This window comes from Colius striatus, chromosome 12 (assembly GCF_028858725.1).
Source record: "Colius striatus isolate bColStr4 chromosome 12, bColStr4.1.hap1, whole genome shotgun sequence".
NCBI lineage: Eukaryota > Metazoa > Chordata > Aves > Coliiformes > Coliidae > Colius > Colius striatus.
In genome coordinates this window covers 7862695-7992884 of record NC_084770.1, presented here as the reverse complement: position 1 = coordinate 7992884, position 130190 = coordinate 7862695, and the positions used below count along the sequence as shown (strand labels likewise).

Below are 130190 nucleotides of genomic sequence, written 5' to 3'. Positions count from 1 at the left end.
CACATACTCGCTGTACCCTTCTGTTTAATATGCTGCATCTAAACTGCACATCAGACATTGCCTGGAGCTGACACAGAGTGACCCCAGGTCTGCATCCACTCCAGAAGAGGGAATGGGGCAGAGATGCCTCTGCCCCTGCTGCTGAGCAAACTGGTGTGAGCAGAGCTCCTCATGGTTCACATACACCCATCAACCTCTGCCTTCACTTTGAAGCCAAGCTGTGCTGTAGCCTGGAGGACAAAAACATGGAGGAGGAGGAGGGAGGGAGGGAAAGGACAGTTTAATCCTTGATGGAAATTCCTTTAGGAATGGGGAGACATAGGCAGAGCTGCAGCCTCAAACCTGTGACAGGAGATAACAGCTGGTGACTCCAACCTCTGGTGCTCATCTTGCCCAAGGCATTTCCACAGGCAGTGTCTTCTGAAGCCTTCTCTCCTCTCTCACCATGTCCTCTCCACCTGCCTTAGAGTCTCTCTGTGCACTAGGACAGGAGAACACGGCACATCCTTTCCCTCTTTCTCCCAATCTGTTCCTATTCTGCCCCGGTGGTCATGATTCACACAGGGCTTGGTTTCCCTTTCTGCTCTTTATAGAGATGTGTTGTTTTTATCTGAGCCCTCCCAGAGGAGACCATCCCTCTGCCTGCTTCTGGCTCAGGCTTCTTTTGCCGTCTTCATCAACAGCACAGGGTGTGGGCTCACCCAAGAGCTCCCAGATCACCCATCAGCCAGGCCTCTGTGTACACTGGGCTTAAGGAAGAGTTTTCATGAGCAGAGAAAAGAGACACAGCTGTGAGAGAAACGACTCCAGCCAGATAACTGGGCTTTTAAACTCCCTCCAGGCAATAAAAGAATGACCTTGGGTTGTTAGTGTGCTTTCCTAGTGCTAGTGATAAAGGGTGTGTTAAAAAGCCCAGGCAGGAAGCTCCTTGGCTCCTCCTCTGCCTCACACACACATGCATGCACAAACTCTGCTTTCAGTTCAGATGGGTCTTGAACTTAGTAAAGGATTTTCAAGAGTTTCATTCCCACATAGGCACTAGATTAACTGGCCACATTTAAAGATTTCTTTAAATGTTTGACCCTGCTCCTTCCTGGAAAATCCAGTCAAGCATGTCAGAGCAGCAGCTACTGAGTGCTTCAGAAACACCTGGCTCTGATTTCAGTGTCTTAAAGGAACTGAAACATATTAAAGTATATCTCACTACCTTCAAATCTCATTCTACTGCTCTTCTCACTTTCCAGAGATTGGAAAGTGACTTCCAGAGACTTGTAGGATGGCTGCACAGGGTCAGCATATCCATAAGGATGCTGAGCAATTGTTCACTGATTCTGTCCTGTCATCAGATTTTCTACAGCACAGTAATCTGTCTATTGAATTATTCCAATATCCAAGTACATCTCAAGAAAAGTTAAGTCAAATAGATCCCCAGACAAATTCCTAGCAATGTATACAAGGGACTGAGTTCAGCAACCCCAAATGAGACCTGAAACCCCACCTCCTAGACTTTATGTTGATCTGAACAATCTGATCTACAAATGCTGTAGAAGTTCACAGCAGAGCCTTTCTAGGAAGGACCCTGGATCACTTATCTTCCCATCACTGATTATCTGATGTGTCATAAAGGCTGAGGAAATGGATAGAGGCTCTGGTCCAGGCGCAAAAAAAGTGAGACATAACCGTATCTTGGGATGGGAATCTTTGAGCAATCTCTAAATGCTGACTATGGCTTGGGCTTTCCTTGACATAATGGTTGCCCTAAAACCAGACTCACAGGTACTTGAACCTGATGGCTTAGTTGTTCACTGAGTGAGCAACAGAAGTGATGGCAACTCTGGCTTCATGGCAATAACTTTGTCTTCAATATTGGCTTAACAGTTGTTCCTGTGGAGGACTTCAAATCCAGTCATCAGGTATCCTCTCTTCTTGCTCCTCCTGTTTGTTATACCATTACAATGTCCCCTTCCTTACTTCATCTGATTTCAGAAGAGCCACTTGAGGCTCTTCCAAAGAAGAAAATCTCTCAGTAGTGATCCTGAAGGTGATTCTTCAGATTCTTCACTTGCCAATTGTAGGAAATTCATTGCATAACTAAACCATCAAGTTCATACATGACCATGGACACTGAGGCCCCGATGGAGACCAAATGAGGTAGAAATGTGGTCCCTGCTATAACTGATCCCTATGGAGAGTCAGGATCAAGACCTTGTGGGCATGAGGAACACAGAGAGATTAAACAGGATGGCTGGATGCCAAGGGTTAGCTCTTCACAGAGCACATTCCCTGGAAGAGCTGAGAGATGTTTTCCTAACTGCACTTAGAAAACTCTTAATTTTCTCTTGTCAGGACATTGGTGCACGTCTCAGGGTTCATGCACTGAGTATGACCCTCACATACACAGAGATCTGCCAGTCAAGCCTGGCTCTCAGTCTCATTGCTACCTTCACTCTCTTTGCTACCCCTCTCCTGCCCTGAGACTCCAACATCAGAAGCTGCAATGTTCCACCTGGGTCCAGTAGCACATGATGGGGAAAGTGGCCACACTTCGTGGTTGGCCCTTCCAACCAGGCACACTCTCCAGCTGCCACTTCACTGTTGAGCCTCTTCCCTAGATGCCTCACCACACCAGTCCCACCATCTGACACTGTGATTAGTTTCATATATTCTGAGCAAAGCATTTGTTGATGATATGATATAAAGCTACCTTCTGTGCATGCAGAAGCAGGTTTAATAACTCCCTGCTTTTCCCACCATTACCTCTCTAGTGCTGTGAAACTCATTGTTTCCATTTATTTGATCGTGTCTAACTTTTGTTTTCTCTCTGGCCTTTGGTACAGAATGTCCAGTGAAAGAACAATCCTAAAATAGAAATATCAAAAGCAAAACAAATCCTACAGTATGGGTCAAATCTCTTGGCCTCCATGGGATGGGTTTCATGCCACGGAATCTCTGTCAGAGCTTCCAGTACTGCTTTGGTAAACAACACACGAGCAGCCAAATGCAGGACCACCTTTATTTCTCAGCAGCTTACTGCCTGACTCAGACAAGCCTGGCAGTCCGAGAGCTGTGGGGAATGACACACATGCTGCAGCTTTATACCTGCCAAAACCACTTGTTTGCAGAAGGGACTTCTGCACTGTTTCTGGGCGTTCTGAGGGACAGTGACTGGTGATCTGCAGGTTGCTGATTCAGGAGAGGAGGGAAAACAAAGGCAACAGGTGAAAACTGAGAAGGAGGGGAGGAACTCCATCCCTTCCAGAGCCTTCACAGGAGGGTGGTTTGGGAGCAGCCAGGAGTCCAATCAGCCTCCAGACTCATGCAACTTCAGTATGTTACATACAATCACATTGTAACCAGAGACAGATGAAATCCAGCCTGTGAAGAGTAGAGTGACGCTACTCCCAAACCCATGGCTTTATTACAGCCACTGAGGAAACATGAATGTTTAAATGACTGCAAGAAGAGGGTTGATTATTAGCTTGGTTTATCTCCAGCAGATTAGGAATTCCAGACCATGTCTACTGACCAAACACAGCAGAGGTTTATGGTGTTTCTGACCCCCAGCATTTGGGAAGGAGTAATTCATGCAGCCCATTTTAAATCCAGTTTTCATTATATATTCCCAGTTTAAAGTCAATGTCAAGTAAGTCCTGTCAGTCCCTCTTATTGGTGTTTCCTCCATCAACCAAATTTCAATTCCAGAGAGGAAATCTGACAGTTCCTCCTGGAAATGGAGCCTCTGATTTGGATGTGCAGGAAAAAGCTCTAGGTTTAGTGTTCTTTACTATCCTGTCACTCTTTAGGCAATAAGAGTCATTTGGAGGAGGTCTTCTCCAACAACATTCTTAAAAACTTTGCTCTGGATGCCAGTCCTGCAATTGTGAGCAGCTGATGAAAGGTTAAACTTTCTTCAAGCTGCTGTGCTCTGCAGCCTTGCAAGCTGTGATCTTTGGCTGCTTCAGCTACTACTACCATGGTCAAACACAATGTCTGCCCCTTGCTACAGATTGGGTTGTACACAATCCCTGACTAATCCCAAGGAAAATCTGCAGCCGTCTTAGACCCTCCTGATATCTGGGCAAAGACTTCTGGGTGCTGCCTACAAAACAGTGCTTGGAGCTAAAGTTCAGAGGGGATATTTCTTCCTGGATGGATGAGGAGTAAGTGGGAGAGGGAGAAGAAAAAGCAGCCTGCAGATAAACAACAAAGTAATGGTTTTTTCCTAAACAACTTAAACCAGAGCTAAATGAATGTAGTCCTAGCAATCTGCCTTTTTATTTTTTTCCCCAGAACTTTGGGGACACCAAATAAACAGTAAGTCATAAGGTTCAAAAGAAACAAGTTATTGGACTTTCCTGTGAAACACGGAGTTAATCTGCAAAACTCCTTATTGCAGGATGCTGCAAGTGCCAGAAGATTTTAAAAAACCAAAACAAAACAGCCAAATTCATGGAGGAAAGAAATCCTGTGAGAAAAATTAGAGTTAAAAGTACCGATACTGGCTCAGGATATATCCAGAGTGGGCTGGAACACATTTTGGGTTAGTGGCACTTTCTGCTCATGTTATTCCCTAGCTCTACAACTGGCTGCCATCAGAAACGGTGGGTTGGGCTGATGTTCTCTGTCCATTCTTATTTTCCTGTCCAGATATGGAGCTTGTATCTTCACTCTGAAAGCAAGATCATGCAGCTGTGTCTCCTCTGCTCACCTACTCCTGCTTATAATAACTTATAATCAGAATGAGTAGTTTTCTCCAATACATCATTTTTAGCCCAAGAATCAATTCAGGACAGCCTAGGGGACAGCTTTAGGGGATGCCAGGTCAGAGCATCACACACAATCCCGTGCTTTCCAAACACAGGCATTGCACAGTGACATTTTCCCTGAGAAAAGTCTGAAACAAGAGAAAAGGAGGCTGCTCACCTGCAAGTCCTGGCAAGTGCTAAAGCTTGTTTTTGCCAGAAAAGGAAACAGGTATCGTTTACTACCCACAGAACATGAATACAGAGGTGAGGCTGCTCCTCTGACTAATAACACCCAAAGGAGCAACATGACAAAGGTGTTAAGCATTTGCTCAGTGCAGCAAGGACTGCTGCATATGAGGACATTCTCTATGAACAATCAGTCTGTCTACCTGCAGACCAAAACTTCCCAGTTTGATTTCAGTAACTGTTTATTTACCTGCCTTTCTCACTCAATCCTGCTTTTGTAAAGCGAAAAGTATGAGCTCACATGTTTACTTAAGAACAGGCCAGTCCCTAAGGACTGTCAGTACTGGAGTACCTTTAGCCTAGAGAATACAGAGAAGGTTGCAACATCTTGGATAAACCCAGGTATTTCAAATTAGATTGATGACCTGAAGGAATGGTATTTCCCCAAAAGTCAGTTAGAAAAAACAGGTGAAAATAGAGTGAAAACTCTTTGGTACTGCAGTGAAAAAATAATTTTAGGCAGAGGAGGAGAGGCAGTGAATAAGTAAAGAAAAACTTGCCCACTGAACCAGTGCAGAAAATCATCTATATAAAAGAAATAAGATAGTTCATGTCTCAAAGAAAGGAAGGAAGTCCAGAAGAGGAGACTCAACAGCTCTCTCTGCGAATTCCACAGCACTGAGAACACTGATGAGTGGTGAAGGGGGAAAAGTGGAGTTTCCATGTTTATCTTGTTCTGTAAATTCCTTGTGATGTCCACAGAAACAGTTGCTGCATTTTGGAATCTTCCATGAAATGTGAGTAATAAATATTGACTTCAAATTGTCCCTGGAAAGCAAAATGTAAAGTGTGTGTTCATGAAGCTGAGACTCAGTGAATGAGGTGTTTATACAGCTTGTCAGGGATGTTCACTGGTGAAAGAGACACGAGCAACTCGTCTTCAAGCTTTCATTTTTACAAAGCAAGATGCAGGCACAGAACTTCTGCCTAGAAAGTGTGCACAGAGGTACAGGGAAGAGCCTGTGCTGCTGCCTGCATGGACTATGGGAGGTCTGAGAGCACAAGTAGTATCTCCGTACTGCCTTTCATTGGCTTTGTTCAACCCAAGACCATTCTGTCATGCATTCACCCAGAAACACTGCCTAGTGCAGCACCCATCAGGGAAACAGGAGCAATGGGATGGCTATACATGCCTGCATGCCTGCTACGTGCATCTTCTCAAGACCACTCTTGATGTCTCTCCCAGTGCAAGTGCAAACAGATCATTACTGCCCAGGACTCTTCCCTGTACTTTCCTAGAAGGTTCAGTAGAAAGCTGAGTCCTTCCCACACAAAATAGCTCTGTTCCCCATCCTGGCTGCTCACAGACTGTAGCAAATGATCTAAAGCTACTAAAAAGTATCTTTGGAACTTGTACTCTTGGCCAGAGCTGACCTTGCACTGCAGGAGTCAGTGAGGAGCTGCCTGATCTGTCTGGGAGGTGGCAGGAGGGTCAGGAGAGGAGTAAATCAGTTCAGCTCTCTGAAGCACCTGAACACTGTATATTCCTTTGCAGACACACATTATCAGATAGATAGGACTACCCAGTCAGTCATCAATGATCAAACCTAGACACTCTTAACCTTGCTCTTCCCAGGTTTGCAGAGGTTTCTGCCCTGCCTCTTCATCGGGCAAAGAATTGTTCCTCCCAGGGATGAGCTCCACCAGCCAGCACAGTGCTAGTTTCTATAGTCCCTGTAGCAGGGCTTTTAATGAATATGCAGAGAGAAGCATTAGAAAAACTTTGCTACTTTTCTCTTCTACCAAAGCTATAAAACTGAGGTCCACAGAGACCCGAGAAAGCAACCATTTCTTCAGCTGCAGATTCACAGCTCCCTTATTCCTTCAAAAGAGAAAAGAACATGACTGTTAAAGTTTGTTACTGGGAAACTGGGTTTCGTCACACCGGCGCTGCTGCCCGGACATTGGGGACAGGCAGCCACAATTGTTTTCAGAGCAAACCAGCCTTGTTTTGTGTCTGCCTGGTGTGGTGAGATTGCGATTGCTTTCCTCCTCTTTGCCCCCTCCTCCTTCCCCCCGGCATCGCGCAGGACTGGTCAGGTAATCACGAGTCTGATTGTTTGCCTGTTTGCAAATCTCAGGAAGCAGCTCCAGCAAAATCTCCTAAATCATCAGAATGCAGCAAACCACGGTGTCAAAACAATATAACCCCATCCCTACCTCCAGCTGGACCTTTATCAGGAATTATCACCTGTTTATCTCAGAGCCTGGGATTACAGCAGGTCCAGGCTGAACGTCCCCTTCACCCAGCCTGTGGGGAAGGCAGGCAGCACCACCCAGACCATGCCATGTGCTCCCCCACTCCTGCTGAGACAGTATTTCCTCACTCTACCTATTCCTAGTCTGGATCTGTCAGTATTCAAATATTCTTATAGGAGAAAGTGAAGCTATAGTAACTGGAGAAACACACACTTGAGAAAATGGACACTCCTTCTGTAATCTCCTTGTTTAATAAACTAGCAAATCATAGAAGCATCCAAAAATCGAAATTTCTCCTTTAGGAAAGAGCCAGTAGCGCAAAGATGTACAGCACATCCTCCTTATCGAGGTGTTAGATTCAAAAGTTTGGACTTAGGGTCCTGGCAGCATTTGTACATGGATGATGAGTGTTTGCTCAGCTGCCTCTTTGAAAACCCTTCAAAATCATAATACTGATAATTTCAATGACCCCTGTGTCGCTTCCTCTGCAGCACCTCATTCCCCGGGGAGCCGGGCAGTGAGTCTGCCACTGCACTTGCAGTGTGGGCACTGGAATGAGCTGGGGACGGTGGGTCACAGCAGGGCAGGACAGGCTGGCACAGCCCAACCGCCAGCTCTCCTGCCCGATGTGCGGGCTCCAGGAGCCTGTGTTCGCTCCGGCTGGTGAAGCCCAGCGCAGAGAGGCAGGTGAGCGTGGGTTTGTGCTGACAGAGCCCGCAGCTCCGGAAGGAGGGAGTCCCCACAAGCACAAGCACGGCACGCTTTGGGGGTGCCAAAACCTCCACCGGCCGTTTCTCCCGGGGGACAGCGAGGGGCAGCCGCTGCGGCTGTGGGTCGGAGTGACGCGGCAGGCCATGGCGGGGAAGGGGGGGCATTTTGATGCTCCCCTTAACCTAGGGATGTCGACATCCCCCTCAACGCTGCTCCCGAAGGGTGTGGGGGGGGGGGCAAAGGGCCGCGTCCCACCGCGGAACAACCCCGCGGGGCGGGGCGGGCGGGGCGGGGCCGCCAGGGGGCGCCCTGTGTGCGGGTTTAAAGCTGCGGCGGGGCGGCGCGCGGGCGGCACTGCGCGGAGCAGAGCGGGGCTTGGTGTGCGCTCTCTCGCTTCACTCTCGCAGCCAAACTCCTCCGCCCCGGAGCGAAACCCACCCCCTGCCCCATCCCCCCGGGCCCGGTTCCGCGCAGACATGGCCAGCGGGGGCCTGCAGCTCCTGGGCTTCGTGCTGGCTTTCCTGGGCTGGATCGGCATCATCATCAGCACCGCCATGCCCCAGTGGAAAATGGCATCCTACGCAGGGGACAATATCGTCACGGCCCAGGCGCTCTACGAGGGGCTGTGGATGTCGTGCGCCATGCAGAGCACGGGGCAGATACAGTGCAAGGTGTACGACTCGCTGCTCAAGCTGGAAAGTAAGTTGAGGCCGGGGTTGTGCGCGCGTTGGGATGACCGTCCCATTGGGGCTGCGTGGTCTGTCCTATCGGTCATCCTTTCCCCCCAAGTGTTCCCAATTGAGGCTGAGGCTGCCGGTCTCGTAGGGTCGTTATCCCCACGCCGGTGCCGCTCGTGTCGCGGCTCGCTGAAGTGCTGGCACAGAGGTGCCAGTCCTGTGTCGTCGTCATCACCTCCATCCCATCCCCCCCAGTGCCCGTTGCGCTGAGGGTGCTGGTGCCGTCGGGTCATGTCGTTTCTCAAGGTGCCGTTGGAGCTCCGCTGCGTGTCCCTTCGTGTTACAGGTGCAGGGCGGGAGGTCGCCCACCGTGCCGTCGGGGCTCGTAAGCGTGTTCTCTTGTGGCTCCCTCCGTGACCTTCCGCACGGGGTTCGAGAGTGACTCCCCTGGTGACTGTCCCTGGGGACAGCCGGGGCTCTGCGGCGGCCGCCAAAGCGCATCCCGCCGCGGTGCCGCCTGCCCGGGCTCAGCGGGGCGGTACCCGGATGGAGGTGCCGAAGCCGCCCCGCAACACACATCCCGAACGGTGCCTCTAGTTGCCCCCCAAAAAAAGTCCCGGGAGGGGAAGAGTCAGATTTTCCACGTGTGTTCGGGCAGTGTGAACGTAAACTTTTGGGATGTAAAAGTTCAGCCAGGGACTGCCTTTGTTGGGTATGGCTCAGCAGGAAGCCAAGTTCGTCAGCCGTGCTGAAGTGGTCTTTTCGAGCGCAGATCGTTTTTGCGTTCAAGTGCTTTGGTCTTTTGTTCTCTAGGAAAGTCACTGCTGCTCCCGTGGGGCTTTTAAGCAGAGAGCTGGCAGGTGAGCTGGACTCCAGCCCAGGTAACACTACCTATAGTTTTTAGGCAGTCTAGGACATCAAGGTACTATCTAGGTATCTTGTCTTAGCCTGGGATGGTGAAGCCACCTGATGCATGCAGGAACTGCAGCCTGGCTTGCAGGGGTGTCACTAGGGTCCCGCTGAGCTGAAGCCCCAAGAGAGGGCAGTTTCTAGAGCATTGGAGTGTGTAACTTACGCTGATATCCAAAGGGATATAAAAAAATCCCTTAAAACACCTTTCTTGATCTCACTCCCCTCACCCCGATTCCAGTAAGTGTCCTGGAACACCTTAACCTCTCTCTAATAAATTAATAATTGCCATTTGGGTCACCTTCTCTTTCCCAAAGGAATGGGCAGCAGTTTCATATAAACCGGGGACCACTGGGAGTATCCCCAGATCACCATGAATGAACCTGTCCTGTGTCCAAGCTGGCCACGCAGGCCCACAGCAGTCATACCCCTGCAGCTGGCAAGAGGTGCAAACGACTCTATTAGAGGTGCAGGGCTATGGGCGATCACGGCTGGGCTGAGCACACAGTCTGGTGTGGTTTGAGTAGTAATTATGTGTAAACTCGGCTTCAAGCAGCTTATCTCGCACTAGGGGTGGGGGGTGAAGATGCCAGCAGGGTTAAGGAATCTCCAGCCACCCCCTGGGTGGGTTGCGAAAGGTAAACTTGCCTGGGGGCCTGGGTGGCTGCAGCCCATTGTGCTGTAAATGAGACCTGCCAGCAGAATCAGATGTGGAGCCTCGCATGAACAGACTCCGAAAAAATCTGCCCCAGGACCTCCAGACCTGGGCCATTAACGACTGAGCTCTAAAAACCAGCTGCTCCCCTCACCTTTGATGACAAACAATAAGGACTTTTCCAGGGCTACAGGGGAGGGACGTGTAACGTACTAGGGATGAAGGCTTAGCTAATAGTGGTCTTTTGTGCTCTTACAGAGCCCCTGGTCCTCCAGGGCACACTTACCTGGAAATTTCCCAGGAAGCCCCAGGGAAGATTGAACTGGCAAGGAATATTTACCTCGTTGGGAAGGGCAGTGAGGAATGGCTAAAGGGCTCCTTGTACCCCAGCTTGCTTAGGTTGCATATTTCCTGCCTGAAAGCTGTTCATGCTTAGGGATATACACTTTATCTGCTGTTTTCCCTGCCTGGTCATCCTTTAAGGTCTTATAGCCTTGGGCAGCAATCAATGGGCAGCATTGTTTTGGGTGGAGGTGTGCAAAAACCCCATTTATCCCCACTTCAGCAGCCTGGGACAGGTGCAACCTATGCAGCAAGAGCTCACTGACTGCATTCTTTTATGCTATGGTGAAGGTGGCTCTCCTGCCAGAACTTCACATGGCCAGAATCCAGTGAGCCACATGTCAGAGCCTCCTTTGCTGGGAGGGGCTCAGTTCTGTAATTACTTTGTAGAAAGGACTGAGCCTCCTCACACCTGCAGTAATCCATGGCTCCGGTGGGAATGCTGGAAAGCTTTCTGCCAGCAAGCTCTTGGGTTATCTGGTGGCTATTGCTTGAGGTGTGTCAGTCTGGCTGCTCAGGCTGATGCAGTGTGTCAGGAGATGGGGTTGGCACCAGCTGATGAGCACCGTTAGCCAACTGAGGGGCCTTCAGCTTCCCGTGTGGCCAGGCTGCTGGATTGCACCCATGCTGGCACTCCTCCCACAGCTGTGTTCAGCTGAGGGCTTATGTCAGTGCTCCTATTCAGGCAATAGAAAGGCTGCGTTTTGCTGGCTTACGTGAAAAGCAGTGCGTGGCCACATGCAGCCACAGAGGCAACAAAAGCCACCCCTTGCAACCAGGCTTTGTTGCACAGCCTCAGCATTGTTCTTGTAGGCCTCCAGCATCGTCCATGGAGCTTAGCTCAGCTTTGTGCTCCTCCGGGGTCTCAGAGGGATGGTCTCAGACAGGAAGGAGATAAGCTCCGTGTACCTGTCTGAAAGCTTTCAGCCCCACCTAACCACATTGCTCTGATCAGAAGAGAGGTGGTTCTGTGTCCTATCTAGGTTGTTCTAGCTAAAGATACTCATCACACTGTTTGGTTTTTCTGGGAGAGGTTCTGTACTTGAGACAAGTCTGAGGCTTATTACCACTTCATCACCAAACCTAGCACCATCCACAAGGAGCCTTTGTACCCTAGCCCAGAAAATAAACAAGGTTTTGGATGCCCTTTGGGTCAAACAGCATCACTGAAATGTGAATTTTTTCCCTCCTATGTCTTTAGCATCCTGGCTGAGCAGAGCCCATCTAAGAGCTGGGGAAGAGGATGGGTAGATGGGGAAGGAAGGGTTCATGCTCAGGTTACTGCTGCTTTGTTGTGATGGTGGAAGAGTTGGGAGGGTGACCCAGGGAGGGACAAAGCTATAATATGAGGGACAATGTGTCCAAATAGTTTGTCATCTCCATCTCTAGATCTGGAGTAAGCAGGTAGAACCTGCTGCTGGTATCTGTTCTTTCATGTGGGCTAAGGGTTAATTTGCTCTCATGTTTCTCAATCCCTGTTCCTTCCTCATGAAAAATCATGATGGAGTGATAAAACTGTCTCCCTGCTGCTGCACTTTAAAAGGGTAGAGGGTTAGTTGGAATGTCACCGAGGCTGTTCCTGCTGTGTGGTGCCTCAGTGTGTCTGCAAGAGGGGATGGGAGCCTGTTGCAATACACTGGCTTTCTTGCTCTACAAGCAGCTTCTAAGCAGCTTTAGTAGGTAGTGTTACTATGTGTTACTAAATCCCTTGGTAAGGGAATTTCCAGGCTTCATGGGAAAACAGGCTGCCTAGGTCTCCTGACCAGGAATCTGGAAAAGGTGTTACTGTGTTGTGTCTTCCCAGAAAACTTTCTCTGTTCTTTGACTATAGGAGGCCATTGAACCTTGTTTGCTTTGGGTTAGGAAGAGTACAAGGCCACTGCTGCCTACTGAACTTGCCTCTTTTGCACTGTATATGCAGTGAGGACATTACAGCCTTACCACTTCGATGAGAAACATGACCCTGTGTGAGCCTGCATCCTGCCTACATTCCTCTGTTAAATCTTCTAGACTTGTGGGGAGATGCTTTCAAGGACTCCAGATTAGAATATCTGGTGATGGGGTCTGTAGGGTCTTTGTGAGGGCTGGTAAAGGAGTTAAAAGACTTTTGAGTCCAGCAGGAGTGACTGCAAAGAGTTTGATGGCCACCTTTGAAGCTGTTACTGATTGCTCAGATCTTCATTCCCTTGCCTGCTGTACAAAAGTAACTTTCATATGCAGGCAGGGCAGAACAGCAGGATCTCAGGTCATGTTTCTTCCAAGAGATTTGGCTTTTGTGAAGGCCGCTGACTTCTCTTGGAGGTGTAACATGCTTCCTAAACTATAGGAAGCAACTCCTGGGGAACAACCCTCACAGAGATTAGAGGGAGCTGCACAGCCTCTGTTTCACCTGTATTCTCTCATTACTTGGTTGCACTTGCATGGAGGCCCATGGGAAGGGGAAGAACAGTCTATAGTTTAACTAGAAACAAAGCACTCAACAAGCATCCCTATCGGAACATAATCTGCACACAGAGCCATTACAGCAATTTTGCATTACAAGCAGGCGTTACAAGAATCACAGGGCACTCTCCCAACAGCTTTTCTATAATGTAGATGACATAAACAGAATAAATAAGGAAATTTGAAATTTGACGACAGAAAAATAACCTTAAACGTATGCTGATGAAATCCTTTTTTTATAACTATAGTTGATAGCAATTATCCTGTGTCAGGTAATAATAGCTGTGGGAAAGACAGTCTTCAGATGAGCTGCATGATGTAGTTAGTGTCCAAACCCACTAGCAGTAAGTCAGAACTGCTTGTTAGCATGTCTTTTTAAAGTGAGTTTCGTGAAACAAAACAGGTGTGAGCTGCTGTGTCATTTTTATGACTTACAGAATACACATTTGTTAACCATCCTCAATAGTTTTAAGCTGTTTTTTAGTGCTTGCTGCTCTCCTGCCAGAGGCTTTTTAGGCCAGACCTCTTTAAAAACGTTTGGCTTCCAGGTCAATAGTGGTTTATATTGACAAAATCCTACTGCCATCTGACAGCCATTGTTAGGTACCAGGCCAATGTGTCTCACCTTGTTCAGGACTGGTTTTTGCCCCATGGGTTCCTGAGACTGCCTGGGCTTTCTGAAAGCTGTGATGTGGGAGGCTGTAAGCAGTGTACTACCTGTTCCTGCTGGCAAGACAGTTGCAGCAAGGAGTGTGGGGAAATCCTGTTTCTAATATGATAGAAGTTGTAAAGTTAGGTTGCTGTAGACTACCTCTACTCGTTGGTAGCCAGTCCTGTTTAGCAGGTTTAAGACAGTATTATACCATTTGGGATTTTTTTAAAGCACTTGGAAAGGCCCATGTGAACAACAGAACTAATATTTAAAAGAGCTTCTCTGCCTCTGGATCTGCAGCTTCCATTGACAATGTGGTTTTTAATGTGTACATAATAACTAATGGCTGGTGTGATGATTAACCACAGTCAATGTACACTACACACATTGCAAAAGTGGTGGGAAGACAAAAGCACTGTCTCTGAGTGCATGCTCAGAGCCCAGGGCAGGCAGCCTGGGTGGAGGGGAGGGAGAATGGCTGACTGATCCAGTCACGTCACCTTAAAACCTCTTGAGGTAAAGGGACAGTCTGTTCTGCAAATGCTCCAACCTGTTTTCCTGTCCTGCAAGCATCCTAAATGCTTCTGTTGTCCCATGTCATGGAGCCATGTGTAACAAAGGAGCGAGGACACCAGTAGATGACCCTTAAGGGTCTGCCACTGAAAGCAGGCAGCCCTGGGAAATGCTCACAATGCTGCTTTTTGTTCAGCTGCTCTTGCAAAGCTGCTGTGGCCTGCATCCAGTTAATACTTGTACAGCTTGAGATTTCAGAATGTTTCATAGCTAGGTTTTCTGAGGTCGTAGAAGCTTTTTCAAGCACCTTCCTGTGTTTGTCCCTTACTGTTAGGTTTAAAGGTGAGAGGTCTCTTCCCACTCTTATAACTAGTTCTTTGCAATAACATTTCCTATTTTCAGCTTCATAAAATAACATTTTCAAAACAATAATTTCTTCTCCAGCAAGACTTAAGCCCAACTTACTGTAGACTTGATTTGATACCTCTGCAGAAAATGTCCTTTCCCAAGCAAGGTATGAACTAGTCTTCAGCCATTGACCTCCCCAGAGCTGCTGCTTTAATGCACAATTTAGCCTTAAATGTATGGCAGCTGAATTGTAAACTGAGTGGTAAATTGTCAGTAAACTGATGTCTTTCAGAGATTGGCATAACTTTTGTAAGCTAGGAATGATTTTTAATGTAGCCTGACATTGGAGAAAAATCTCTTAAAAATATGTTTGGATAGTGCAGTTGTGACATGCTAAAGGGATAAATGACTTTGTAAATGAGTTTCTGCAATCAATGCAGCAGATGGGATTTGATTAACAACTGGGTGGTTCAGAGGTGTGTCACCTTTCCCTCCTGAAGGAGGTGGGAGAGAACATTTAGCCAAGCTGATTAGGGGATTTTTCCCAAGAAAGCCAAAACTCTCCTTATGAAAGTGTCACTTCCTATTATTCCAAATATCACCTTCTTATTGTATTGTTTTTAACAGGTTTCATAATCTGTTTTATGGAACAATAAAAGTTGTGTATGGAGGCAGAGCCAGATCTGTTTTAAAGCAGAGTTGCAGCCTGTTGGTGTGAGTCACAAGAATTTCCCTGCAGGAGCAGTGTGGGAGAAAGCATAATAAAGCAGCTGCAGAGGATAGAGAGGTGTGTGGCAATGCTACCCTCCTGGCCAGCATTAGATTTGAGCTTCTGTCTGTTTCAGGTTAAACCAAAGAGCCCGCTGTAGCTCAGGCCCTGATGGTTTTATACTGCCAGTGCTGACTGAGTTTGGAGGTGTGCTGTTGTAGGTTTGAATCTTGCAGCTGCAGTTGTCCATGCTTTAAGTGCTTTGCAGAGCTCTGGCAGAGCAGAATGCAGGCAGTGTGCTTTCTGAGAGGTGAACTCCATCCAAACTTGGGAACAGACTCTGGTGACACTTTGCTGAAACTGTACATGTGTCACTGCCATAGATAACCATCTGTGTCAGGGGACACTTTGCCTTGGCTACAGCATGCTCCTGGGAGATTGTTCTTTAACCACTCTGTTCCCAGATCATAACAGGGCTGTACATTAAAAGCCATGCTGTTCAAACAAACCTGATTTGCTAGGCAGTAAAGCTTAGGCTCTTATTTCAGTGCTATTCATGTGTTCTGTCTGTAATTACCTGGTTTATATCATTATTTTCTTTCTCCTTCAGATGAGTCAGTATAAAACCAAATATTTGATAAAGTGCCTTTGAATCTGTTTGCTGAGAACCATGGCAAATACAACCCTTGCCTATGAGAGGCATCATCCTATGTTCCAATTCTTAAAAATAAGACACTTGCATGTCTTTGAGTCTAAGTCAAATATTTTAGGTAGAATTAAAACCACCCTATTTGTCTCTTGGCTAGGAAATGTTGTTTCTGTTGCAATTTGTAATTGAGTCCATGTGGGACTCAAACTAAAGATTTAGCACAAAAAATATCTTAAAACACCACCTGAAGACAGGTTTTAGAGGTGTTGAGTAATGAAGAGGCCTTGCTGTCTGCTGTAGGACTATTCATATGTATAGCACCATTCATATTAAAACATGTGCCTAAATGCTTTGTCAAGGTAGAGCCTAAATCTGAATACTTCTTTTGATAAACAGATATGTCCTTCCAATTGGGATTCAAATGATCAAGGAACAAAAGATGTCTGGGGGCAATTCCCAGGTCATTTCCTACAAAAAGATGCATGCCCTTGTTTGCCATGCATTTTAGAAGAGGCTCAAAGTCCTCTGATCCTGATGCATATGACAGTCCCTGGAAGCTTAAAGCTAAAAAGGAATGTCTTGCTTGGCTGTATCCTGTGTAACAGGGAGCAGACTATTTTGAGGCATGATTACTGAGCACATTAATTTGAATTTCTATTTGTATCTTGAGTTTTCTTTGGTAACTCAAATTCTAATGTCTTCTAGGCAGTCTTCAGGCCACTCGGGCTTTGATGGTGGCTGCAATACTCCTGGGCCTTGTGGCTGTGTTTGTTGCTGTGACTGGCATGAAATGCATGAAGTGCATGGAAGATGACCAGGTGAAGAAGATGCGGATGGCTGTCTTTGGTGGGATAATCTTCATCATTGCAGGTTGGTAACATGCAGATGTATTTCATGTTAAAAGTGTTATTTCCTAAATGCATTTATTCTGCATAGGACATGTGAGGAGAGGGCTTTTTGTTACTGCTCCAAGAGTGTTTTTGGCTAGGAATTCTCTGGAGGGCTTTGGAGCAATAGCTATTGGTTGAGGCATCAAATTTTATCCCTTGGCACTAGCATTGTGCTTTCTGTATGTGCTGTATACCTTCCAACTCTATTAGCAGAGCTGAGTTTGACCCGTACAACCTGCTTCAGTGAAAGGCTGTGAGCAGTCTTGCCTCTTGGTGCAATATTAACTTTGGGTGACCACAACTCCTTCCTTAATTTGTGCTCCAACCAGTACTGAGTAAACAGCTCCAAACTTTCCAGGGCACCAGTAGCTCAGCATCACTCTGGATGCAGGTTCTGGTATGTGCTTATTGTTGCAGCAAGTTAGTTGGGTTGTGCAAGTCATGATATTGTCTCTTCCCTTTGTGTCCCTGCAGGGATGGCAGCACTGGTGGCCACCTCCTGGTATGGCAACAGAGTGGCTCGGGCCTTTTATGATCCTTTCACCCCAGTCAACACGAGGTACTGTCCTGTTTGATAAACACTACAATGTATCGTGACAAATGCTTGTGGGGCTTAGTTTTGAGTAGCAATGGCTCAAAGAAGGAAATTCCTTGAGCTAGCTGGGTTGGCTTCAAACCATGCAGAAAGAGCATTAGGGCTAGATCTTGTCAACCATGTGGCTTGTAAGTCTTGGCTTTGTTTTAAGGCAGCATCACTGTGAGCGATTTAACTTATGCATTTTTCCTTCATAAATGCTTAAGGCCTTGTTTCCCCAGAGCTTGTCCCTGCTGCAGCTGTTCAGGCTGAGCTGATAGACTGGACTAACCCAGTCTAGAGCTCTGGGCTTTTAAAGGGTCAACTGAGTCTCAGAGTGTTCCAAACTGCTGCCTTACAAGAAGCTGTTTCATCTCCCTTTGGCTTTGTGTGAACACACTAACACAAATCCAGAGGCATTACTTGTATTATTCACTCTTTTTTTTTCTCTTCCAGATTTGAGTTTGGATCAGCTCTCTTCATAGGCTGGGCAGCTGCTTCTCTGGCCATTCTAGGGGGAGCCTTCCTTTGCTGCTCCTGTCCACGGAGAGAAACTTCATATCCACCCAGCCGAGGCTATCCCAAAAATGCCCCCTCCACGGGGAAGGATTACGTATAATGAAACAACGAAGAGGAGCTGCCAGCACTAGTAGTGAAAGCATTTTGGAGAGGACACTACAATGCCATTGTCCTGAGCAGAGTTCAGACTCTAGGTTCTGCCTTCCTCTTCTCCCAAAAATGTGTATATTTTTGTAATCCTCTTTGCTACTGGACATAACTTCTCCTTTCTCTCCCAGCCCGTGGAGGAAGGCTAGCCTAGGTTCATAGGTATTGCCACTGGAAAGATGAAACCTCCAAGCTTGGGTTAACTTTTAGTATTTGGGAGTAAAAGGGAAAAATGATACTGTTTTTTTTAGATGGATGTTGGTGCTTTTTTAGGTATTTTTTAAAGAAATAGATGGTAAAAATTCAGTCCCATATCCCCTTAAACTAGAGCCCAGTGTGGTGTGTGTAGACATTAAAGGAACACATAAACAAAGTGATGAAGCTGATAGCTTGAGGAGGAAACAGTTTTAGGGAAAAGACTTTACACATAGAAATGCTTGAAGAGATCTAAAATGCTCTTATTGACATCATCTTCAGCCCTCTCCTTTCTGTGCAGATTGGCGTGACAAAGTCAGTCACAAATTGCTGTGCTTAAACTGAAACCTGTAACTGTCCATGCAGATGCTGTTGGCCAACAGAAGATGGAGTATATCTTGTAAGTTGATTGTATCAGAGCAAAAGGCTGCAAAATTGTAACCACAGAGGTTAGCAGACTCCCAAAGCAGCTGCAGGTTTCCTGGTGCCAGGAAAGAGCTAAAGGAAAAAGATTGCCTTCAGGTTTCACTGTGTGTCTCTGGTAGGGCTGTGGCTGTTGTTCCTTAGACACAGAGTGCTGCCAGTGATTTTGTTTCTCTGTGTTCCCACCATAGTACCTAACTGAGCTTAAAGCTTTATCCCCTTGTGAGGTGTACAGGCCACCTTTTAACATGGACTCTCCTCTTTCTTTGAGTTTTTCTCATTTGGGTTTAGCTACTGATCTCAGTTTGCCTTCTGCAGTTAAACCAAACTGATTGCACTGCCTCTCCCTGACGTTTCCCCAAGGATACCTCACATGCTGCCATTTAATCTTTTTCTCTTCTAAACACTTTCAGTGATGATATGAAGGCAAATTCCAAGGAAGCTGACCCAAAGGTTATGGCATTTTCTTTTAATCCAAGCTCACCAAAGAGGAAGAAGCTAACATTTTAAAGATAAAGCCATCCTTGAATATTAAGTTGTGTCTAAAAAAAAATGCAGCTCATGAAAAGTTCCCACCCCTTCCTCCAAAACACCCAGCCAGTCAGTCACTTGGTGTTTCACTAACTGCCTGAGGCTGGCTGGAGGAAGTCTCAATTCCTAGAAGGATGGTACCAGTTCTCCAAAGCTCAACATTTATTTTTCTACAGAAGGAAACTGGTTGCTTCTGACTAGGCTTTATAATTGTGTATGTATTCAGAAGCATTAGATGTCTTTTATTTCCTTCTGTAGACAGGGAGAGTCTCTGGGGCTGAGCTATGTACAGCCATGGTGTTGGTGGTTTGTATGAGCCTTGTACCTCTGTTTGACCTGACTCTGCAACACAAATCAATGTTACTAAAAGAAAACCAGAGTGTTCGCTTCAGGCTTGATTTGATATTGGCCTGTACTTGCAGCTGGGTCATGTGGCTTCCACTTCTCCATGGGGAATTGCCTGTGCATAGCAGCAGCCTCATGAGACCTCGGTCTGAGGAGGTGGCAGCTCAGGTCACATTAAAGAGCTGCTGAAGTCTGTGCTTTTGTATTTGCATTAACCCTGAGCCAGGGAGCAGATGCTTGTATTTGGAACTTGTATAAAGTGTTTAAACAGTTTCAATAAATGGACTTTTTTAAGGAAAATTGGACTGTATTCATTTGTTGTTTTTTAGCAGAACTTGGATGATGTGTTGGAAGAGGGGGGCTTGAGGTTTTGGGAGCTTGCCTGCCAGTGTGAAGGCTTGTTTAGCTGTGTGTATCTACAGCAGATGAAGGTGGGGACAGATCAGGCAGTTGTGGCCTCTGGCAGAAACTCACCCAGTAATCTTCTACAATTGCAGCCCAGGAACCAGAAGGTCTGCTCCTTGGCAAGGCAGGCTGCTCCTTGGGTGGAGCAGGAAGGAGCAGGGGGAAGGCAGATGGCTCCTGCACACAGGAGTGGGAGCTGCAGGAATGGGGAAGGGATGGGGTGTGGAGATCCTGGGAGAGATGCTCAGTGTTTCAGCAGCATTCTCTTTAGCTTTATCCAGGGTAGGGTATGTGCAGGCTGTTGCCCTTGTCGCTTGATGTTCTGCCTCCGGAGCAGGAAGAGACCTGCTGATAAGTATGTGTCTTAAACTCATGTACAAATTCTTGACAGGATTTCTGAGTTAACAGGATCATGAAGAGATTGGCTGTGGGAGGATTTATCTCAGTCTAAAGCCCCTTTGGGAGGATATTATGCTTCTCCCAGCTGTGACAATGAATGCCAGCAGTCAGGTGGATGTTTTTGCAGGTCAGGTAGAAAATGGTTCTCAGCTGGGATGATCTCTTCTAACCTACACTGATGCCTCCCTAGGAAAGCAAGATTCCACCTCTTTGCTTCTACCTGGCCTTGGAAACCTTTTCCACTCACCAGGGCTGTTGTGTTCATCCCTTTCATAATTTCAAGTGCATCTGATGAGAGGCAAACTTTTAAAACATTTTCTTTAGTTCAGTCAAGCAGCTGCCTCCTCTCTTCTCCCTCTCTCCAAGAGCTGTTTGCTTTTGTAATTACAAACAAAAGGAATAGAGCTAATTAGGCCTTGTAAAACTGGCAGAGGAGAACAGCCAGACATGTGGCTGGCTGAGTGAGCTTGCAGTGCCTGGAGCGGACTGGTTGCCTGGCATAGTTTGGGATCTATGGTCATTCTTATTCCAACCTGTCAATTAGTCAAGGATTTCCATTGAGATTAATTTTTTTCCCATGTTTTCATGCTCACTTGTTCTCCAAGGACATTTGTGAGTTCCACTCTGGTTTTCCTCAGCAGAATGAAGGTGCTGTGCAGAGGAATGGAGAAGGAAAGCAATCTCACCTATAAAGTGGTCAGTAGAACTTCTCAGCTGCTGGCAAAAATAGGCCACTCCAGGAGAGAGAAATCTATATGAGACTGGCACAGAGGAAATGGCCAGAGACTAGCTTCTTTGCTGTACTTCTAATTTGGCAATATTCACAGCCAAACTTGCATTTGGATAAGGCTTGTGGATTGCCAACAGGCTGTCTGGAAAGCCAGTGGTGAAGTTTGAGGGCAAACATTCTCCTAGGGCTTGGATGCTAATTGTAGTGCAGTGGTGACATGGGGCAGCATCTTCTCTTATGCTAAGGGAGGGGGACGGGGTCTTGGGGAGCTGATGTCCCAAGAGGTGACCCTTGTCTAATTAGGACAACTCTTCCTTCACTCTGCTTGAGAAGCAGCTTTCCAACCTTTTTCCTCCTGCCTTTCATGCACAATGATGCAATTCCTCTTAGCCATGTTTTCTATATTCCTTTGGCCATCTGTGCTGTAGGTTTCATTGGAAAAAAACAATATGGGTTGAAAGTTGGGAGAGAGTTTCCCACTGGATTTCAGTCCTTGCAGGTGACTGATGGTCCTGCTGCTAAAGCCATCTTGCAATGAAATAATTGAGCATTTGTCTGTACTGTCATTAGTAACTTTGACTGCTTCTTGGCATCTTGTTCCACATCATATTTGTTACTCATGTAGTGCTAGAGCTGTGTGCACTATGGAGGGAACCTCACTCTCAGTGGGAATTACACGCTCATTTATTAGATATTTCACAGAAGAAAGAGAGCTCAAGATGGTTTTGGAATAGCATCAGCCTGTTGGGTTTCTTGGCTTCTCCAACTAAATAATTTAAAGAAGTGATCTGTGCTAATGCCTTTATAGATTCAGCTTCTGATTTACACAAGCTTCTTATAATAAATCTATCTCTGTTTTCTGTGCTGCTCCCAGCACATATATATATATATATATATATATATATAGTATATTAAAGCACTGAAGTCTTTCTGACAGTGGGGATCCCAGAAATAACCAATAGAGCTGGTGACAGGTGGTGATAAGAAATGTTTGTGAAGTATTCATTGTTTTAATATAAGGCAGAAGGGAAATAATGGCATTACTGAAGGAAATAAGTTAGTGCAGCACTTGTGCTTACAAGCAAACTCCAGAAATGCAAGTAACTTCCTGAAGATGCTCAAATGTAGCAGATTTACAAATCTTAGATAAGTAACCAGACTGATTAAAAGAGCTTGAGCCTTTGTTGTGAGCATGGAGACACATGGAGTAACTCTGGAACTGCCAGTGAATTGATAGTGATGTAAATTCATCTCAGTGTTTTCACAAAGGACCTCTGAAACATGCCAACAGAAGCAGCATCTTTTTCCAGGGCCTTACACTTGTGTCTACCTGAAGAGACATCCTACAGAGTCAGCTCTGCACAGTGGCAGGGCTGCACTCAACTCTTGCAGTTTAAGACCTCTTAAGTGGTCAGACAGTCTTGTCAGCAAGTAGCACCCATGTGCTATGTATGCCATCAAGATGTCCCCCTTGTGACATTGCCTGACACCTTTGCACTCACCAGCTGGCAGAGGAGATGGCTGGTGTCACACAATGCAGAGGTAGGATTGCTCATGACAAACTTGCCCAGGTGCACTCATTGCTCACAGAGCGCTGCACTTACTAACCACAGACTCACAACAACCACTTGCTTCAGCCAGGGCATACAACTAGGCAACTGACTTGTACTTTCCAAGCTGGCTCTTTTGTTTGCAACATAGTATTGCAAGGATTTCCACATTATCCCCATTTATTAGACTCTTCATTCTTCCAATCTCACTGTCTCCTTAATTTGTTTGGTTGCCATTTGCCTCCTAGAAGCCCAGCCTGTTAAAAGGAGCTTACTTCTCTGGCTTTTGACCCTGTCTGCAGTTCCCCACACAGGTCCTGCACGCTATGGCATCTGCATCACTGAGCAGAAAGGGAAAAAAACACTCCTTTGTTGAGCCTCATGTGCTTGATTGGAAAACATCCCAACTCCTACAGCTTTTCCAGAAAAGCCCTGCCTGGATTCCTAGCATACTGTGTCAGGGACTTGGTGTTTCTAGGGTCTCTGTTTCCTACAGAGATCTGCTGCAGACACCAGGAGCCCCCAGCCATGGGAACTTCTGCTTTGCTGCCACAGGGGCTGTAACCAGCCACCAGCCACTGGGACCTGCCCGGACTGGACACTGGACAACCCATCCAGGCAACCCACCTACCCAATAGGTTTGCCTCCATGGCACATAAACTGCCCTTCACTCCTGTCCACCTCATCAGCCAGGTCCAGGTTTTATGTCAGGAACCTGAATTTAATGTTAAGATTCCTATACTTAGATATTTTTTGCTTTGCTCTGAAATTGAGCTCTGCTCCCTTCCTGCCCTTCTCTACAGTTGTCCAGGTCTTCCTTGAGGAGGGACTTTTCCAAGGTACTTGCATCACCAGGTCCATCTGACCACCCCAGGCTGCTCCTGCCTTACACAGCAAGGCTGGGTCAAATGAGCTGTTGGCACATTCTGTCTGAGACACTGCACAAGTTCCTGTCCTTACCATGATGTTTTAGTACTTCACCTACCACATCACAACACGCCATATGTGTTAAAGGTACATCACTGTCCAGGAAGGTAAAGGTAAGAACTGCATTTTCTCATGAGGGCTGAGATCAACCCATCTCATCACAGTTAAGGACCTCTATCTGCATTCCTAGCAAGGATTCCCATGACCAAGGGATATACAGACAGCCTTTGCTAATTCCCTATAGTTTTCAGGTGGGTTTAAATGAGGGGAAAAAATAGGTGAGAAAGACTGTATTCTGCAGGCTTTAGGGAGAGAAGAGCAGCGTGGAATAGCCAGTGCTAAGCTACATGAGAGCTGCTCAGTGCTCGTACTAGTGTTCTCCTGTGCCATGGATTCAACTCCTGCTGCAGGCAAGGGCTTTCATTTTTAATTTGGGAACCATCCAGCAATGTTCAGCAGGTGGGAGGGGTAGGATGCTGGTACTCCCAGCCTGGCACTCCCAGCTCCCTTCAGAGCCAGCTGCCCCAGCAGGAGAGCAGCAGGGAAGCTGTGAAAACAACCTCAGCCAAGGGGGAATTAAAAAAAAGGCAAGAAATAGCATTCTTATTACAAGGTAAACAGCATTAACTCCATCTTGGGGGAGTAGAAACATTACAGTGCTGATGGCTTTTCTGCCCACAAACCATGGAAGGGCAGTGGAACGTGCTCCACCCTCCCCTTGTGTAACTCTCCCCACGCAGCAGCTGTAAATAATCATTTACCTGTGTGTGCTCTCTCTTTTGCTTCTTTTTTAGGGCCTTTCATCTTAAATGCAGCTCCTGGAGAGGTGGCTGCACTGAGGTGTGTGTGGCATAACCTTAGTGCTGGAGCTGGCAGAGCTCTGGCACACACAACCAGAGCTGGAGCTGGTGGCCCCAGGTTACTCCTGTGAGCAAAGCTGCCAGCTGCAGGAAGGGGGATGGGAGAGCGTGGGCTGCATTTGTTGTTTTTCCAGCGAAAAGAGCTCAACGGTTCATTTTAATTATTGTTTTTCCCAGACCTGCAATAGTGTTTCTCCACATTTTGCAGTTCTCTAGAAAAGGTCTGGTAAAAACACATCAACTGAAACATATCTGTCAGTGAGCCAGGTCTGCTTGTTTACCTGATTCTAGGATTTCAAAGCAGGTGCTCTGGGGGCTTGTTTGAACCTTTCCTGACTTCAGGTGCTCAGAAACAGGACAGAAAGAGGAAGCCAGTCCCTTCCTGTGTGTGGTTTTGATTTGTTTTTTTTCTTTTAATGGGTAAAAGTAACCTATCACAGACTCAAACCTATGAGTTATGTCTTTTGTGGAGGTTTACTGGTCATTGGCACAGGGTGAGGTGATGAATGCATCCTTTGGGGAGTATGCATGGGATGGATGCTCTGGGAGCAGGAGCAGAAAGGTGACCATGCCCAAGCACACAGCCCTGTGCAAAGAGCAGGGGAGACTGAGGAGTAACAAAACCCTCTGCTGTGCCTTCCTTAAGGGAGGGATGTGGGCTTGGCCCAGCAAGCAGAGCCTGCACAAGAGGGAGTCTAATTTACAGTGCCCTGTAATTTGCTGATGCCGTAATATGTTTAGCTTGGGGAAAAGGCTCTGTTGATGTTAACGTGTTTGCTCACACTGGAGCTGAGGTATGTTCCCTCAACATGAAAAAACACCACCACACTGGGCTGTGACTGGACCATCTTTGTGAAAATAACACTCCCTGAACCCTTCAGAGACAGGTAGGATGTGACAGCTCAACATCTGCTGCAGTAACACTCACTCACTGTTAAGAACTACTGACCAGCTTCCTTAGATTCAAAAGTGTTAGCACTGGATCAAGCAGTATTTCCCTAAAGCTTTTGAACTGAGCCCCAGTCACTGTTGTCAGTACTAAAAAACCAAAGCTCCACCCTCCATCTGCATTCTCTAACTACTGCTTTTTGAGTCCAGACAATGATGCTGAGGATATTGTTAGTACCAACAATGACAGCGGAATGATCTCAAGGCACAGACTGGGGTGCAAGGGTGATACACAGACAGTGGACAGACAGACTTGCATTGAGAATGAATAATTACTGCTCTATGAACTGGTCCTGCTTTGGAATACAACACTGCAATGGCTCAAACACATTTTCCATTTGCTTAGTAGATTTGTTATTAATAATTGCTTACACCTATGCAGCACTTGACCTCATGGGACTGCTCCAGGCTCTCGCTTCATGTCTCAAGGTAAGACTACAGGACTGAGCCCTGCAGATAGAGAAAATACTTGTTTGAAATTCAGACTGTCTCCAGGGGATTCACAGGGCTCTTTACAGTTATATCTGCACATCTAAATTCTCATCACCCTCAGAGTAGTCTGGTGGGTTAGGACAGTGTGTTCACTCTGTGTGCAAATAGGCAGCAAGGCAATCCATAGCCCTTAACCTTAAATATCTGAAACCAAGGCAAGTGTCTACAGTTCCATGAGGCTTTGAACTTGTGTCTCTTGTCACCTGTGCTAGTCTTCTAACCCTCCTTCTCCTCCTCCACAAATCCATCACACACTCAGGAGGCTCTGTGACTGTTGGTTTGGGATTGAATTGCTGTGAGGTTTTCAACTCTGGATGCAGGCATAGCATAAAGATGAACCACTTTGTCCTCAAGCTGCCCTTGAAAAAGGGAGATCTACTTTGGTCTGTCCTCACTACCCATGTACTTTTGCCTCCTTTTTACCACCTCTGGAATTGAGCAAATGGTTCTCTGTCAGGTTTGTCACACGGGTGGTCAGACCAGCCGAAAGCAGAGAGCAGGGCTGGGGCCCTTCAGCTTAGCTGGAGGAGAAAAGAGGAGCAAGGGAGTAGGACAATACTCTCGGCACTGGCAAGCTCTGGGGCATGGCAGGGCAGCAAAGGTCACAGGCTTTCTGCAGAATTTCCCAGAAACTGGAACATAAAATAAGTAAGACCCTGTCTTGTGTTTTATGCTGCAGAGAAATGACCAAACTTTCCTTGCACACACCCAATTTTGCTGAAGGCATAAATTAGTTCTGATACAGAGCAGCTCTTATCACCCCAGGACCATGCTTTAATAGGAATTTCCTAACAATTTTTCTCCAGAACCAGGCTCAGGCCAGCTCTGAGAGGTGATGACATCACGACCCAAGTTAGGAGCAGATGAAAACTGCTCTTAAAGAATCACACTTTGTATGAACCTTTTTTCCAAAGGAGACAGATAAGGTGTTTCAGAGCGAGTTAAAAACATTAATTACAGCCATAGCAGTAGTTCAAAATGTGACAGGCTTTTTATAACTTGTTTGTTACCATAGATCACAATGTCAACATTGCAAAACTGTAGTTTGTTTCCATCATAATCAAGTTGTCTAGCACTGAATAATGGACTGGTGGAGGCTGTCTTTTTTTTTTTTATCTTGGCATACATAGAGCTCAGCAGTGTGTGTCAACACTGAGAACACTTGAAGGATTGCATTGTTTTGTCTGCTTGGACCCAAAATCACAAAGGCTTTGGAGGCGATTCAAGCTGATTTGTAAAGTACCTGCTCTAAGCCATCTTTACCCACTCTTAATATTGGCAAACTTGCTTATCTATGTCCTGACTTTCAGAAATCAGCCCTCCCTTTCCTCCTATTATTCACCTGGATAATGAAATCCATGCTGTGTGAAAGGGGCAGTGATACACTCTGCACACAAACTGGCAGAGCTCTCCATTGGTACTCTGCTAACCCAAACTCTTTCAGCATTTTAGATGATATTGTTCCCTACCACAGCCCCTCTGAGCAGTGGCTTCAATTTAGCTCTGTCGGGTGCTGTGCAAACAGCTCAGAGCTTGAAAAAATAAATAATGTATTAAGGGTGGGACAGAACCAACTATGTACTTGCTCAAGCATGACCAAAGCACAGCAATGGCTCTGGCAAAGCAGGCAGTAATGCTTTGAGTGCCCCTGAGCCTGCTCTGGGAACTGCAGCACCTGGGCTTCTCTTTGGCACACAACCTGTCAGGTCCTACTGATTTTAAAGGAGGGTTACCTATGGAAATGATGGGGCAGATAAGGCACAGAAGGTCCCATGACTGACCACAGTCCCATCCCTGTTTCGGTCAGTTAGCCATTTCTTACAAAATAGCTGCAGATGGCATAAGGGCAATGTGTGCTGTGCTCCCTTCCTGACAGGAGGGAGATGTGCAGGTAAAGCAGTGTGAGCATTCCCATGAAGAGGTTTAGAGAAAGGCTTGTTTGGGGCTCCCCTGTGTCATGGGTAATTTTGATTCACATCTGCTGGACAAATGGGTTAAAAGCAGAGGTTGCCACATCCATAACTTACCATAGGAAATTCTTTCAGGACATTTGAGTTTTTTACTTTCTTTTGAACTTATTTCAGTTTTGAAGAAAAAAATGCTGATAAAAGCTAAATAAACACTCTTCCTTTCCCCCCTGTAATCCATTTGGAAAACAACTCACAATGCAGCTAATTGAGAGTGGAAAAGTTCCTCTCAGAGTTGTGCTTTTTCCTCTTAAGAACAATTGAGGTGATTTTCTATGAAAGGCCACTTCTGCTGAGTACAAAGTGTCCATAGCAATGATTTTCTTCTCAGAGTAGGTGACTTGATGTATTTGCAGAGACCAGCAGTGCGCTTGCTGCTGGACGTGCCATAACACCCAGCTTGGGGTAGGAGAAGGTGTCTCTCCCCTCGAGCATGGTACCTGGCTCTGCTCCTAACACCAGTAACAGCCCCAGCTCTCTTCCTCCCCTTGCTCCTTGGAGCCTTCTCAGCAGTGCAATCTCTCTCATAGATTTCCTTTTTTCTCCTGATGGATGTTTCTCATGTGGATTTAATTCTGTTTGTGGAGGCTGCTGTGGACACACACCAGAGGAATGGAGTGGGAGTAGTGTCAGCTTCTGAGGTAGTTACCTCACGTTGACCAGGGCAAATGGGGAATTGAGACTGGGCTCCATTCAGCCCAGGAACTGTGGGATGGCTAAGGATGGTTGCTATAATGATGACATCTCCTTCCAGAGAAGGCCAGAAGAATGTGGTGGGTGCAATCTGGGACACATTCCCACACCCGCCTCTGTATACTTACACTCATTCAACTTGAACATCCAATTAAGCTTGATGGTAGCAATTATAAAAAGCAGCAGTATCTGTTCTTACTCATCTGTGAGAACCAGTGAGTGAGATTCTGTTACAGATGATCAGTCAAATTTTAAGCTGACTGGTGAAGTTAGACTCTCAGGATAATTCTGTCTTTTGGAAACGCTGTGCTTATGTGTCAGTGTTAACACAGCACAGCCCAACACAGGCAGCCTTCCAGCAAGCTGAAGTTTACCCACTCAGGAGAGTGGAGAATGCATATCTGTTCTGACCAGGCACTGCAGGAGTAAAAATGTGTTTGTATGAGTGTGCACATGTGTAGGTGACACACACACACACGTTGCAAGGGCAAATGCCAGAACATTAGAGACAGTCACAGTGTCTGCTTGAAAAAGGCTTCTAGTGGCATCATAAGAGCCATGAAATTTTGGGACTGCTGCCATTTGTGGGGCAAGTTCTGTTATTTTTGTATGGAGTTCCCCCTGAGGAAAACACTATGTCCATTTGTTTGCTGTAACAACACAGGAAGGGAAGAGGTTTTCCTTTTATCCTGCTATTTCAGCTACCTTTGTCATCATATCCCTTTTCTCATCTGGTTGAGGTCTGTATTCAAACTAGCAAAGATTCTGTCCATAGCTACCGTTCAGTAAACAGTAACAAGCTACAGCTAGCTTTTATCTAGATGGAATTAAGCAAGCAGCAGATCAAAGATTTAACACTTTTACCTTCCCTTATGCCAGAGCAGGAAGGGTTATATTGGACCTCATTAGGAAGGGGTCTCCTTTGGTTCTAATGATAGAAACTCCCAGCTGCAGTTGTTTGAATAGAAGACTCTTGAATTCTGAGCTAAACTGTCCTAAATGTGGCTGGTGAGCTTCTGACAAAACTAGTGGTGATCTTCTGCTTCATCTGGGTACTCATGGCAGTTCAAATCCAGAAATGATCCCAATCTCTCCCAACTGCTACTGTTCGAAAATACCATCAGATTTTCGGATCTGGAAGTGCCCTGAGGCAACTCTCAGCTACCAACTCTGAACTTTCGTCAGCCACCAAAACTCTGTCAAAGCTCTTTCTCCTTTTGGATAAACAAACCACTCTTTGGCTCCTTGATCCCCATCCAAGGGAAGAGTCACTCCCGAAAACGAAAGCAAGCTCATGTACTGATCTCAACTGCTCATTTCCCAACGTGATCTTCAGTGCTGTGAGTCACCCAAAGAGACTCTCCCCCTTTGTGTGAAGGTCAGAAGCAGTTTCGGCCGGGAGCAGGCTGGGCACGCTGCCTGGCCATGTGCCAGGCTGAGCCAGCAGCACCCGGTGGAGGAAGGTTCCCTGCCTCAGCCACAGCTCCTTGCTGACACCGCTCTGGGATCTATACTCTTTGCATGGACAAATCTGATTATCAGCTCAGTTACACTGTGGCAAGGTGGGTACAACTTCACTGGAATCAAATGCCAGTGGGGCATTAATAAAATCCAAAGTCAGACCGTAATCTTAAAGGAGGTCAGGTGAACAAGATCAGGAGCATTTTCTTTTTTAATGACTCTTTTTGGATGCAAATAACTCAAGTTTATTAAAGGCAGGTGCTGCCCCAGGACTCAGTGTAATTTGGGTGACAAATGAGGGATGGCTGAGAGGCAGGGAGCTTTGCCTAACTTTAGAAACAGTTTCATGTCTCTCTTAGAGCTGCAACAATGAGGACTTTTCTTTGTGTTTCTATCCTCAGACAAACTTCCTTTGTTCTGGTGCAGTTTCTCCTCCCTTGGAATTTGCTGTCCTGACTGCCTTACTCAGTCATGCTCAGGCTTGCTCCAATGCCAGCATCTCAGAGGTCTGATGAAACCTTAATGATCCCCACTCTCCTCTAACATCGCCCAAAGAGAAGCCCAGGAGCCTTTTCCTTCTACAACATTGGCACAGCAGCACCGCACATGGAGCAGGAATGGAGGGATAACACCTACTGCAGCCAGGACTTTGGGTACAAATACTGAGTGACTCGGATGTCCGGAGTGCTGGTTGACTCACCAGGAGTCTTGTCCAGATCGTCTTTCCTGATGAGTGTTTTCACACCCAGACACACCCTGATGGGAGTGGAAGACAAGGAGCCACCCAGAAGAGCCTCCAGCCCAAGGTTAGGGCAGTCCCATGGGAGGACATTCACAGCTTTCAAACTAACCAGAGCAGGAACATGAATTACGTCTTCCAACTCTCATGTGGACACACAAACCTCCAGTATCTGCACAGGCTGCCTTTATTCAAGCTTGCCCTGGTTTTGACTTTGAGCATGCCTGGGGCAAGAGACTGGGGAAATGCCCACGAGTTCTCCTTTAGAACTTTCTCCTTTAGTTGGTTTCTGCCCCTTTGCAGGTACTTGGCTCTTGGGCACCTTGGAACTGCTTGATGAAAGCTTGGGATCCTGCTAGGTATGTGGACACTCTTAAGTAGGGAGTTATGGCCTAGAAATCTGTCCCATTCCTGGCAGCTGAGACCAGTCAATCAACAGTCACAGTAGCTGACTCAGGCCAGCTCTGCCATTCAACTTCTCTAAGGAGCATCTCTTAAATCATGACGTGGCTTCAGACTCGAGTGAATCAGACACTCAGGGAAGAAGCCACTGTAGGAGTTATGGATTTGACTGCAAGCTTGCATTAGACTGGAGTCATTGTGTGAAGGACAACATCAAAAAGCAATGTCTAAGGCAGCAAGATGCCTGCTGCAAGAGCCCTCCTCCATTTCATTGCTGCTCATGCAGCTGCTTGTCCGTTTCTTCACACAGAATCAGAGCAGTCTGAAATTTCCTGCACCATTCTTAACCCTTAGCATGCTTCTCTACACATCAGGTCCTTTGGCAGCCTACAGTCAAAAAGCAGCTCTCTGTTCAGTGAGGGAATTCTCACTACTAGTGTCAGAGCTGTGTTGCTCAAAAGGCTGGCACAAGGCCAAGTTTTCCACATCAGATAGGAGCTGGCATAGTTAGAGAGAGCACAGATTCACCCAGAGAGGCTGTTTCCATCACTGCTGCCTGCACCTGCCTGTGGGAGACTCACTTTGAAGTTGCAAGGAAGGGGAGCAGGAAGAGATCAGTCTCCTCCTCTGGTCGAGTCTCTACCTACACCCTCGCCTCAGCTTCTTGCTGTATTCTCGTTTGCATTTGCTCCTGTGCTTTGTGGGAGCAAAACTCAAGTTTCAGGAAGCATCTCATTACCTTTTCCGTATTTTGAAATGGAGTGAGTCACTCTCACCCAGCCAGCCACTGCTTTGGCTTTGCTCTGTGTGCCCCGCCAGCACGGGACTCACCTCTGCCCTGCTACTAGGGGCTGGGGGCCCCCATCAGCAGCCAACCTGCATCACCTTCCCCCTCAAGAAATGTCCCTTTGTGGCTTTTAGACACAAACATGAATGTACATGAAAGGGCAGTGGGTGGGGGTTTGTGCTGAATAATAAGCAGCGGCCAAACAAGTCGAGCAGGTCTGTGGAAGCAATTCAAGGCAGGCAAGCCAAAAAGATCGGTAAGGTGAGATGTAATTATAATCTCTCTAAGCTGGGACACGAGGAGCAGAAGGATCTCTGACACAAACATTAACTCTGCAGCCCTGTTACACCAAAGGGAATTAGGCCCTGAGTAACAACGTGTTTACACCTTCACGTTGGTCTCAGCCAAGCCAGCCCTGAGAAGACGTAACTCTGAGCACCTCAGACTTGGCCAGGCCAAAATCTTTTTGACTGTAAGAGGAGATGGGAAAGAATGACACAGAAATACAGCTTTCCCCCCCCCCCTTTCCTTGTGTCCTATCCTAAAAATATTTAACTGGAGAGCAATTTATTCAGGATTTTCCCTATTTTTCACTGTGTCATGTGCTTTGCTGGTGTATTCATGATGAAGGAATTGCAGAGCAGCAGCTAACATCCAGCAAAGGTAAAATGAAAGTTCAGAGCCCAAGTGAATGGTCTCCAAACATCTACTACCCTGACAGATAAAAGAAAGGCCAAATAGTACCTTGGTTTTCACCAGAAAATAGCCTATTGAACTATCCTGCTCGTTAAGCAATCCCTCACTCATTTTCTTTCTTTAGCTGTATGAGTTTGCAGTCTCAGCTGCACAACATGAAAGGATGAAAAGGTGCCCATCTGAGCCAAGTGCCCAGACAAAAGTTAAAAGAAAACCTTATCCTAAAAACAAAGCTTAACCTAAATGAGCATCATCATGAGGGTAAAATAGCAAAAGCTGAGAGTTTCAAATTATCAGTTCATTTCAGATAAGACCTGACTTTCTACAGCTAAAGAAGTGAATAAAATCAAGGGGAAGGAAAGGAAGAAGCTGGGGAAATGCTGAAAGCTTTCAGGCTTTGTTCTTTCATCACAAGAAAGAAAAAAAAGAGGGCCATGTTTGCTCCTTTATAAGTTGTATTTAAGAGCTAGACCCTTCATTTCTAGCCAAGGGAATTTTTGCTTTTGAGTTTGGAAAAAGTAGAATCGGGGCCATGATTTTGTAAAAGCTTAAATCCCAGGCATGTTTTAGAAGCAGAATCAAAAGCACATGCTCACTGCAATTATCTACGCCTGCGGTGTTTTCGGACATGTGGACTTCAGGAAAACAATAGCCAGCCCTGTTATCAGCACAAAGGAGGATCAGTTTGGAATTACTGTACCTGTAATGTCGGCAGCCCTCGGTCTGAGGGTTTCCATTCCCACTGTTGTTCTGCTGGGAATTTACTTACAACGTTCCTGAAATAATAATAACACAAAAGAAGGGCATTCCTGGCTGAAGTGTGGAGCAGCTGAGAGACCTGGCACCCTCTGAACAATAATTCTTAGCACTGGTCTTGCCTAAAAGCAGGGGGATGTTCTGACAGTGGAAACTGATGGCTTTTGAAGCAGGGAAAACAAAAATCAGGGAGTCATCTGAGCACTGGGGTGCTCCAGCTCGAATGCAGGCACTGCACAAGACGTTGGGCATATCCCTGACTGCAATATTCCCCTTGTACAGCAGCCAAGGCTGTTTCTGTGCATTTAAACCACAGAAGCACAATGAACCATTGCAGCCCCAGAAGATGGTTTCATAGAAAGGTTTGGATGAAGATGATGGCAAATACCCTGATGCTACCCAGTGTGATCAACTCAGAGGCACACACATCTTGGGTAGCTGGGCTGGGCTGCTGAGGAAGTATCTCTTGGAAGCCCTTAGCTTGTTATTTAGGTTAACTACATGTGACTCTTATGTATTTAACACTCCCAAGGATAATATTGTTGAATTTCAGAAAGCTGGGTGGGACACAGCAAGGCATAGGCAGTCAACCCCTTAAGGAGTAAGCCGTGGGGCGAAAAAAAGGTGATGGTGAAAGTTTGGTGAGCTCTAGCAGGTTTTGCCCCCCTGGAGCAGAACCTCTGTTTGTTTGCACTGCAAACTATGCTGTGCAGGTAGCAACATTGCTTAACCAAACTGCCAGAAACTCCTTAAAATCATCTTTGAGATCTTGAGTCTCTATCCCAGGGGCTGAAAATCCTTAGTGGCCCTGGCCTTTACTATGTGTCACTGCCTTTACTATGTGTCACTGTAGGGTGATGGGTGACCCTATGGGTGGCTGCTGCAGGAGCAGAGGCTGGTGGGGCAGAGGGGTGGAAATGACATCAGTATCTGCAGCAGCCATCTCGGCTCCTTTTGTAATCGATGGGGAGAAACTAGGAGGAAGGCATGATTCACCTCACCTGCCTGACATTCCACCCCAGCTCAGTGTGGGTCACAGCCCTTCTGCCTGGAAACTGCCCCACCAGGCTCCACCACCCCTCCCCATGCACGTCACCCACACTATACACCACCACCCATCCTCTGCCCATGGCCCCTGAACTCCAGACCTGGACCTGGACTGGCACCCACAAACCAGCACACTGCCTCCAGCACCCTGCCTCCTCCATGGGCAATCCCTTGACACCTAGAAACAGGAATGAGCTTGTGTCACTCATATCTACAGAATCTCAGTTGTGTTTTTCTCCATCTGCCAGAGGAGGAGCTGAGATCTGCATCAGGTGTAATGCATGAGGACTGCCCCATGGTGATGATTAGCAGTCACTTATATAAAACACCAGGTTGCTAGGGTGCTGGGTATCTATGATAAGTTGTAGGGAGTTTCTGGACATCTCTGGTCTCTATTGTGGATTCTTCCTGCTCTAGGCTTAACCAAAACTATGATGCTGTGTGGAAGGGAGCCAAGCTAACAGCCCTGCCAGAGGGCTTTCCCCTGCCTGGGGAGGGATGGATACTCATACCTTCCTGGCAAGCTTGCCTCCAGAGAGAGTCAAGCCAGCAAAAAAGTACTTGGGATGGGAAAAAGGTAGAGGAGGTGATCTTGGAAGGGAGGAGACAGGACAGGCTGCATTGAAAAGAGGGTTGGGAGGGGGGGGGAAGTGCTTGGACGCTTGGTTAGGGAGAAGCATCTGGTAAAGGTGTAAAGTGAGAAGGTGACAGTGGAATGTAGGAACTCTGAGAACAGACACTCTGGGGGTGATGGGATGGAACTGGCAAAAGAGCCAGCAGAGGAAGGGAAATGCCTCTTTCTGCTGCAAATGAGCAGAAGTGGGAGAGGCTCTGAGGACAGATATGGAGATTCAGCTAATCTCTGTCAAGTTAACCTTTCCCTAAAGTCTTGCTAGGCAAGTAGCCCATCCCTTGCACTTGCAAGAGGCAGCCCTGGTGCCTCATCCTTCTGCACCCAGTGGAACTGCACTGCTCACCGCTAACTCAGCATGTACAGAGATGTCAGGAGTGCAGGCTGATGTGGGGTAGGGATGAATGTGCCTGGTGTCAGGCTTACCCCTCCCTGGGGCTCCTGGAAGGGGCCACACTGAGCCTTGATGAAGCTGGATAACAGGGTCTGGGTGAGCCGGTCCTGCCGGGAGGCTGCCAAAGCCAAGCCATCAGCTTGTGCCTGTTTCTGCTATGCACTGGTTAAAGCCATCTCCATTCTCAGCCAGAAAAACCCTCTGATAAATAAGTCAGCTGGCTGTGTGTTGACCTTCCAAGGCCAGCCAGCAGTGACATGCTTTGCAGAGCCAAGCCCAGCTCCAGTGTGAGGGGGAGTGCCCGGGAATGCTGCAAGGGGAAGCGGGAGGATTTGTAGCTGTTTGCAATGGGGGTCAGGTGGGTCACCTGAGCTGAGGGGGCCTCCCACGTCCTTTTTCTTTTTTGCCAAGAAAGGCTCTCCTTGTCTGGCCTCTCAGATACTTGGATCCTGCAACCCCCTCCCAGGGAGTGGGGTCATTTCAGAACAGCTAAGCCTGGGAAGTGTCCCCCTAGGTAGGGCTCAAACTTCACAAAGAGCAGGATCCCAATGCTACTGGCAGGGAAATGGGCTTGGGGGGCTGCAGGAAGCTTGACAGAGAAATGAGCTGGGCAGTGGATATGTTCTGTACTGCTGAGTGTTTCCCTCTCACCAGCTGACCATCTCTTTGTACACCTCCATCCTTCCTGGCTGCTCTCACACAAAACAACAGCAAGAAGAAGATGTTTTTTCAGGTGAAATGGGGCCAATGCCTGAACCAGAAGAGGTCAGTAGGGAGGGGTGGTTTTCTGGGTGCAACAGCTTAAAGAGACTGTTTTACCAGTTACCAGAGCATGCTGCAGGGACTGTATGACCCTGATGTTAACCCCCCTGGACTAACACACACATAGTTAAAGCTGAACACTCCCCACCTCTCCTCCTACCACCATCACATCTGTTTGCTTGCTGATTTTTGTTTTTTCTCCCCTTTTGCCAAAAAATGCAGGAATCTGCTGCTCCTGGATGGCTCAGAGATGAGTTTCCGCTTCAAGCGCTCCTGTTTCCAAGGCGGAGCTGAGCGTGGAACCAGCCAAGCTGCTGGGGAACTCAACTTGGCCAGGGAAGTGCTTGGCAGAGGCTGCTGCAGCACCCCAAAGTGCCCAGGGCAGCTGCCTCACACAAGGTAGGGGTATGGGGCTGGGAGATGTGTGAGGAACCCCACATATCCCCCTGGGATGTGATATGGGGAACTATGGGGGTGTAGCCCCAGCCACTGCTCTGGGAGAGGCTGTGTGGGAGGAGGGCTCAAGGTAAGAATTTTCTGCAGAACTTCACTGAATGTTTCATAGCAAGAGGGGACATCTAAGAATTTCCCTTGAGAAAATGTCTGTGTTTTGGGGGAGGACTTTTTTTTTGCAGTAAAAGACAAATCTGAAGAGGATCCAGCAGGATCTCCTGTAGCCAAACCCTGGGGACTGGCTCAGTGTTTCTGGGTCAGTGAATATTGAGTATTTATGCTAATTGAGAAGCCTGGTAGGGTGAAGGCTGCCTCTACAGCTGTGTATGATAGTCCCGCTCCCTGTGTTGAACTGCGCAGGACACGGATTTCAGCCTGTTTTCTGAGCAAGTGCTCTGCCATTTGGGTTAGAGGCTGGTGGTTTGGGTACTGCTGCTGTTGGCAGGGCTTTTTTTTTCCCATATCCCCATCTCTGGCATTTCTTACCATAGTTAGGAAAGTGGTTGCAGAGTCTCACTAGATTTCCCCAAACGGAGCCTGATGAGCCCCGAGCTGTCTGTGGCCGGTGAGGGTCCGTGTGCAGGAGCCACCTGCCGCCTGCTGCCCCCGCTGGCCGGGCTCTGCGGGCAGGGCTGTGCTGTGCTGCCGGCATCCCGCTCTCGCAGCTCCATCTGCAGGTGCTCAGCGCCGTCTCTGCCTGCACATCGCTCAGCTCCCCGCAGCGTGGGTTGCCAGCCAGGCTGCACGGGTGATGCTGGGCTTGCACAGCCCGTCGCCGTCTGGCCCTTTCCGTCGGGTTCCTGCCTTTGGTTGCAACACTGGGGTGCTGTCCCACTGTCTGCCTCACCACGCTGCGTGTTCCCACGCTTTGCCCTCTCAACTCCTTGAACCGGTCTGTAAAATCCTTCTTATCCTCTGTCAAATCTTCCCTCGAGACGGGATTTCACTGGGACACTGAGGAGACATTCATCGTCTAGCTATGAGGACAGGAAGGGGGTGTGGTGGGATGTTTAGCTCCCGTCCCAGCTGGGACACACACGGGCTCCTGGTGTGAGGTGAACCATTTGCTGACATCCACATTGTTCAGCTCTGCAGTAGTTCTGCTTGCTGGTGAGCTCCTCCGGAGAACAGGACCACAAAGCAGTGGACAGCAGGTCCTGGAAAGGTGGTCTGAGGAGGGTGCAGTGTCCTGTCCCCATCTGCCCATATTACCCCCTGCCACACACGACTGTCCCTGGAGAAGGCAGGTAGGTGTATTTGGCCTCAGCAGATGTATGTGGTTTCAGTGTGAAGCTCAGCAATAGTTAAGCTAGAGCCTGCAACAACATTTCATCATCCCAATGTCCCTTTTCACTCAGTGCTCCTTGGGACATGGAGGGGATTTTCCCAGCTTTGTGCAGGGCTGTGGCTGGTCTCTCTACACTCAGCAGTCTCCTCCATGGAGAGCTCACATCACCCACAGACCAGAGCAGCTCTCATTGCTCCTTTGGTGGCTGCAACAGTTGTGATGGTGGCTCCTATATACCTTTGAAATGACAGCCATAGGGTTACTGCAGTGGCACAGGGGGTGGAAGCTCAGATTAGCACTCTAAAAGGAGAGGATATGAAGAGCAGGAAGATCTTACACATCCTCACCTGCAACCAAAACTGATATCCCAGGAGCAGCCATGACCGAGGAGGAGCCTTCTGGTCTTGCATTTGTTAATAACAGCAATGCAAAGCTGGTTAACAGCACTCCTATGAAACCTAGTGTGAGGCTTACATATGCAATTCATGTCCTGCTTGCTGTGCTTTGTGAAAGGCACCTGCTCTGAGATGTCTGGGGGCAGAGCTTGTCAAACTCACCCCAGGTGAGAACATTGACATCCTGAAGCAGACTATGGAAAACCTGCCCAGGAAGAAAGAGGCTCCTCAGCCCAGGGCTGACTCACTGTCAAGTAAGATCTCACAGTGGCTGCTGCTGTTGTACAAGATTACAAGATAAACAGGAACACTGGCCTAGAAGGCTTTTAACTTGACATTTTTTCTTAGTACATAAAAACAAGGTTGACAAAATGAACCAGAGATGGTTAGTCCATCAGACACTCAGCTCTGTTTGAAGTAAAGCTGGGCTGCTCAGGGGATGTGTGTTGATGCCATTAACCTAAGAAAACATGAGCATGGTCCTGTCTGTCAGCCTGATGAACATTGTGCACCTTCCTTCTTGTGCCTGAATGCACAGCCCTTGCTCATCCATCCATCTGGAGAAGATGGCAGCAGGGACAGTTAGACTGATCACCAGCCCAAGGGCTGGGAACTTCTGTCTCTGAAGGGTGGGCTTGGACACATCTCACCACCTGTGGTATACAAAATAGGGGATAATGATGCCTTGACAAAAGTTGTTTAGAGTTGTTATGAGGTTTAACTAGATAATCACTGCAAAGTGCTGTGTGTATCTGAAAAGCAATGCTAATACTACTGCCTTACACACAAGTAAACAATGTTCCCTTCATTTGAGAACTTAGACTACTCTCATTAAGGCTCCCAGAAGGGTTTTAACAACCTTTTGTGAATATGATCTTGCCAAGGCTGATGTGACAAGTCTGTGTGAAATAAACTATGATCCTGTTCATTTTTTTTAGCAGTCCAGCGTGGTTCTTTCATCAGCTCGTTTGTCTGATGGAGAGACCAACATGTGGGATTTCAGGTCTCTGGACCAAACCTGATGCCTTTCTCAGCACATCTGGGCTGCTGTTGGCCTGGCTTCACCTGTAGGTTTGACAGCTTTTTAAGAATCACAGAATGAAGGGGGTGAAAGGGACCTCTAGAGATCATCCAGTCCAACCCCCTGCTAAAGCAGGTTCCCCTCCATCAGGTCACATAGGAATGTGTCCAGGTGGGTTTGGAAACCTCCAGAGGAGCCTCCACACCTTCCCTGGGCAGCCTATGCTAGGGCTCTCTCACTTGAACACCAAATAACTTTTCCCTTGTGTTTAACAGGAACTGTTTGTGTTCCAGCTCATGTCCATTACCCCTTGTCCTGTCACTAGGCACTACAGAAAAAAGTGTCACTTCATCCTCCCGACATTCACCCTGCAGGCTCCAGGTCTGCAGGTTTACACAGCAAGGTAAAGGGGATCTCTGTCTCTCAGAAAGCCCAAGGATGTGGAGCTGCTTACCAGCCCAGGGACAGCTTCATGCAGCTGGTACAACAGGTTTCTAGGCATTGCCAAGGAGGCAGGAGGGTGCCCAGGGAGAGGCAGGCAGGCAGTCTGAGCCAGGCTGAGGAGGGACGGCCACCACAGCTGCAGAGGCTGTGAAGTGAGGAGAGGCCAGTAGATGGTGGTGTGGGCTTGGCGCTTCTTCCTTATGGCCCTGATGGAGGAGGATGGACAATTGCGAGGGGAACGGATGCTGTTGCTCGGGTTACCAGGCTCTCAGCCCAAAATCATGCCGTGCAGAGCCCTGTGCCCTCAGCTACAAGAAGACCAGAGTCCCAAAAGTCCACCAAACAACCCTGGGTGTGCTACTCAGCCTCTAGCCTGACTATGTGGAGGAAGGGGAGAGGAATTTGCCCACGGGCCAGCTGGATCTGACCTTCCTACCATTGCTCCTTTCTTCCCTAGTTGAATGCAGGGGTGGCTGCTTACCCGCTCTGCAGGGAATGCAAGGCTGGAGAGTGATTCAGATGGGAGCCATTGTACCCTGCTAATCCCCTTGAGCCTTCACTTGTTAATAAAAGGAGTGACTTTGTTCTCAAAGTGTGTTTTCTGCCTCCTCTCTACAGCCAGGCAGCTTAGTCCCCAAATGCTGACTGGCCTCTCAAAGAGGCTGCCAGTTATAACTTCAGACACCAAAATGGGATGACTGAACCCCTCTCTGCTTGCCTGTGCTATCTCTCCTCTTTTCCTTGGGTTTTGTTTGCCTTATACAGCATCTTAAGTTTATGCAACCTTAATCCTTATCCTTCCACAAATTAATTTTCCTTTTTCTATTTCTCTATGACAAAGCATAATGCTTCCCAGGCAGCAAGGAGCCAGCCTGCTCCTCCAAGGGGGGATGGATTCAGTGCTGAGGCACTGCTGCCTTTCTATGGGAGGGGATTGAGACACCAGAGAGCAGGGGGATGTGAGGCAGCAGCCTGTCTCCTGGGCACGTTACTACCCTGGCAGGATTTGGTAGTGCTCGGTGGAACACGTGCATGGGAAGGGAGAGGGAGGGACTTCCTACTGTGGGCTGATATTTTTTCATCTTGTATTTTAGAGCCTTAAATTCAGTCTGAATGAGAGCCTGAGCAAGCACCCTCACAGCTAGGAGTGGAGAGGTCTCTCTCATGAGACCTGCCTGAGACACTCTTTCTGTGTCCCTTTGGGTTTGCCTGCAACCAGCACAGTGTTAACACCTTCCACTTGACCATCCTTGTCCCTCCTCTGGTCATGCATCAGTTTTCAGCAATCCTCCCTTGTATTCCAGCCCCAGAGGAAGAGCTGGGAGGCTGCAACAGGGTGGGCATACAAGGTGCTGCAGCAAGAGTTAGGGAAGAGAAAGATTAGGGAGACCATAACTTCTCTCCAGTGGTTCATTCTCCTGCCATGCCCTTCCCTGTCAGTGCATCTCACTGCATTCCAATTATTTTTTCAGTACAGACCGCTTGCATGCTTGCAACCCTCCACATCCTGCAGCAGCTCCCCAAATACTCACTATGTGCTCTCCTCTCTCTATAACACTCCTATACTGTCCCTCTTGCCCTACATCTCATTCCAAGGGGAGAAGGGCAGTCACCCTCACTGCTCTATCCTCCTTCACTTCGCTGCACCCATTGCAGCCAAATGGCTGAGGACAATGTGGGTGGGCAGTATTCAAACTCCCTGGGCAGCCATAGAAACCATATCACTGAATAAAACCCTCCCAGGCACCCCAAGCCAAGGGCTGCTCCTTGTGCATGGCAGCATGGAGAACTTGCCCTTAGTTTTCAGCCACTTGGGGCCAAATTCTGATTTATTTATGGCAGTTTTCCAATCAACTGAGTTTGACAGAGACACATAATCTTGCTAATGTTTCACACAGTCGTACTTATTCTTGCAACATAATGGTCTTGTTAGTAGTTGGAAGGCTTCAGAAATGTGCATAACAGATGCAGGTAATTTGGGGTTTCCAGTCTTGGGAATATTTTGTGCCCATTGAAGTCAATGGGAAAGCTACCACCACCTCCACTGGGTACTGGAACGTCTCTGAGCTATTTGGTAGAATAAATTTGACTGTCTTAATGGGTAAAGGAGGGCTTAGCTTTTCCACTGGGTAAAATAATCAGCAGCAGTGAGCTCTGGAAATGGTTGTGTTATCACTTAGGTATCCTTCATTAAAAAAAACCAAAACCCCCCAAAAAAGTCCTGAATGAAGGGGGGAAAAAAAGGATTTTTCCTTTCTTAAAAGCATTTAGAGCACTGTGAGTCTCCTTAGTGTGCTGACTGGTTTGAAAATTGTGGTGTTTCTTAACCCCAGTTTGTTACAGGAATATGCAGCCCAGGTCACACAAGCTGGTATTTCTGTCCTGAGCAAAGAGCTGATCTGGCAAATGAGCCAGAGGCCTGTGTTCATCCCATCCCTATGGCATAGCAAAGTCCAAGTCCCACTCTGCAGGCTCATGCTGCAGCAGAGCTCATTTTGAGGGGATCTTTGAGAAGCAGGTTTCCATACTACTCATAGAGTGCTTCTCTCTCAAATCACAGGTGTTTCCATGTCCTCCCTCACTCACAAAGGCTATGTTTCCTCCTCAATTGCCCAGGGAAGGCTGCAACCTCAGAGTCAGAGACTGAGATTCAAACTATTGCTGCACTTTTTCTTCTTCTGATCTGTTATGCCATGCTTTTGCTTCCTCCAATAAGGAGGTTACTTTTTTCCCCTCTGTAAATGAGTTGAGATGAGGGAAGAAGAGCCCTCCACACAAAAGCCAAGCCTCTTGCATGGCGTGATGCCCATGTGCCACTGACAGGTAACATGGGTGTCGCATGATGGAGAGGAATGTTCCCAGGAGAGCTTAGAAGTCTTGTTCTAGATACAGAAATATCTCAGGACAGGTTTGTTTTTTTTTCATTCATGAGGCTCTTTAAAGAAGTCATGAAACAAATAGCCCTTCAAACTTGTTGCTTGTTGTTCAGGGAATAGCACGTTTTCCTAGTGCAGAACTAGGTGATGGAAAAGCCCCCCCCTTCATTACCAAATCCTTACAGCTGTCCCTAGCCAGGGGGTTGTTTTCCCTGTAGTGTTATTTCCCATTTTATTGTGCTATTTCATCACTTTAATACTGTATTACTTGTACTTCATAGCTGCAGAAAGTAACTTCAGATGTAGCTATTCTGCAGCCAAACTGATGTGCTCCACGTAGGAGGCAGCATCCTGTGGGTGACCTTACAGTGACTTCACTTGGTGTCTCACAGTAACCTATAGATATCAATGCTGTAGAAGTGATTTTGTGAGAGGTATAAATACAAACACCATGAGATCACATATTCCAAACTATAACTGAATGCAGACTCTTGGAAGAAAATCGACTCAAGGGCTTCCTGGAAAATGCTGTCAAGCACAGCATACCTCATAAATTTTTCCACAACCCCAAATGTACCATGCACCAAACAGGCTTCTCATAGAAAGTGGTGATGTGAACCTCATGATGCCTGGACACTAGTTAGATTACTTGTAATCCATCCAGGGTGGGGAAGGGCTATCTCAAGTCCTCTGTGCTCATGGTGTCCTGAGATGTCCTGGGGAACCTTCATGGGAAACATTGTACAAGACCATCAGGAAGGAGACAAGGGCTTGCTCTACAAAGTGAGCCTGATGGCTACTTGAGGATGGTCCCAGCAATAAAGAGGATGACTCAGTGGATCATGAGATGGCCACATCCAACCCAGCATTAACTCTGGGTAATGAAGACACATACTGTGCAGGAACCTGTGCTGAACCTCTGTCTTTCTGGACTCAAGTGCCATCAATGGATCTGAGATTCATCCACATACCTACCCACTAGTTCAGTTTTGGCTGGTTTTCTCTGTACTTCTAGGCAATCCAGAGCAAGGACAATTCAAGCAGGACTTCTAACAGCTTATTATCCTTGCTGTGGAGCCACTGTCCTTCAAATTTCCTTGGAGAAGATGAACCATCCTGGCAGATGCACCTGCCTGCAGTCAGAATAGCCAACATCTGCTCTGCAAAAGATTTAATGACAGTTAACCTGGCTGTCAAAGGAACCAATGACAATTACAGCACAGCCACTGAGATCTCAGTGCTCTTTACATCCCATCTCACACTTGTCTATTAGTGTCTAGTGATACTGCACAAAAGCCTGGAGCGAGCAATCAGAAAGAATTATGGGTTTAATTAAAAACTACCATGATCATTTAACTAGGCATAATGATGCTATCTAGCCTGGAATTTGCCCAGCATTCAAACACTTGCTATTTCAAATGAGTTTAAATGGCCAGAAGTTGTTTTACATTTCAGGAGAAGATGGCATATCCAGTCCTACAGCTCCTCTAAATCTATGCCATGGCCTCAGCCTGGCACAATCTTTTGTTCATCTCTCATAGTAGAGTAGCTGGGCACTGGGCCACCCCAGCACAGCCCCTGCCAGGAGCAGTGGCTTCAGCTCAGCAGGCTGCACACAAGCCTCTGCTATGCTGCTTTTTTTTCTCCCTCTTTCCAGTTGTTGCTCTTTCATTATTCACTGGAATAGGGACTGGATGCTGTGACAACAAAGCTTGTGCCACCATCCTGCAGAGTTCCTCCCAGACCAGTAAATAGTTGTTGATATTGAAAGTAATCCATCTGGTTCAGCACCAGAGGAGAACACAAAGGCTGTACAGGGCCTCCACTGTCACCTCCTACTCATGCTACTTTTAATGAGGTTTAGCCATGCTCCTCAAGGCTCTGTCTCAGTAAGGGGCAGCAGTGCAGGAACATCTGGCTTAGGAGGGATACCAGAGTTTAGCCATGATACAGGAGCCCATCCCTCAGCAGGGATGACTCCCTGGTGACTGCTGCAGTGTAGCCCTTGTAGGCAATCATGGGCACAGAGCACAATGGGTGCCCACCTGCACTTACAAGCAGCACCTTCCAGCAGAAGACCTTCTTCTGCCACACTGTCAAACTCTCTGAGCTGAAGGTTTCCATGTAGTCTGTCCATCTCAGGCATGTCTGTGTTTTTGGGAAGTTTCAGCTATAATTATCCTGCTCTCTGTGGCTAAGATTTGGGGCACTTATGTAGATTTGAACACTCTTGTCTCTGGTTTGTCGACAAAACAAAGTGCTGCCCAAGTTTAGAGGTTTGGCAAATGTCCACCTCGTGGAAGATTTTCTGCTTTCCCCAACTGGCTGAGTTACAGGTGTCTGAAAACCTCTGGTAGCACTTGCTCAGGATGATGGTGCTTGTAGGTGCTCACTGAAGTGACTGATGTTAATAAACATTGTGTCCTAGTATATTAAACATGCTATACCTTGAAAAATCAGCATTTTGGTATCTCAGAAGACACACCAAAATTTCTTGTTGTATTTCATCTTCACTTTGTGGCATCAATTTCATACAGCTCACATGGAGCTAGCAGTTTTTCCTTCTAGTGCAAAGCATTTAGTGACAGCATAAAACAATCAGAGAAAAGCTTTAAGTGCTGTCCTCAGAGCAATATTTAAATGCTTGCTCTGAATATGACCTAAAGCCATGTGTTGAAGAATGAGGAGAATACAAAACATGAAATGATTTAACAAGACATGAACATCTACTCTGTAGTCAGAGCAAACCATAATGCTGAGGGGAAGGAGGCAGAAGGAGTAAATAATGAACAGCATGCCCTGGAAGCCTGCTGTAGTGCATTTATCTCATGGGTACAGCAGGAAGTGAAATAAAGCAGCCATAGCTCTGATACCCTCTAATTTCAGAGTATTTTGGAGTATAACTGTCACATTCTCATAATATTTACCTTTATTTTTTGTTCAGTGAATATATCCAGTCAAAAATTTTTGCTTGTATCTCACAAAAATGTTTGTTTGCTTGTCTGGTGATGTATAAAACTCCTTACCTTTTCCCTAAAAATTCACTCCAGGTGTGTCTCTGCACAGTGGGGTCACCGTTCTGTTTGTCTTCTTGTGACAGCCCTGACTGGCTCTCCCCCACAAAGAAGCCATCTTTGCACAATATTAAGCTTATTTTCACAACAGATTACTCCCAGGCTTGTGGATTACTGTGAGATGAAGCAAAATTATCCTTCACCTTGCTTAGACATTTTAGGAACAGAAAACTTCCTTGCATGATGTGATAAAGCCACCTATTTGTGGTTTCCCTTCAGTATCCCCCGTGCTCTGACCTCCCTTAGGCTTGCATTAACCCTTTAGCACTCTGAGGTCTTATGGTTCTTTCAAAACCTGACCAGGCTCAAGCTTGATGAAGGCTGAAGCCTTTCTCCACAATTTGATACTGGGTGTGATGATGGGAAGGGGGAGGTTTCCCTTGGTTTGTTTTTCATCATGACCCCATGACTCTGGGCTGCAAACCTTTCATACACTTTCTCCAAAGGGCAAGCCAACTTTTGGAAAATTCCTATTAAGCTCACAAAGAGATCTACAGGTTTGTGTGGAAGTCATGCAAACTCCTATGCTTTTTGGCACAAATGGAGGCAATATCACACCTGTTGGCTTCCAATTAGAAATGTCATTTGGCACTGAGGTAGCACCTGCAGCCTTCAAAGTGCTGCTGAATCCTGCAAATGTGGCTCTAGAGAGGTAAGAGGCTGATGTTTGGTCCCTGAGTCTGCTCTTGCTGTCTGCCAGTTCAAATGCACAGTGGAGACTTTTCTATATAACCATGATCTTCCTCTTCCTAGCTCTAGAGAGCAGCAGCCTTCAGGTAGCAGCCACTAATCCAGTCAGCCCCATTGTAGCAGCTTGATTTGTTCTCAGAGGGTGTGGAACAGTTTTGTTTCCTTTTGAGGTAAAACCCTATGGAAAATAATGGCTTAAGACTTCATATCTGATGGCTATACTAAGGTCTCACCCTAAAGTGTTACTAAAAAGATTTTACTCCTCACCCTTCAGTGTCCCTAATCTATGCATTTAAATAACAACCAAATCCCTGCTCTCACCAACTACCAGTACTCCTGTGAAACCAGACCTGACTGCAGACATGAGGAAATGGGTCCCAGTCAGTGTGGTGGTGCTGAGCAAATCAGATGGGTGGTGCTGGGATTTCTTCAGAGATGTTTTATGTTTTTATCTGCTTTTCTCTATATCTAGCTGTGTTTTGGTTTTATGTTGTCAGATCCTGAGAGGGCTGGGCTTTTTTATTCCTCTTAGTATAGCACTTTGCACAAGTCTTGAGTACTGCCATAACACATATATATCCTAACAATTCCTGTGTATATACTAGGTTATGTTGCTTCCTGGTATTGTAATAAGGTGCATGATTAACCTGTACATTTAATGCTTGCACCAGTACCACAGCTGGTATAAACCAATATAGCTGCCCAGTTCTTGTCCTGTGGTAGCAGGACCACTATACTTAAGCCGATAGTCACTGAAATATTACATGTGGCTAGAGATTCCTGTCTGAATTATCTCATGTGCACCTGTCACTGTGAGAGATCATTGGGTACAAGGCAGCACTGGTTGTCTCTTACCAACTTCAGGGAAAAGCAGCTGTCCTGGGGGCCTGATCTCTGCTCTGTGCTTCATGACCTTAAAGACTGCTGGAAATCAGCAGAAACCTCTTTGAAAAGAATAGGTAGCACTGATGTATGGCTCAATAAGGGAAGGATACCCATACCTTTTCTTGTCTAGCTGTTTGGATGAAGGAGGAGAACAAAATAGCAAAGATACATATAAGACAAATAGGATGATTGGAGGCATGGGGGTAAAAGAGGATGCTCTGGATTCACAGATGCCTGCCTGAGCACTTCCCCTTTGATAGGAGAAGTAGCAACATCTTAGTTCTCAAATGCAAGGACTTCTTGTCTCAGTGTCAAGTTGTTGCATGTCACTGAAACATCTCAATCTCTATTTTTGCTGTGCTAAGCACAGCAGAAACCTTCACAGCCAAACCTCTGCAGAGGGATGAAGCCCTCCTGGCACTGGTAGCTGATTGCCCTTGTATTTGGGACTAACTCTACCCAATTTTGCATTGAAGGTATCCAGCCTTGACATAACTTAGCATTGCAAACCTCAAGCAATGTGTTCTTGAGCACAGAAGCTCGCTCTATTCACATAGAAATGTTTATGTGCTTGCAAAGCTGAGGGTGTAGCACAGGGAAGAATGAGTGGCTGTGATGTTTTGTGATGAAAAAGCGGATACACAGTTAAAGAAAAAAGGTCCCATTTTCTCCTGGCCAAGTCTCACTGGTGGAATTCCAACGAAATCAGTGATGTTTGGCCCAGAAAGGGAGCATGCTGGCATAAGCATAAAATTAAGTATCCAAATGCTCACAGATGATTTATGAGAATTCCTAACGCCTTTACTGCCACTTCCTCCAGCTGCCCAAACTCCTTACACACCATCCTCCCATCTGGGAGCAAGAATTAGCCTCGTTTTTCCTAAATACTGAGTTTGGGGAAGATGTCTGACTGAGCAGGCACTCTGCAGATGCCTACAGAGATTGGTTCAAATATTAAAGGGTTTCTCTTAAAACAAACACGCTGGTTCAAGCCTCCCTGAAAACCAGACACATCCCTTGAACTCCTTTAGCAGGCAGTGTTTCCACTCATAGAAGCACAAAGTCTGTTTGGAATGGACACAGCACCAATTAGGGAAAATCTAGCACCAGCAGATGGGCTGTGTGATTTGACATCTCCCCCATCACGATGCAGACAGTGTTATTTTGCCTCAGGTACTCTACTTGCTTGTTCATCTTTTCCTGTCAATCTGATGCTCCGTTTGTCCTGGAGCCGAAGTATGCTTTTATAAAGGTCTTTCTTCAGTCTCCATCTATTTTCTGTTCTTAGAGCAGCAGGGCCTCTGAAAAGCCATGCTTTATGGTCTGAAGTGACAGAATTTATATAGGGAGGAAATGGGTCACAGACATTTGGTGTTCTTGTCAATCTGACTCCCAGGAGCTTGAAAAATCAGTGCAGCTTCTCATTTCAGCTGGGGCACTGGGCTCCTGGTAGATCTTACTGACTCCTCACTTCTGGGGAGCAATACTCAGAATGGCTTCTTTGCTTCCATGTATCCTCTGACTTAAGATGTGCTGTGCTGAGGACAGGAGCCAAAGATGGTGGCAGACTTTAAGCAGCTGATTTTAAGAAGTTGAGAGTGGCTCACCAAAACCACAGGCCTGTGGAGATGTCTTTGCTTGCTGCTAGCTGGCACTGACCCTGACATTAATGGCAGCGCACAGCACTGCAGCTGGATTTTGCTGTCTTCTTTCCTCTGGCTGTGTCTCTAGTTGCTGTGCTGTCCATGAGCAATCCCATCTGACCTAGAAACTGACCCTTGCATCTCTATAGGGATGCCTCTCTTTGGGAAGAGATGGGTTGAAGAGAAAGCTGTGGGCACAGCCTCTGTATATGCCACTGGTATGGAGGACACTGATAGGCAAACTGCTTTCACGGTAAGTCAGAGACAAATCCCTTTAAGCTTCACCTGGAAGCCAAGGTCTGGCCAATGCAGTATGAGCTGTTCTGCTCAGATGGTTAGTGGAGAGGGAGAAAAGTGTCCCAGGGATGACTCACAAATTCCTAGTGATGAATGTGCTGAGGTTTGTCTGAGATGAGGTCAGCTTTCACTAAGCACGAATGCTGCAGAAGGGGGTTAGCTGTTGGCTTGGTCTCCATCCCATGTGTGTACAAAAGGCACCAGCAAAAGCCCCAGTGCAGAGCCCAGTCCTGGAGCATATCCCTCTCCAAGGGCTGAGCAAACACAAGACATTCCACCAGCCTCTCCTTTGCCATTTCGCCTTACTCGATCATTATCAGCAAACTTATCTGGAAGCAGAATATCAGCAGCTCCCTGGGATTTGGTCAGTACTAATAAACAGCAACGTAGCATGTGCTTACAGGCAGAGACAGAAGCAGAAAGAAAAACAAGGAAACACTGCAGGCAGTGCTAAGATCAGACTTGCTTTTATTTTAGCTTTCAAGGTGGTTTTGCAGATTTAATTGTGCTTTTTAACTATTGAACACATTCATTTCTTTGTTACCCACAGCATATTTCACATCCCTGTACTTAAGTTGTTTTGATTTCTAGGTAGTTGAGAGTTTAATAAGGTTTTCTGCTTGTTTAAGGAATTATTGCCCACCCAATTGAAAGATAATGGGACGTTGTAGCCTTGCCAAGTGTTTTTATGCTTCAGTAAAACAACAAGCAATTTACACAAGGCAATAAAACAGAACCCCGTGTCCCCAAGAAACACAAAGAGATGTTTGAAGTAATGTCTAGCTCAGAAAATAAATCCACCCTTACTCGATGCACTCCATAAAATTAACTAGGTACAAAATCCCCCATGTGCTCTCCTTTTCACAGAGGTTTGGGAAATAAGCAATAGATATGCTTCAAAATCCTCTAACTTATCAGGATAACTTATCCCAAGGTATGTTGCTGTCTGCAAACCAGCAGACTGACTACTGATTAAGGCTTCCAGAAAGGCATAGGTTTGATCACATACTCTGTCGTCACTGATTTCTGTTCTCTTTGGGCTCTGTCATTTTTAGACCCTTGCCCAGTTACGTGAAATGCCAAAGGAGCCCCTCTGAGGTAATGATTTGCCTCTTTACCCATTCTGCTGTAGAGCTCCAGTAGCATTTTCTGCATAGGCATTCAGAAAATTCTGGAGGCTATGCCATCCTTCTGCCCTCTAAATGGCTCTTCTGCCACCTCTACCCAAGGGCTGGCAGCATTCCTGAACCCTCAGAGTGGCTTCTTGTTGCCTTGCCTGCTTCTTCACAGTGGCAAAAGAGGATTTTGGAGGCTATCCATGTCACAGTGAGTATTTGCATCCCATGCAGACTGATCCTAGCAGGGAAGTTCACTCTTCTTGTCATGGGTCTTGCCTCGGTTTCAGTCTTGAGCTTCAAAAGCCTGCCTGGAGCTCCACCTGAAAGACCTCTCAGCCATAAGGATGCTCTACTCTGCATCTTCAGGAATTGCCATAGAGATTTAAAGTTCTAAAGTGGAAAGCAGAGGTCTGAACCAAAAATGGGGTACAAAGCCCCTCTTGTTCTTATATCCCACTTACTCTTGGCAGAAAGGTATTTTCTGCTGGCTGTTCCAGTGGGAAATGCCACAATGAAGCCTCAGATTTATATTTCACCTTTCTGCAGTGATTTGCACTGTAAGTGTTGCTGTTGGTAGAGCAGCAGGGACACCACAATAAAGGCTCAATTTTGCCTTGGCAGATGCCAAGTGAACTGAGGCCCTGAAACATAGAGTGGTAAAAAGCATGGTAGAAAATCATAGCAACACTGCTCTTGATTACAGCCGTGAGCCAGGGGAAACACACACTCCAGGACTGTTCATGAAGCCCCTTTCAAAAACCATCAAGCCAGCATTTCCAAGCTTGCATTGTCTCAAAAGCTTGTAGTCATTCATAACAGCACTATCCCTGCTGGCACAAAGCATCCCCAGGTCAGCATCCAGCTGAGGCCAAGGACCTTCTGAGATGCTTTTTAGGACTGCATCTCCATCCAACCAGCTGCTAATCCCTTAGAAATACCCTACACCCTGCTTGGAAATGCTCTGCTGATCTTTGTTTCAGGGCACTCACCAGCCTCTTCAGCAGCTGCTGCTCAAAGTGACCCTCCTGACTTGTAACAACGAAGGCTGTTTAAAGAAATAAATACAGAGTCCGGTCAGTTGCAAAGCCAGGTTCACAGCAACCTTTCCTGATAAGTAAGGTCAGAATCTTCTTAAACAGAAACACATACTAGCACAAAGAGTAAAGCTTTCACATATCTCTCTTGCCATTAAAATCCCATTTCTCATGAGAGAGCTCCCTCCTCCTTCCATAGAGGATCCAGACTGTTCGAGCCATCCGCTTGTCAGATTATGATGGATTAACACAGCAAAAGGTTGCTGAAGCTTTTAGCTCCCCTTCTCTGGGCATGTACTTCTAAAAGCACTCTTGGTCTGGCATACTGAGCAAATTTCAGTGCTAGTCCTGAAGGCTTGGCCGGAGGGATGCTTGTGAGACCAGATCAGCGCTCACTGCAGAAATTACAGGGGTCAAAGAAGCAACCACGCTCTAATTTCTAACAGCTGAGAGTTTGTATCTGCAAGGAGCAGACACAAAAGCAGCACTGTCTGTGGCTTACTTATTTTCCACTAGAATCTATATTACAGAAACTAGAAAATTAAGGAAAATAGAATTCTTGCTACTGTATTCAGAGATCTCCTCCTCCCAGCTACCCTCTTAAGTCTTATTTTGGACAAGTCCCAAAGGTAATGCAATCTAAGGAGAGGAAGCAAATGCACACTAGGATCTATTTTTAGTGATTACAGTAAGGCTGAGATCTGTTCCCCCCACCAATCCATCCTCAGTCAAAAAAGACCCTGGAGAAACTGCTTAAGACCTATGACATCCTCTCTGTTGGGCCACTTGCCTTAAGTGTCTGACCTGGCACAGTGTCCTCATGTGAGGTCTTGAGGAGGAGAGTCAGGAGGATTGGTTCTGTCCTGAGTGATTTCAGGCCACATACTTCCCTGCCTGGGCACCCAGCATCTTGTGTGCTGGGGATACGGGATCTTCTCCTGCTCCCCTTGGAAAGACAGACACTGATCACAGCAACATCAGCTTTCACAGAGCACCACACCACAGGGAACAGAAGAGGCAATTTCCCTTCCTACTCTTCAGCAGTGTTTCTCTTTAATTATAGGGAACACTTCAATGAGACAGGATATTTGCTCCTCTTCATTATTACCATCTGGATTTGCTGCTCTGGCCATATGTTCCCCAGTTGATGTTACAGTCACCCTCTGCAGAGCCACTGCTCGCTGGCAACCTGGGCACTTGGCATCCCTTGGAATCACAGAATCAGGGTGGCACAGGGAAGCTCAAGGCAGATTCTGATCTCACAGGTTTCAGTGTTATCGTGAGCAAACCGGAGTCACTCTGAATTCTTACACCACTGCTCCACCATAACCTTCAGTTTCAATACACAATTTGTCTGTAAGTTCTACCATTGTGAAACCAGAGCAAATAAGCTGCTGCAGGGGATTTTGTCCAGCTTTACTTCAGCTTTAATGAAACCTAAGCATGGGTGAAGAGAAGGAAAGAGAAAAGGGAATGAGGGAACATGTCATTGCTTGGATTGGCAGAATTCTTCCCAAATTGAATGTTTTCCACTGGCTTGCAGCAGCTCTGCAAATAATGGTGTTATTCAGCTACCCATACCAGTCTCCTTCCTCCACTCACTCCTTCCAACCCTCTCAGCCCTTTCTCCAGCAGACAGGGCCCTGCACAGTACCTGTGCAGCATCCAGCTTTCCCCAGCTACAGATACAGGTTCAAAGGACGTGGTGAGAGGAGGAATAATGGTACAATCTCCTGCATGCCACAGCTGGCCACAGACCCTCAGTCTCCTGTTTCCCTTTGGTTGGGCTTCTCAGTAAGGGTTGACCAAGTGTTAAGGAGTTTCTCATGAGTTGTGGGCCAGGAGGTACCTCTGCTGCTGTGTGTTACCAAGGTGGTACCAATCAACACAGTGTAGCTGCTATGGGCCACTTCCAGGTGAATCAGGGCTTGGTTTGTTGCATGCTCACAGGCCAACTCAGACATCTTAGTGCATCCTCTCATCTGTCCCAGGGCCACATAGTTGTCTTCAGCACTCCATCTCCAGAATGACATCTGTGAGGACAGACCAGGACCCGCAGAGGTCTGCACATTACATGAAATGTTAAGAATTCAAGTTCTGCTTCCTTTCCCAGGGGTAATTTCCCTTAAGACAGGATTTTGCTGAGATGTCCTGGGTTGGTTATTCCCTTCTCACATCTGGGTGGGAAGCAGCGTGCCAGCAACCTGTCTAGCAGCTGTAGTGAAGTGAGTTTTATGTGTATAGCATTAGCAGAGCATTTTAGGATTCTCTAGGATGAAAACTACTGCCATATAAAGCTAGCACCTTGCAGTAACAATGATTTAGCCAAATGTAGCTTGGAGTATAAACTTAACTGTCTCTAGACCTCCACCTCTGCATGCACAGTAGGGCTGTGATTTGTCCCAAATCTTCACCCTGATATTTGACTTTGAATCAGGACAGGTCTTTGAGGACACAAGGGAGCTACATTGGCTTATACTTAACTGCACACCATTTCTTTCACTGTCCCTTGTGTTACACACTATCAGGCTGTAGATGTTGATTTACACCTCTTGGTTAGCTTAGTCAGAACTGCATTAATGTGCAAGAAAGATGAACTGTGAAAGGAGAGACAGAAAGAATGTGACACTTGTGAAAGAAATGAGCTCAATGTCTTTTATCTCTCAACCACTCCACACTTTTTCACTGAATCTTAGCAATGAAAATTGGGTGGCATGCCTCTGCCAGCCCCTGTCTGTCTTCTCCCTTCACACACCACTACAGGGTCCTGTAGTCAGGTCACAGAGAATCATCACCTGTGGCTCTGCCTCTCCTAGATGATTTTTATGTCCTTCAAATCTTAAATAGGGGACTTCAAATAGCCTGTCCTATCTCAGTTTATTCCCTATGTGTGGGGCCTCCTAGAGCTATAGCCAGACTCTGGCTGTGCATGCACACGTTCTACACTGCCCGTCATTTTGGCAATGTCACTGACTTTGGTCCAATTACAGTAGTCATGAATTGGAACTTGCTCACCCTCTGAAACTGCCACAGCTTACAGCTAAAGTTTAGAGCATTACACAATGAAACTATTTACACATCTCATTAACTCTGGACTATGCATTGAAAATAACTGTGTCATTTGAGCCTACGGTTATGTTTTCTCAGTTTATATCATTAATATCCTTCTGTTCACCACAGCAACTCTCTTGAAATACACAAAACATTTTGTGCTATCAGTATAGGAAAAGTGCTACGTAGAGCACAGTATAAGAACTCCTTACTGTTATGAATTGTTGTCATCCTAAATAACACAGGCCATGGAAATATTTTCAAACCAGGCTCAAAGGTACAGGCATGTGGCCAATCCCTCCAAGACACCAGTGTGCTTGTGGTTGTAGATTTTGGACTTTTTGAACTTTATTTTTATTGGTTTTTAATTTATAATGGCAGTAGAGTCCAAGTTTCTGAGTAAGCAAAGTGTACAGGCACTTGGAATTTAGTAAGCTATACTGTGTCCTGCACACGGGAAGACACAAGGATCTTTTGCATATATGATTTATGTGATTGTATTTCTCTGCTGAGTGCCAACAGTAAGCCCTTCGTTCTACTTGTCTGGGCTCTTGTATTAAGGTTTTTATAACAGATCCAGCACAGGGAGGGGTCTCTGTGTATCACAAGGTGTTTGCAACCTAGAGCACATGTCCAAAGCCTTGAGAGACACAATGAGGGATCATTGCAGAGAATGGCTTGGGGGAGTTAGTTTTGGTTTCTGCTGCAGTAGAGAAGCAATGGCAAATTCTAGGGCACAAAACATTGTCCAAAACAAGCAGAGGTACAATAAATCCCATGAAATGAAGCAGAGAGACAGGCCAGATCAGGACAAAGAAAAGAACGAGCTGTCAAAGCTGGTATTACTAATGAAGTGTAGCAGAGAGAAATGTGGACAAGCTTGGGCCATGGTGACTTTACTGAATGCTGCAAAGGAGAACATGAGGTGACCTTGACAGTGTGCATGAGGAAGGATACACAATTGTGTTATGCACTTAGAGCAGCATTGTAAGAAAAACTTTGCTGGCAATCATTTAGTTTATCTGAGAAGTAATATCTCAGCAGATATCAAGAGTAAGTCATTAAAAAAAAGAGATTGTCATCAGCAAGATATGAGATGGACATGGAGAAATGCCAGGATAGAGGCCTGTTAGGACACAGGACATCCCAGGTTCTTGTGATTGCAGTTTATGGAAGAACATTTTAAGAGTCAGCTTCTCCTGCATCCTGAGCCTACAGAAATATTGCTAGAGTGAAAAAGTTTATGAAGAAAAATTAAAGACCTCTTGGTTACCTGCGCTGGCCTCAAGTCATCAGCAACCTATCTAGAGCAATGTCTCAGAGACAGGTTCAGATGCACAGAGGAACAGCTATGGGGAAGCAGATTTGCAAGTCAGCAGCAAAGAAACACCAGGTCCAGCCTGGAGCAGATGCAAGTGGCATCCCCAGCATGGACCTCGTATTCTCTCCATCCATATCTTGCACCACCACAATGTGCTACATCTTGTTATAACAGGAATAATAATTTACAGACACAGTTCCTCCTGGGCCACTCATCCTTTCACCCCTCTCAAACCTAGACTAATTTTATGTGACTTTGATGTTTGGGTTTTCCTAGAAGGAGAGTCTCAAAATATGGTGCATGCTTATTATTTCAACACATTCATTTATTTGGTATTAATTTCCTGACATCTACTGCCACTCACAATCACTCCCACACTCCTGTGAACAAAAAAAGTGTCACATAAATGGAGGCATTTTAGGGAATTCAGGTCTAGATTTGTGTCTAAATCATTAAGTACTTCAGCAACAGTTTTTGATATGTTCAATAAACTTCTGCTTTTGTACACAAGACAAGGACCAAAGCCCTTCAGTGAGGGTGTGTTGTACTTTTCCACCTGATTCAAAGCTCTCTCACCAGGTACATGGCTGAAGAGGTCACCTGTATTTGATTCAGGAATGATAAAATTTGTCCACGAATTAAGTACAAAGGCAAGTCTACAAACGAAACATAGGTCTGCTTGTAAAGTTCATGTGAAAAGCTATTTTAAAAGGCATCCTGAAACTTGCTCTTATCTTGTTGCCAAATCTTCAGTGGTTTGACCCATATATCAGAGTTTTCCTCAAGAAAAAAAAAGCTTCAGATGAATCTATTTACGTAGGAAAAGGTCTTTCAAAACAACTGCACAGGAGCCAGGATCAACATCTGAACACGGGCTGAGTTGTTACATTTTTAGAATTATGCCTTTCATTAGAGGCATGAGGGACATCTCAGGCATCTTGGGGCCTGGTTCAGACCTCTAACATCCTAAACTAGTAGTTGATCTGCCAGGTGACATTCTGCCTTTGTATGTGTAAGGCTTCTAAGAAGGCAAGCCTGCCTTTCCTACCGTGCTGCTGGCTATGGCAGATGCATTGCTGAGTTACTATGGCTCAGCTCTTCTGCAAGAATGAGACCCAAGTCAGAGGACTAGCAAACTTCTTTTCAGCAGGTTGCTGCCTTTTCATTTAGGCAGTGAGTAAGGGTATAAAAATAAGGGTGGTTTATCAAGCAACTGCACTGAATGCCTTAGAAATACCCTGGATTGACTGCCTTACACGTGCCAACTATTTTGGAGCTCTTTGCTGCAGTTAGGTACCGATGAGGCATCAAAGTGAAGGAAAGCACAAACTTTTTTGAATGAAGAAAGCATGACCCTAGGCAGCAGCACTGCAAAGCAGTTTAGTCACAGAGTGAGCAGGCGTCTACAGGGAAAACCCTGAAAGAAATGCAGCAGAATTGAGCAGAAGGATGTCAGAAGCCAAAACCTTTTATGCACTGTTTCACAAAGGATTTTTAATGAAAAAAACATCTGGATCAGAAAATGCAGCAGTCTGAAATAAAACATTGTGTTTGACTTAATTCTCTCTTCAGTCACTTAAGTACTTTCTGTATTCCTGTGCAAGGCCTCGATGTTATCGCTGCATGTTCAGAGATGTTGCTGACTTGGAAACAATATGGAATTACATACAGCACTCCAGAAAGTGTACCCAAGGAGTCAGGTGCTTTATCTCTGTCGTGGGCAGAGCCACCTCTCACTCTAAACTTGTGCATTCACCAGTGGCACCTCTGTGACACTTGAGAAGGTTGAAGTAGCACTCTCCTAACACTGCTCCCATTTCCCAAGAGTGCTGATAACTCTTTCCTTCCAAAAGGCTTTATCTGGACCTGAGAACTCAAGTCACATGGGCAAACAGTCAACAGCCAGTACCTCTCCTGCTGGAGATCTCCCCCCAGCTGTTTGTTTCCCCACTTGAGCACCCTCCCCAGCACACCAGTCAGGCAGAAGGATGGAGGAAGATGGGAAAGCTCTTCACCAAGAACCCTAGTAAATCTCTAGCCATGTGGAAAAAGAACTTGCCTTATTGAAAATGTTGTAAATTAGACCCCATAATCTGATGTCTTGCCAAACAAAGAGTGTTGAGTCCTGTTTCTGATCCTGGACACAGCAGAATAAACAAGGTGCAACTTGATCAAAGCCACTAGAGCAGCAGAGGGGAAAGCCTGGCATGGCAGTGAAGAACATCTGGCTTGATGTAATAAAAAAATCTGGACCAAATGGGTTTCAAATGCCTCCTATTTGCATAAAGATAGGCAATATCTCAAATAGAGGTATTCCTGAAATCTCTGAAATAACTAAGGTCACAATCCCTTGTGAAAGACCCTGCTGAGCAAAGACATTGGAGAACTCGAGTCCAGAACAGTTTACAGTAAAGCATCTAATGGGGTCTAGGATTTGCCCATTCCTTCTCACTCAGGAACCTCTAAGTTCATCCAAATTAACTGTATTAATATGTAAAATTTTTTGCTGACAGGTGTTAACTGCTGAGATTCTTTAAAATGCCAACTAAGATTTTTTTTCAAGTGTCACGAGGCTGCATTGCCAAAGGTCTCGTCACAGAAATGCCTCAAAACTTATACCAAAAAAAAAAAGAGTAACATTTTTGGCAGGGCAGGGTTTTACAGCATTGGAAGAGAAACCTTGGAGGAAAGCGAGACAAACGCACAGCTGGGAGCTGAAAAGGCTTCAGCAGCCACTCACTGTGCCCATCCCAGATGATTTATTTGCAGAATTCCCAGCGGTGGGAGGCTGTCGGGGCAAGGGGGGCTCGGGGCGGAGAACCCGGAGAAAAACGGCTCCGAGCACAGTCTCACCGAGGGACAAAACGCAAAAAAAAGCATCCCGCGAATAACGACGCCGGCCGCGGCGATGTGTGGAAGCAGGAGGAGGTGTGCGGCAAGGGAAAGCGGGAGCAAAAGGCTGCTGCTGCCATTTAAATGAACCAATTTCAATCCCACAACGTCACTTAAAAATCCCCGCCGTCACGGGGCGAGCGGCGGAGCGGGGATGCTCCGAGCCGCGCCCGCACGGTGGTCGTGCCCCGTCCTCGCTGCGGGAGGGCGAAGGCCGGGGCGGGCGGGGCGGGCGGGGCGGGCCGGCAGTGCGGGGCCCTTTAAGAGGTGCCGGCGGCGCGGGAGGGCGGCACAGGGCCGGGCGTGCATGGAGCCGTGCCGCAGCCCCGACACCGCCTGAGGCAGAGCCCACTCCCCGCACGGACCCCGCGAGCTGAAGCACACTGCGTCCCGCTGCACGGACGCCTGGGTCGCACCGCGCCGAGACCCCTTGTTCGGTGCCCCGCTCTTGGATCCCACCGCACCGAGATCCACCGCACGGTGTCCGGCTCCCGTTGCGCTGACTCCCGGACGCCACCGCACCGTCCTCTATTGTCAGCCGCCTCCGGACCTCATCACAGGGACTCCCGTTAACACGGCGTCCGGATCCCCGTGGCGCGGAGCCCCGGGCTCCATCGCGCTGCCCGCCGGTGCGGCGGGAATGGCATCGGTGAGCCGGCCCTGGGGGGCCCCGCTGCTGCTGCCGCTGCTGCTGCCGCTGCTGCTGCCGGCGGCGTGCCGGGCGGGCGGCGTGTGCGGGGGGGAAGGCGGCCCGCTGGAGCCCTTCGACGTGCTGTACGCCGACGGCGTGGAGGCTTACTACGGCGGGGACTTCGCGGGTGCGGCGCGGTGCCTGGAGCGGGCGCTGCGCAGCCGGCGGGAGCTGCGGGCCGCGCGCTTGCGGTGCCGGCGGCGTTGCCGCGGGCAGGTGCGGTTGGCGGCTCCGGGGCCGGGGCCCGGCGGAGATCTGCCCTTCTTCGGGTCGGTGCTGCGGCGTGCCGGCTGCTTGCGGCGCTGCGAGGAGCCGCGTCTGGGAGCCGCCTCCCGGCACCGCGCCGCCGAGGAGGTACGCGCAGACTTCCAGCGCAGGATCCCCTACAGCTACCTCCAGCGCGCGTACATCCAGGTAAGTACCGCCAATCTCCTCCCGGCGCCCCTAACCTCTCCCCTCCCGAAGGCTGTCATCTTCCGTCCTGCCAGAGCATCCCGGGTGTGGTCCCCCTGTCCCTTCTCACCGATGTGCACGGTCAGGGGTCATGAGCCGTTCTCCACACCGAGCATCCTGGATGACGGCTCGGGCTCTGTCCAGTCTTGGCTTACCTGTGCTTTTCCCATTTAGTTTTTTGGGACTTGGGAAGGGATGTTTTTGTTTGTCTTTTAGTGTAATGCAGTTTAATTCCGAAAGTGATTTGCCTTCAGTTTGCAGAGAAAAGCCCCCAGAAACCCCTCAGTAACACCCCGATGCCCTCTGCCATGAGAGTTTCCATTTAAAACAAACTGAACTGATGGAGTGTTCCAGGACCTGGGAATGTGCTGTGAAGCTGGGAGGTGTGTAACCTCTGCTACTGGGATATGATGATCTTTACCCTGTTGTGTGATATGAAATACTTTGCATAACACTGTATAGTCAGTATTTAGCAGCTGCTGATCTCTCAAATGTTATCCTCTTGTTCCAGTAACTTCTGCCTTGTATCTGTTATCTTCACTGAGAAAAATGGTGTTATTCTTTGAACTTCCTTCCAAAAGGAAGACACCCCCCTCAAATGCCAAAAATCCCCAACCCATGTCAGGATAGTTAATGTTGTTTTTCTTTTGGTTCAAGACATATGCTCTGTCAAACCAGGTACCTGTAATAAGTCTTCCTGTACATGACTAGTAAGAACAGAATCTGTGGGAATTTCCTTTCAAGATGAACATTTTAAATGTTTCTGGAACATTTCCTTCTGGATTTCTTTATTTGATTTATTTATTTGAGCACATTCATAGCCTTTAGTTGCTATAGGCAACTTTGTAGGTGAAGACCTGCACAGCACAGCACGGCACAGGGAGGATGAATCTGCTGAAATCCATGTCTAGTTGGAGAAGCAAACATCTGTCCTAGGCAATGCCAGTGCCTGTGGTGCAGTGCCTACACAGAAGCAGCAACTGATGATTTGCCTCCTTGATCTGCATTTCAAAACTTTTTGGAAAAAAAGTGTTACTTTTTCTGTACTTCCTTTTCTCCTCTTGCCTTAATGTCATTTTTACAAGTCAGAGACTAGAACTGCCTTGGCTTAAACTCTAGTGTCCATGTACTGCATGAAAGAAATCTTGGGAGTGAGCTGGGATGATAATTTGGCTTGTACATTAATCCCAGTGAAGCTGGCAGAGCTTCCCTGTGGTCCTTACACTGAAAGGTACTCTATATACTGTCACCGTCTGTGGGAAGTGATAAGCAATTTCTTCTCCTGAATGCAAAGCCTTTCCCAGAGTCACAAAAGTTTGTTCATGTCAAGCTCATTGAAAAATTTTCCTCCCATATTAAGGAATGGGATTTTTGTCTCCCACTTCAGTAAAATTGATATAAAATCCATGATTTTAGTACATTGTCTGTTCTTCTATTTCTGCTTCTACTGGATCTGAGGTTTTTATTTTCCTCATTTAAAAACATAGGGTAAACTTATCAAAGCAATGTGTTGACATCAGTCTTTTATCTTATGTGTGACTCATCTTAGTTTGCTTTTGCAACATCTGGAGACTTTATATTCATGGTAACACTTTGATATTGTCATTTTCTGATGGAGTAACGGATGTTCTTGCTGTCTGCAGGAGCTTTGCTATCTGCCTGGGTTTTGGGCAGTGTAGCCATGGGATATACATACTCTTTGAACTGTTTATGGTTTTAATACCATTTTCCTTGAGCCTTTCTGATGCTCTTGGTTTTTGTAAGCAGCATTCTCATCAGCTTTGTCCTGTAAACCCCTACAGGCTGGTTTGTCCACATCCTCACCTCACTGCTGCCTGGGCATGAGCTCTGTTCCCAGGATTCCTCTTTCAATCTGGCTCAGCAAGTCTGTGCACAGAAGAAAATACTCCACGCTGGATTTGCCTGCACTTGCACAAAATGGGAGGTCTAATGTCTAACACTTCCCTACACGAGCCATCCCCTTTTGCCAAGGCTGAGTGCCAAGGCTTTGACATGTTCCCTAGGGTTTGGGGTGCACCCTCCAGGGAGGCTTCAGCTGCAGCGTATGCTCAGGATTTCATTTGGGGGGAGTGGAGGGAGGGGGCTGCAAAGTGAGGCTTGTGCAGAGGCCTTTCCCCCGCCTTGCCATGGGTACATGGGCAGGCTGCACAGCTCCAGGGGTGGCTGTTTGACCCCCTTGCTTTGCTCCTTGATACCAAAAAGGAAATGAGATGAGGTTAAACATCCCGCTGCGTATCCTGTCTGTCCCCTGCCCAGGCTGCGGAGGCAGGCTTGGATGCTGGGCTCTCGTGTGGGGTGCTGGCTGGGCTGGACAGACTGCAGGGGTTGGTGGCATTTGTGGTTTGAGAGAGGAGGAGCAGCCTGGAATGTGCTTCCCACCTCCCACTCCTGCTGACCTCGTGCTTGTTTGTTTCTCAGGAGGAGAGAAACACATGCCTTTGGGAGGGAGTGACAGAGCAAGGAACAGCAAAAAAAAATATGGAAGGCTTTGGCTCTTGTGCAGTGCTTTGAAAAATGGTGCTGAATAAACATGAGCTAATTCTTGCAACACTCCTGTGGGGTATGAAAATCAAAGGCTTTTAGTCTTGTTGGACAGCTGCACAGGACAAATGTTGGCCAGCACTGTGTCAGTCTGTGCCATGCTTGAGGCAGTGGGGCCACCCCCTGTGCCCTGGGCCAGGCTGGGGTCTCCCACTGCCTCTGGTCTCTCCATGCAGAGCAAGTGCCAGCAAAGCCCAGCCCAGCTGTAGTGACGTGAATTAGTCTCTGCAGTGAACTGGTAGAAATTGGAGGTTTGTGACTTTCTTTGCTGCCTACTGGACTCTAGCAGCAACTGCCCCAGGGTACCTTGCTCCTGCTCCTGAGATGATGATCAAGATCTTGCTGCATGGAGCACTGTAAAGGGTCAGGGAGGCGATGATGTAGTTAGGTGAGATACTAGTAGTATCCCTCTATAAGAACATGTCCCATCAGCCTTTAAATGAGTGTCATCCTATCAGTTCCCTAAATGATTTCCCTAAATGGTTTCTATGGACTTTGGACTGTCAGGTCTCTGAGATGGATTATAGTCCCTACAGAGACTGCAGACAAATTGCATTGAACAAGCAGCCCAAGTCTAAATGTACTCACAAGTCTTTTTGGCAGCTTCAAAATATGTATTGTAAGCAGGAAGACTTCTCCTTTTCCTAGGATAGATGATGTTTCCAAGTAACTTAAAAATACACTGGGTACAGCTAGGCAAAGCAGTTCGAGTGGTATGATCTTTAAGGAGATGTGGAAACAAAAGATCATGGGAACATGGAGTTTAACTCTTGTAGTGCATGTAATGGGCTCTCTAGCCCACACAGAAAAGGTTCTTTATTGGGTTTCTGATGTTGTGTGGGCAGAAGGGCAGTTTGCCTTACACTGGTGGCTGTGTGCTGTCTGCTCAGTCTTTGTCAATGAAATACCCTCTAGGCTTGACAGAAGGGTGTGAGGCAGATCTGCTTGCTCTTGTACATATCTTATTAATCATGTCCTCCTTGCTTTGCTGCCTTAGTCATCTTATTTCTGTTAAAACCTAGCCTGCAGGCCATGCTGTTTCTAACCCCACCTTTTGGAGGGTTTTCTAGCTCTAAGAGCGAGTGGTGAAGGAGGAAACAATGTACATGGTCAGAGCATTTGCTGGCCATGAGCTGCTGACTGATTAGCTGTGTTAGAGCTTGCTGTGGACAGTCTGCCATGAACCTGGTGACAAAGCATTGCTTCCAGTCCCTGAACTGACTCCTGAAAGTACAGCTTGGTCCAAAAATAACAAGTGACCTGGAAAAGTTGATCACTGTACCAATTACAAATTACAAAACCAGGTCTTTCTTCTCTTCTATGCTACTAACCCTTGCCTTGAGGTCTCATCTTGTTCCCAGACACAGCATCCTCTGACCCGTTTGCTGGGCTGATGGCTTTAGACCATTTTCATTTTCTCTGTGTGTTGATGTACTGTTACTGACCACTTACTCCCATTTAGAAAATCCTGACTCAAAATGGTCTCAACTTCCCACTAGCCTGGATGCCCCATTGCACATCAGTGAAGCACAACAGGGATTGTTCATACGTAGTCTGTAACCACTAGATGAGGAAAAGCCTTTTAGTCTCTGCTTGGGTTTAAAGCAATAAACAAACTGAGTCTCCAGCACGTAAGGCATTGCTCCTCTCTTAGTAATGTCAGATTGTAGGTGGAGCAAAAGGTTCAAGAGTCTGACTATCTGGCTTATTCTGTCTTTGTCTTGCGTTTCCCCTTGCTGTGTCTGAGATGTGCTTCAGTTCTGTTATCATCATGGTTTCAACGTGTTTCAAGCCTAAACCAATAATGTTTAGGTTTTTCATGTTGTAGGGAGGCTCTTTCTTTTTTTTAAAGGTCTTCTGGTCACACAAATTTTGTACAAGCAGCTTAATCTTCTGGTGGTCTTGTTTGGAGAGAACTTTGACTTTGTGCTGTTGTCTTCTCTGCTGGATCTTCCAAGCTGCAGCTGATGAGACAGTGCTGGAGGCACTGGTGGGAGCATAACCTTGGATTGCCCTGTGCTCTCCTGTCCACCCATGCCACCAAGATTTCTGAAAGGCAACACAGACATAATCATGACTTGATAAAAGACTAAGGTCTAAAAGGAGAAGCCCCTCACTCCAAAGAGTGTGGAAGCCCAAACCTCAGAAACCTTTGCAATACAGATTCTTGCTTTACTCAAGTTCTGCCTTTGAAAACTCCCTATTTATGAGAATCCAAACTCAAGGGAGGAGACTTGTGTATGTAAAACCAGGCCTCTAACCACCCCAGACTGATTCTTCTGTCTGTATCGGTGCTTATATGAGCATTACCACCAGCCACACTTGCGTGTCTGTGAATGCCTGTAGCAAACCTCAGATTAGTTAAGATATCTCCACCAAATTCTTTCCACCTCAAGTAACTACTCACTGCTGCCCATCTCTGTGCTGTTGTGCTGGGCCAAAATCTTTTGTCTCATTGACAGACATCTGGATTACCTACCTAGGGATCACTGAATATCTCTGGATTCATACCAAGGGGGTTGCTTTGGAAATTTGGGTTGTTTCACTGAAGGGCTGATACTTTCCATGAATGTTTTGTTCCATTTTCTTTCATGCCTCAATGCTGTATGGATTCGAGCAGATAATAGGATCTTGTCCTGGGGTGAACTGCAGCCTTTTTGGGAAAAGTGGTGATTTCACTTGTAGCATCTCATTAAGGTGTAAAACCCTATTACTTAGAAGTCTTTTTTTGCAGGAGCAGCCAGCTGAGGCTATTTCTCACTATAGCCACCACCTGTCCTGGGGGATCTGCCCAAGCAATTGGTCTTGTTTTTTGTAGGATTTATATGACATATCCCAGAGAAAGACCTATAGTAAAACTGTCAGATAATCATTATTATTTGGATTATTACTATTAGCAGTGTTTATTTCTCTTTTATCTTGAGAATTGGTATTATTCAGATACTGGATAAATAAATAGATCCCAGAACTAATCTCTTGGAACGTCTTTTTATTTAGATTTTCTGAGAGAGCATTCCTAGTCCTCACCAGAGGGTAAATGTTAGTTCTCAGAGAGTTTAAATTATGTAGACAAAAATAAACTCAGTTTATGGGATGGAAAACTTGGAGCCTTCATGATTGGGTCAGCATCCTGGGTTTAGGGCAAGACTCCTGTCCTAAATCCAGGACACTGACCCAGCTCCTCCTGCTCTGCTCTTGCTGACCACTTCAAATGAAACGCTTCATTTTGAGTTTTTATTACTAAATAATATATAAAATGTATATATAGTATATAATACATTCTAAAATAGAATATATAACATATTCTATATATAAAATATATATTGTATTTTAGTATTATCAGGAAGGGAAAGAGCTGACTCAGTGGTTTAGTATTAACACTAGCAAACGCACACAAGGCACACATCAAGGATTACGCTGCACTCCCCCTCTCTCTCCTCCTGTCTTCAGAGGTGAGATTAGATGACTGTAGTGACTTTCTACTGGTTTGGGGGAGTTTTGCTTTTTTTGTTTTTTGAATTTTTTTACAGTTCTTTTATTAGAGCAAACTCAAAAGACTGTGGTGGTTCCAGATTTCCACATCATTACAGTTGATAGTAAATTAGCCCAGCCCTGCTCAGAATCACTGGAAATCAAGACACAAGCAGGTAGCACACACTGGTCTTAGACCCACTAAGCTCATTTCATACAGGCTAGTAATCAGCTATTTAATGTCCAGGGCTACTATTTTTGCTTTGCCAAGGTCCTCTTTCTCACCTAATAGCTATGTAGTCATACCAAGGCTCGAAGAGATACTGTCAGCAGGTCTCAGCCTGCAAAATTTCTTAGTCTTTTAGTGAAAAAAAGGGGTAAGCTTGGATTCCTCCTTCTTTCTTAGCAATCCCTGTTGTCGTGGCTTGGATGATGGAGAAGACAGTGGTGTGGCTCACATGGCTTTACCAAATCTTGTGAGGTCTTGATCTAAAGACATCCCAGTGCATGAGCCAGGTTAACAGCAAAACTGGGGCAAAGCTGGGTGCTGATAGTGCAGCAGAACCCGTTGGCTGTGGAGAACAGCCTCCTGGTGCTGTGAAAGGAGCCAGCCCCTTCCCTGATCTTTTTTCTCCTTAGTTCCCTGTGTGATTTTTGCACCTTGCTCTTCACTTGTCTGGCACTGGCTTCCTCCCCTGACTGCCCCTTGGCAGAGCCCTGCTGCTGAGCTGCCCTGGCCTTGTGCTGTGCTGCACTGGGATTTGCTAAATGACTCTTTTCACTGCCTGTTAAATCTCATCCATACGTCCTAGCGAGCTCTGCTCTGGCTTCTGACAAATCCTTCTGTTGTCCTTGGCCACAGGAATAACTAATGGCAGCTGATAATGAACTGCATGTGAATGAGCAATGCAATTTATCCCTGCTAAGCAAGCTTATGCCCAGTGCTTGCTAGCTGTGCCTGAGGTTTCAATAAGGATTATTCCCATTTCCTCATACAACTGGTGATTTCATCATGGATGGCGTGGGCAGTAATGAGAAATCATCGTGTCAGTAACTGAGCCACTTGCTGCCAACCTCCTGAGTGTTACAGGAGCCTTGGTAGTAGGACTCCGAGTTTGAGTCAATGCTTGACATCTGAAACATGGGATTCAGGGGTTATTTATCTTACTTTTTTCCTTTGGAGGTGGTATGAATTAGTCATTGTGATTTGGTTTGTTCCCATGGAGTAGAGACCCCCTGTACTCTGCACATGGCATATTTCCATGTGTGTAGTCTGGACCGAGGCCAGGCTGAATTTGGATAAATGTGAATCCAGAGTGACCCAGCTGAGGGCTGTGAAGTTTCTCTGCCTTTACACTGGAGAAACTGAGATCAGGATTTGGCCTATGCTTTTCAACAGTACCCAATGTCAGCAAGGAAGGTGCAAAGTTCCCTGAATGCTTTTGTTTCCAGACAATATATTGGCAATAATGTACTGACATTTTTATTTCTTGGCCTTGAGCTGGTGATGACTAATGAAGACAAGGGGTCTGCCTGTGGGTGAGTTCAGGCAGCAAAGAGCTGGTCCTCATCAGCTTGTACCTCCCAACCAGTCCTTTCCATGACAACTAGTTAGTTAAACAGACCCTCTAGAGCTGACGTCAAGGGTCAGGGATCTGGCCACCAAATAATTATAGCAGCAAAAATAGCGTCCCCTCCCCACCCCTTCCTTCCCACATGCTCCTGCTGAATCCTGGCTCATAAATGTGCTCTTTTTTCTGTACTTTCTTGGATAGGAAGCAAAGCCCACATGTATTAGCTGGAACATATGGCAGAGTTTGGCTGCAGCCCATCGGTTGTGAAGGCCAAATACTCACTTGTAGCTTCTTGTTCACTAAAAAAAAAAAAAAGAAGAAAAAAAGGAGAAGAGCACATTCTTTCAGGATTGGATGAAAGGCTGGATCTTTGCTCCTGCTGAGGTGGGAAGAAGATAGGTTCCTGTCATGCCAAGGAAAGTGTCTCTGGGTGACAGGATGGACATGGAGAGGTGATCTAGTGGCAGCTGCCACCACCCTCTGCTGTCTGCCCTGATGCCACTTCTTTGACCAGGCAGAGTTTGCAGATGGGAGCTTAGGAGAATGTCATCAAGCACCAGGGATCACCAGGGCAGCCAGGAAGTTTTAAAACATGAAGTAGCTATGAGCAGAAGTTTCTGTCTTCATAGCACTAAAGGTTTTATTAAGAGTGGGGGCAGCACCTGGGAGTGGGAAAAAACCCCATGAAGGAGAAGAAAATGAAGTGATATTGTCAGAAATGGGCCATGTGCACCATCAAAATGTACCACTGTCCCAAGAGCTTCACACCAAAGCATTAACATCAGATTTAGGCAGTGAAGGGTTTCCCTGGACATGCTGAATGATAGGGGCACCCACAGAAGATGCCTTCAGTGCTTGGAAACTGGGCTTTAGATCCAGAACCAAACCCATTTTTGTGCCTTTAAAAATCTTGGTCCCACTATAGCAAATTGCATTCTTAGGGTATGGTGTTCTGATTTGGCAGCAGATGAGCAGCACATTTAGGGGATGCTCCAGGAAGCAGTGCAAGCACTGCTCTGCTGACACTCCCATCACCAGCTTTGTTCAGGGCAATCCCATGCTGTGTGCAGTTGCCTCTTGTGCCTGAGCCATCTGTAGTGCTTTGAGTACCACAGCCTATAGTGGTGTCAAGTGTCTCCAGTGGAGCTGGAGACAACACAGTCATCAGGAATAACTGTGGCTGCAATAAATGGCAATGGATGCTGTTCGTTGACCTGCATGAAGCTGCTGGGTTTCTGCCCTGGCAAAGCCACATCTTTGCTTGCCACCTTGCCACATGGCATTGCTCCTTCCTTTGCATGCAGGGACTTTTCCAGGTCCTCTGCTCCTCTTCAGCACAAAGCCACCCTACGTCTTGCACGTGCTCCTCTCTCTCCCAGCACCTGGGGACTTTGCATGGAATTAAACCAACAAAAAATCAGAAAAATGGTTGTTAGATACCAACATGCTGCTTTTCATCATATTTTTTTTCCAAACCAGCTGCAATGGTGGCCTTGATCTCACATCATATCCCTGCAAAATGATGAGCCTGAGACCATGTTGTGTGCCGTCAAGGTTAGAGGCAGGAGCACTTCAATCTGGAGAGCCTTCTGCCTGCAGCTTTGCTGCAAAGATGAAGGGTGGGCAAATCCTGAACGAGAGTATGACAGGTAGGGCACTGCCTAAATCTACAGCTCTTTGAGGTCGGCGCTGGACTCCTGAGGGTGTGATGGGGAGACGTGCTAAAGTTCATAGCCCAGGGCTGTGGGTGCAACCTCTTTTGAAGATGGTGCCAGCCATAATCCTTCCCAGAAAAGGTCAATGTGGTATGGAGAAAAAGAGCTTGGAAAATATCCCTCAAAATATTTACTGAAGGTGTTGCTGTGACTGCCCAGGGATTGAAGAGTCTGTTGGTTCGCTTGCTTAGAAAGCTCTATTTTTAAAGTGGATTTTGCCAAGGCACTGCCTGTTCTAAGGCTTATAGATATTCTGGGGCATGTGTGTCCTGAGTTAACTCTGTCTCTTTGGAAGGAGATGAGAAACTGCAAAGTTTCATTGAAATAGTTTGAAAGGAAGAGTACTGACTTGTGGTACATCACTGGCAAGCACTTCCCTGTTCAGGGCTGCCAGCCTCGTCTGAAGGATCTGTGAATGAGCAAAGTATTTCAGTGATGGGGAGGAAAATTTGCTGTGTCTTATCCCCATTTTTCTTATTTAGAGAGTTGTGGATTTTTAAACACATTGGTATTCTTGACATGCTTCATTGACCAAAACATTTTTTACTTGAGAGTCTTTCTAGAGAGACTCTTGGAGATGTGTAGGTAGGAGATAGGGGATTGCTTTTCCTTTTTAAGGACTTTATTCAACCTCATACTATTTTAAAGAAGCTAGACTTAGTTAAAAAACATTATTTTCAGGGAGTTCACCTCACCCATCTCCCTTTCAAGTGTGTGGCAAAGGACTGCTGGTCTCTGTGTTGCAAGGGCTGAGAATGGACAGGAGTTGCCTCACGTGTGGGCAGCACTGATCTTGGGGAAGTGTTTGTAGGCTGTTAAACAGAAGTTGGGAGATGCATTCACCTCTGGAGGTGGGTGAGGGAAGGCTGTTTGTTTAGAGAGGACTCATGTTGCTTTTGGGAAAGGCTTTTATTGCTTGGTGGTGTTCCTGAGTCCTGCTGATCTCTCCTGCTGAGCACAGGAGGTTGGGGCAGGGTTTGCTGCAGCCTGAGCGAGTGCTGCTGGTGCATCTCATGCTATGAATTGCCATAGTATGGGGCAGTGTGCTGCATGCAGTCTCCTCAGGGTGCTACAGTGACTGCAAATCCCCACTATGGGCTGCTGGGGAAGGTTGTCTGCAGCCTAAAAGGGACTACTTCAGCACTCCCACAGCCAGTTCAGGCAGAGAGTGCCTATTTCCCACAGCTCTGTGAGGCTGGTTGGTGTGGTGCAGAAGGTGATAACCCCCTGCCAAGTTGTCACTGAATGTACTCAGCTGGGGGATGAGTGGGCCAAAATGCAGTCCCCAGCACCAGTATCACTGACATCAGCATGGACTGGGGTAGGCTCCTCAAGAGGACAGCATGGCAAGAGTTGAATTGCACTTGTATTTGGTCACTTCTGTTCCCTTTGCTTTAAATACCAATGTCTTTTGCCAGCTGGTAGCTTCCCTCCTCCCTTGGTTGGCAGTCTCACTCTGTTTCTTTTAACATAAGTGCTGTGTCCTGGTGTGTAGGTGCTGGTAGCTCTGCTGCTTCTCCAGAGTTGCTGCTCCAGGGTCAATTGCAAACTAGTTGGCTGTGACTGCCCGTTCATTTGTCTCTTTCTTCAGCCAGCCACCTTGGCTTACTAGGGTACTGCTAATAAAACTGGATTTCAGTCTGGATCTTTTTATAAAGCAGGCAAATAGCAAATGAATCAGCAGCACGTTGCTTTAGGAAGTAATCTGTCCATTCAGCAGCTGACACCTGCATGTCTCTTCTGTACAGCCCTGGCAGTGCTGTAAGCTTCTGGTAGCTCTCTGTAGGTGTTCTGTGTGTTGGAAGGATGGAAAGGATATCCTTGGGCTCCCACCTCTCTTCACATCCAGCAGTGCCCAGACAGCCTTGCCTCTCCAGTTTGCCTGCCTCTGAGCTGCCCATGCATCCTGCTCTCTGCTCTGCCCAGCTGTTGTGGCAGACCAAGAGTGCCCAATCCTATCCACACGTGCACCCACTGGGCAGTTAGTGCCAGGCAGCCAACTCTGCTTGCTGCAGAGCTCCTTCCCCAGGTGATGTCAATGTCAAGGGCCTGTAGCTTTGTATTGGCTTACAGCTGCAGCTGGGCTCAGGCAGGCTTCATGCAGCTCTCTCCTGCATGGGGCAGCTGAAGGTGTTACACCCCTGGCTCCCATCAGCACTATCCTTACATTCTCCTGCCACTTCTATTTCTGTGTGTTATGTTTTCTAGGAGTTGAGCTAGTCTCCAATTTTTTTAATATACCCAAGCTCAGGTCTGAGCTTAACAAAAGTTTTCCCTATCATGAGGGACTCATTCCAATCTGATTCTGTTTGGGTTTTCCATGTCCCACAGTGATGTTTTAAACTACAAATCACTGTTACTTTCATCAGTCTACTTCTGTTTTCCAAATCCATTTTTGGATCCTTGCTGCCCAATCTAGCTAGATTATAGACTCTTTAATAAACCATTTTTAGCCTCTGATGTTTTTTGAATCAAACCAAACCAGGTGGAGAGACTTGAATAATCATTTGTCTGGACTTCTTCTTTAGAAGTTAAAACACTTAAAGCTGTCAGTGACCTGCCAGTAATGTGTGCTCAGTTATCTTGCAAAACACAGTGATGAAACTGTATTGTGCTTCACGATCTGAAGTCCTATGTCCAGTTCTGGGCTCTCCAGCTCAAGAGGGACAGAGAACTTCTGGACTGAGTCCAGTGCAGGGCCACCAAGATGATCAGGGTACTGGAGCATCTTCCTTATGAGGAAAGGCTGCAGGAACTGGGGGTGTTTAGTCTGGAAAAGAGGAGAGTGAAGGGAGATTTCATTAATATTTACAAATACCTAAATGATGGATGTCAGGAAGTTGGGGCAGCACTTTTTTCTGTTGTATCTGGTGACAGGACAAGGGGTAATGTAAAGAAGCTGGAACACAAAAAGTTCCATTTAGACGCAAGGAAAAACTATTTCACTGTTGAGATGAGGGAGCCCTGGTACAGGCTGCCCAGGGAGGGTGTGGAGGCTCCTTCTCTGGAGGTTTCCAAACCCACCTGGATACCTTCCTGTCTGACCTGATCTAGGTGGACCTGCTTTAGCTTTAGTGGGACTAGATGATTTCTAAAGGTTCCTTCCAACCCCTACCATTCTATGATTCTATGATGCTTATGGTAAGTATTAGGTAGGAAAGTTTTGCATGCTTTAGGCTTCTTGTTTACATTCCTGTACCTTTGCTGTTATTTTAGGGAATGGATGTTACTGTTCAGCTTCCAAGTAGAATTGTCAGCAAGAGTGATGGAGCTGTGCTCAGAAAGGACCTGAGGTGCTTAGGGATCTTCCATGATGTTCTTTGGGGTTGCTTTGGTATTGCAGACAGCCTGTGCTGAATAGCAAAGTCCTGCTAAGTAGCAGTGGTGGTGGTGCTCTTGCATGTTCTAGCTGTGCATTATAGGCTCTTCTCATATGCACAGATCTGTGTAGAGCTGGGGTGATGAACAGGAAAACCCTCCCAATGCTTGGCTGTGCTGCACACCTAAGGCAGGAGAGACTGCCCAGGTATAAGAACCAGCAACACTTGGCCCCGTGAGTAAGGGATTGTTTCACTGGAGTAACAGTGTGCTCAAGAAAGAAACATCTTTGGGCAGTGAGCAGGTTACTGTGGCAAATGAAGCAATATGCTGGTGTAGCTATCAGTGCTTTTAGGTACCCTGGCACAGCTGGGTCAAAGGGGCATTATGTGAACCACTTTGCTGCCCATCTTATTTAAGCTACATAATGCCAAATTTGGAGGTTATCCTCTACTATTGAGGGATGAGACTAAGCCCAGACAGCTGAGCTCTCAAGCAAATTTAATTTTGCTCTGTTTGCTTTTGGGGCCTGGGGTAGGAAAGGTGGAGTTTGGAGAAAGAAAAATAAAGCTGCTTCTCTTTTCATAGTGCTTCCTATGTGGCAGGGCAACCATCAGGCTGTTTGCAGGTTATCCTTGTAGGCTCTGCTGTTGCACAACTGTAGTAGATTTAGGCTGTGCTATTCTCTCCCTTTTATGTGCTAGCAAGCTTTGCCCTTTGCTCTTATATACACTTCTCCTGGTTTTGACTGAGATAGAGTTTATTTTCTTCCTGGTAGTTGGTCTTGGATTTGTTCTGAAAACAGTATTGGTAACACAGAGATGTTTTAGTTATTACTGAGCAGTGCCTGCAGTGTCAAGGCCTTTTTTGCTCCTCATTCTGCCCTGCCAGTGGAAGGGAGAGTCAGTGAGCAGCTGCGTGGTGCTGGGGTTAAACTGTGACAACACGTAATGCTTTAGCAGTTCTGAGCATGGGGAACTAGATCTGCTTTTACTTAGCATTAGGAGTCATAAAGCAGTGTTCAGTTTGTTTCAGAGGCAGGATGCTGCTCAGTGCAGGCAGAGATTTTGTTCTGCCAGTGGCCAGTGACAACAGAAGGATGTCAGCACTAGGGAATTTCAGACAGAGCTACCTACCAAATGCTGCCATGAATAGGATTTGGAGCCTCTAGGGTTACACACTTTGTTCTTGGGCCATTCTGAGGACTGCTGCTCTGACTGCCAGATCACACTGTAAGTTGGTGATTGATATAGCAGTGTCCTCACAGGTATCTAAATTTGAAATTTGGTGATATTATCAATAAAACTTGAGGTTTTTACACTGTGTAATGGCATAGATGTACCTGTCCTTGACTCTGAAAGCACTGAACTGGAAGTTGACATAAATGGGAGCATGACTTAGCTTATGAGAGAGAGAGAGTTAGACAAGTTGGTACCTATACTTGCCGTGGACTGACTTATATCAATTCCAATGGCTCAGGTTGATTCCTGATGACATAGTGAAGCACAACTGCATTATGTGTTGAACAATGCATTTTGAATCCAGCATGTTGAGTTTTCATTCTGCACAGCACTCAGGTGTGATCTGGCATGTGATCTCATGCTTACCCATGGCAACCACCTGATGGTCTCAACTTGGGAGCGTGTGACCCAGACAAATACTGCTGTGGCCACCAGCAACAGGACAGAAATGGCTGGGTTTGGTCCAGACCAGCACTCCATGCCTTGATTTGCCCATCTGTGGAATGAATTTGATGTGCAGTGAATAGACCCCAGGCACTCAGCATTGTGAGACACAGCTTGACATCACATGTTTGGAGAGTGTCAGATGCGCTGCGTGACGTCCGTGCACTGTGAGTGAGTTCTGATGGTAACAGCACACATAAACAGTAGCAGATTAATTAAAGATGTCCTGCACTGCAAGGGAAAAGCCCAATTAATGGAATTGGATTGCTTAGAATCAATAGTGCTGCCTGGCTTATTAGCAGAGCATGAGCTAACTGTCCTCTCTGTGGAAACCAGTCATACAGCAGTATGGATAGTCCTGGCTATCCTACATATGACAGAGGAGACATACACAGCAGTCATGTGGGTCTAGGACAGCTCAGCTTGAGACAGGACCGTTTGTAAAAGTGCCTTCACAGGGAGCAGTACAGTGATTCTGTTTCATCAGCACAGAACTCTACACAGCAAACTTTTGTGGTTGGATATTCCATATTACCTTTGCAGAGATCTTTTTGACCTACTATACCTTTAGTATATTTTATTCTAGTGTATTTTATTCCATTTTATTTTATCATAGCTGCTGCAGCTATTTCAAGGGCCCTCAAAACCTAATGACCTCCCTGGGATCTGGGGGAAATTGGGCATCTCAGATGAAAGGGAGCCCTAAATTATTTCCAAATTGCAGAATAACGGTGCTCCTTGTTTTGAACCTTTAAAGCCTGATAGGATCACTATAAGAAGTGTGACTCAAGGTTTTTTGAGGGTTTTTTTGTGTGTGATTCCTGAGTTACAAACACTTTGACTGGGACCTAGCCTGAATCTGGAAAGCCAGTTGCTTTGTCCAAGGACAAGAGTGTTCATTTCACAGAGCAGGATGCATCTGGCCAAGAATAAAAGGTGAAGTGCAGGTCCTGAATCCAACCCCATCCCTCTGTCACATCAAGACAACATGCCATAAATCCTGTGTTATCATCAAGCCACAAATTCCACTGGGAATTCACTCTGTACAGCTTTCTATTTCTTTCTGCTGAACCTCATCAACAAAAGCCCTACAATCAACACTATCTGGTGCAAGGAAAGTCAGACCTATCTTCACAGCCAACCAGCCATGGGGCTGAGAAGGGCTGACAATTTGTCTTCCTCCCACGGAAGAATCAAAAGATAAATAAATGTAAGTGAGGAAAGTGGAGCAGGAAATCAGAGGAATCAGAGGAAACAAGTCACAGCATCAAACGTGCTTGGCAGACTCCTGTGCCAAACCAGAGGAGGTCATGGGGATGCTATTGTGTTGTGGGGCACTCATCTGTAATGAGTTTTGAGGAGGATGAGTAGTGATGGGTTCAATTTGTTTTGAAAGGAGGAACTCGCAAAGAGTTTGCGTTTGAACTTCTTTGTGCAGAAGACTGGAGCAAGAGTTCATGCTGGGACCAAAGCAATCAGGCAGGCTCTGCTTCACTGGGAAAGGGAGAGCTGATGGCAATATCAGGGTCTCAACCATGCACAAAGGAAACAGTTGTCATTTGTATCTTTTAACTTGTCAGGTATCTTGTCGATGTCACAGTTTTGAAGGCCATGTAGTTCTGCTTCTACACCTGTGTGCTGGATGTTCGGCGAAGCCAGCGCTGTCACACGGGAGACTTGGCCCTTCCCCAAGGAAGGACCAGAGAGATTTAACCAGGTTGCTCTCAGGTGTAGTGTGCTTCAGGTCTTCTCATCACTGAAGCATGTCTAAAATTGGGTATTTTGGGGGGGATCTAGATCCTTCCTTCTGCAGGACATTGGTTCTCATCAGCAGGCATTGATACGTTTCCATTCTAAACTACAGTCATGAAAGAAAATTCACAATAAAGCTGATAGGTGTTTTGATGGCTCCCAAGTCAGCAGTTAGGAAGGAGTGTCTTAGCCTGTTCATAAACACTCCTTTTACTACAAAGTGAGAATTTTCAGGTGCTTTTGGCCTTTGCTTTAGCAAAAGGGATACAGTTATTGGGCGTGTGATGCAACACCTGAAGCTGCTTTACTGGAAATGTGTCTTTGTATCCACTTACAGAAGCCTTAGTGTCCTAAACTGCTCTGTGATGTCTTCTGCAGAGCTGTGCAGAGTCTTGTGGATTTGGGACATCTCACAGCTTGCTTGTGCACACACACACTTGTGTGCACTCACGGGCACAGAGCTGTAGGAAAGGTCGCAGTTGGATTCCTTGAATCCTTTAGCGTTCCCCACTGGAAGAAAACTTGGCAAAAGTACAGCATCCTGAATTTGTAAATGTTTGCTTCTTTGTTCACATTTGCTCATATCCCTGGAGGAATGAAGTCATTTATTTGATTTGCCCTGCTGCTTCACACTCCTGCTTATGAATGGTAGGGAACAAGACTGGGAGTATGAATAGCCTGGCCACATGTGGTTTCGAAAGACGTGTTCGCTTGCACATTACTGTCCGAATAGAGTAGCTGGCTCTGAAATCCTATCAGTAAGGCTTTTGAGTAACTTAAAACCTTTCTAGTAGATGCTTCGAATTTCTTCCACTCTGACATTATGCAAGCTCCTGTTGAAGTTTCATTACCTCAGTAACCACAGAAAGGCAGCCAGCCTTTTAACTGAAACCTTCTCCACAAAGGTCTGGATTCATTCTTTTTTTCCCCCCCTTGAATGTAGAGCACAGCTTATTGTAGTTTAAATACAGGGTTGAAAGCCAAGATCACATTTGGATCTGAGTGGCAGTTGTGCTAAAGATGAAGTATGAATGTGTCTTGTTCCCTGGCTACCTCTGTGCAACTCTACACTAAATATGGAAGACGACCTGTATAATTTTCAACATAAGTAGGATATTCAGGGCTTTCTTTAGAGTCACTTATAAAAGACCAGTCCTAAACAGCTGCTGTTTCATGGGCAGCTCTTGGCATTTTCCATGCTTTAAATAACTCCAGAGCTTCATGTCATGCTCTGGTGGGAGCTTCCCCCACTTTCTCTTTACAAAAGAGGCTAGTGTGTTGCTTGGGGGATTTGCCACTGGGTTAGGAGGGCGTTGTAGTGTGGGCAGTGACAAGATTTGTCTATCACTTCTTTTCTCAGGGCAGGTTTCCAGGCAGAGCTTGCTATGGTGCAAGCTTAAAATCTGCTCTTAAAAGTTTTAGGCAAACCTCTACCAGCAGCCAATAGACAGAGCTGCTGAAGACTTTTTCTTGCTATGGGATACTACTAGGACCTGAGAAAGATTTTAATTTTTGCCTTTTTTTTCCCCCCTCTTCTTTTTTCTGGGTGGCTTGACCCCAGTCAACTGAAATCAATGGCAAATGGAACATCAAGTGAAAAGGTTTTTATTTGACCCCTGTGAGCACTCAGTTTAAATCTGGTAAAGTTCCACTTGCTGATGCTTCGAGAGAGACAGAGGAAAGACGTTTTTAGACACTAGGCAATGAATTTTATATGTCTCCCCAGATACTCTCATTTTCATTTTTAAAAATTTGTTCAAACACCTATAAAATTAAAGGATTCTTTTCTTTGGCACAAGATCACACCTATTTTCAGAAGCATCCAGAGCTGCTCTGAATGCTGCAGTTACCGTTGCTGGGGGAGTCAGTGCCAGGCAGCTGCTCCTCGTTTTTAGGGAATTTAAGGGAAGTTCATAGTGCTTAGCTGGTGCTTTATGTTTTATAAAGCCTCTGTTTTCTCCCTCTGAGGTTCATGAATCACACTATTTGTTACTTAAGCAGCAAGGTAGCAATAAGACAGAAATGATTGATGTTATTTGCTCATAATCAATACAAAGTTGTTGGAGTATGAAAAAAAGATGAGGAGACTTGTTGGGCCTGAGAAAGAAAAGCTGTTACTTCTGTCTGTGCTGTGGGGGGTCCAAGGCAAATAAGCACATAAAACTCATCTAACAGGTTTCCTCTTTCGTGGTGCTCATGGTATTTTATTTTCTCCAGCTAATGATGTATTTGTGTATAATCTACGCAGAGCCATTGTGTGGTTCTGCTTCGTGCTAGCAGATGGGTTGCTCAGAGCCAGTAACAGGCTAACAAACTTCTGGAATTAATGGACTTTCACCTCAAAGAGCCTGCAGTGTGCAGACTGATGTGATAGATAAATCATTAAAAGCGTACAAGTTCAGCAAGGTGAAAAGAGGAACAAGAATTCCCCATTCTTTGTGACTGTGGGCAGATCTGCCAGGCATCAGAAATCTACCACCTCAGTAAAAGAAAAAAAGATATGAAGAGGATAGAAAATTAATCATGTGCTTTCCCATAGATCACATCATGATTTGTTAGAATTATTCAGCTTAGAAGATGAAAAGGCTCTATGACTGTATGATAGAATGGTACATGGACTGGCAGGGCTGCTCTGTGCCCAGCTCCAGACCACACAGCTCTCTCCAATGACCTAAAGTCCACCCTTCTTTCTTAGTGTTTAAATTCATTTCAGTAATATAGCTACAACTATTCAAACTCATTTGCAGGTGGCAGATTTTGCTCTGCATGTTTTCATTGCAGATAACTGCAGAAGGATGAAAAGGCTTCACCACACTGTGGGGATTGGGCTGAACTGTGTGTTGTCAGGCAGATGAGAATTCTCCTTTCATGAGCAAGTTGTAATGTTTGATCTAAACTTATTGTGGGGCAGCAGGTGTGAGTCAGTGCCTGTAATTCATGTTGCATTTCTTCTGTACCTCCTTCCCACTTCAGATGGTATCTGATTCATCAGCACAGCCACTTGTTTCCACCTTGTGCTTCTGGTTAGACTTAAAAAAATCCACAAGTGAAGTGTAAGGAAGAAACAACTCATAATCTTTCCTTAAGATGCGCAAACCAGAGTTCTGCCACATGTTTCAGTAGATGCCAGTGTTGTCACTGGGTTCCTCTCTGGCTGTCTCAAGTGTGACATACAGTAGATAGGGCAATGAAACCATTTTACCATACAGCTGTGGGGCTGGAGCTGCCTCTGAGACAGCTAACATTTCATACTCCCTACTGAGAAAGGCTTGCTGTAATCTGCTAGATAAGGAAAGTATTTTTATTTCACCCCCCTTTCACCTCTGCATACACTGCTTGCTAAGAATCTGGCTGTGCTGCAACTGCACATTTTTGAAAGGGGAGGAGGAGGCTCTTGGTTACCACAGATGCTGTTCTTACCCCCTTACAGCTTGCTGAGTCAAGCAGATGCAGCCCAGAGATGGTGTAGGTTGCTTCTCAGACTTCTCAGGTTTTTCCACCCTTGCAGACCTCCCAGCTGGTCATTGTGGTTTCAGCTAAAAATAGATTTAAGGGGCTTGATTAATCTTTCAGGGAGGACCTGGATTTTTATGTCTTTTCCATGCAGGAAGCATGGTTGATCCAATGGCTTCAGGAGCTCATCACCTGAAGCCCTGTGATGTATTGGAATCTAGGAACTGCTCCCAACTCAGACCCTCACTGAGATATGGGGATTGCTCTACTGGCACTGTGTCAACAGAAGTGACACTGAATAGGTCAGAGTAGAAAGCCATCATGGTTTTGTCTGGAAAATCACAGAGTGTTCCAAACTCTCACAGAACCATTTGAATATTTTGAAACCAGCAGCCTGCAGTTTGGGGTCTCATCCTGTAGGAAAGCAACTGAGTTTTCAGAAGCCCTAAGTACTGACAGCTGCCATGAACCTCATACTGGAGTTCCAGATGCAAACATTTATATTGGCCTCTTGGAAAGCTGATTGCCCTGCTGCTTGAGCCTCTGGGAGTCAGGACACTTTCTGGTGGTGATGTTTCGGGCTCTGATGCCGACTGCTGCAGCACCTGGAGCTGTGAAACCTTGCTGGGCTGAGACATTGCTGCGGTGCCAATTCAGAAGGCAGATGGGGAGAATGCTAGAAGATGCCTATATTGTGATATTTGTCCAAAATAGATTATTTCCAGGAAGAGAGTTACTGCTATACTTCTTTCACAACTTTAGTTACAAGCTGGAAGGGAGCCTGGAAAATGTAGAGAGTCATGGGCTTTTTTGTTCTTGGTTGTATGTAGCCTCTTCATCTTGGCCTTTGAGAAAGTGCAGAGCTCTGGTTTATTTTCCAGCTCACTGACATGACAGACTAGTCTCATGGAAACTGGATCCTTGCTGAAATAAAATGTAGAGGATGTTGACTTGTTTTCTTTACCATTTATCTTGCCAGAGAAGAGGAGGTGAAGGATTAGAAATGAGACAGGTATATCATATTCTAATTAATGTGAATTGTCTGATGTGTTTTGGGATGAATCCCAGTTTCCTTTGATTATTTTTATCCTAAGAGGTGTGAAGTGTTAATCTGAATTCCATCAAGAGACTTGTTGATGCTTCTCAAGCAATAGATGCTTTATCTGAAATGTCCCAGCATGATGAAACAATCAGAGGCTCTATGGGTGCTCAGGGAGAGCAGTAAATGAGGCTGAAACTTGAGGTACCAGCTGGGGAGAAGGCTGATGAAGTCAGTGGTGCACAAGTGACTGCCTGCCTATGCCTGGTACACTGATCTTGCACTACAGATTGATTTTCTGCTCCTGTGCTTTCAAAGATACCAATGACATCAGTCAAGCAACTTATTTTTGGCCACCTCTTTCCCGGGTCTATACCAATGAGTTTGGTTGGGTACCAAAGAGCAGCACAAAATCAGATGTCACTCATTGCCTGGCCAACACAGGGCTTCCTTGACTTCTGGTAACAGAAGGAGGCAGAGTTGGAAGAGAAGCAGTTTCCCACCTGGAATGTACTGTTTGGGTGCTGGAAAGGCTGTTAGAGATTCCAATCTTAATTAGAAATTTTCTGTTTTGATTAAGATCCCTCTAGATAAACTCAAGTCTCACACCAGGTGTGTTGTAAGCTCTTCCCTGCTCCTTTAAGGCTCTTTGCAATAACAGACTATTAACAGGCAGTGAAGAAACCACGTTTGAATTTTCTAGTGAGAAAACCTATTTGCCCCAGGCTTTTTGTTATTGCTGTTGTTAACTCTTAGTAACATCGTGTACACTGCAAAACATGATTAATGGTATGGTGGGAAGGGGAGGTTTGTATTTGTTTTTAGGCAAGTGACTCAGGAGCAGCTGTATCCAGTTAGAATAAAGGTCCCTAAGAGTGGCCAGCACTGGGCACTCAAGGAAAGAAAAGAATATTGAAAATGTTGTGACACTTGCCTCAAATACTTGCTCAGGCTCCTGAACTGGTGGCTATGAGACAGGCACAGACCTCAGATCTAGGCTGTGAGACCCTCCACTGGATTTTTCCTCTATAAATACATCTGCTTGCTTTTGAGCTTTCAGAAAGGTTTTGCATCAGTTGCTCCTTCAAAGTATAATGATGCTCTGCACGAAGACTTGCCACCTTGCCATTGGTCTGGAATTGTCACCTTCTTCCTTTTGCTGCCCCTCATTGCAATGAACTTGTTTATTTGTTAGTGAAGGCTTAAAGTTCTTGAAAAAGCAAAAAGAAAATAAAGGAAGCAGTGTCAGTGTGTAGATGATGCTATTTAAATTGTCCTTTCATGCAGATGATTGACATAGATTTCTGTGCTTATTAATAATGTGTGTGTGTATTTGTGTGTGGGGGGAAAGAGGCAGGACGGGGAGGTTGGTGGGGTGAAGGGTTCACAGGGCAGTATGGGAAAGTCAAAATGCCAGGAGAAAGTTCTGCAGTTCACCCAACAAACCCACAACAGGATCTGCTAGGAACTGCAACTGGGCAAGGTTGGAGCACAGTTCAGACTATTTTCAGCTCCCCTCTCAGCTTTTTCAATTGAGAAAACCCACTAGTTTCATCTGTCCCTCCTAGACCAGACTTCCTAGAGCCATTTTATCTCTCTCTTCTCCCCTGCCCCAAATCTGCTGGACTCTTGAGAAGAGAGCTCGTGGAAAGAGTTCTTCCTACTGAGGGACCTGTCACAGATACAGACCAAGGAGGGATAACGCCTACTCAGGAACGCTGAGAGCATGTGCGGATGAGCAGATGTTTCGCAGGCGATAGGATGGACAAAGGCAGCATTTCCTGTTAGAGATGGTTAATTTGCTGAGGAAGTTGGATTCAGGGCCAAAAGAATAAGAGCAGAAGAGTCTCGTGGGTGGCTTGTTGTGGTATTTTTCCAGAAGAGATGCTGATTTAACACTTCCTGTTGTTCATCGTTGCAGTGGGATTCTCCAGTTCCCAGGGCAGGAGAGTTCATGGTGCTGAACCCTCGCTTAATGGTGTGCAGTGCAATGGCCGCATGTGCTCTGCCATGCCAGCAGACGTGGGAGATGCTTGATGCTGCTGCCTGTCAATCTAATTGGAAAACACTGCTGAATTCATAAGGAGGGCTCTAGAGAGCAGGGGCAGAGCTACAGGGTATTGCTGTGGAAGCAGATGGCATTCGGGGAGCCTCCTGCCTTGCTGGGAGCTGGTTAGAGGGATAAGGTCATAGCATGAGGTCTCAGCCAGCTGTGCAGCACCAGGAAGCTGCAACTAGTGTTGAAGACAATGAGTTCCTTAGAGTTTTACTGAGTTGCCTGTGGTCGCCCTTATAAGCAAATTCCTCAAAACTGGGTAATTATCAGATCCAGACAGAGGAAGTCTCTCATCATTCTCTTCCTCTGAGGTAACTCAGATTCTTTGTAAAATAACTTGTTTTACAAACTGGAAGCACGGGATACAAGAACAGTGGTTAAGAATCTCCTCCAAATAGTACTTAAGTGAATGGAAACTTAATATAGTTCATATAGATTGCTGTGCCAGATTCCAGCTATCCAAATTGGGTAGCTGACTTTCTGCTTTTCTATGTCCTGTCTAAGATTTAAATATCAATAAGCAGCTTGACCCATGCGTCTCTATTGAAGCCATGTCAATGTCACATTCTAAGCTGCACAGAATATGTGCACCTTCAGGCTAAGGCTCTTAGATGAGTTCTCTTTAGAAAACTAGAGATGTATTTTCCATCTGTCCCCCCTCACTATTATCTCTGACTCCAAAGAGAGCTGATAACCCGTCTTCTCATCCTGGCTTCATACTTCCCATGTACTGCTGATAGACAGTAGCAGACCAGTCAGTAAGTGTGATGCCACTCAGCAGCAGAGTCATCGTTGTAAAGAGCAAAAGCAATAGGTGTCTGATACCATTTGCACTTAATACCTCTACCACCTTGTCATATTTCTTTTGAACAGTTTTACATATACCCTTTTTATTCTGTTTGCATTTGGTTTTACCAGACTTAGAGTTCTAGCTAAAAAGTACAGAATGTTACCTTTTCTGTCTTGTGCTATCCTGGAGTGGAGTTTAAGTTCATTTGCTTGTGACCAATCATATTTTGTCACCCTTCCAAGCAGCAAGTAGTGCTTGGCAGGGCAATGCTGAGACTGTGTGGGCCAACAATTATAAATACCTTGAAATTAAGGTTGTATGCTCCCAGTTCCAGTTTTTATAGGGGAAAAAGTAATGCTTCATATTACAGAAGGAAAGAGGGAGAAAGGGAAAAATTCCAGTGCTTCAAGCGAGCTCTCCTCCAAGAAAGGAATTCAAACAAGTGCTGTCAGCTTGTGGCCTCTATGGACAGAGGCAATTCTGTAAGAGGACATGAGCTCTGCAATGAATTCCTGTGTCTGTAGACTTGGCTCTGCTGCTGCTGGAGTATGGAAAGAAAGGGCCAATGATAACTTGAAGGTGCTATTTCCAAATTAAGGAAGCCTCCTCATGAAGAGGAATTAGATGACAAAGGCCCTTTAGACTGATTAGATAAAGATTTGGGAAGGAGATGGACAGAAATAGGTGTCCTCCATAGATGACCTCCAAGAATGATGGAAGTCAGCCAGAGGAGGGTGCATGAAGGAAGTCCAGTCTGGAAAGTGAGTTTTCCTGTAAATTCTGGATTGCAGTGAAATGTAGGTATAAGGAGTATGTGTGACATTTATCCTGTGGAGTTTTGGGATGTGCCAAAGTCATTCTGGAATGTCGACCACCTGGATTTATCCCTTGAGTGTAAACCAGAGTTCTTACCAGGCTCAAACCCATGCTCCGCAGTGTCTCAGTGCCTCACTTGTGAAATGAAGCTCGTAGCCATAGATAAAGTCATCATATTTGGATACAAACCTGCAAAAAATTCAGTGTGAGAACTGCTGGGAAGAAATTTTAGTAGGAGATGAGTAGTGATTTAGGGGAGAGATGATAGTAGGGATTATGGAAGAGATGAACTGATAAGTTGCTACTTTGTTAATTGAAAAAAGGTCCTGTGGGGAAAAAAAACCCCAACCAGAGGAAATTTCCATCAGGAGTTGGACACCAACATTTAAATACCCACTTTGTTTTTGCCTTATGGTGTGAGATAGCAACCCCATTCAGTAATGTGTTCTAATTAATGTGTCCGTTCCCTCCTCTGGAAGACACAGAGATCAAAGGTTCTTAGAAAATGCTTCCTTCCCACATGGAGGGTTATTCCTGGTATTATTTTTGGAACTGGGGTTACCAGCAGTTTTCCAGGAAGAAAATTGCAAATCTCAGTGCTCCACAGGCCATCTGCTTAATTTCTTCTTCTTGTTTTTTTGATACATGAGACATTTTGGAGCCTGTACATAATCAGACAGTCGTGTTGACTGATTCTGGCCTGTCACAGAACAAATACCTTGTAGCCTGGACCAGATGTGGAGAGGCTAATGAGGTGTCTGTAACCAGAGTGTGAAAACCTGAAGCTGCAGCAGAGGTTTGGAATTTGATACCTCTTGAGGTAATGGAAATTAGTGCTTTAGGCAGAAGAGAGAGTGCAGGTCTGGGGAAAAGTGCTATTAAAGGCAATGAAGCAGTACATGAATTAGAAATGAGGGATGCTACTTTGAGAGTAGAAGGCTGGCTAGAAAGGTCCCTGCAGAAGCTTTCATGATGCTGCTTTATGTTATATTATTCTTATTGACTGACAAGAAAACACAGCTTGCAAACATGTAATTTCAATTAATGGTCTACTTTCACTTCGAGCATGATTTCACGTCTTGCACCAAGGGACTGAGCAATGCTTGTGGGGGTTGTGATCTGAGTCTCTGTGCGAGGTCTGGAGTATGGATGTGAGTGCTCACAGAGCCACCTCTCACCACTGGTCACATGTAGATAGAAATGGGAATGATTAGAAAAAGAGGCTGTTTTGGCAGCTAACAAGGGATGCTGGATTTTCTGCCTTGGCAGAAGCAAGGAAATTCAACTTTCCAGCTGTGTGCAGTCCCCTCAGACCATTTTGAAGTGCTTTGTCCTCCAGCCCTGTAACTCAAAACTGTTGGTGACCATATTTTTCTCTTAACTTGATCTTTTGACATATCAGAGTGTGACAGCCTGTTGGGCAGCACAAGTGGCAAGGGCAGAACTATCTAGTCTCACAGCTGGAGAGGTGGCTGTGCCTTCACCTCGCTGGTACTGGAGCCTTGAAATGCACATAGTGGGACACATCCCACCCTGGATAGCTGGAAGCCTGCATGCCATCCTATGAGAGCTAAGGCAGATCATCCATTGCCTCCTTGGAAACTGAACCCAGATGAGGCAGTTGGGGCAACCTGCACTGTGCAGGACACGACATGCTGTGCATGCTGTTGCCCACATTGGTGGAACCAATGCTATCTATGAAGTGACTTTTAATCTGGAACTTGTTATTTGGTGTTTCTAGTGATTATAGACTGTGAAGTGCTCTCTGTTCTCCAGGGTGGGATTCCTGCCCTGGCAGCTGTGCTGCAGTGTAATGCGGGTGTTGTGGGCAGGGCTGGGGAGAAGCTGCTTGGGGCTGTCCTGGGACTGGTAGATTCCCCTCAGATCTGCACAACTGTATTTATTTTTGAATGCAAATTTTTTATGGTGGCATTCTCCTAAAATAGCAAGGCACAATTCACCACCCCTTGGAAATACAAGGAGAAACCCACGTAGCATGGGGTATCTTGCTAGCACCCAGATGTTACATCTGAAACCACTATGCAGACAGACAGAAATAACTGTTTTAAGTCATCCTTCTTAGTTCAGGGCTTTTGCTTTCCTTTGAGGCAGGGCTCTTCATATGTCTTCCTTTGGGAAATCTTGTATGTTTGTTTTCCTCTGGCATGTTGAAGCAAAATGACATGTTCAACCTTTGGGGTTATAGATTAAGCCTATTTTCTGATCCTTGTTCATTTAGGATGGCTGCAGGGAAATCTCAGCAGCACTATAGATATTACAGATGAAAGCAGGAGCTGAATGACTTGAAGAGGTTCAGCACTTTGGAAATTTGTAAATACTCAGCTGAGAGAGAGGTGGAGCTCGTGTGTGTGATTTACTGGCTGTCTTTGGCAACCTTTGCCCTTGTTGAAGCAAGGGAGGAACTGCCATTTTTTAAAAAACAACCAGAAAACCCAAACAAACAACATAGGAAATCTTTTTAAGTCTTTCTTGTGGCTCCCCTGAACACATAGATTAGATGGCCTTGCTGTTACATCCCAGTGAAAGCCAAAGGCAGGGAGGTGGTGCAGGGGGACCCGTGGCTGTTGTGTGCGGCTGCTTCCCGGTAGATCAGAGCTGGAGCTTTGGCGCCTCAGATGCTGTCCTCCAGGCTTTGCTCACTGTGCAGCAGCTGAACACTGTCTGTGGGAGAGTCGCTCAGCATTTTTCTCAGGGACTTGAGACCATGTTTTCAGCACCACGTGGGTCGTGTGAAGTCCCTGGTTCCTGCTGGAGCGAGAAGGAAAGCTGGGTGCAATTCCCTGCCAGTGCTAGGTCCTCCCCTAGCCCCTGATCTGCTAGGTCCTTCCTGAGGAGTGTATGAGGCAGCATTCTCTGAATTCAGCTCCAAAAGAGTAGGGAGATCAGCCTCTCTCCTATGCAATCTGCTGTAATAAACATCAGCCTGGAGCCTGTGGGACAGAGGGGTAAATCCTCCAAGCCCGTGCTGAGAGGAACCGCCCCGTGGAACTGGCTTTTGGTGACTGCGTTTGCACAACACCGAATGTTCAGTGAGGCTGCTCCTGTTACATCTACTGGGCTCTGGTTTAGCCATCAGACACATCCCTGCTTCTTGCAGCATCTCTGCCTGCTCACTCAACCCCTGAGGAAGTCGAAGATGTAATGGAGCGAAGCCACAGCAATTCTCTGGAAGGCTTGGGGTAATTAGTGACAAGGCTGTTTACATATCAAGCTCCCTCTTTCTGACCCAGTGATTTGGCACTTTGAACACAGCTGCTGGTTTAATGCTGAAGCCAGCCTTTTCCCAAGGCACAGCAAGCTCGGCTGTGAGAGAACCGCTTAAAAATGTGTTGCCTAATTGCTCTTGCTTAATTAAAGGGAAGAGCGTGTCATCTCTGCAGTCTGGCTGTGCTAGGGAAGGGAGGCAAGCAAAACTGGGAGGGGGAAAGCTGGGGGGGAAGCTCAGTGGAAGCTTGGAGCAGAGTGGTTTTGTGCAAGTCTTAATAGTCTGCCAAATGGTGCTGAATTTTCTCACTGAGCTGCAAAATTTTACTTTCTCCTGTCCCTTTTTATCTTCCCTGCACAGAGTTAACTCTGAGGACCTGCAGCTATGGTATAGATTGGAGTGGGGGATGATTGGTTTAGCAAGCCCTGGAGGTTTCTCTCTGGGTATCCCATTTGCTTTGGGCTTGTGAAAAGTGGGTGTCCTGTGGTAGCATCTGTGCCAGCAAGTCAGCATGGAGCAGTACAGCATCATGTAGGGTTACCTACATGAGCCTGGAAACAGCATGATTGGGTTTGCATGCTTCTGTGACCTCAGCTGAGAAACGCTCCAGGCAGAAGCTGTTTCAGCACAACCTCCTGGAAATGTGCTTCTTTTGTCCCAGCTGTGTTGCCTTGATGTCTGGACTGGGCAGTTCCACTGCTTTCCAGGTCTGTGGTTAGTGTGTGTTAAATTTAGTCAGGTGTCTCTGTACCCGTGGGGTGGACTTCCATGGTGCTTCACTCTTCTGGCTCTGATTTCTTAGGGTTGGGGGTGGGCATGTGTGTATGTGTGTAGGATTTTACTACCTTGTGCTACTGGGCTTTGAGGTCTAGAGAAAGGAAAGATTTGCATAGTCTTGGTCTCTTCAGTACCCACAGAGGGGTCCTGTCCAGGAAGCTGGAGACTGCGCAGCTCTGGCCTGGCTACACTCACCAGTGGGAAGGTGTTGATGTTCAATCTCAGTAGCCAGCTCCCAGCCTGCTCATTTATAGCATTCAGTGTCTGCTGCAGTGGAAATATCAATATATTCAAGTGGAATATCCATACATGAGCCTTGGATGACAGTGAAGAGACCAAAGGTAGGAATAAGTGGGTGTTCTCTTTTGCTGCCTGGAAATGAATATGTACAACTCCTATCCTGGCAAGTTCAGAGAGCAGTTTAGATCCATCTGCAGAAACACACTGAGCCTCTGCAGTGGTTAAATGGCTGTTTAGACTTGGAAGGAAGGACTGAAACATAAGATCAAAGGTAAATGGATGAGGCTGTGAGTCTGTCATCTGCTAAATGCATCTCAGGTAGCAGGGTTGGCTGCAACACTAAATTCTCTTCCTCTTCCAGAGGAGAATTCCCATTGCCTACATTACATTGCAGCCCAAGTACACAGACTGCCATAGGAGTGAATTATTTTTCCAGACCATCTTTTAATCAACTTATTTTTCAGCAGACCTGTTTGAACAGAAATGAATGTAATTAAATGTGTGTTTCCCAGTTGGACAGAGGCAAATTAGAGGAAGGCAGCTGGCCTGGAAGCAGGCACAAAGGCTTTGAAGCAAGCTGCTGTGAGATGCTGCCATGCTGTTTTTGGGTGGTGAGTATCTAGTGAGGAAAATGCCAGGGAAAATGTGGCTTATACCTGTGTGAATTACCTTGATTGGAATCCTCCTAGACTCTATAGCATCTGCCATCAGTGAAGCTGGAAGAAGGGGGTAGAAGCAGTGGGTTTGAGTTTTTGGTGAAGTGGGGTGTAGCTGGCTTGCTCCTTCCTTCCCACCACCCTCCTCCACCTTCCTCCAGCTCCTCCAGCTCAGTGGGGACAGAAGCCACACTCTAAGCAGTTTGCTCACCCCTGTGGTGACAGCAGCAATATCAGTGCTGTGTGAGACAAAGCACAGCTGCTCTGAGCAGATGAAAGATGAGAAAGCTCCTGCCACGACCTCTCCAGGCCTCTCGGCACGAATCCCGGAGCTGCTGCCTCAAAAGCAACAAGAGAGGAAGAGGGCAGGGGATGGAGAGCACGGGGAAGCTGTGAGCCCACAAGCTCAGAGCCGTCCTGTTCCCTCTGTGGGAGCTGAAGGGCAGAGAGGAGTGTCAGTATTTCCAGTCTTGGCTTTTAAGCTTTATTATTGCTGCTTTCAGCAAACTTGTTTGGCAGGAGGGTTTGTAGAGGGGCTGCAAACAATGGCAGCTCACATTTTCCAGCTGTCAGATACTTAATGACATTAACTCCCCCACCCCTTATCTTTATTTATGTATTTATTTTGTTTACTTTTCTTCTCTTTGGCACAGCCAGCTTAAGTGCTGCCAGCAGCCAGCTCAACCCAAATCCTGGCCCCAGTTGCTGCCCTTCAGCTCCCAGGGGACCCTGCTCTGTCGGGCTGCCCTCCAGCAGCAAAGGAGCTGCCTGCTCATAGGAAGCAAAGTGCCGAGCAGCTGAGGTGTAATGAGGGTTCCTGGTCTTTCCTTCCCCTTGAGGAGCTGTAAATGGACATTAACTAGATGGATGTGTAGGAGGGAAGTGTCTCCTCCTTGAGAGGAAATAATTTGTTCTGTGTATGGAAAAGGCATCTATCTGTTCTCAGTATGGACTACTGAAAGCAACAAAAGCCATCCGGTCTTAGCACCCCAGAGAAAGGAAGGGCTCAGAGGTTTGCCAAGTCCATCATCCTGCTCACCTACAGCCACCCTTCTTTTAACCCTTTGTAAGCCCTTTCCTGCAAAGGCTGGCAGATTGGCATTGCTCTCACTATCCCAGGCCCTGTATCAGGTTCAACAGAACTCTGAGCAGGATGGGCCTCACAACCTGAGTGTTTCCAGTCACTTTCCTGAGCTCTGCTGGTCCTAATGTTGGGTTGAAGGGCGGCTGAGCTGAGGAGTGTGCTAAACGCTGCTGCAGCCCAGATTGTTCGGTTATTCTTGTGAGTTAGAAGACAATTTACATTCATCCTTTCCTGAGGATATGAGTGATGGGAAGGAGATGCTAAGCCCAGAGAGGAAAAAGGAAAAATACCTTTGGAATCTATCCACCTCTTTGAGTTCTGAAGCTGAGGTGCATCTCACCACCTCTAAACTGATCCTTTCTAGCGTTGATCCCAGGCACACAGTTTGCCCTTGGAATGATATATGCATTATATATAAGTGCATGTAGGTCTGTACAATCACTGTACACAGTTTGCATGCTCTCACAAAGTGCCTGCCCCTGGGTACGAGCATACTTGTGTGTTTAGGTGACAAGAACTCGAGTGCTTTCAGGAAGCTGTGGCCTGGGAACATCCTGAAGATTTACAGTGCCTTTATTCCCCATTACATGGTACCTGCTAGGTATGTGCTCTCCTATGCTGCCTCCCTCCCATCCCATGGTCTGGGTGTCTCATAGGATCTGCAGGGATAAAAAAAAAAAGAAGCTCTAGAGAGTTCCAATGAGTTGCTTCAATTAATTCTTTGGCATTCCTGCTCTTATTTATTTTTGCAGTAGGCAGTCACAGAAGGTGGGTGCTTTAGTTTGTTAATCAGTGTGCAGGCATGTTTCCAAACCCTCCCTTCCCTGGAGAGGCTCTGTCAGGGCTCTGGGGCAGGTGGGGTTTGATGGACCAAACACAAGAGAGCCAAGACACCTAAATCTGGTGAAGGCTAAGCTGTGAGTCTGTGTAGCAGCAAGGAGATGCCCTCTGCAGGTTTAGATTTAAGAGCTGAGAGCCTATGGATCAGACTTTTGAGCCACAAATCATTGGGTTAAATACCTGCCAACAGGACTTTTGCTCCCTTTTGCACTGAAGAGTGTGTACTTTAATGGCTCTCGGGGGTAGAAGGTGAGGATGTCCTCCCTCCCCAGCATCAGTGGGTCATAGCACCATCCGCCTTGTGTTTCCCAGGGGCCTGCTGGAGCTTGGAGGAGACACTTGCCAATTTACCAGCAGTGCAAAGGCAGGAATGTGGGAGGATTCCCATAGGGTGGTGAGTAGGAGTTGATAGCTTGTACCTCACAGACCTCCCGATGTGCAAGAGAAAAAACTGGAGTGTTAAGGGCACTTGAAGGCTGTTATTCCTGCAGATACCACATTATTCCAGTCCACTTCACCTGTGGCTTCTCCTTTTTGCACCACTTCATTTTCTGCTTGACTGCCAATGAAAGCAATATGCTATTTTGATACTATTGGTAGTAGAAAGGCATAATCAGACCTTTTCTTGAGAATATCTGTCCTGCCTGCCTGGGAGCTGATCTAGCCTACCTGGCCTGTCGTGCAGTGGGATTTCCCAAGGGCCATGGCATGACATCTTCCTTCCTTTCCTGATGCTTGTCCCACTTATCAGACACAAAGGGCTGTGGGAAAAACTGAGGCTGATTGTTGCCATCTGACACCTTCCCAAGTTAGCTTGGCTATTAAATCTCAGCCGTGGGCTGAAACTTGGCAAAGAAGGTTTTGGGGCAAAGTGTGTGTGTGTGGGACAGGACCTAATGAATTTTCCTGTAGGAAGCATCCTGGGTCAAGCACAGGAAGAGTGGTCTGGTTTGGCTTGGTTGTGACTGCTTTGGGATGTGTATCTTGTAATGACTGGGAACCCAAAAGCAAAGGTCTGCCTACTCCCTTGGCTCAGAGCAGGGCCAGGCCCATTCCCAAGGCCAAGCTTGCTTTCTATTCAGCTTGCAGGCTCAACCCAAGTGACTAATCTCCATTTCCAAGCAGTCCCAAAGACAGCTTTTTACATTAAATGTTGCCTAGAAGAAATCATAGGAGATGTTCTGTGCTGGAAACTCTGTTTGCTGGTGCTTAGAGGTGCAATTAATTGTTGTGGCTTATTTTGCATGTTAAACTGAAAGTTATACTGTCAAATGCCAGAGTTGTAACATCTGTGTTAATGTTGGAAGCTAGGGCAGGTGAAGAGAGTGGCACTTCCCTGCCCAGGGCTGAGCTTACTCTGCACACTGTCCTCACCGGTTTTGAGCTGGTATGACCAAGTCTTGTTGATAAGAGCTCCTGAGCTCTACCAGAATGTGTCCTGCCCTCATGTATATCACAGCTTTGTTGCTGTGGAATACCATCATGCTTGGTGCTGACTGCAGCCACAGGCACCACTCTCAGCTCTGTCTTCACCGAGCCTGTGGATGTGGCTGAGTGGGTCCTACACAGTGGTCTCTGGTCAGTGTGATGGTTATAAGTCCAAGTCACTGGTACTCTTACATTTTTTGCTGATCTTTATTGATATCACATCATATGTTTAATCTGCCTAAGCAGATATTGATCTAAGGGACCAGAAAAATGGGGCAGGGCATTTGTCCTGCTTTCAGATTGTTTTCTCTCAGTATTTGTAGGCTGTGCTTCATGCTGATCTGTTGTACCTCTGACCTCTTCTTGAGAGCTAAATGCATGGTTGAGTCTTGTTAGGGTCATTCATTACGTACAGTAGGAGAAACATGGATTTCTCCCTGGGAAACTTAAAAAGTTCTCCTCTCCCCATCTGCAGATTTGATATAAGCAGCTAAGCAGGCTGTGGAGTTAACCCTTGGCCAAGAGAGCAGGAGGTATGCAGGGACCCCCATAACCCAGCCTGTCTGTGGTGGTGCTCAGAGGTGGCCATGTCTGTCTCGGGAGGGTCTCTGCAGCAAAGAAGGGAAACATGAGCTGGAGTAGGGCAGAACCACTGGCAGAGCACTACCTGGGATGCTGCTGTGTGCCTGTGCTGCCGTGGGAGTGCCAACCTGGCTGGCACAGCAGCTACCTGTGTAGGCAGTATTTAAGAGACAGCTGGATTTAATCTGCCAAATTGAGAGAGGGATTGGGGAGAGGCTTTGGAAGGATAGACAAACCTGAAGCATCTAGTTTTTGGACCCCTTTACCTGTGGTTATATGTTGAGCTCCTTTTAGTGTTAGATGTGACATTGACTGTGAGTGGTTCCAAGTCTGGATGCTTTACTGCACCTGTATGTGGACTCAGAACCACTCAACTTATATGTAGTGGTGAGGGAGATATTAGAGGCATGGTTTACTACTTCTAATGGCAGAGGGTAGTGAGGGCAACCTGCCCAGTACCAGCGTGGTTGGCAGCACCTGACAGAGCATGTTGACGTGCCCATGGAGCACGTTGGCTTTGGCCAGCAGCAGTGCAGCTGGTGCAGAGCAGGTCTGCTGGTGATGGTTGTCTGTGCCTGCTTGCTGCAGGGGCTGCAGCAGTGAGGATGCTTTGCAGGTGTAAGTCAATGAGCAGAACCACTTACTCTGATATATGAGTTCAGACTGTTTCCTAACATCTTGCTTTCCAGGGAGAGGGTTGTGTGTGTGCTCACTTGGTAACTCCAAGTTACCAAACTTCTCCCAAAGGCAGGATCATTCTGAAAAGCAAAACCATGTGGGAGATGCATCCACACAGAGGCTGTCTCTAATGTCATGGGCTGGGGAATCACACCAGATACTAAATTAAGATGTTCCTAATGGGTTTTGCAGAATTTATGTTGAATAGAGATACCCTTTCCACAAGGCTTGTAGAGAACATGGGTTTTGTTTTCTCTGCTGCTATCTGAGTATGTGCTTTGTGCCAAACCTTCTGTTGGAAGCAGAAGCAGTTCCAGTTGGCAGTGCTATGAAATCTAAGCTTTCCTGGAGATATCCCTTCTGGTTTTCAGCAAGGCAGGACCCTGTGGGCCAGTCCTCAAGGACTTGGCTTCTGCATTCTGCTGATGAAAAAAAGCAGAGAATGTAAATACAGGGACCCTTAGAAAAACAGCCTGGCAAATTCATTGGTGAAAGTGCCAGTGGCTGCTTCTGATAAGAAAGAGAAGGAAAGCAGCAGGAGGGAGGAATGGTTTTTTGTTGTTGTTCTGGTATGTAATGCTAAAAGCAAACAAAAAGCCCCTCTTAAGGATAAAGGAGACACAGAAGTGCTGTAGTCTGCTTCAGACATGAAGAACTTTGTCCACAACTTTGAGGACTTCCAGATTAGCTTCAAGCATCGTGTGTGTGTGTCGGCCAGACAACAATGAACCCTTTGAACACATTTTAGGTCAGAGTACTGTTTTATTAGAGGGGGAAAGGGAATGAGGGTGGTGCCTTGGTGCTGTATAAGCAGCCATCTGTGGTGGCCCCAGGTGCCTCCTACGTATGACAGGGCTGGCTGTGGTTCCTCTACACAGGCTGATTCCTGCGAAACTGAGGTCTTCCGTAGCAGTGGGCCTTCTGCAGAGCTATTGCTCTGCAAGTCTTGAAGATCCTCTGCCCTAACTCTGCAATTTTGAAGAGAGCTTTTAAAGTAACGTGGGAGTCCGTGAAGTTGCTCTGCTGCGACGTGTCTGCTGTTGACACAGCAACATGACAGCACGTCATCACTTACTTCTTGCTGAGGGATCATAAAGCCTTTTTGCATGACTTGGGCCCATCTGCTTTCCAAATGCTAAGTTTTGTTGTATGCCTCTAGTCCTTGCTATTTTCTTCCTCCAGACTTGGTCTCTGGTGCCTTACCTTAACCTTGTTCATGAGCTCTCTGGGATGGGGGCATCTTAAAGCCCTCAATGAACACAGGCATGAGAGAAGAAGTTAACTGCTTTCTTGTACGTGTTTGGGGCTGCACTGGCCAGCTGGCACAGAGGACCCTGCTCTCTTTGGACCATGGGTGTCAGGTACATAAGTTGAACTTTTCCATAGTAAGGATGATGAAGAGGACTATCATTCTGTGTAGTTAATGGGCATGAAAGTCTGACCTCTTTCCCTGCATAGCCTGGGGCTAGAAGTGCTGGCAAGCTATCTGACACATTGGTTGCTAGGAGGAGACACGGTCACTCTCTACAGCTACTGGAAAGGAGGTTGTAGCAAGGTGGAATTGGTCTCTTCTCTCCAGTAATGAATGATAGGACAAGAGGAAACAGCCTCAAGTTGTGCCAGGGAAGGTTTAGATTGGACATTAGGAAGAACTTTTCACTGAGAGAGTTGTTAAAGAACTGACACAGGCTGCCCAGGGAGGTGGGGGATTCCCCATCCCTGGAGATATTGCAAAGCCATGTAGCTGAGGTGCTGAGGGACATGGTTTAGTGATGGGTTTGGCAGTGTCAGGAGAATGGTTGGACTTGATGATTTTCAAGGTCTTTTCCAACCAAAATGATTCTGTGATTCTATGAAACACATAAGGTATGTCACACAAGTGAGAGATGGCAATTGCCTTACAGCCCTGCTTTGAGGCATCCAGGCGTGGTGGGCAGCCCTCAGCACATGCTTGAGGAAGAGTTTGAATCTCAATCTACAGTTATAAGCCCACTCTATCCTGTCCACATGCATGGGCAAACCAAGGTGTGCAGCTGTTGAGAAGCTCAGCTAGGGCTCTGGCTGTTCCTGCTGCTTCATTCAAATCAGCTCCAGAGAAGTGGAAAGCTGCTACTGCTCTTGTTGGTCTGGTGTAAAATCCATCCCAGGGCTGCTGGAAAATTGGAAGTTGGTGTTGTCCCTTTTGACTCATCACAAGACAGTGCTTTTGCAGCCACCAAGTGCATAAGTCAGAGTCTTTACACCTTGCCAGGGCAAGTACAGGTCTATGTACAATTGGGAATAAAAACATATGAATAGTCTTATGGAAAACCCTTTGGAAAGTTGCTGAAGGAGCTTTGCTCAGGTCTCAAGTAGGATGAGGGAAGGAAATATCTTCAGCTTGTTCATGGTCTGGCAGCCAGAAACCTTTCTGCTGCTGTCACTGGAAACTAGAGCTTTTTAAATATTTATGTCACTCTTGGGATGTTTCTGCTGCTCCCTGCTTCATGGGTTTGCAGAGCAGCTTTAGCTTGGTGAGCTTTGCTTCCCTGTGTGGGGAGAGGCTCAGGAGCCCGAGGAGCGGGAGGAGAAGGATGTCATTGTCATAGGAAGCACCGGTAAGTAATCACACAGAGGACTGAATGCAATACTAGTGTTGGCCATGCAAGTCTGCCCATGCCACTGTCTGCCCACCAAGTCACCATCTGGGTCGTGTGGATTTTGTTCTGTGGCCCAGGTCTGTTTTGGGTGGAAAGCCATGTGCTTCCCGTGAAGTGACACCTGTTGTGATTTATGTTTTGAATGAGCCTCAGCAACAACTAAAAACCATTTCCCAAGAGTTCTTAACGTTTCTGATTTTTAAACCATTTTTTTTTGTTTAAATTTTATTTTTCATGTTAAAAATGTGCTCTACTTTTTTTAACAGTAGTCTGGACTGGGAGCAAATGTGTATTTTTCCAACAGCTTCCTAAACTGAGCAGCTGTTGTGCAGTAAATCAAACAGAAGGGCTTTGTGGAAAGGAAGTCCAAAGTGATTCTTTCTGAAAACAAACCCGACATTGAAGGTGATATTATGGTATGGTGCTCATGCTAAATGAGTGAATGAGACAATAGACTTGTGACTTGGTCTCCCCCCTCACATTTAATCCATCAATAGCTGGCTGTAAATTTATGTTTAGAACAGAAATGTTGGGAAGTGGTGCAGCTCTCACACTCTGCAGAATGGGATGCTCCAAGATGCTTAGTGGTGTGAGGGGCCTGGGAAACCCACTGATTGGTGTATGGTCTGGGGTATACTATTGCCTGCTACAAGAACAAAGGTTTAGGATTTTTGGGAAGCTGGTTAGGCTCTAGATTTTATGGATTACTCAGGCTGAGCAAGTATACTTTGGATCTTATGAGAGATGAGACATGAAGTTACAGATGATTTCCCAAGTGATGTCTTTTTAGAGTAACTCCAGTGCCGTTTCTGAAGGGCTGCTGTACTGGAGATGCTGTTTTTGGACTGAGATGCAATATGCAGATCCTTCCCACTAGTGTGATGAGATTTCTGGGGGCTCATGGTTTCCACTCAGGTGTTTGGAGTGAAACTCATAGGATGTCATTACATCCTGACTACCTCTCTGCCTTCTGTGGCATCTATTTCAGTCTCTGCACATCTCAGTTGTGGTCCTGCATCATCTTTAACCAAGTTTAAGGACCATTGTGAACCAGGTGATGATCAAGACCCTTACCAATAAGTTTTACTAATGTAGTTAGCCATATTTTCTTCTAAAAACCCCTGCATTGACATATCTATTTCTTTAAGCATTCTCTTCTCTGTGCCAGGGAAAAAGCAGACTTGGTACGAGCCAGGGAGCAAGTGACGGATTTGATTCTGCTGCTCCAGGCCAGGGAGAGGTTATCAGTTCCCCTGCCTTCATCCATGTCAGGTGCCATCATTGTAGCTGCTTGCAGGTTTTAGTTTCTAAAATAAGAAAGAATTTATTTTTTGAGGATTCCTGAGTTTGCAAACTGGATTTTCAACAAGATGGAAATATCTGCAGAAAGTGGATCAACATCTGGCAATTGCCTCAGCCACTAGATTTCTCTTTTTTTGCTTTCTGTAGATAAATGCAAAAAAGAATTTCAGCAAAGTCTTTGTGCACATAAACCCCTCACTGTCCCAGCGTGATTGATTAAGGACGCTTGCTGTTTTCCTAATTCTCTTACTTAATCTTGGCATCGTGTGCCTTTTCCATCTGAGCTCTTTCCACTGGAGATGAAATGTTTCTTTGCAAAGGGCCAGGAGACACCCACCCACATCAGAGGCTCCTTGCACAGACGGGCTGCTGTTCCCTGTGGATCGTGGGGGCAGTGGGAAGCCACCCTTCCCTGGCCACAGCTCAGGGCAGCAAAGCCATAGTGAGCCTGACCCTGTTTGACTTCTCCTTTCTAGATCTCAGTCTCTATAAACAGCCTTTTATGGAATTTGCCTTTCAAAGAGGAAGCAGGGTGTGGATGAGAACAGTGACAAAGAGCCACTTATAAGGGTTGAGTGAGCTCTTACAAGGGACCAGTACATAATTTTAAGATCAACAGAAAAATCTTGCAATGTCTTAAGCCCTAACACATCATCTGAGGTATTTCAGTGCTGTCATTCAGCCTCCCAGCAGCCAGGGCCCGAAGGTTCATGCTCCTGTCTAACAGGGAAACTGAGTCATGGAGACACTTAGTGACTGGTAGAAGAATTCCCAGTAAGCCAGAAACAGAGCCAGGAATGAAAAGCAGAAACGCAGACTCCTCTCAGAAGAGCTCTGAAAGCACTGGCTTCTGCAGGAGCGGGACTGTCAGACACATCCTCAGCGAGGGCAGACAGCTGCTCATTTTTTGCATACTAGAAAACAGTTTTGCCTCAGACAGCGGGTAATGACTCTCAGACCCTGCAGGGTGACATCAGTGTTGGGACTGCAGCCGGGATGCAGAATGTGTTGGAGCTGTGAGTAATAACAGCCTGTGCTCGAGGGGAACCCACCACTCGCTGCCCGTGGATGCTGTTGCGTGATCTTCCCGTTGCTCTGTGCAGCTGGGAGTTGCTGCCCATCCAATGGTGGCTGGTGGGGCCATCTTTTGCTGGAGCTGCACCAAGCAGCTGCTTTCTCCATCTCAGGCAAGCAGAGCAAAGCAAGCAGTAATAGAATAAATACTCATTGCATTGTGCCTACAAGTGACACGTGCATCCTTTAGAATATTCCTTCTCTGTGGTGGTAAGAGCTGAGAAACTGAGGAGCCAGCGCTTGCGTAGGAGACCAAGGGAGATCTTCCATCACTGCAGATGCTTTTAAGCCCTTAACATAAAGAAGGTTGTAGAAGAGTGTGTTTCTACAAGCTTTTCAGTGAACAGGGCCACAAGGGTGTCAGAAGATGGAGCTGAATGTTGTATTTGTTTAAGTTTGTCCAGGATGTGGCTGGCATCCAGCCTGGCTCCATCCATATCTGACCCTCAGACAGGAATCTGTGCAGACCAAGCCTTTATCTGTTCAGAGGTAGATATCAGTGTATTTTGTCTCTGGGTTTGTTCCAGTAATGAACACAAGTGTCCTTTCTGAAGTCCTATTCTGCAAGCAGCTGTTGCAAATGCCCCTCATGGGGGACGGTGTTGAGGCTCAGCAACCTCCCTGCCCAAGGATGGACCTCTTCCCTCACCACAGCACTGTGCTCCCAAAAGTGATGTCTGCCAGCCAGAAATAGGAAGATCCACATTGCTGAAGAGCCACATGGAAGAGCTGCAGGGTCAGAATTTAATCTGTGAGGGGTAAGAGAGACTTTGCTGAAGTACCCTGAGCCCACAGCACTTCCCTGGTGTGCTGGATCTACAGGGAAAGTCCAGGCAGTCATGCCAAGAAAATATAGGCACAGGCTTGCAATCTCCAAGCATTACATACTGTGGGTTATAAACAAACTGTGTCACTGGCAACATGTTTGTGAGAGAGGCCAGGGAGGATGATGATACAGAAAAACCCTTAGCCCTGATTCATGCAGGCTGTTTGGTGCTTCCAGTTTGGTACTTGGTCACCAGTGCTGGAGCAATCAATGGGAAGTGTTGGCTCTGGTGTTCTGGCTTCCCTTCCAGGTTACATCAGTACCCAGGAGTCAGATATGGACTACTCTTGCATAGACATTCTGTGTCTGTATTTCCAGCTTTTGGCCAGAAGGAGATCAACCCAGAGTCAGAAATGTGGGATGTGCTGCTGGGCACATGCCGTGGTTTTTCTCAAGGAGAGGCATGTGCCCACTGCTTTCTGGGTCACCCCTTTGGCCATGCATGCACTGGCCAAACTGGGAGCTGACCCTTCCCACCCATGCCATTCCACCAATTCTTGCAAAGGGAAAACTGCAGCACAGGGAGGGCCCACAGCTCTGCCCTGCCTTTCTGTAGGCTCTCTCCCAAACTGGGATAATAGGATTAGTGAGACTGCCTGAAAACCTCAGTCAGATGAAGCATAAGCCCTTAGCACAAGTCTTCCTCACCTTTCATCCCCAAGCAGGTTTGCTGCAGATTGCTCCCAGCAGATGCAGCACCCATGGCCACTGCTTGTCTGACTGCCAGGATGAGCAGCAGCTCTGTGGCAGCATACAGGGTAAACCCCATGCTGCTGCAGCAGCAGATCTTGTGATTTGGTGCTACTGACATTAGAACTCCATTACTGTGCATTTGTAGGGCCTTTTTAATGCACTAATTAACCAAGAGTTTGATTTGCTGGAGATATTCTGAGCTCCATTACAAGCAAGCAATTGTAACTCACCATCCCAGCCGGCCCTGTGGCACAAAGGAGGGATTTCAAAGGGCTGCTCTGTGTGCAGCACATTTGGCAAAGGCTCCTCCATCCCACCACTGGATCGAATGTCTTGATAAAGAAGTGGAGCTGAGGGCACTGGTTTCCCTCCTTTGAGGAATGGTGTTAGGAGCCAGCGACCCTGAGATCTGGTTCTGATTTGCCACAAGACATCAGACTCCTTACCTGCAAGCTGGGGAAAATGATACCTCTCTGCAGGGGCCTCACAGGGCTCAGCTAAGATTAATAAGGCAAGGAGGGGAGGTGAAATAGCTGTGACTTTTTATTGCTATTATTAATAATGTAGAGTGAAGCCAGGGCATCTCTGTGAGTAATCACTGCAGTTTGCCTTTTGAGATTCGGCTGCATTTTTTCCCTCTCTTACCCTGTACCCTTATTCTGATTAAGAGCAAAGTTTGGCTTGGTAGGAGGAGGGCTCAGGAATCAACATTTCTCAGCATTTGAAGAAAAAGCAGAGTGTTTCCTGGTGTAATTAGGTCCAGGCTCTCAGGAAATGAAGGCCGTCTAGTTGATAAGTGTTTAGTAATGATTACCAAGCTATGGCTGGGGAAAGCAAGCAAAATGTTTTCCTTTCAGAAGCAGCAAATCCAGCTGAGGCTTGTGGTATGTGTCATGTATGGAGGCAATTGTCCAAGTGGTATGCAGCCTGTCCTACTGAAGCCTGAGCCAAATTCACTCTGGTCTAACTCCACAGGAGTCGAGGGAGCTGCACCACGAGCCTTGAGCAGCAGCACACACTTCTCCATAACATGCCTCTTTGGGCTGTCAGAGCTGTCATTCTGGAGACTGGTGTTGCTCTTCTCTCAAAGCCAGCAATTCCTCTCTCAAATTAGTAACAGTGCTCATCAAAGCTTGGGGAGCTGGAGTGGGACAAGAGTCCTATTTGCAAGGGTAGAATTACATTCTCTCCAAATGAAATGTGTGTTTCTCCAGTAATGATGGATAAACTGAAGGTGGAAGTGCATGAAGATGAGTTCTTCAGCCTGTGTGTGTGTTTTGTGTGTCAACTGCAGATGCAGCAGTCAGAAGCTCTAAGAAAGAAGACCTCTCCTCTAGAATTAGCAGGGTCAGATTTTGCTGCATCCACACCTGGCAGTTGCTACACTGTGAGAAGAGCACGGTCCATCTCGTGTCAGCATACTCATCCTGTCCACCAAGACAGCACCCTTGAGACCTGATATGCTCTCAGTGTCCTGGATGAGAGAGTGGGTTGCAGCCCCCTCCCCTGACCTGTTTAGTCTGCCTTCATTTCAGAAGATGCATTTTTGTGGGAAAACACATCCCTGTTTCATTCAGATGGGTTTGAATTTGAGTGTACCAAACGTTGGAGGAACCTGATGAAGTTTGCAATGCTGCTGCAATGGCTCTTTCCTTCCAGGCATGCAAACATGTGCAGGTGTATTTTGCAGCAATCTCTACATCTTCTGAAAACTTTAACATAGCCTAGTGGTAGGTCTTTCTCAGCCATGTATCTGCTCTGGTGAAAATACTACACTAAGGTCTTAAAATCTCCCAAATCCCTTATTTATTGCAGTTTGTAGAAAAGTGTTCCAGAAGGGATTACACAGTTCCCAAGAGGATATGTCCATCAGTGGCTTTTAAGCACAGTGGTGCAGAGGCAAATCCTGATTCAAGAAACCTACAAGCAACTGCTTTTACTGAGGATACCCTGTGTGAAGCTGTAACACAAAGTTCCATTTAAACATAAGGAAAAACTGTTTCACTGTTGAGGTGAGGGAGCCCTGGCACAGGCTGCCCAGGGAGGGTGTGGAGCCTCCTTCTCTGGAGGTTTCCAAACCTGCCTGGACAAGTTCCTATGTGACCTGATATTGGTGGGTCTGCTTTGGCAGGGAGGTTGGACTTCATGATCTCTAAATGTCCCTTCCAGTCCCTACTATTGTATGATTCTATATGTGAGGGTCATAGCACACCAGACATGTCCTTAGGCTCTGCCAACACATATCAACTCCTGGCCATTGCTGGGGAAGGTTCCTGGGATATATGAGCCTTTGGCTTGAACTAGCTTGGCAGCCTATCCAGGTAGTGCCCCTTGCAAGACCTTCCCTTTGCTTTTCAGACCAACCAAGACTGTATTGTGGAACTGTGGATTTATTTTTAGTTCCCTCCTTGTACCTTCTCCCTTCCTCTGCAGACTTTGCTTCTGATGCAGTGCCTTGATGCTGGCCCAATAGTGGTGAATCTGCCAGATCAGCCCAGAAGTTTCAAAGATGGCATTTTTCTCCTAAGTCACCTAAGATACAAGCTCAATTTGCTTCCCCTTGATATCAGTCAGTACCCCTCATAGTGAGCAGAGCCCACTCCTGATTTATAGCTCTTTAGTCTTTGCAAAAGTGCTTGTTGAATTGGAATGGTGATCTGATGATTTATTTAGTCAGGTTTGCAATGCCCTAATGTCCATCACCATCATGATGGTTTCCAAGTGTTCATTAGTTGCAAGTCTTGTTTGCAAGTTCCTGACTTGAGCCCTTGAAAAGTTATTCCAGAAACATTGTATCTGGAAAAAAAAATCGATAAAACCATTTCCTTGAAGACACTCAAGGGTTTGAGGTGAGGGGACAATGCATAGATATGCTATGAATTTGTTTTCTCCTTGGTATTTCTGGTCTGTTTGCTTCTCCCTTTGCTGTACTATCCTGTGTCAGAGCAGGGAGAGATAACCACTTCTTTCTCACATAGCACAGTTCTGTTTGCAGCCCTCCCTCAGGGCTACATGCTCTGCTTTTCAAACAAGAGCTCTGGTGTTAATATAATAAACTGATTGTAATCACTGTCAGAGTTAGTACCTTCTTCAGGAGATGATCTTCCTGTTGCTGAAGGGAAGGGTAAGGAGAAGCAGTCTTCAGGCTTGGGACAGAGCTTAGATTTAACAAAACTCTATTTACATCAGTAAAGGGCTCCAAAAATGGAGCATCATTTTGTCACCAGCTCAGTGTGGCTTCCTGGCTCAAGGATGGTCGTGAGGAATCTGTGCATCCTCTCAGAAGGCATTTCCTAGGAACACACATAGCTGTTTGGAGGATGTTGAAGAACAGCAGACAAGCATATTAATTTTCACAGGAAACTTTGACTCCCAAAGGTCATTCACAGCTCGTCACGTCTGACTTTTAAAATGTGCTGAGCCATTGCTAAACCCTGGGAAGGGAGGCAAATTTCTGCTGTAAGAATTTTCTATTTGCCTCAGATTTTACTGCTGGTGTTTTCTTAAGTGGTTAGTAATTATTTCTATAGAGATACCACAGTGGAGACAGCTTGGTTAGGAGTGTGCCCCACTGCCTTGATAACTGATGTTATCAACCAGTGCAGCTTGACTAGGCACAATGTCCAGGAAGGCAGGATGCTAGAGAAAATTCACACCTAAACTGTAACTGCTTTGCCTTGTTGTAGTAGGCACATGGATCTTACTAGCCTGTCATGCCTCAGGTTATTCACTGTCACTTCTGTGGTGTTTGTTTATCAAGTCAGTCACAGAGTATAACTCTCACCCCCTCATTGGGAGGGGAGGTTTTGTGCCACCGTTGTTTTAATGAAAGCTTTACTATGGGGAGTCTTACAGAGTCATGCTGCAGTGTGCTTCATCCTCCTTAGAATTAATACTGAAAGGTTATTTCTGTGCCAATGAATGTACTTGTGTTGGGATCTTAGACACCGTATGACTGCCTGCAAAAGCACCGTGCAGCAATCTGAGTGTTCTCTCTTCTCAAAGTGTGTCATCATTTTGCTTCAGTTCTTTCATCTGAGATGAGTTTGCTTTGTTTCTGGCTCAAATCAAGTGCCTTTGGGTTCCTAAGGCTGGAAAACTTTGTGGGAATGTAGCACATTGTTAGGTTTCCGTGGCATCTCTGCTGCTGAAGAGAGTGCCCTGTCTGCTTCCCCCTGTGACTCAGGCTTACATGATGCACTCCCCAGCCCTTTCAATGGCCTGCCAAGTTTGTTTTGTTCTGGTTTTGCCTAAAAATATGCCATCAATTTTAGCCTTAATCAGATTGAAGCATTCCAGCCTTGACTATCCTCCTTTCTCAGGCAAAGGATCCCCTTGCTCCTTGCCAGTGAGTTTAGCAAGATTCCTCTCTCTTCTCCTAGGAGCCCCTTGGGTAACCATCTGCACAGATTCCTGAGGGCTGAATACATCCCACCTCTTTCAGTGAAAACTATAAGGGAAATTCTTACTTTCAACTTATGCTGGTATCATTAAAAAAAGAGAAACAGCCCATTTATCTACAGGCGGAGCTTTTGGAGGAGCTGCTCAGAGCCCAGGGTACAGGGTGTTTTGCACCACTGCCCGTGGTGTGGCTATCCTGTGTTGGCAGTGTGGGTTTATGTTTGCAGCTGGAGGGATGGGAAGGGAAGGGAACAGCTGTCCAGCTATCAGCTGACATGAAGTGTACTGAGTAGTGTGCTGAAATCTGTGTACTGACAGCTCCTGGGACCTTGGCTGTTGTCTACTGGCACAGAGGGAAGAATCTCATCTACAAGGGGTTTCCTGCCCAAGCTTTAACAACACAGTTCTAGGGATTTGGAGTTTTGCCAGGAGAGCCCAAACCACATGTTCTAGGACTTTTTTTTGTTGAAAATACTGTTTTACATACAACTTGGCTGTCGTCAGAGCATGTTAGACAGAACTGAGTGCTCACACAGGATAAAATCTGTCTCAGAGTGGTTTTCATAATCCATCAGATTGAAGATTCAGTAAACACAAACACATTTCCCACTGCATGCTCTGTGGATAAATCCTGAGATGCTTCAGTGTGTTTGAGATTTATGTGGGAAGGGTCCTTCCTGCTGGGAAGTGGTTTTCCAAGTCACTTGCTGTGAGTAAATGTCCTGCTCCTTGAGCAGTGTTTGTTACCCCATGTTTGCACTGAAGCATGCATGCACAGCCAGAAATGTGTGAAAATCTTCCTTCTTACCTGCCTAGGAACAGCTTGAGAGGAGTATGTCAAAGAGGAAAGGAAGTGTCTCAGGCTACTTTGCTTTCTCAGTGCAGGGGGATGCAGTCAGTCTGCTCAGCATGTGCACTTACGTAAAATGCTGCCAGCATGGCTCAAGTGGGAAACTCATTACAACATCTGATTTCTGTTTTGGTTAATTGAAAGAATTTGTTGCATGAAGAATATTGAAGTTTCTTCAGTTTGGTTTTAAATTTCCAAGTATTTGCCACTTTCTGGAGACTAATTCAACATCTAGTCAGCTCTTTTGACCACATATCTACCAACCCATGTATGTGTGTGTACTGAGAAATTTCTTATTGGAATAACATAAAACCCCAAATTTTTCCTAAGTTTTCTTTCTCATGAGAAGTTTTACCTCTGTGCCAATTCTCTAAATTTGTTCTGGTTTGGATTTGGACCTACTAGGGTATCTGGTGAGCCTTCAGGAAGGCATCACTACTGCTCCCCTTCACAGTAGTAGCAAGGATGGGGATCAATCCTATTTATCTTGAGTTGGAAGACAAGAAACTGGTGTGTTAATGAACTCAAAGGCTGCTTCATATATTTGTTACTTGGTATCCATTCTGTACACCTGACTAATGGTTGCCTTGCTCTCTGATTTGAGTGTTTCTACAAGGGCAGTGGGTCGTGTAGTTGTTGCAGATGGCTCAAACAGCTTTCTGTGGACGTGTGATCCCATCAGCAGAGGGAAAAAATTCATGATGAGCTTCTCTGGAGAATTTATTTCTTCTCTATTTGCAATAATAACATAGTTGAGATGGAGTCACAGGCTATTTATAGCCATCTCACTGCTACTTGCTTCTACTTGCCCAGGCAGTAAGAGCTGCATAGACACAGTGACATTAATCCTTCTTGACATCAAAACTTTTATTCTCCTTGTTATCTGTGCTTACTGAATCCAGAGCCTTTGCAGAGCCCAGTGCTCTGAGCCTTCGATACAACAGAGAAGCAGTGGAGCTATAGAAAGGTTTAAAAAAAAACCCCAGTATCTGTTCAGCAAACCAGGAGTCTTCTGGGAGGTTTGAGACACTGGTTTAAGGTCAGCCAAATGTTTTAAAGTTTTTTCTTACAAGCTCCATGCCAAGCTCATGCATTCAGCAATTAACTGAGGTTGTGGGCAGGTAGCTCCTGTCTTGGCATTGCAAGAAACACTGTGGTTTTGAAAGATCTGACACATTTTCCAGTGCATAAGCTTTACTTTTCTTCCCTTCCCCCAAAAAGTTTTAATTCCAACTGTGTCTTATATGCTGAAGGTACTTGAATATAGAAACTGGTTGGATTACACAGAGTGCATGACAGTAGCCAATATCTGATTTTGTATTAAAAAGAAAACTCATTGCAAGAAATAGTCTGAGGGCCTGGTTACATCGTGCCCTGTGACTTCTTGTCTCGGGCAGTCAGGATCAATATTGCTTTGGCTATGTTCGTTTTAAAATCCTTTAACCTTTGCACCCCTTTTGTCCTTGTTCTTGCCATGAAAGCTTCAGGGTGAACTGGCAGCACCTGTGTACCTGTAGATGTTCTGGCTACGGCTGCTTCCCCTCAGAAATGGCACTGTGTCAATGTTCAATGTAAGCAGAGTGGTGGGGGTATGACATACGTTGCCTCAGCTGCGTGAGCAGGCTGTAAAGCTGTGCAATGCTCCTCACACAGACCTGGCACCTGGCACAAGCCTATCTCACTTTGTTATCCTCACTGCCAGGCACCAAAGAGCAAACTTTAAGGACTGCAAGTTTAGGGTCATTGTAGCTCAAACTACAGTGCTGTTGTGTGCCATGTCTCCTGAGGAAGGGGTAGAGGTTTATGCAAGCTTGCTGAGCATCTGGTATGAGCGAATGTTTGGTCACAGTCCATTTATCTGCAAATAGTGAGGGCAAGTGTGAATTCAGAGCACGTGCCTGCATGTGGAGCTGAGCCAGTCTGAGCTGTTTTCAGGTAGTCTTTAGGGTTTCTCTTTGAGGGACACAGCAGCCAAAGTGATGATAAAAACAAATAGCAAGTTAGACACATTCCAGTGAGACAGTTTATTTCCTAAACGTGGCAGGTTGGTGACAGTGGCATCACAGGTATAAATTAGCTAACTCAGCATGGAGTTGACTAGCTGATGTGTAGCTCAACAGGTACCAGAATGACAATGAACTATTAAGAGGCTGTCGACATTTTATTACATGTTTCATCATGCCCCTACAAATGCTCCATAAAGGATTTTCTCAGTGGTTATCAAATGAGAATTGGCAACAACTGTATAGTGATGCTTGAGATGTTCACTCAAGGTCCTTTCTCCAGCCTCTGTTTGGTCCTATCTAATGCAGTGCTTTAAAACAGCCTTCCTAATCTGATCCACTACTGCAGATTGTGAGTTGCTGTCCCATTGAAGTCCAGGCCAACACTGTTCCAGATGGGAATGAAACTGAGAATCTGCAATTGGCTGAAATTCTTTAATCTGAGGTTTTGCTACTTAAAATAATTTTCCTGTGCCATGAAACACTTTTCACATTTCAATGAGGAAAACCCATAATTTTCATCATCAAAGGCCAGAAGCATTAAGTGTTGCATTTTCCCCTTCTTGGCTCTAACTGTTAGCATGGCAAGATCAGAACGGGCAGGGTGTTCCCAGGGCTCTCTCAGTGCTGGTGTTTTGATTTCATGTGTCCTCTCTGGCTGAAAGAAACAGAGTTTGATGCAAAGCTGCAGCAATAGTCCAGCTATCTCATTCCAGTGGGGTGAACAAGCAGACCTTAGAGCACATACTAAGGTTGTGATTCCACAGTTGTCATTTTTTCCTTGCTGATTTTCATTCAGCAGTGGTTGTACAAAGATCAAAGTGCCCTTGTGTTACATGCTTGCGTGTGCTTATGGTCCCTGAATTGCTTGCCATCTAAATAAACAGAATTATTACCCTGTGGGAGAAAGGCTGTTATTTTTATTGCAATTTGTTTAAAGCAGTGGAAAATCAGGCACAAAGAAAACAAAATAGTTTTTTCCAGTGGCTGCACAGTGAAATTGTGACAGGGCCAGGAACTGATTCCAGGTGTCCTGAGTCCCAGCCCAGACCTTTAAACACCAAAAGATCCTGCTCCCTGTGAATTCAGAGTGTTTTAGCTAAAGTTTCCCCAGAGTGTTTCATAATTAATGTCAGTGCTAGACTCTGAACATGTCTTACCAGTTAGGAATTTGCTTTTATATACACACATCCACTTTAAAACTCCCCAAAACCGAGCAGCTGTTGGCTTCTTTGTGTTGCTTGAATGTTTCTAAGGCAAGTATGGGACATGATAAATTGAAAAGCGTTGAGTTGAACTGTTCTGCGCTGAGTCGACTCAGCAAACTCCAAAGGTCATCTCTGCTGTGAAGAGCCAGCAGAACTAGATACAGTGTGAGCCTTGTTTCAAGAGTGGAAAAGGGATTTTCTGTTTTGTCTAGAAATCAGACTCTTCCCATTTCACAGAGGTGGATTTTATCCAGGAAGAGTTAAGCCCATCCTAAGATCTGTGATGCTTTTTGACAGTTTTCTGAAAAGGAGGTAGAACCAAAGGCAAAAGGCAAAACGAACATCCCACAACAGGCTATTTGCAGCTTGTGTCTCGAGGGGCCAGTTCCCTTACTGGGATGCATTTGGTTGCTTTTAAGTCTGCACAGACAGGATGCTGTCTGTGAATATAAATCTGTGGTGGGATGTGGAAGAATGCAGTTCTCCCAAATAGCTCAAATAGTGGCTTAATAGCAGTCCTCTGGATCAGATCCGCAGCTCTTGTGTCTCCAACAAATCTCTTGCCCCATCTTGACCTCTTGTAATTACTGGCTGCAGCAGCAGTCCCACCTATACTCAGCATGACCTGAAGATTCCTATTGTGAGGTGTTCCAGTTGGTCCTTTATCCCATATCAGATGCTGTCCAACTGCAATGAGGTTTTCCAGATGACATTATGTTGAGATAAGCTTTTTCAGGATGTATGTTTCTGAATAGAAGTGTCTCTCTCTTTTAAAAAAAATAATACCTCTACACTGCAGGGGTTTGGGGTTTTTTAATGCTGTGTTGGGTATAAATTTCTTACAGTCGTTTTGCTCGCCTGCTAAGAAGCCAAAGGGTTATTTTGGAGAGTGGTGTCCTTAGGAAAACTCAAGTGAAGGACTGGAATAGATGTTGTTTTTGCAGTGAACGCTGGCTTCTCTGCATATGTTGTCAGCACAGAGCTAATGCTGAAAAACTTCTGAAGTTTACACAAGGCAAATGTTTTGCATTTCAGTGGGCACTGCAGCACAGGAGTGCTTTGGTGTTCAAAGGGCAGATCTGGGGAGCAGGCTGAGGTGCTGTCTGACCGGAGCTTTCATCTTCCTTTCAGAGGTATTCATGCGTCCTCCTTCAGCCAGCTCTGTCCTGGCCTTTCTGGGAACTGAACAAGCAATTTTGGCTGTGCAGAAGCTGTGGAGCAGCAGAGGGGGTTTAGGAGGGTGCCTGCCTGCTGTGGCTCTGGCCCCACAGCCATGCTGGGCTTTTCTTCCAATAGGTCATCGTGTATCCCAGCATGTGCTTTCAAAGCATCTCCATGCCCTAGCCAGCAATGTGACAGTATGTCTGGAATAGTTCATCTGATATAAAAATGCCAATTTCACAAATCCCCTGGTAGATTTGGGTGTTTGCTCCCATTCAATGTCTCCCTATCAGAATCACTCAGGCATCCCTGCCAAACTCAGCCAGTGATGTCCCACCGGCCATGATGTCTCCAGTTGCCACCAGTTTGACTCATGGTAGCCCCTTTGTTTGCTCTGCAGACAGTGTTTGCACTCATTCTAGTCTAACCAGCCCAGACGAAAGTGCTGGGCACTTCTCTGGGGGATCCACTGCGTGCCAGGAGGCTCTGTGTGTCCTGCTGTGCTCTGCATCTTCTCCTCTTCCCTTGCCTTTAAGCTGGGCTCCCAATGACCGCCAACTATCTGTCTCCTTTTTTTTTTAATGCAAAAATTGTTCCCAGCAGCTTGCTGCACTTTCTAATTCCACCTTGTTTTGACAAAAAGCCAAAGCAAACCTGTTACAGAAACTTTTTAACATTTGCCACTTGCAAATTGTATTTGAGAGTGGAGATTCAAAGGGCATCACCTGCTTCCTTTGCACCAAAATCATACTCCCTCCACGCTGCCCCTAGAGAAGTTTACCTCACAAAATTAATACCTATGTTCACCCTGTATTTTCTCAAGTCTTGCCAAGCTTTACATGCAGTAGCAAAGGAGGCATCGTTCTGCCAGTTAAACAACTGGGGTATTTTATTAACAGGGGCAGACAGCTGCAGTTTCCAAATAGGAGCAGATTTGCCGTGTGACTTGGTGTGGGCTTGGTGCTTCCAGGGGGAACTCTCCTTGTCCAGCCAAATTGAACCTGTCACTCTTGCTCAACTCCAGCTATTCCTGCTCAGAGCAGTGTTCAGCATAAAAAAGAGGACTTTTTGCTATGCTGTTGCTGCAGCCAAGTGCTCTGAGCAAATCCTTTGCATTTTTTCCCTTAGTATTTCACCACAAAGCTTTCACAAGCCACAGATGCAAAATTGCCATAAGAGATATATATGCAGGGGCATCCCTCATGCAGAAGGCCCAGATGTCAGTCCCACTTGATTCAACAGGTGTTCATGTGTTATTGGAGGGGTATTTTAATTTTAAAGATGTTTACAAACACTCTGTGTTGGTAACATGCAACCTGCTGATGAGGTGGTTGCTCAGATTGACAGTTCAGCTATGTCTCTGGTGATGGTCATATGTCAGAGATTAAACTAGTTATTATGTACCTGGCTGGTAATGAGTATTTATATGCCCTCTCTGAGCCCCTGGGAATTGCAGGGTCCCAGGTAGTACAGGGGCTTTCTTGAAAAGGTTTTGGGTATTCCTCATGGCTTGGCTGAAAGGGAAGCTATTGTTGATGCTCATTAAGTGCACGCAAGCATTAATCCAGTGTTAAGGAGCCCAAGGAAGCTGCTGTTGTCCCCTGGGGATGAGCAGAGTCTTCCCCAGGTGTAGGGAAACAGAGTGTGAAGCTCATGCTTCTCTGCAAGTCTGGTTTTGAGTTCTTCTTGGGTTACTCAGTAGGTACATGTGCAGGTTTCTGCAGGTGAGCTGCCATACCCTGACAGCAGCATAACATGAACAGGCAGATAGATAAGTATCCTGTCTGGCTCTTGGGAACTCCAGCTCTTCTTATATCTCTTGCATTGTGCTTTCCCCCATTTCAGCTATTTTCTTTAGCCTCTGTGTTAGAGTTTTCCCTGGTAATCCCATCATTGCCCAGTCCAGCAGTGTCAAAAACATGGCAGAGGGTGTAGCATAAACTGCTGTGTGTTCAGTGTCCTACATCACTGACTCACTTGATCTTCCTTATCTTGTTACAGCTGAACAAGCTGGACGAGGCAGCAAATGCAGCTCACACCTTCTTCATGGCAAACCCTGAGCACATGGAGATACAGCAGGACATTGAGAACTACAAGACCACGGCAGGGAAGGTCAGCTTGATTGACAGGGAGGCCAAGCAGCACATGGTAAGTCTGAGCTAAAGAGGTGCCCAGGTTGTCAGGCAGATTGGAGAGATTTAAGAGTCCAAGAATGAGACTGTCACCTGTGAATGGGGAGATTCTTGCTGAGGTCCATAATACAGCAAAACAAACTCTCCCTTTCAACACTCTCCTTTAAGGCAAGACAGCTCCTGCTTTTTCAAGGCTCTTTGTTTGACAACTCTGTCACCAACCTGGCTCCTCTTTTCAGGGAACTCTGGGGTCATCCATGGCTGTGAACATACACCAGCAAGCAGCTTTACTGGATGTCTGCATGGGCATCTTGGCTTATGTGAGTTTCTTTTGAGCTAGGTTCTCCTGCCTGGGCAGATGAGTGTCTGTGCTGATGAGGTTGCAAGGTGGCAAGGAGACTGACAGCTTTTTCACCTTCCCAAAGCAAAAGCCCCACACAAATATAAGAGCCAGCCCCAGATTCTTGATTTCACAAGACATGGAGAAGCAGGAGTTGGCGTTTGGTGTAATTAATGGAGGTGTTCATTAGGGGCCATTCTAAGACAGATCTGCCTGGGTCAAGAGCAGTCATACAGTGTAGGTTTTGGGTAGGAGGGTAAAAACAAAGGAAAGGAATGTTTTTTTGCATAATGCATAATCCTGCAGAGGTACTGAGGGTTCCTTAAAAGTATGGAGAAGTTCAGAGAGCATTTAGGCAGATTTACAAGGTTCCATCGGTCCAAAATGGCTTAATTAATGGCTTAACCATGGTTTGCTACAATCACTTAGGTCTAGTAGGTACATGGGGAGATTGTTCTGTCCCTGCCCATGTGCAGCTTCTTTGGAGAAGCACCAGCAGTTGGCAAGGGCAGGAGCTGTTGTCCCAACAGCATAGCCCATGCACAGTCTTGTCTTCTGTCTACCTACTTTGCAGGAGGACTACAGTGCTGGGGTAAGGCACTATGATAAGGAGGAGTATGAGCTGGCCATTGCCTTCTTGGAGCGTGCATTGAAGGGGTACTACTCTGAGGATGAAGATTGCCAGATCATGTGCGAGGGACCACAGAGATTTGAGGAGCATGAGTACCTGGAATATAAGGCTGGCCTCTATGAAGCTATTGCAGGTGAGATCTTTTTACTTCTGTAGGGTTCTCACCCTTGACCCAAATGTTTTTTATTATTGAGTTTGGGCCTTTGGCTGGATTTGGTGAAGTGTCTTCCCTTCCATCACTGCTACTGCTGGTGGGTAATGCTGCTGGAGGCACTTGGAAGGCCAGGGAATGCAAATCCAGGTGACAGGGAGATAGAATATCTCATTTTGGTCCTGAATAGAAGCTGGGCAGGGAGAATTACATTTCCAGATGTGTAGGGCATTTGCAGCTTTCCGTAAGAGCTGAAAGCATAGATGCAGTTTAGGTTCAGTTTCCCCCTGCACAGTCTCCCATACCTCACTGGAATCTAGACATTGCTGGCCTCTGTTTATATTTGCTCTGTTTTGCAGTAGATATGCAGAGAGCAGCAGAGTCCTCTTGGCCACACTCCAGAAAGCCAGGAGAGTTGCCAGAAAGGTTTAGAACAGAGATTTCCTCCCTGTCCAAAAGGATGGATTTGTCATTAGTGGAGGCCCATCTAATTACAATCTTGACTGAAATCTCTGGAGAGAATTGAACATTGCTTCAGACTTTCATGTGTGGCTCTGAGCCAGAGGGGATTAAACAGGTTCAATCTCAGTAGAAATGAGATTACATTTAATTAGACATAAGGGAAAGAAGAACAATAAATTAAGGTTTGTTTGGTGACAGAAATCTTATTTATCTACTCAAGGTCTTGGAGTTGGATCAAGCTCTGGAATTTTGCTTCTTGTGTGGAAAATACTTCACTCAGATGCAGATTGTTTTTTGGTTTTGCATAATTCTGTTTGTGTCAAGACCAAGATGAGAAACCACAAACAGACCAGATGGGAAGCTGCCTTTGTTGGGTTTGTTTACCCATTCAAAAATTGGAGAAGTGTTTTAAGCATTGACTTGGTACCAGTGTGACTCTCAGCTGATCCTGCCTGCTTTTAAAGTCATGACCAGGACACCAAGGGCCTTATCAAGCCCTCCAAGAGAGCAGTCTTCAGAGGCAAAGAAAGCCCACCTTCCTTTTCACTGAAAGCTGCTGCTTATCAAACAGGTTTTTGTCTCTGTTAAATTGCTTCTGTGCTGTGTGAGTCCAGTGCAGCCTCAGTGATGGAGTTTCTGGAGTGTCCAGAAGCTGTTTCTGTGCTGGACTGTGCAGAGCACAGATGCAGTGGTCATGGTGTGATGATCCTCAATCCAGCACATCACTGGGGAGTGAGAAGGAGCCAAATAGTCTCTGTAAGTGGTGTGAATTGGCTTGGCCACATATGCCTGGGAATAACAACTCCAAACCTCAGGGCTGTTCAGGCACCCAAAGACACAGGGAAATGAGAGCTTATGGAAGGAAATAAGATACATAATGCAACTGCCTTGCTATAGGGAACTAAATGGTTCTTAGAGTCCAGAGTTTACCCCTGGGTCCAGGGTGCTCAGCCCCATGTGTTTCAGTAGGGAGTGGGAAGACTAATACACCAAGAAAAGAACATTTTAAGTTTCTTCAAAACTCATTTCTATTTTAAATGCCAAGGTGATTTGCTGTGCTGCTGCATGGGTTTGAAACACTCTCACCTCTCCACCCCAGGGATACATGCATTTCAGTGAATTGATTCCAGTGCTTCTCAGTGATGGATTGTGTCAGGTCTAAGATGCTTAAACAGGTTTCAATTACAACAAAATTATTTATGTCCCTTTCCTATTTGCTTTCCTTAATGTAATACCCTGGATGTGTATGGTAAATCAGATAACTATTCAGACTACCTGCCCAGAGCAACTGGGGACTGTTTTGAGTTTCCACTTGATTTCATTGCAAATTCCTCAGGCTGTTTTCTTGGCAGCTCTGAGAAATGCTTTGGTAGCTGAGCACATGTTTTGTTTTTTTTTCTTTTTTTCAAGCCTGTGTTTGTTTCTTAAAGTTCTTAATGGTGTAGAGGAGACAGAGCAAGCAAAGTAGATTTGTAAGTACATTGCAGAAAAGGTTCCAAACTGGAATCGGATGTCAGCATTGGCTTTAAAATCATACAGCTGACACAAGGCCTATATTGTGGACTCCTACCAATTAAGAAACCATGCTAACAGCAGATGTTTACCACATGCTTGTGTTTCCCTGGGAGATATCTCATCTTTGAGAAGCAGCAAACATGGGAGTTTTGCTGCCAATATTTGTACCTTAGACCTTTCAGACTCACACTGACCCCTCTTATCTAAACCTTCCTATGCTCTCACGAGCTTTCATGCTGCAGAAAGGAGAGGATTGGAGATGATCTGAAGGATGGGAAAGTGGAGACAGCTTTCATGTGGCAGCACGTGTGGCCACCATGTCTTCACATCTCCACTTGCCTTGTGAGTGTCCTCGCCTTTGATCTGACTCTTGGGGTTGAAGAGCTACCCGCCACCTGCACATCCCTGCATCCATCTTGCTTTCCTGGGTAGAAGCAGCAGCTCCTGGCACACACAAGAAATGCTAAAGCTCCCTCTACAGTTGGCAGAAGGAGAAAGCATTTCTCAGGGCAGGCAAAACTGTCGGACTGTCGCTCTGTTTCGTGGCCCCTACTACCTCGGGTATTTGTGGAAATACCGTGGTTGTAATCTTCTCTGAGTTCTGACATGATGCTAACTGTTGTAGTGTGTAGTTATAAAAAATGTGACTGCAACTCTTCATTGGCTTTGGGAAGGAGCCTGAGCTCTTTCTGTAGTGCACAGTCACCTCCTGGACCAGAGCATCCCAAGCTGCATGTCCTTCACTTGGGGAGATTTAACCTTTGTCTGTCTGTGTCTCAGCACCATCACCATCCTTCTCAGTTCAGACCATCTTCTCCCTCTTCTCTTGGCAGATCACTACATGCAGGTCCTGGCCTGCAAACACGACTGTGTTCGAGAACTCGCCACGCGCTCGGGCCGTATCTCACCCATCGACAATTTCCTTCCCCTCCATTACGACTACTTGCAGTTTGCTTATTACAGAGGTAAAGGATGTCTTTCTGTTCCTCATAGCACTTGCTGAGTCCTGTTACACTGTGTCCAAGTTTGAATCGTTTCATGTGGAAATTTCCCCATGATGTCTGTGCTACAGCGATGCCACGGCATGGTCTAAAAGAGTCAGGAAGCAAAGGGCGTTGGAAATTGGCTCTTCAAAAGTCAGGTTGATTGAAATGCAATGAAGTATTTTTGTAAAAGCATTTTAAATCATTGGTTGGGTTTTAAAAGGCCAACCTTTAGCTTAAACATTATTATTATTGAAATGAATAATATTTTTTTACAGTCCTTTCATTTGCCTTTTGATATTAAACTCCTGGGGATTTATATATTTCATGTTTCCTTAAACCAGTTGATGTGTTTTCCTAAGGTAACTTAGGTGTACAAGTTAGCCCAAGCTTATCCCAAGACTCCAATTTTTTGCTAATTACCAAGTATTTCACAGTAAAGTTGCAAGAATTGGCAAAATTGCAAAATATCATAAATTGGCAGTGCTATAAAATACAGCCAATTTAAGGTCCTGTATGGCATTTTGTTATGTTCTGCTATGCAAGCGAAAATTTAGGCAGGATTCTGCTCTCTCAGGCTTGTGCTAAGAGCTCAGGGCAGAATGTGTGAGGCTCAAAATTGCTGCTCAAACCTAAAGCTTCTTCATTCATCAATGTACTGGGAAGAAAGCTGGAGGAGTCAGCAGTGTTTCACGTGTGGTGTACAGGCTTTCTTATTCCTCTGCCCGATTGGAGTTTTAATATGATGGGTAAGACCCCCCAGAGCCCTGAGAGATGCTGCACAGAAGAAAGGCAGTTTGCTGCCAGACAGCATCCACATCCTGCCAGTTTGGGATCCAGTTTGGGTTCCATCTGATCTGTGCATGACTGCAGAGAAGTTGTGTCTCTGTGCCTCACTTTCCCCACCAGTGGAGTGGATGAGACAAAGTTGTATGAAAAAAGCCCTGTAAAATGCTGGGCTCACCCTTCAGCTGATGGAGAGCTCAGGCTGTGCCCTTGCTCTCTACATGCTCCCCACCTCAGCTCTGCCATGCTCTGTGTGAGCCCCTGGCACTGCTGGCAGGGCTGTGGGCTGTGCCCCCTCCTCTACCCCCCTTGACAACTGTTGTGTTGCCTCCCAGTTGGTGACTACGTAAAAGCCCTGGAATGTGCCAAGTCCTACCTCCTCTTCCACCCAGATGATGAAGATGTCTTGGAGAATGCAGATTATTACAAGGGTCTCTTAGAAGGTACAATGGATCCAGACACCATCAAACCCAGAAAGGTGAGAGTGTCACCTAAGAGCCCTTGGTGAGAGGCTTTAACAAAAGCATCAGCTGGAAACAAAAGCAGCTTGGCAGTTTTCCCACAGTGGGACCACTTTGAAAAGAGATGTGCTGATGCTGGACTAGCTGACGATACTATTTATCAGGGTGCAAGTCCAGAGTCACTGGTGTGGAGGAGAAACTAGAGGGCAGAATCTTCTTTAAATGGGGACTTCAGCTTAACAAAGCCCAAGCAAGGGCAGGGAGGGCGATGACCGAGTGCCTCAACAACGTAAACTCTCCTCTAGTTGAATGCTCCAGGGGGGATGCAGAGGAGGAGCTCAATGAAGCACTGAGCAGAGGGCAGCCTCTGTTAAGAGAGGGCTGAGAAATATTTTCCCAAGGGGAAGTTGGCCTGTCAGTGTTACTCTCAAGTCACTGAGCTTGGAGTTAAGTGCTCAGCCTGTTCTGCAAGGAATAACTCTGCTATCATAGGGTTAGGCTGTGGTCAAACAACCAAACAGGATCTACTCAGTCACCCAGTGGGGCAGGCTTCCTCTCAGCTGGAGTAGCCTTTATCTGCAGCCCTGGGGCTGCCTTTCTCACCATGCAGAAGAGAAGTTCCTCCCATCCCATCACAGCCCTGCTAAGGCTCATTCCTCTTCTGCCATAAGCAGAGAGAAGGCAGGAATTGGACTTTCCCTTTGGAATTTCTTAATTCCAGGAAGATCAAGGTGAATTTGGTAAAATGCTAAAGGAAAAGGGTAATGATAAAAAAGGAAACAAAACTAATTATCATTCCTCTTCACAAAGCAAATCTAGGAAAAAAACCTGAAGTTGACAAAACCATTCCATTGTTTCCAGTGTTTGGAGTTTTCTGTAAAAAAAACCCACTATTGATTTTTGCAGAGTAATTTTCAAGGAGAAAACTCAGTGGTTTGTTTACAAATATTTAATTAAAAAAAAGAAAAACTCTCTGATGGATGCTTCCCAGCTGGCTGTGCTTTGTGGTCCCCATCCAAGCACCCTGAGTGTGTCCCAGGCTGCAATGCTGCAGCCCACCCACTGCAGGTGATGGGCAGATGGAGACCCGAGGCACAGCCCAGCCTGAACTTGCCTCCTGTTCTGCAGCTGGGGCTTCTCTGGCCAGCCCCTTGCTGGCCAGATATTTAGAAGCTTTCTGAGGTGCTCAGCACTCTCTGCCAGCTATGAACATGTATTTTGGAGATTCAGCCTTCCCAAATAAGTTGCTGAACACGTCCCCTTCTCTAAGGTAGTGAGTAGCTCAACCCTGTGTCCGGAGTTGCTCCAAGGCATAGCCCAAGCATCCCTCACCTTGTAGGACTCTGCAGTGAAAAAGCAAACCCCCCTTGAAGGAGAGGTTCATTGCCTTTAGCTTGTGAAAGCTGCATGTGCAAGTCTTTCCCTTTTCCTTTTCAGGAAGCCAAGATGCTGCTGCGACGCCATAAGCTGGAGTCTCACCTCTTGCAGGTGGCTGCAGCTGGCCTGGGATACACCTACACCGAGCCGGTAATGCATGGGTCTGCTGTGCCAAGGACCTTGAGGAGGTCACAGCTGTAGCACCAGTTTCCCCCTCCTTCTCCCTCCTATAAATTGAATCCCATGTAGGTGACTCAAGAGCTGGGGCTTGGCCTGGTTCATTTGCTATGAGAAAATGGTGATGGCAAAGCAGAGAGGGCAGCTGTTCCTGTGGTGAGGGACTCATCATGGGATGCCAGTTTAGATTGGGGTTGCATTTTCAGTGGCCCCAGGCAGTTGTCCAAAGTTATGTGGGATGGATTGATACCAGAAAGGGTGGCTGTTGTCCCCAGGAGTGAAGCAATTATGAGTCTATGAATTTATGAATGTATGATTCTGTGAGTCAGAGCAGGTAGCTCCCTGGCTTCAGCTGGATCATAGAATCATAGAATTATTTTCAGTGGAAAGGACATTCAAGATCAAATCAAATCACTCCCCTCACACAGCCAAGCCCAGCACTAAACCACGTCCCTCAGCACCTCATCTACACATCTTTCCAGGGATGAGGATTCCACCACTTCTCTGGGCAGCCTAGGACAGTGTCTAACAACTCTCTCAGTGAAAAAGAGCATTAAATTAAGCAACATGATCTCTCTCTTTCCTTGCAGAACTACTGGAACAGGTATGGTGCCCGGCAGGATGAGCACAGGTGAGCCCCAGCTGAGCCCGCAGCTGCACCCAGCCCTGCAGCAGGGCTGAGGGGATGTGCCTGTTGAGGGTTCACAGCCTGCCACTCATGGGGGGCTGCCTAGACACCTCAGTACATTGTCAGCCTTGAATTAGGGTCCTTTGCCCCTTACCATTACAAACATTCCTGGCAAGCACCTTATTCTGAGTGCCCCAAAACCAGCAATGCTCTAGAGGGAAGCATGATGGTGAGTGAGACAAGTGATGATGTTTGTTTACATTGGTGTCTTTGCTTTGCTGGTGGAAACTGTTGTTCCCATTTCCAGATAAGCAGGGTTTGCCACAGGGCAGGGTGAGGGCTTCTATTTGTATGGTTGTGACATTTGTACAAAATACCAAGTTGCCTGTTGTTTTCATGCATTGTCTTCCAAAAGGTGCAAAACAGCACAGTTCCTAGAACTGGAGCCCTGAGGTCAAAGTCGTGATCTTCCTCTTCTCTCTTGCTCCTCAGTGTCCCATCAAGTATTAGCAGTGAACCAGAGGATGGGCCCCGGCTGTCCCTGACAAAGAAACCCATGCCAAAACCAGATCGAGAGTTGAAGGAAGGTAAGTCTGATGAAGACCTTTCAACAAAAATCAGAAGGTTGTATCCTGTTGCTAAAGACTGCAAAGGCTGGTTGCTGAGCAATGAGGGAATCCTATCTGAGGGGGGGTGAAGTTTTGTTTAAGAGATGGAAAAGTCTTCTGTGGAACCCACCAGCACTGCTCTGCTCTTGGACTCACTTTTCCCACCTGCTGAGCTGCTTGGTACAGAGCCCTGAGATGTGGAACTGGGAGGCTGGATCCTCCTCCCAGTGCAAACAGCAGTCTTTTTCACAGGTACCTTTTAGGATTAAAGTGTTCCCTGTTGTCCAGCTGCAGAAGGGTAGATGCTGGTGACATTAGGTTTTGGGAGCTCTGGTCCTGATGCTTTGCTGAATGCACTGAATCACATCACATTGACAATCATTTCTGTTTGCAGATTGGCTTGTGATTTCATGTCTTGGCTTAAATCAAGTCACTTGTTGTTTAGACCTGTCAACAGACAGTTCAGCTGATTTCAGCACATTTTCAGCAAGCACAGAGAATACTACAACATCTCCTACTAAAGACAAGATTTCCCCCATAACAATATAATATAACAAAACTATACTGTAGCCTAACACCAAAGCATGCTCCCTGCTGCAAGACAACAGGACCTCAAGGCAGGAGGTGTCTTGTGTCTCCAGGGGGCCAGCTCCACAGCAGCAGCCAATTAAACCTCCCTGTAATGCAATAGAAGGTTGGGCTTTTTTGGGGGGAATTTCACAGCCTTCCACAGCCTCAAGTTGTCTCCAGCTGCTTGTTGTGTTCAGAGTATTGTTATCCGTTCTCTAGCCATACATAAAATGGATGAATACCACAGAAAAATCCTGGGGAGCTTGTTTAGCCAAGAGCTGGTTGATTTATATTTCTTGGCCTGTTTGCCTTCTAGAACCAAATAATTTCAGAGTATGCCTTTCTCTGTTTTTATTTCTTCTCTCTATGCTTTTATTCTGGCTTAGTTGCAGAATGTTTTCAAGTTTACAAAGAAAACCAAAATAATTCAAAAAGAAAATGGAATTTTTGTCCATCCAGCTGCTTCCTTCCTCTGTTGTCTTTTTTCTTTCTCTCTTTTCACTTGGAAAAAGAAAAGGCCAAAAGAGAATAAGAAAAGTCCATTTTAATTTTCTATTCCTCTTCTGTACTTCTTTCCTTCTGTATTTCCTCTTTCTTCCTAATTCCTTCACTCCTCAAAGTACAAAGAATTCCCTAATTTCTTTGGAGTGTTTTTCACAGAATATACATATGGGAAACAGGTCTCTCTCTCTGCTGAGAGATGGTGAGGGCAAGGCAGCCAGGAGCTCACTGCCAGCATGGGACAAGGGTTCAGTGTTCGTGGTACAGAGCAGCCCCCCACTAATTCCCTGGGAAGTACAGGAGGAACTGGGGAGGTGGTGAGTGATGCCTTCCAGGGTCATCCCTCATGTGCCTACGGCTGGGGAAGAGCAACATCTGAGCTGGAAAACTCAACCCTGTGTTGGAGTGTGCCAGGAGTTTGGATTTCAGACTCCTGTTTCTGATCCAGCTCCATTTACAATAAGTGCTATTATTGAGCAACGAGAACAGCAAAGCGAACGTGAGGAACGTCCCGTCTTTTCCATTTCCAAGGAGCCTGACTCTTCAGAGATGAAGTCATGGGCTCTGCCCTCGGGGTTACGTGTCCTCCATAGGACCTTCCAAAAACACGCTGTGTGCCTCAGCAGACAGAAAAAGTAGCAATTCTAAAAGCAGTGTAACAGAAGTTTCTTTGTGTCAGGTGGTGAGAGGAGCTCTGTGGCTCAGTTTCCTCTGTTTTATTGTGGCTCCGTGACAACAGATAGTTTTTCCCACAATTTAGATGCATTTCACCTTCCTCCTGCTGAAACATCTGGTTTAGGTTTTTATTCTTGCCATTTCTTTCATTCTCTCTCTCTTTGAGGAGATGAGGCGAAGAGGCTTCAAAAGATGAGGAATTTTTTGGCCTGACCGTGTTTTTCTGATCAGGCGAACCTGATGGGGATAGATCTGGACTTCTTGTAAAAAGCTAACTTCTCTCTTCTTCATGCCCATGACAAGACTCAGTCACTCTGTACTAGGCAGGAGCCCAGCAGTGTGTAAGCCCAGCCAAGCCTTGTATTCTCATCCCATGGATGCAACCTGGGACCTCCAAAATGCAGCCAAGCCATTGGCTTCAGGCAATCAGAGGAAGGCAGTTTGGAGGCAGGGAGTAAGGAGTGGCAGGGATGGCCATGACAGCTTCTTTGCTTCTGCAGAGGATTGCCCCCAGGGTCCTTCAGCTCACCCTCTTCTACCCCCCTTCTTGGTGGACAACAAGCGATTCTTGCTGCAAGCTCAGGTTTTCTGTGTGTACAAAAACCCCTGCTGATGATAACTGCAGAGAGTGGCTTTGCATGCCAAACCAGTGAGATCCCCACAACTCAAATGCATTGGAAACTTACAGCCTCTGTTGATGTTGGCTGCTGGACAGGAGAGACAAGTGAGATGGTGTCCGCATCTCTCATTGCGTCCCATCAAGTTTTGGTGTTCTCAGGCTGTGGTCCCTGCATTTGCAAGGCAGCTAATGAGGAGGAGGGAAATGCTGATGCTCTTGCTCCAAATTGATTTAATCTCTGTGTGTTTCTGTTGCTTCTGTTTCTTTTGTTGCTGATGTGAGGCCAAACTCTGCTCTCTGCTGTGAAGCTCTTTCCCTGGCAGCACAGGCGGGTGACCACAGCTGGCCCTCAGTCACGGTACCAGATGTCAGCAAGGCCAGGGCATGTTCAGCAGGGTCATTTAGTGTCTCTCTTCCCATCAGGAGGTCCACTTCTCTACAGTGATGTGAAGTTTGTCTACAACTCACAGCAGCTGAATGGGACCCAGCGAGTACTACTGGATAACGTCATCTCGGAGGAGCAGTGCCGAGAGCTTCACAGGGTGGCCAGTGTGAGTAGGCAATGCCCCTGAGAGGGACACTGCTGCCACCTGGGCTGAGTGCCTGATGCTCTCCCCAGCATCTTGCTTGTGAGAGCTGAATGTGTGATCAGCCCCTGGAGAGGCTCTGGGTTCATTCCTCACTCTATAGAGTGTTGCAACTGATGCCAGAATGCCCCTGGAGAGCAGTCAGATGCTTATCCCCATAACACATCCATAACTGTGGCACAGAAGCTGCTGCTCCACCTTGGGCCATTCTTTGAAACATTCTGTCTTGCAGCCTATCATGTGCAGAAATAGCTTTTTGCCCATGTTATATCCAACCCCAAAGGATGCTCATACACAAGCCAAATTGAGCCTTCTCATTCAGCTGAGCCTGAGAAGGGACTGAAGGAAGCCATGGCACAGGCTGCCCAGGAAGGCTGTGGAGTCTCCTTCCCTGGAGGTTTCCAAACCTGACTGGACATGCTCCTGTGTGGTCTGATCGAGGGGAACCTGCTTTAGCAGGGGCTTGGACTGGATGATCTGTAGAGGTATCTTCCAACTCCTACCATTCTGTGATTCTGTGATTTGGAGAAGAGGATGCCAGATGCTTCCATTATAGCTTCCCCTCTCCCAAGGAACCAGTTCACCTCTCACCTGTGTTTGTGTCTTTCAGGGGATCATGTTGGCTGGAGATGGTTACAGAGGCAAAACCTCCCCCCACACCCCAAATGAGAGATTTGAAGGAGCCACTGTCCTCAAAGCCCTCAAGGTACATCTCCTTCCCTCCTCCCCCTCCTCCCATGCCCTCCCTGTAGGGCAGGATGCAGTGCTGACCCTCTCTTGCCCCTTCCCCATGCTCAGTATGGCTACGAGGGCCGCGTCCCACTGCGCAGCGCACGGCTCTTCTACGACATCAGCGAGAAGGCTCGCAGGATCGTTGAGTCCTACTTCATGCTGAACTCCACGCTCTACTTCTCCTACACACACCTGGTGTGCCGCACTGCCCTGTCTGGTGAGGGCTTGGGGGCTGTGGTGGGGATGGGATGGGGGGCTCAGCTCCCCACAGCGGGAGTCACCATCCCCACGGCAGCCAAGGGTGGGCACTGCTGTCCCAGAGAAGCTCATTTCTGGGGTGTCTCTTGTTTTTCATGTCTCCAACACTTCCTCTTTTTTCCTCTCTCTTCTCTTGCCTCTTCTCACTGCACCAACTCCTTTCTGCACCCCAGCCCTCCATCTTGCTTCCCTGCAGTAAGGAACAAGCACAACTGTGCAGATCTGAGTCCTCAGAAGTTTCCTTTACTCCCCATCCTTTCCTTTCCTTCTCTCACCTGTGACCACCCAGAGTGGGGCTGGGGCATGCTCCCACCCTGTGGCAGACCCTACAGAGCATGGCATTTCCATCTCATCCATCCCTTCTCCTCCCCCCTTCCTCCACGTGGTCCTGCCTAGGCCAGCAGGAGAGGAGGAACGACCTGAGCCACCCCATCCACGCTGACAACTGCCTCTTGGACCCTGAGGCCAATGAGTGCTGGAAGGAGCCTCCTGCCTATACTTTTCGGGATTACAGGTAGGAAGGAATGGGGAGCTGCCTCGGGCATCCTGCTCCACAAACTGTAAGCCCTAAAGCTGGTACATCCCAGCCATGGCACAAGTGAGATCCAGCAGGCAGTTTCTGGTGGCAGCAAGCTTCAAGTTTAACTGTAATGGCCCAGTGATATTATAGGGTTGGGAGATACCAACTGGGGCCCACAGGGCTGTATCTCTGTCAGGTGGTTTTGGTCAAAGCGGGAGGGTGAGAGCTGGTAGGACCCAGGGGATGTTTTGAGACTTGCTCCCCAGCCAAGGAGAGATGTGCTAGTTCTGAGCTGTGTCTCTGAAACAAGGGCAGAACCAGCCCTGCTGTGGGACCTCTCCCCTCTGGCAGTCACCCACCTGTGATGAAGGATCTGCACCAGTGGCAGGAGTCAGCCCTGTCCCCTCACCGCGGTCTCCTGCTTCCTCCCCAGCGCTCTCCTGTACATGAACGCAGATTTCGAAGGAGGAGAGTTCATTTTCACCGAGATGGATGCCAAGACTGTGACGGTAAGTTAGTGCTGGGGACCACGTGCTGTTCCCATGCCCAGGAGCTCTGGGCTTCCCTGGGTGACCTGCAGCCCCTACCTTGCAAACAGCCCATGTAGGCTCCAGCTGGCAGAGATGCACAGACCTTCTGTTCCCTCCCCAGAGGCTGTGGGAAAGCTGCGGATCAGGGGCTCATACCACCCAGTGCAGACAGGATGGCTGATAGCTGTCCCTGTCAGAGGACTGCTGAGCTCCTACCCCATCTCGTGGCCAAATGTGAAACGGTGCCTGGCCAAGGGTTGCTCCAGACTGGGTGATGTTCACGGTGGTGAACATCAGCTCCTGAGAGGAATGGGGCTCAGGTATGAACCCCCACCTCTGCCTAGGGCCCTTATGGAAGCTGAGCACCCCTGCCGTGCTTGGACAGAGGGGCTGGGTGCTATGCTGGGGCTCTGGAGTCCAGTAGATGCTGGCAGGGTAGATTGCATCTACCTAAGTGTCTGAGGGTTGATTTAGTTGACCCTTCTGCCCCTGAGGTCCTGTGGAATACCTCTTGTGGCCTCAGCAGTGAGGAGAAAGAGATGTTTCATGGAAGAGTTAGGCTGAACCTCCCTGGAGCAATGTTTTGCCATAAGTGGTCAGCTGCAGGCTTTGCAAGGACTTTGTGCCACCACCTCCTTTCTGCATGATGTCTGCTCAGCAGGACCAAGTCTCAAACCTCCCTGTTTACCCCACACATATTTGCAGCCATGCCCAGAGCTCTGTCTGTCCTCCAGAGCAGCTCGCCAGGTCTTGGGATGATGCAGAGAGAGATGCCCAGTAAGGTGCCAGGCCCTGCATACAGCCACGCTGCTCCTTTTCAGCCTGCTGACCCCCGTTTCCCCGCAGGCTTCCATCAAGCCCAAGTGCGGGCGAATGATCAGCTTCTCGTCGGGCGGCGAGAACCCGCACGGGGTGAAGGCGGTTACCAAAGGCCAGCGCTGTGCCGTGGCGCTCTGGTTCACCCTGGACCCGCTTTACAGAGAGCTGGTGAGTCCCCCCATCGCAACAGGACGGGAGCCGGGGCGTCCCCAGGATCCCAGAGGAGCCAGGACCATCTGCAGCCTCCCATCCCAGCACACGGATCTGTGTTCAGCGCGTCAGCAGCCTTCCCGCACCGCGGGACCCGAGCCGAGGTGGCGGCAGCGCCGAGCCGCTTACCGGGCAGCCGCGCTCCCTCCCGGGCTGCACACGGCTGCGCTGCCCGTGTCTGACACCTAGTGGCAACCACCCGCGGAGCGGCATAGTCGTCCGCAGCCATCCCCAGAGCTCAGACGCTGCTGATGTGCAGCTGCTGCCAGGTCCTCAAAAGCAGTTTGCAGCCCAGTGTCCAGCCTGGGCACCCACATGGCTTGGGAGAGACCTGAGCTGTGGTTCCTTTCAACGGGCAACCTCTGGGTAAAACTAAATGCAGGGACAGAGCAAAACCTTTGTGCCTTTGCCTCATGAAGTGGGCTGCAAGGTTTTGGTGTTTATTGTTTACTCTGTCTCTGCTTTTTGGTGCCAGCTGAAATTTCTCCATGCTTGGATTAGCCCTGTCTATGGAGCTGGAAGTCCAAAGGGGGAGTGCAGGAGGAGGATACACTGTGGCAGCAGTGATAAGGGACCAGCAATACATCAGCTCTGTCCCAATCCTTACAGCCCCTGGAGGGAGGAGAGAATTAAGTATTGAGGTGCAAAGTGATTTAATTAATCTTGCCCAGCTGAAGTCCCCAGCTGTTGCCTGTCCTCTGAACTGGTTCTTGGAGGAGCTGCTTGCTGCGTGTCCTCCCAGCTGGCTGAGCCATGTTGAATAAGCTGGCAGCAGGCACTGAGGCTCTGCTGCTACAATTTCTCTCCTCTTCTCTTACAGGAGCGAATCCAGGCCGATGAAGTGATTGCCATGTTGGACCAGGAGCATCTAGGACCCAGTGAAATGAACATCAACCCAAAGGATGAGCTATGAACTAAGCCAAAGACTTTTTCTATTACATATTTATTTAATATTGTTAATCTTATTAGAACCTTTCTATTTTTGTACAGAGCCACTGTATAAATTAACAGGTTAATGTGATGGTGATGTTTTGGGAGTGCCTCTCTGTGTTTAGCACAGCTCTTGCTGGGACCTCTCATCTCTGTGCCTCTGGGATTCTCTGTCCTTCCCTAGAACTTCTCAGGACTCATTCAGGCTTGCTGTACCTCCCTTTTTTTTCCTCCTCAGCCAGGAATAGCTGCTTCTCTTTAGCCTCTGCTAGAGAAATGTCTCAGGTGTGATAACAGTCTTCCTGCCCCTGCTAAGTGCTGGCTGAAGACCCTGGCAGTGCTACCCTGGAGGAAGCTGGTGCACAAGTTGTTTACTTCCACCTCAGAGCCTTTCACCATGTGAATTATGCTTTTTAGAGAAAACCCAAATCAAATCTCAGGTCCTAGCAAAAAGTGTATCTCTCCATAGCCATGCAAAGCTGGCATTTAGGTATGAATTCTGAGCAAAGCTACCAGAAATCACCTTTTGGGCTGATTTCATGAGCTGTGCACAGGTGAGACAGGGTTTAATTTGCAGCTGACTTTGGTGAAATAGGGTCTGTCACTTGTGTTTGGTCCTTGCTTGTGCTAATGGCCTGAGATGCATGAAAGAATGCTTTATATTGCATCCTTTGAGCTTCCAGCCTGGTGCTGCTGCTGGTAAACCCCAAAGTTAGAAGCCATGATTTCCAGGTCCATGTTGGAAAGCAGCTGAAAGGCTCAAGGATGTTACAGTGCCATGGTGATGGGTGATCAGGCTGCATCTTTCTGCTCTGAATGTCCAGGCTGCATCCTCCCACCCTGACGGTGCAGGAGCAGCAGATGTTCATAGTGTGGTAGCATCTCTTTCCTCAGAGTATTTCTGACCCAGTCTGAGGGTGTTGCAGTGAAAGCACATGCTGCTTATCACACGAAATTTGCTATGTTAGTAGCTGCTGCTAAGCTAGTAAATAAATCCTGTGTGTGGGATTAGAAATGCTCCTACCTCAGTCAGAATGAATGCTCAAGTCACAGAACTGTCCCCATCCCAGGCATAGGTACAGCTTTTATTTTGACCCAACAGCTATTTCTGCTGCTATCAGGCACTTCCTAAAAGGCAAGTTGCAGTAATCTTTACTGTTGAATTTACTGCAAGGCTGCTGTCCCTCCAGAAAGCACTGCAGGAGTCTTGGCTGGAGTGTTTATCCCTGAGCAGCCTTGCTCAGCTCCCTGCTGCATTGGCACTTTTCTCCTTCCTTTCTACCAGCTTTGGTGTTTCCAAGACTTAAAAACTGCAATAGGGAATTGTCTTTTCTCTTTGTTCATGCAGCTTGTGCCTACCCAAGTCTTCCAGGCTCTGCAGCACCCTCCTCTCATCCAGTCACTGGCTGCAAAGGCCATAGACCACAGGATGGCCCTTCCTCAAAATCTGGTCCTGGGCAAGAATTGGGGGAATTTGATGCATCTGGAAAAACAAAGACTATACAGTGGGCACCAGATAATGATGGAAGGATCATTTGCTGCATCTCTTCCAATGTGGAATCTGCTGGGGAGAAAGCTCTGAGTGTTTCTGAGCCACCGGTGCAGCTTCCTGCTTGGAAGTTATCTCCTTTCCTGACAGACTGTTGAGAAGATTCATTGTGTTGCCTCTCCAACTTCCCAGCTTAAAGGCCTGTCCTGTAAACATTTAACCCCCCCCTTTGTATAATAAGGAGAGGAAAAACTGGAGGGAAGGAGGGGAGGGCAGCTGGAGCACTGAAATGCTGCCTGTGTTGCACCATGGTGTTGCACCCGAGGCTTGACTCCTACATGCTGCATCTCCAGCAGGAGTTTGTGCTGCTGTCAGGGGATCCCTGGCAACCACGTCTGCCTCAGCTCATCCTGCAGAGCTGCCCCCTCCAAGCAGCTTGGTGCAGCTCTCCCTGGGGCTGGGGGGAACCCCACCAGCTGCTCCTCCTGGGAGGAGGTGGGATGGGCACGGCAGGCAGGCTGTGGTGATTTGCTGCTGTGGTGGTTTGCCAGAGCTGTGTCTAAATCCAGGGGAAATAAATGAAACACAACATCTGCGCCTGTCTTCATCTTTCTTTAGGTGATATTAGAAGTGGAGACTGAGGGGCATGTGGATTGTCTCATGATGGTTCCTCTTCCTGCCCCAGAGCACACCCTCACACCCCCATGCTGGAAGAGTACCAGAGACACCGATGGCAACAGGATTAAGCAAAGTCATGCATGTGCATATTTGCATCCCTCCCCATCTCCCCTGCTCTGCATCCAGCTGCCTAAAAATGTGTGCACCCTCGGCACACTTCAAGCAGTTTGGAGAGCTGGAGGAAGGTGTTGCAGCCCCTGTGTACTGCTGGGATGTGCAGCAGGCTGGGGAGCAGGCTGGGCAGCCGGGTGCTGCCTGACTCCTGGTGAAACAACAGCTTTGGTGGAGAGTGCTGGAGCAGCCTCAGAGGATGCAATGTTTCAAGACTTGATTGCAAATATGAATCCCACTTCCTCAAGAAGGGGAATGGCTCCAGGCTGCCTGGGCTGTGCTGCTCTCCACACTGCTCTGCTGCTGAGACCTGCCTGCGGTCTGTGCCAGGCTGAAGCCAGGAAACAGGAATGCAGTGAGTCAAAGGCCCTTTTCTTGTTTGTTTGTTTTTCCAGCTCTCTGCTCTGGCAAAGTCTAGCTCAGAATTGGATTTGTACTTCTGCTGCAACAGCAGAGGTGGTTGCCAAATTTATTGGCATGCTGTAGCCTAGCAGGAGCAAGTTTCAGAGCTTTTTGGGACATGAACCAAAATACAATATAGGCTTTTGGGTGTCTCTTGTATCTAAGTGAGGTGGGTTGCCATCAAGGTGGCTTGGCCTCTGAGAATTTAATTCAGATTTGCTGTAGAGAGGCCTGGCATCTGCCAGAGCTGTCAGGGCCACATCCAGACTGTCCACAGATCCCTGAAAAAGAAAGCTCACAATAATACCTAATGTATACAGTCCTCCTTGGTCAAATACGCCCCAAAAACGCCTTGGTGCACTAATACTTTTGCTTCCTGCTACATTGGCTTACATTGGTTATTCCCTTCTTGCCTTGCTAGTCTGTTAACTGCTGCTGCTCAGAGCTCAGACACAAAGCAGCTGCCCAAGGAGGCAGTGCCTGTAGTCACACATAAGAATGAAGCTGATCACACCTCAGCAAAATGCTGATGTGTGTTTCAGAGCACACTTGGCTCCCATTCGAGCTCTGAGCAGCTGTAGACAAGACTTAGCCACCAAAGGCAACCACAGTCTACTTAGGTGTTGGCCATTTGTTATCTGTGCCCTGGTTCTGTCACCAGCAATAGGAGTGGTTGGAGATGCTTGAACCGTGTCCTTTTTCCTTGTTAACTCGGC

The 130190-nt window shown here is 46.7% G+C and overlaps 2 protein-coding genes across 3 annotated transcripts; both read left to right on the top strand.

The window, feature by feature from the left end:
• Positions 1-8259: 8259 nt before the first annotated feature.
• On the top strand, positions 8260-19721 carry CLDN1 (claudin 1). The gene is made up of 4 exons (XM_062005666.1): positions 8260-8600; positions 16503-16667; positions 17162-17246; positions 17718-19721. Exons 1-4 carry the CDS (start codon positions 8378-8380, stop codon positions 17878-17880), a joined length of 636 nt encoding a protein of 211 aa, XP_061861650.1. The 5' UTR covers positions 8260-8377; the 3' UTR covers positions 17881-19721.
• Positions 19722-58841: 39120 nt separating this feature from the next.
• P3H2 (prolyl 3-hydroxylase 2) lies at positions 58842-128874 on the top strand. 2 transcript variants are annotated; one of them, XM_062005765.1, is made up of 15 exons: positions 58842-59654; positions 111594-111740; positions 112639-112828; positions 115657-115788; positions 116928-117070; positions 118491-118580; positions 119198-119238; positions 119728-119822; positions 122632-122759; positions 123406-123501; positions 123594-123744; positions 124182-124299; positions 124739-124814; positions 125682-125822; positions 126685-128874. In XM_062005765.1, the coding sequence occupies exons 1-15, from the start codon at positions 59190-59192 to the stop codon at positions 126775-126777; spliced, it is 2106 nt and encodes a 701-aa protein (XP_061861749.1). In that variant the 5' UTR covers positions 58842-59189; the 3' UTR covers positions 126778-128874. The 2 variants fall into 2 exon arrangements, with proteins under 2 accessions (XP_061861749.1, XP_061861750.1); XM_062005766.1 differs by lacking the exons at positions 124182-124299; positions 124739-124814; positions 125682-125822; positions 126685-128874 and adding an exon at positions 123959-124168.
• Positions 128875-130190: the final 1316 nt, after the last annotated feature.

Coding starts and splice junctions, on each gene's coding strand:
- CLDN1 (XM_062005666.1), top strand. CDS start 8,378: ATGGCCAGCGGGGGCCTGCAGCTCCTGGGCTTCGTGCTGGCTTTCCTG. Junction 8,601..16,502: donor CTCGCTGCTCAAGCTGGAAA/GTAAGTTGAGGC, acceptor AATGTCTTCTAG/GCAGTCTTCAGGCCACTCGG. Junction 16,668..17,161: donor GATAATCTTCATCATTGCAG/GTTGGTAACATG, acceptor GTGTCCCTGCAG/GGATGGCAGCACTGGTGGCC.
- P3H2 (XM_062005765.1), top strand. CDS start 59,190: ATGGCATCGGTGAGCCGGCCCTGGGGGGCCCCGCTGCTGCTGCCGCTG. Junction 119,823..122,631: donor AGATCGAGAGTTGAAGGAAG/GTAAGTCTGATG, acceptor TCTTCCCATCAG/GAGGTCCACTTCTCTACAGT. Junction 124,300..124,738: donor TATACTTTTCGGGATTACAG/GTAGGAAGGAAT, acceptor CTTCCTCCCCAG/CGCTCTCCTGTACATGAACG.